The sequence below is a fragment of the Idiotropiscis lumnitzeri genome, chromosome 15 (genome assembly GCF_059441095.1).
Source record: "Idiotropiscis lumnitzeri isolate Australia: NSW breed Sydney's pygmy pipehorse chromosome 15, RoL_Ilum_1.0, whole genome shotgun sequence".
NCBI lineage: Eukaryota > Metazoa > Chordata > Actinopteri > Syngnathiformes > Syngnathidae > Idiotropiscis > Idiotropiscis lumnitzeri.
In genome coordinates, this window is record NC_142405.1 from 12286591 (window position 1) to 12426973 (window position 140383).

Sequence of the window (140383 nt, forward strand, 5' to 3'; positions counted from 1 at the left end):
AAAATAATGTGCTATCTTCTGTCCATATTCTTGCACAACCACAAAGACTCTCTGGATGGATATTTGGAAGCATTAAAACCATGAAATGACAAATGACAATAATCCATTTATTGAGACTGTTAAAGTCCCTGTAGAGTGCAAATCTAAATCTGACACATGACAGAGATCATTGTTGTTAACAACCCTGCCGAACTTGAATGATCAAAAAAAAAAATCACCACAAGTTCTTGTCCCTGCTCTCAAACACTGTGGGTGTGTTTGGCTCTGGTGAAAAATCTATGCTACTTTGTGTAGTAACTTACCCTACACATTCCTATAAATATATCCACTTAGTCTTCGCTGGCCAGGATATGTCCCACTGTGTCGTTGGCGTACTATGATGCAATGAGAGGTGCTAGCCACCAACAATATTGCGAGCTAACAAGCTTTGACAGTAACAAGCCCGCCCGAAGTTTCACTCACTAGGGAATTTAAGTAATGGTGCTGAGCTGTTCTGCAAATAGTAAAAAGGATAAAAAATACAGTGTATGACTGTGTGTCATGTTGTATCGTTTGTCTACATGTTGTTGCTTCACCGTTTGTGCTCAAGCCACTGCGCCAATGCATTGTAATATGCTAGTTGGCGTTAGCATTAAGCTAGTGGACTGAAAAGCTAGGCTATGTGTTGGTTTAAATACAATACATGTAATTCATTTTGTTTAAGGTTATGTTGACAGTAAACCAGACCCAGAATCCAAAAGAAGATCCAAACTCTCTTTATAGTTTTTTTTTTTTATTCCTGTCAAAATAGCCAAGATGTTAATCATTAAATTATGCATGTCATCTCAAACACACACACACACACACACGCACCCCCCCACACCCACCCCCACACACACACACGCACACACACACACGCACACGCACACGCACGCACGCACACACGCACACATGCGCACTGGCATGCATGCATACACACAGCCGGAACGCAAACTTCTAACCAAACCAACAAGACACCACGTGACCTGTCTGCAGTAAATCAAAATAACTGGTGTCAACATATTTGTTCTCAGGACTGGCCAATCTCACGGATGTCATTATGCAAATATTTTACAATGTTTAAAACGTGTTGCTAGCTTCGTGTATGTGTGAAATCCACAAATGAGTATTAGGGCCACATTGAAACGTTGCAACAAAAAAAACATTTAAGACAATAAAGAAACTAAAAACAACTGTGCAATACTAGTTACATTAAACAGTTCATATTCGTGTGATGTGATCAAACTTTGGCTGTAAATTTGTTTGTGAAACCTATTTAAAAGTTTAAAATTTTATAAAGTTTAAAATTTTATAAAGTAACTTTATGCTCAGAGGCATGACTTTACTCTAGTTTTTTTTCTCAACGTTAGATATGCCATAATCGTAAATAATTTCTTCCTATAAAATTGTGATTTTTATTATAACTTTTTTTTTTTTTAATATTACGGTTATTACTTTCCCAAATAGTAATGATCAACCTCAGACCTGTATCAGACGTTTCAAACTCTAGACCACAAAGCTGCCGTATTGTTATGTATTAATTGCATTGGAAAGATCGTGATTAATAGTAAATCTGCGTTCCCTGAAATAGTTCTCAATTTCCTCCAGAGATCGACCCCGGGTCTCTGGGACGCACAAGGCGGTGAAGAGCAGACACACGACGCACACCACCGTGAAAAAAAAGTACGGCACGTATAGGCCGTAACTGTCTACCAGGTGAGTGAAGGCGTCTGTGAGCACAAAAGCTGTCAACCAGCTCACAGTCACGCACAGGCCCGAGGCCACGCCCCTGACAGCCAGGGGCAACACCTCTGACATTAGCAGCCACGTGATTGGCCCCCATCCCAAGGCATATCCTAGGAGACAAAGACAAAGAAAAAGAAAAGGCTGTGTCAATGCACTGAAGCACAGATGTCCTCCACGTGTGAGAATTTTAAAGCATTTTTTTTCTTTGTGTGTCTATGTCTGTGCAGATCGTCTGATCGACTTGAAGCTTGTCACACAAACCCAGCTCAATATCTTTTACAAAAACCATTTTGCCAGACAGTGGTGGTGTTATAGAAAATGTTGAAAATTGCAAAAAAAAATTGACAGGCCTTAGCCCCTCACCAACAAATCCCAGCTGATTTGAAAATTCTCAAACGTCAGCATGCTATGTTAAAAAGAAATAAAATCACCTGATGGGGATTAAATGGAATAATCCTGATAATTGCAGTTTTAAAGGGCCTAACGCCTCACCCAACAAATTAGGTTGGCTTGAAATTTCTTTTTTTTTTTTCATTTACAGCTCATATGCTGTAAAAAAACAAAAAACAAAAACAAAACGCGGCTCATGAAATTTCACCACATGGGATCTCTTTTACGGCTCATCAAAAAGCTAAACTGACTTGAAATTTCTGAAATTCTTAAAGCTTAGTATGCTAGATAAAAAAAATATGGCCTGTAAATGTTCATAAGCCTCAAGATTCCTCTATTTGAATTTGATAGACTTGACACCTCACCAAAAAGTCAGGTTGACTTGAAATCTCTCAAACATTTTAGCGTTTATTGTGTTCGACGAAAAAATATAGCCTCAATTGAAAAAAAACAAAACAGCATCACCAGATGGGATGTTGTTAAGACCGGCAAAATGGCAAACTCCAAATGATTTTGAGTTTCTCAAACATTTACAGCTCACTTTGCTCAACTAAAAAAAAGTGACCAGTGAAATTTCAAAATAAGGGGGCTCTGTTAATAAGCCTGAAAAATGCAAAGTGCTCTCCAAACATACAAGTGAACACAGCTTGACTTAAAATTCCTCAGTCATTACGCTATACTAAAACAAAACATGTCTTGCCAGATGAGTGCATTTTCCCCAAAGTATTGACTCAGAAGGACCAGTTATGACCCGACTCAAGGGAGGTGCCTCAAGAGGCTAGAGGTGCACAATGGACAGGATTTTCCGCTACGATTATTTGACTACATCGTTATACAACATGCGGTGGTGGATAGTTGATGGTGTCGTTGTAACATTGAAGCTATATAATCAAGTTGTATCACTCACCAAATATAAATACCACAACGCTGATAAGTGGAATGGGGCCGGCAGTCGTTTGCTTGCTTGCCAGCCAAGTTACGTCGTAGTGGAGGTTGCGCTCCACATATGCGGTGACGTTCGGAGGGGCGGGGCGTGGTTGGTAAGGTGAGTTGCGAGAAATCATGGTCAGGGTCAACGTGGACAGGAACATCAAAAAGCTGGACGTGTACAGCAGTGCTTTGCGCCCCGCCTTGTCCATCAAAACTGCTGCCAAGCTGACAGAAACAAGGCGAACCAATCCCACAATTGCAGCATCATACCTGACACAGTGAGCAGGGACAGGTAGTGACTAATTACCAAACAGTATGCGAAAATCTTTCATTAATTAAAGCTAATGATATGTCAGGCGCGGAATGAACAAGTCGGATGGCATTTCACACCTGGGCTCCAGCGAGACATTGCTCTGAGAAAAGATGGGCTCCAAGTAGACAAGAATGGGGCTGATGCCGGTCAGCTGCTGCAGGAAACGCATCGTCACAGAGATGAGGATTGGCCGATAGTAGACGGGCTTGGCCAGCTGCGACCATGTGACCCGGCTCTGCAGACGGATGCTGTGCTACATTGAAGAACACATGTGAGAGGTTGTGATCATGCTGAGAGTCCACAATTGATCCAATCGCAATTGTCCTCTTATTCCCATTCTGCTCACGACCTTTTGAGGGCAAATCTGCACGCCAGCTGTGAGCCAGTCCAACTATATTCTAATGAAGTGATAACTATTTCTCGTAACCTCTTTTACTTCTCACCTTGATGGCGTCCAGCTCGCTTTGTATGTCATAATCCGCTCCCCTCAGCCAGTGAAGGGCGCGCTCGGCCTGCTCCTCCCTGCCCAGGGAGAGGAGCCTTCTGGGCGAGTAGGGCATGAAGACGAGCAGCACTACCATCAGTAATGCTGGAACGCCTCCTGCCACTGCAAGCCACCGCCATGGTAACACCAGACCTGTGCATCACATGCAGAAGAGTATATACACTAATCACATGATGTTATAGGCTCTTTGTTAGAGAACGGAAGTTGTGCCAAAAGCACAGAGACATTGAGCAGTCTGAAATGTATATCCTAAACATTTTAGGTCATCTGTTGAGGTTCTGGTGCATTTTAGATTAATCCCGAAATATCACCCAAAAGCCAAATGTCCCCAACTTTATGAAAACATTTACCCAAAGCGTAGAGTGCCAGCGCTCCGAACACAGCAGTAAACTGAGGGCAGGTTCCTAGTGCTCCTCGCAGTGATTTATGAGAGATCTCTGAAATGTAAACCTGAAAAATAAATCACATGCAAAATATACAACTCACTGTGATGGGAATTCACCAGAACATTTTTTTTTGATGTGTTTGTCTTGGTATGGTAAAGCTGACGGATTTTTTAAAAGTTTTTTTGAAGCATCTTGTCCAACGTAACTGTAAACAACAGTGTGTGATCATGACGCTTATCTTCGTATCAGTCATATTTGCCGTTGCTCTATGTCAAAACATCTGTAGCAAATGACAATCTTTAAACAAACAGGCAACAACTTTTGCTGGAGTTTAGCACGTCCACCTAATATTGTGAATTGCTTAATTACGCTATAATATATATATTTATATATCTTTAATAAAATAAAAAACTAGTGCTAAGAATTGGGACAAAAGCAAAAGTTGCATAAAGGGATAAAAATGAAGACAATGTAACCATGGCAACCTACCGGAATGGACGCCGATGTCACCCCGCCGGCGACACCAGTGAGGAAGCGGCCCAAGTGGAGCATCCACAATTCCTCAGCCCCTCCCAGCAGCAGGTAACTGAAACACAGACGGGAAGATTGCATGTTGCCTTGCCTACTGAATGTTAATGAGATTTGTGTGTCTTACATTAAAATGAAGAGCAAGCAATGATTAGCAAAGGTGCTTTTATGTTTAATTTTTTGTTTGGCACTGCACCCTGGTTTTTTTCAGAATTTTAGTAACACGTGTTTTATCTGCCCAATTTTTTTTTATTTCTTATAAAAGGCTTTTAAATGTTGAATTTTAATTCTGTAAAGCACATTGAGTAACCTTGTGGATGAAGTATGAAATAAAAAAAGCTGCCTTATATTATATGTGGCGGCACATGGGCCGACTGGTTAGTATGCTTTGTTACAGCCCAAGGTGTTGGGAAATGCACTATAAAAGTAAACTAGTATTGTATTGTATCAAATGGCTAAAAAAAGGTACAATTTTTATTTTTTATTTATAAACAATAATCTAAAGTCACATCTAATTGTATTATTTAAAAAGAAGTTAACATTAATCAACCAATTATTTAATAAAATAAATGCTAACTGTCAAATGTCAAACATTTACAACAAATCAATTAACCAAATTATTAGATAAATACAAAAAAATTATTGACTCGTGAAAAACTGATAAATTAACACAACAAATAACAAGACTCTTCATAAGACAGTTTTAAGAATGTAGAAGGCCATATGTGACCTGTGGGTTGTCCTTTGTAATGAGAATTTAGTGTATTGGTTATATAATAGACTATGCAGGAGTATCTACAATTCTTTCAAAAATAGTTTAATATCTGACCCAATAGCAGAAGGGATGGCTGACAGCATAATGCTCAGCTTCCTGCCAATCAAGTCATTAAGCAGCATGGACCCGAGCCCGCCACAGGCCACGCCCAACATGAAGACTGAGCCGAACAAGGCGGCCTGGGAGGTGTCCATCCTCAGCCGTGGGTCCGCATCAGGACCCTGAAGCACTTGCAAGACTGGAGACGGATAGACCAGCGAATAGCCACAATTGAAGTTCCCTAAGACGGCCGCAAAAACAGCCAGGAACAGTTTGGATTTGTTGAACTGGAATGGAGAGAAGTAGTTGAATTAAAATATTAATGACATTAGTTATACAGCTGTTGGCGGTTTTTGCATTCCTGTCCATTGAGCCACAAAATGTTGCAATATTAACATTCACATAGTTGCTACCCTCAAAGTTAAGAACGCTTTAGAAGCCCAGCACCCAATGTCTGTCACAAACACTACACTGTAGTGTCCAAAGTCCGGCCCGGGGTCAAACTTCATCTGGCCCGAAGCCTCTGTAATAAAATTAATACATTCTGGCCCGCACATATAACAGTACTTAGGACGTTCTCTTCCTAATTGCTGTTCCTAATTTACCCACTAGAGGCAGTATCACTGCGCGAAATCACCACGGATGACCTTTACCCCCAATTTCTAAAATGGCGACAAGAAACAAAAAAAAGAAAAGTTGACTGAGAGCAATATCAGTGCGCAAACGAAGAGGTACGCATCCGATATGAAATCTTTGGCTGAAGAGTTCACACGACGCTTTTGGGATTTTGCAGCTATTGAGAAGGATATCTCTCTTTTTTCATCACCTTTCTCCGTGGACACAGACAATGTTCCAGCCCATTTACAGCTGGAGCTCATTGAGCTGCAGTGTGACGCCGAGAGCCGCAGTCGGCACCAGCAACTTTCTCTCGACAACTTTTCCCGACAGCTGGATAAAGGCAGATTTCGAGAGATTCGAGAGTTTGCTAAGAAAATGCTGAGCTTGTTTGTGTGAAAAGACATTCTCGGTTATGAACTTAAATCAGAGTCGTGTGAGGACGCGGCTCACAGACTCTCACCTGCGAGACATCTTGCGCATCAATACCTCTGCCTTTGAACCAGACCTGGCCTTTGTGCTGCAGTCCAGACCTCAGTATCACCGTCACATTCATGCAGGCAAGTCATTTGTCAATCAAATAACTCTCTGACTTAATTTTGTTTTGTTCAGTCACAAATTCAGACAAGTTGTCGGTTTTCATTCCAGAATAAAATGTTCAATCAACATTTATATTTGATGATATGTCATATATATCAAATTAGTCCTGCCCTTGTGGATAATCATTTCTGTAATTCAAAAATTCTGTGAACATTGAACTCCCATGATGATATAATTCATGTTCAAATATTATTTGCACTCAAGAGTATAATTACTTCTGTTTAAGAAAAAAAGTTAAGCAAATATTCAATTGCATGTGATATTCATGTTTCAAATGAACCAAAATACATGTTTGATGGTTTAAATGAAAATAAAAAAGCAAATGTGAAACACAGAATCGCTTGCTAAAATGTGTTTGAATATATTGTTGTTTATGTAGTGAATGTCAGCCGAGGTTGGCCCCCCCACATTTTACAACATCAAATCCGGCCCCCTTTGCAAAAAGTTTGGACATCCCTGCACTACAGCAATATGGAGCAGGTCCATTCAAAATCGGTTTAGTTTTGACGCTAATGATGAAAATGTGTCCAAAGTTTGAAAGTCTTGATTTTTTTCTACAATAAAAATTGTTGTTTTTGTAGCAGTAGTCGTGAATTTTGTATCTCTTACTGTGCCTTCTGATGTTGGCTCTCTTGGGTTTAGAAGAGGTCTTCCTTCATCCATGTCAGCACAGGAGGACTCCACAACCATCGTCTTCATGGAAGATGACAAATATGGTCAAGTGGCCAACAATTGTTTTTTCAAATCAGTCATATTTACAAAAAAAGGAACCTGTGAGATGTGTCTAGTGCAGGAATGTCCTTGAGAAGACGTTAACACAATGGCTGCTGATGAAGCGGCCAGCATGAAAGTGAAAGTGGGAAGTGTGTCACCACTGGACTTTTGGAAATGACAACCATTTGGAATATTTCTTGTGACAATTACTCGGTCATCAAACTGCCTGTGTGAGCATTACAGACCAAGGGGGAATTTATAATCTTTTAGAAATAAGAATGTTTTTCTTTTTACGTAATCATTTCTGTTGTTTGATACATCCATCTATTTTCTTTTCTTTTTTTTTTGTACAGCACTTGTTCTAAATATGGTCACATGTGAGCTGGGACCAATCCCAGCTGACTGGATGAGAGGCAGACTACACCCTGGACTGGTCACCCTCTAATCACTGTAGACAATTAGGTTGACAACAATCATCCATGCACATTTTAGAGTCTTAAATCGTGAATTATGAATGTTTTTGGAATGTATGAGGAAGCCGGAGTACGTAATCGCAATATGAGTACGGCTGGGGAGATCATGCAAACCCCACACAGGAAAGCATATTTGTTATTTTGCAATGAAAATACAAAAAACATGAAAACACACACACACACAAAGGATTTCAAGATTTTATTATATTTTGTTGAACAGAACAACGACACGTCTATCTTCATTTGCATGTTGTCAAAAAAAAGGTGTTACCTCCAAGTAAAGGAAGCATAGGTTTGTGGGATTCCTTAATGAAAACATTCAAATTGAAAGTGAAAGTAGACAATAAGTCCCGTGGTTGAATCAGAAGGAGACAAAAAGTACAGTTGCTTGGCAACTTCACAAAATCAATTTACCGCATCCATTTATTCACACATACACTCTCACGAACACATATGATGGAAAATAACTCACATGCAGTCTGGAAGAGATGTTTGTGGTTTATAGGAGGTAATCATAAAAAACACTAAAACTTGAAGGAATAAATTCAAACGGCGCACTAGAAGAACTAGAACACAGGGGGATTAATTAAAGAGGTCGACTGAAAGAACATTTAAAATCCAGAAAATTAAAGGGAAATAGCATTTTAAAAGAAGCTAACAATGACAACAAAGGATTTTCTATATATTTTTTTTTTGCTGTAAAGAAATTCAGCACTGATTACTCAAGGTCAGAGAAGAGGTCTTTGTTGTTTCAGGATTTCTTGTAAATTACTTAAAACCCATTTCCAATAGTTGGAATGTACATGTCTGTCCTTCTAGTTAAATTAGGGCACATTAAAACTAATGGCATTAAAATGTACACTCAAAAGATTCCTAATCAAATTTTGTGTTTTTAATCGTTTTATTTTCCTCATCCAGAAGTAATGTACCTTTAAATGTCATGTTTATGGTTACACAATGCACAATGACAAAAGTACGGAATCACGTCATATCTGCTCGTTAATTTAAAAAGACGCATTATCCATTGAGACTAAAGGACGTTTCTGGTCCCGCGCACTCCCGTTATGCTGCATTCACAAAAGTAGGAAATATGAAAATCCCACTCGGGTTGTCACAGTTCCGACCTCAAAGCGTTCCTGGCGAATCTAAACAACAAAGATGTATAATCCCGATAAATTATTTGTTGTTCTGGTTCATTCCAACACATTTCGGCCTGCAGAAAACCTTAAATATCGTATCTTCAAAGCATTACATCGAATAACTTCATGTAGGGAGATAACAGCATACGTTTACACAGTCAATACAAATCTCGTTGTGGTACGTGTAAATTATTTTCGATTTTTTTTTCTTTTTATGGTCTGTGTCTCCATGGGGGTCGCCGGTGACGAGTCACGTCCGATTGAAGCACGTAGGTGAAGTGAGTCCTTTTTTTCTCTAAAAAAAAAAAAAAAAAAAGTCCTTTTTTTCTCGATTTCGCAACTCGGACCTCCCAGTTAAAAGTAGTGTTCAAGCATACTTTTCCTGGTTTGACTTCAGAATTCTCCGATTTCCCACCTTCTTCGAATGCATCATTAGTAAAGCGTCACGAGTCAAATGAATGACGGTCATGGGGAACTGAGAGGAAAATGGCTCTATCCGTTTATTACTATTCATGAAGTAACACTGTAACCGTTGGAGGTACCGGGGGCCGCCATGGCAAACATCACGAAGAAAGTGTCGTGGTCGAGCCGAGCCGACGAGTCCGGTGCCGCTGGCGAAGTGACGCCGCTGCTAAACGGTTCCGAGAAACGTCAACACCACACAGAGGTCCGTAAAGCACAGCTAGCATGCTAAGCTAACACCTGATCAGTCTTCCAAAAACATGTGTTTTTGCCATTCATTATCGTAAAACACTTAACGCTACACGTTTGCTCTGTGCATTTGCAACGAAGTAGCATTGTAGCCAACGTGTATTTGCAAACCAATTGTTCATCATAGCATGCTGTTTTAGGGAGTAAATAAACGTTAGAATTACAGAATATCGCGATGAGTAATGTAATCAAATTTTATTTAGATTTTAATTCATTATTATTATTATTATTATCATCATTATTATTATTTCATTTATTCTTAAAGTTCATACAATGAGAGGATGTTATTAACATTGCAGTCTACAATGTCAAACTCTAGGCTACGGGGACTGAAGTAGGGCATCAAATGATTTTTTTTGTGGCCTGCTAAAGTAGTTATGGTGGCTATTTAATGTTTCTTGAGATATTGATTTTGTCTTTTCATTTTGCTGGATAATTTTAATTAATTTGTAAAATTCCATATGTTACCATTTGTTATTCCCGTCCATAATATATAATCTGGCACAATTTAATCCCGTTAAAATCTGTTACCAAAGTGTTGCACGTTGTCGTGATTTGTCAATTTGGCTGACAACATAAAATGATGTAATCAAAGGAACTGACAGGGTTTTTTAATGTCATGATTTTTTTCTTAAATTAGTTGGTAATTGTTGCAAATGAATTCATAGTCATTGTTCATCTGATACATTCCTTTTAGTCATCTGTTCCGTTTACATAACGCTGGAAAATGAGGCATACTTCCACCACAACTATTCATATCACACTTTGTCCTCTTGAAAGGTGGAAAAGGTGCAAGCACACTAAACTCTTTATTTTATTTACTTCCGTCAGTTAGACTCTGCTTAAATACTGCTGCTAAATAAACATTTCAACAAAAAGGACTATTAATTGCACAAATAGAAGTGCAAAAGAACAGGCATGAATTGTTATGCTATTGTTGTGTTCTGGTGATGTGGGTTGTCATGATGTTTGTTGACAACCCATTGATTAACTTATGTATTCCTTACATATGTTTATGCTCTGTAGGCTGGAGGAGGCTCTGTATTTCAAATTGGAAGACTCAGCAATGTGGATTTAGAAGAGGAGATCACATCAGATGAGGTAAAGTATCACTTGGAATATCCTTAAAGGGGAAATCCAATCAAAAATTAGCTTTACAATAATACATTCTATGCACCCCCACCAGTCTAGACACTGAATTCAAAATTATCTTGCGTGGAATGTGAATTAAGCAGAAATAAATTACCCGTTTTAATCCATTTTAGTGGGTTGCCATTTTGCCACTTGCTGTTGACTTAAAATGACATCACAGTGCCTAACGATTTATGTGAACGATAGTCACGGCTCACCCTTTCTGGGTTTGCTTATGTGGCTTTTGCAAGCTGAGCCTCAATGTCACTCTTTTTATGCTGTCAAGTAATGTTAAAGATCTGGTTGGTTGCGTGTTGAGGCCAATTAAATCTAGTCAGGGCTTTGCAAGCTTAAGGTGCTAATGCACAAAAATGTATGCTATGTCTCTGCATAAATATAGTAAATCTGGTTGGTTTTTTTTCTAGCGATTCTTGGGAAAAATGGGCAATACGTAACCTTCAAATTTATTATTTGTCATTACAATTCCATAATGCACTAATAGGTTAAATTGAATTGTTGTAAAATTGAAGTTCATAAAATGTTGCTAGTTGCATGAAATATTGACGAGCTAAACAGAAAATTGTGGGCAAAACAAAAAAGTATTGTGGGCCCATTTTGTGAGTGGAACATCTTAAATCTGATGATCAAAATAGCATTAAATTTGCCCCCTTAAACCAGAAAATACCTTGTTAATACAAATACAAATATGTGCATACAAGAACCCATCTGAGGGTCACATGACTGTCCCGAGGCTCGACACCATCATTTGGTTTAATAGGACATCACAGTTGTTTCCCTCTGAGACCGAAGATAATAGATTCATGTGATTTTTGAATAACTTCATGCTTATCTCAGCCACAATTTTGAGTCGACTGTCTATTTCCTGTATTCCTGCTATTGGGTCCTCAAATGCATATGCTTGCGTGATTTGAAATTGTATGTTTCATTAGAACTCAAAAAGTCGGTATTTCATCGTAGATTGGACAGAACATCTGTTTACTCAAAGCAAACATTATAGAAGACAAAACAAGGTGCGAGGACAAATAAGGAGCTCTTCCAGCAAACTAATTCATTGTTCTCTTCCCCCACTTCATCATAGGAGTCCCATCGGGGGCATCCCAAAGAAATCCCTCATAATGAGAAGCTGCTCTCACTCAAGTTTGAGGTAATTTTATTTTACTTACTACTTACATGCTGATGTTTGGAAAATTGACTTTTTGAATTTGAACACAGTGAAGGAAGGTTAAAATTTGCCTTTTATCAAATTTTTCTGACAGGGCATCAGAATATCATCCATAAATGATACCAATAAAAATAGACATTAATTTGCTTATTAAAAAGCTTATTTGCATTTCCTTTTGTGTCAGAGTCTCGACTACGATAACATAGAGAACCAGTTGTTTTTGGAGGAGGAGAGACGTATGAGTTACCTGGTGAGTAGGTTGGAAAACCCGCTTGCATCAGTTGGCACACATGCGCCATCCAATATATTGTGTGCGTGGGCCTTCTTATTTATAGCGAATGAGGTGTGAGTTTACATTCATTGTCTTTTCCTCATCGCTTTAGGGGTTTCGCTGTTTGGAAATCAGTCGCTGGGTGATCTGCGGCCTGATCGGCTTTCTGACGGGCCTCATTGCCTGTTTCATTGACATTGCAGTGGAGCAGCTAGCTGGAATCAAATACCAAGTTGTCAAAGAAAGTATCCTGGTACTTCCTCAAAGATGCATTTTAATCAACTCAGGGGTTAAGAGTTGATAGTTAAACATTATGATGGGCACGTCTCAGTTTGAGCACATCGTTCCTTGACCGTCAACCTTCACAGATATAGAACGGTTCACCGAGGTGGGCGGACTGTCCCTTTCTCTCATCCTTTGGGCGGTCTTAAACTCCACCTTTGTCATGGTGGGATCAATCATTGTTGCCTTTTTTGAGGTAAGAGTACTATTTAAAATTGGAGAAGAAATCATACTCATCTAATTGCTTCTGCCATCCTCTATATTAATGAAGCCCATCGCAGCTGGTAGTGGTATTCCGCAAATTAAGTGTTACCTGAACGGAGTCAAGGTTCCAAGAGTGGTTCGACTTAAGGTATGCACACATGTATTTAGTAGAAACAAACAAACAACAGCAGAAGAAAAACATTGTATTTTCCATATTTCATGTTCTTTGTCAGACCCTGGTGGTGAAAGTGTGTGGTGTTATTTGCTCCGTCGTGGGAGGACTTGCTGTTGGAAAGGTAAGACGTTCAAAAACCTTTCAGAAATATGTTAAATGTAGCTTTCATTTAGGACAAAAGAACACATCAACATTTTACTCAACAAACTTCTTGTTACTATTATTATTATTGTTATTTTTATACAGTAAAGATGCCTAGTGTTTGCCACTTTACAATTTCCCTTAATTGGTTCAAAAAGAATCTTTTCGTCATCTATGCCAGTGATGTATACGGACAGATGAGGTAACATTCTCTTCCAATAGATTATAGAAAGTACCATTATGGTGTGTATCCACATGTTGCCATTCATACACCAGAATAGCTTAGTGTTTAACGAAACAGTCTCGGATGCCTTTGTAAATTTGCGATGTAAATTCTGACAAGATCATTATTTCATTATTAAAACAATCCTTTTTGTGACATGCCGTGAGAGTTTTCTAATTTAAAAATGTCTGCCTTGGCGCAATTAAGGTTGTCACAAGTTGCCTTAGTCGTGCCTTATTTGTGCGTGGGTGCGTTCTTATTTCTTTTTTTAATCCATTCAACTGTATGGTGAAGCCCTGTCTCCTTGTTTACCCACCATCCTATAGGAAGGTCCGATGATCCACTCCGGTGCAGTTGTAGCTGCAGGAGTCTCCCAGGGCAGGAGCACCTCTTTAAAAAGAGACTTTAAGGTTAGTGTTGGGCGTGGATGCGTGTGTGTGGTTGTGATGCCATGCCAAGCTTGTTCGTTTTAATTATAGTGCGTGTTGACAATATTTTGATACCTGTTTGCAGATCTTTGAATACTTCCGCCGAGACACGGAAAAACGAGACTTTGTTTCTGCTGGAGCTGCTGCTGGAGTCTCGGCTGCTTTCGGAGCACCAGTTGGTAAACTCAACAAGCTTACCAAAGTGGAGTTGGGCAATATGAAATGGCCTCGGGTCTCTGAGCCGTTTAGTGAGAACCAGTAGAACCACAGTTCACGCCGATCAAGCCTGGTAGAAGTTTTAAAAGAAAGGCGTGTGCCCATTAAGAAATAACGCTGACATTTGTGTGCGATAAGCAGCAATTTTAAGTATGTACAACTGCTGGCACTGTTATGAGAAGTGTGAGAATTGAGTTGTAGTGACTCATCTGTAGTTGCTCGGTGAGCTTGACTTTTTATGGCAAAAAAAAGCCAACAAAACTCCCCTTTTAAACTAAAATGCTTCACATCACCCTTTTGCATTGAGTAGAATAGTTCACCAAAAATTCACAAAATCACTGAGATTTTCTTTCTTGGGTCAACAGGTGGTGTGCTTTTTTCTCTTGAGGAAGGTGCTTCTTTTTGGAACCAGATGCTCACATGGAGGATAGTAAGTCACATAAAGATCATATGTCCTTGTAGTGAAGTCTAAAACGAACACAATACCAAAAAAATATAAAATACAAACATCAGTTAATTTGCTGCAAATGAAGCTGCATAATCTTTGTTCATGTCTATGCTGGAAGCACATTACTCTCATGATCAAATATTGGCTTCTTTTATGGAAGATTGATAGATAAAAATGGAATCCGTACCTCCCAATAATGATCATAATAATCACCTGTGTGACGTCTTTCCTTTTTATTTGCAGTTCTTTGCATCCATGATCTCCACCTTCACCCTGAACTTCTTCCTCAGTATCTACCACGACAACCCGGGTGACCTTTCCAACCCTGGCCTCATCAATTTTGGACGATTTGAGAATGACGTAAGCACATCATGTCCAAAAGACATTAATATATATATATTTTTTTCCAAATCTATAGAAATGACAACATACATTTTTATTCCTTTCTCAGAGTGTGGCCTATTACCTTTATGAAATTCCCCTGTTCATTGCCATGGGCGCTATAGGTAAAATTATAAAATTTTTTTTTGCATGCATCATCTCAACACTCAGTTTGATTGCAGTGTGGCATATGAAAGAAACTTCTTTTCATCTGCGAGGTCTCAAGTTCGTCATTGTGTCCCTTTCCCACACAGGTGGACTTCTCGGAGCTCTGTTCAACGTTCTAAACTACTGGCTGACTATCTTCAGGATAAGGTGAGGGGGGCCAGCCAAATCCCTGCAGGTAACCACTTGGTGTCGCAGTAGTCAACGCAGAAGGGGTCAGATGACGCATGTGTTATTGTTTTGTGTCTGGCCAAAACAATAAAAAATATGTGCCCATACAGGGTACTCTCTTGTTTGCGCACACTTCATCTGGCATCGTGTGACTGAAATGTAAAAATAGTCACAGTGTAAGAACAGGTTTGCTCACTGGATTTGAAGGGGACTTCTGCAGAGATTCTTGTTTTATACTTTTTATATATTGTTTTCACAATTAACCAATCACATTCAAACTAAAACTAAAGGGAGTCAGCAAACCCTTGTTAATAGCGATGTCCTGATCACACTTTATACAAATGGAATTCTTCATTGGTTTTTAAGCATAAAACTTGAAAATACATGAACTATTGCAATGACATTTGTATTAATGGAATGCTACCTTTAAGCACAATAAATATCACAATGCAGGACGCTATACAAAAATGTATAGGCATGTAGAGGCTAAAATGAAAAGTGGACGTGAGGGACTTAGTTGGTGGGTACTTTGTGACATCTCTCAGACGACACTATTGATTTATGACCTTGTTTAAATGGAACCAGTGGAGAACAAGCTTGCTTGTCACCAAATAATTTACACTCGTTAAACTTTTGTTGCTTCCTTCATTTGGACACGTCAAAAATTGCTAGCCTGTCTGTCGCCCCGTCAACTTTTTGACGATGCTGTTCAGTGAGGCGATTATATCAGGCAAAGCAGACTTTGGCTAAAGTAAAAATTTGCAGTTACTTGCATATTGTTCCGTTTGACTAGTTATTCATAGTTTAGGATTATTCTGTTAATTTGTTTATAACATTTTAGAAAATGAAGAAAAAACATCTTTTGCCTCCATTCGACTGAAAAATCACATCGGCTTGAGACGTACCTACTGCTCACTGTTTACAGTGCCTCCAATTAGCCCTAAATCAAGTTCAGATGTTCTGGTAGGCTTTTCTGACAATGTTCTGCTCGTACAAATGTGGGAAATATGTTATGAGTGAACTTGATAAGCTGTTAATCAGACACTTTAAATGGTGGCATTTACCACGAGGTTGAATGGGATTGGTTCATTTTGCACAGTCACATGCAGAGTTATAACAGGGTGTGTACATCTTGGTCTCGTTTTTTTTTTTTTTAATTTATAAAAACCTGGCATTTGAACATGGGTGAGCAGTATTTTTTTATATCCACTGCACATCACTGTCATGCTTCATAATATTCATCTAAATGTGTTTTGTGGAAGTATGTAACCCTGGCTTTAAAAGCATATTTGTTATATACTATGTGAACGCGGGGCCTGATCTTGCGTGTGCATCAGGTACGTCCATCGGCCTTGTCTGCAAGTAATGGAGGCTATGTTGGTCGCCGCGGTGACCGCAACGGTGTCATTCACCATGATTTACTTCTCCGACGACTGTCAGCCTCTCGGCCCCGAGCACACGGAGGAGTATCCTCTACAGGTGAATGCATGCACATAATTCAACATTCTATGTATGATCATTCTGAAATCTTAATTCTCGTACAGAGAATTAAGATGACATCCAGAAGTTTATGCAGTACCATTTCCTTTTTGCTTTACATAGTAAATTACAAAGCGTAATACTTCTGATGTTAGATTGTCTAAAACTTGACTCATTCCCCTCAAAGAAGATGAGTTATAAGAGAAGACATTTACATTTAATACTACTAATGTACTTTTCTTAATTAACTGAATTTCATCTGCATGTTAAGGGACATTGAAAGAAAAAAAAAATTGGCCTTACGTGTCAAGCAGTCAGCTTCCTTATTTAGTCTGTCTTGTTTCAGGAAGTAACATACTGCATGCTGTCTGTGTATTCTTTTGGTTGAATTCTGATTCAATGTTCCATCCCCCCCAAAAAATATTACTTCTCTGAAAAGAAGCCGTCATCTAACCAGGGAACAATTGCATTTCATTCCATTAAATGACAAAGCAACTGTGTTTTAAGAACGAACGAAGCTCAGATTGAGAAAAACTATATCTTCCTTTTTGTCTTCTCCTCTTTTCTGTACGTACCTGCAGCTGTTCTGTGCAGATGGGGAGTATAACTCCATGGCAACAGCCTTCTTCAACACTCCAGAGAGAAGTGTCCGTAGTCTTTTCCACAACCAGCCAGGTAAATAGTTATGATGGCTGTTCCGAAAGCATATTCCCCGAAAGTCCTTCAAGCCAATATATATGAATGATATGTGGAAAAAAAAATATATTGAACATTCCTCTCTCTCCTTAAAGGATCCTACAATCCTCTGACGCTGGGCTTGTTCACCCTCACATACTTCTTCCTGGCCTGTTGGACTTACGGCCTCACTGTGTCCGCTGGAGTCTTCATCCCATCTCTGCTTATTGGAGCAGCCTGGGGAAGACTGTGCGGAATTCTGCTCTCTGCCATCTCAGCCACTGGATCGGTATGTCTGCATCTTGGAGACGTCTCGGTTTGCAGTGACTGATAATATTCTCTCGTAAAGCACAGTTTAAAAACTTTTTGTCTGAATTTAAATTAGTTGTAGTTGCATAATAACTGGAACCTGTTTGTTTAGATCTGGGCTGATCCTGGTAAATATGCCTTGATTGGAGCTGCAGCTCAGTTAGGTGAGTGGACTTACTCACCAGTTTCACTTGATCTACATTAGTGTCAATTGCACAAATTTCACCAAGTAACGTTGTGTGCGTGTGTGTGTGTGTGTGTGTGTGTGTGTGTGTGTTCAGGTGGCATTGTGAGGATGACTCTCAGTTTGACTGTCATCATGGTGGAGGCCACAGGAAATGTCACATATGGCCTTCCCATCATGCTTGTCTTGATGACGGCCAAGATTGTAGGAGACTATTTTGTGGAGGTATACAATTAATAGTAATTGTATGAATATTGTTAGAATTGAAAAACAAGGACACTTACTTTTTGTCGACAAAACAATTTATCAAACACAAATAAAAAAATATTCTGCCCTTTTCTGTCAGGGTCTGTATGACATCCACATTAAGCTGCAGAGCATTCCCTTCCTGCATTGGGAAGCTCCTGCCACCTCACACTGGCTAACAGCTAGGTAAAAATCCTTTTACTACACTGAAGAAAACCAAACCAAGTTCACAGTGCTGAATGATCTAATCTGATTTTTTTCTCAATTTCCTCTAGAGAAGTGATGAGTTCTCCTGTCACCTGTTTGAACAAGGTAGAGAAGGTGGGAACCATCGTTGACATGCTAAGCAACACCTCGACCAATCACAACGGTTTCCCCGTGGTGGTTGTGCAAGGTGATTCCGGTGAAGAGGTACGATCCGTTTTTAGTCTTTGAATGTTTCCCACAAAACAAGTGGAAATGTGACAATTTAAACTAGCACTCATCAAATTACCAAACATAGAATGTACAATATTATAAATATTCATACTTTATTTATAATGAGTAAAAAACTGCATTCATATAGTAAAAATACTTTTGTACAAATCTGTGCATCCTGTGTCATCAAGGCCTATCTCTAAACATCAAATACTGTCTGCAGTTGACTAAATGAATATGATTTGAGGAAACACAGTAACTTATTTCGAACTTACAAGATAAATAAAATTGCTTCAGATACATTAAGAGTTTAGTGGTGGCTACAATTCTACTTCTGGACCTGACTAATTTAATTGTCATTCTAATTCATGGTTAAAGTTAATTAGAAATTTCCGAGTGCCCACTATACCAGCCATAATTTAGCCAGCTTATATTTCTTTGCTTAGCTAAAGCTAAAGCTAAAAAAAAAAAAAAAACACCTCCAGTCACTTGTCACAAATAATCCAAATATTTCCAAATGAGTATTTTTGACTTCTTTTCCGTTCAGCTTGCAAAGCTCTGCGGACTCATCCTTCGCTCACAGCTCATCGTTCTCCTCAAGCACAAGGTCAGTGGCAGGAGGCGGGGAGCTCGCTCATCGATTTGACGAGACGTATTTTCACCAGCATCGGCGTTATGCACAATCGACCGTCACTAGTCCCCCGTTCTTTGCTCGCAGGTGTTTGTGGAGCTGGCTCGGTCGCGGCTGACCCAGCGGAAGCTCCAGCTGAAGGACTTCAGGGACGCCTACCCGCGCTTCCCTCCGATCCAAAGCATCCACGTCTCCCAAGATGAGCGAGAGTGTATGATGGACCTCTCTGAGTTCATGAACCCAACGCCCTACACGGTTCCGCAGGTAATACACTTAATCACATACTATGTGGCATGTCTTTTTGGTGTCTGTCTGTTACTTGGTGGGAGTTTGAGAGAGATGGTTTGTTTGCAGGAAACCTCTCTTCCTCGTGTGTTTAAGCTGGTCAGAGCGCTGGGCCTAAGGCACCTGGTTGTGGTGGATGATGAAAACAGGGTAAGCATGGAGAATTGTCTCTCATTTAAAGCACTTTGTTTTGTTTTTTTTAGGTTTTTTTTTTGTTTTTTTTAAGTAGATGTCCGCAACAATGCAAAGCGCTTTACTGCCCTCTACGGGACTGGAATGTTACATTATCCTGTCAATTTAACGACAGTTTAAATTTACTACTGAGTTTGGCGGCTAGTTTAGTTTAGTTTAGTTTTTTTTACATAGCAGAATATTTTTACAAGCATCTAAAGTTTTACACCTGCCATTGAGCTAGCAGGGAAGAATTTACTGCCCTCTGGCATTATTGTTTGGCCTTGGTGATTTGCGCTCCACCGAATACGCATCTTCTGATTCTTGGATGTGCTTTTTTTATCTTTGCCCTTGGTAACAGTGTCCATGACAGTGTTTATATTTGGGATTCTGATTGCCTGAAGTGTTTGTGCTCTGTAATCTGCAGGTAGTTGGACTAGTAACCAGGAAAGACTTGGCCAGATATCACCTGGGCAAACATGGACTGGAAGAACTTCAGCTGGCCCAGACATAGTGTATACACACACACACATGCATGTTAAAACAGTGCCATAAAGTACTCCCGTAGCCCAGCTATGACAAGTGCCTAACGTGATGATCAAACAGGATTACCATGACAACCAAACACATCTGCAGATAGGGGCTTAAATCACAAGAGCCCAGTGTGTCTTTGCCACACTGACTGAAAATGATTCTGTAACTTCTTCTAAACACACGCTTTGTTGTTGTCATCTGTCTCAAACAATCTCACACTGCCGTGTTCGCTTCTTCAATTTTGTATCCAGTATCGTCAGCATTTGTTTTCATCCATGATGGATGAGTTTGTTTCAAGGAAAATCCTCATAATCCCTCCACATCTTGGCGAGTGGTAATTCTGTACAGGAGTGATGATGATGAAGTTGTTGTAATGCAGACTAAGTAGAGTTGAATAATTTATACCAATGCTTTTGTGCACTACATTGATTTTAGATGTTACAATTGGATAGTAAAATGGTACTAAAAAGTAGTTGTTCAGTTTTTTTTTCTCCATTCACAATGTTCTGTTTTGCACTGAAAGATTTATTTATTCCTTTTAACGGAACATGCGAGAGAAAGAGACAGAAAACTTTGGTTTCATACAACATGTGTGGGTGTGCGTGGGGGTGTGCGTGGGTGTGTGTGTGTGTGTGTTTTTAAGAAAATTGAAGTAACTGATTATTGGCCCTTTTCTGGCTGCTCGTGAGGCAATCTTTGCTAGAGATCAGGTACGCCCTCCTTCCTCAAATTTTCTGATTCTCTATTTTCCACATGATACTGTCTGGTAAAAAAAAAGAAATCTATTTCACGCTGCAATTATCCATTTTTATCCACAAAAGATGTTTGCACTGTGGCTACTACTGAAAAATAATGTGACACAGGAAGTTTGATATGAATGTAAGCAAAGTTTATAACTCGAGCAATCCTTATCCATAGCTACCATGCAGACTCCAAAAATTGTGATTTTTCATTTTTATCCTTTTTGTTAGAAAATGTCTGCATTGTCATACTCATCTGTTACCTTTGTTTTTGCGCTATCTTTCCCTATGTTGTACAGTTCTCCTTGTTAAAATAAAACCTATGTTCTATTTTATAACTACTGGATTAGACTTGTGAAATAAAAATAATTGTATATTGTCAGTGATTTGTTTCATGCACAACATTTGTCAACAGACTTGAATCCAGACCTCTGAGTATCAATTCAGGCTGCTGTGGGTGCATTTTTTTTCATGACATTTAAACTCAGCTTTCCTGGGTTTAGATCCAAATAATCCCTTTATGACGGCAATGCACTTTAATCGCTATTTCCAGATAACTCATTGTAACTAGTCTCATGTGGTCTGTGGACGAGACTGTTCTACAACATGATATTGACACAGCTACGCAAGCTCCCTGCGCCTTTTGGTTGATGCTACAAGTGTTGAAATTCGTACATGCTAGAATCATAATGACGTTCAAAAATCTTCACTAACTTCCTGGAAGAGCCATGCAACGAAGCATGAGGGATGTTCAGTGTGGTAAACTGGCGTCCAACATGGTGCTAACGAGGCGTGGTAAATTCAATGCTTCTCACCTCATCGTCAACCAGAGTCTCCACAAGATGTCAGCAAAGAGACAAAATATTTACATTTCGACTGGCATATATAAAAAGTGCGTGTGCGTGTATATACGTGTATATATATATATATATATATATATATATATATATATGCAGACACACACAAAAGTATACTGTAGTAGTTTCCTTTTAAGTATGAAACTACCAACAGGTGTAGAAATTGGGCTGAGAAACAGGTGTACAAATTTGGCAGCTCTGCGTACATTTGGTTGGTTGCAAAGAAAATATGCCCGGTTTCCAATAAAAAATGTAAAAATCCCAAATAACACATGCAAATACAAACAAATATTCTGAACAGTTTGAATAATTTTAATCTATGCGCTCTTTTGTCCAAGGGAGCCTCCAGTGCCCTGAAGTAACTTATGGTTTAGAATGTTGCCCCTGTGTAGTCTTTCACATAGCTAGACTCTTTTAGTTGGCTATTTACCTTTTATTTTCTTGTTGCAAGAAACGTCGCTTTTGTCCCACATCGGTACTTTAACGGTTTTGTCCCGTTTGACGAAGAAAATTGTGATAATGCGCAGTTAAGCCCCAGGGTCCTTTACACTGACACACTCTTTATGACACCATCCAGGCTGCCGAGTTCAGGCACACATTTTTATAGATGGGCCCCCCACCTGGGACCACTGCTGCCTCTGATTTATATTTCCATAAAGCAATGGGAATATAATAGCTTTACGCTCCGCTTGCTTTAAGACAGACAGGAGAGAGACTCACTGCTGCCACTGACAGGCCGATTGATAGAGTGAGGCTGTTCCATCGCATTCATTTTTCTTGTCGTTAACCATTTTAAGATATTGGTTTAGCACATAGTGGTTTAAAGGCGACGTTTTCATTGGCAGAATCTGCCCTTGTCTTCAGATTTAGAGTTAGATTTAGGTTTGCGCTGCACTTAACAATGCTGTTGTATTTCTACCACTAACAATGATTTCCGCCATTCATGTTGTTGTTTCATAGGAGCGCCATTCTGATAAAGAGACAGTAGGATCACCTGAATTCCGCAAGGTGGAAAAATGTTGGACCTTTGTCTGGGTCTGAGGTATGTATTCAAACATCACACCAGAGGCTCCAAGCCAGGAGCTATGTGATTGTCACACGGAATTTAGCAATAGCCGATCAGGAGCACTAGACTAGTGATGCACTGAAAATTAATAAAAGTGACCAGCGACAAACTCAAACTGAAATTAGATTGAGATATTTCTCTGATATGACATCCAGGTTTTATGTTACAATCCACTTGCACTACGGCCAAGTGGTGCACTGATCGACTTTTCTACGAGATCCAGCAGACAGGTCTTGAATGGAATATAAAGAATAGAATTTGTTTTTATGTTGTGCTGTCTCAATGTGTAAAAAAATAAAACTCATTTTAAAAGAGCTAAACACACCTGATTAAATTGGCTGGCTGATTAATGGCTCAGTCTGTAATTAAGATCTTTCATGTTATGAATTTGTCATTTAAAACAAGCAAGTCAGACAGAAATGATAATGGGGCTGTCAACTCAAACATGTTCTTGACAATAATATGTTCTATGTGCCTCCACTAGTATAAACATGGCATTCTCATTACTGGTAAAATTGAATTTTTGGAATATTAATTTTGTAGCAATAAGTAAAAAATAAAAAAATAAAAAATTGACAAAACTACTCCATTTATTTAGCTTTAGTGAAAGAAGATCTGCTTTTATAGCAACTAAGTTTGAAAATAAGAAGAACTTTTACATCAGCCAACATCACTGAAGGGAGTGAGTTTGAATTGGGATTTACACTCCTCATTTATTTAGTTGTTTGACTAAAAATTAGAAATAAAACAATCCCAAAATGTAGGTGATAGAATTTTTTAGCTCACTAGTTTCTCACGTTTCCTTTTGCCTTTTTCATTTTTTCTTCTGTATCTCAACCCCCACAGCAACATCATTCATCACCCTGATTTTTTTTTTTTCCAACATACATTTGAATCCCATCTGGCTTCTGTTTCATGACATTATATGTCAATATACTACATTAGATTAAAATATGGTAGATTGTCCATTTTGATTCTATATTTGCACATTTTGTAAGGGACAAATCAAAGCCACTCTCCTCGTCTCAGTCTAGCATGAGACAAGAGAATACAGCTTGATTGCCTCGCGGCAGATGTAACCCCTACAATTTTTGAGGATGCAAATAGGAGGATGAGGAAAGACTCAGAGTTGTGGGTGCACCAGGGTGTGGTCACCTACGGAGATAAAGAAGATGTGGGATGCAAAGAGACTGTGATGACTGGGTGACAAATTGCTGGACGGAGGGAGAGGACACCTCGCGTGATCATAAAATATGGAAAGGCAAGTCAAAGAACGCACGAGCGCGTGAGAGGGAATGAGGTGTAAAGAGGTGAGGGGAGGGAGGGTTAAAGGATGAGCTCATTGCAGTCTCTGGGCTCATGACAGAGGTACCATGAACGATGGGGGTGGGAGGCGTGCAGAGGGAAGGCGAGAGGAGGGGGGGGGGATGCACAGCTACGAATCGATAGCCAGCGTCTGAGTATCACACACGTCCAAAAACACACACCACTGCAGACACCATGCTGCATACACACTAAAAAAAAAAAAGCATCTTGTACTTTTGATTTTGGCTTTCTTTCTTTCCTTTTTGTCACTTGAGCTGCACACAAGGAAAGAAGCAGTGGGAAGAAGTGTGGAAAGCTGCCTCACCCTCCTCCTCCTCCTCCTCCCCTTGCTCACACCATTCTCTCTCTCCCACCCTCTCTCCCGCTCTCTCTCTCTCTCTCATCCCCATCACATCCACACCCAAGGATAACCTCCGCTGCCTCTCTCTCGCTCTAACATCTACCGGCTTTCCTCTCCCAAAAAAAACTCCCTTTTGTGGAAAATGCACATCTGACCCCGTTCTTTTCCTTCCAGCACTTTAGTGGATGCTTGACTTTTTTTTTTTTTTTTTTTTTTTGGCTACCTGTGGAGGTTCCCTGCTTCTCCGGTTCTTCCTTACCCACAGTTATCACGTTGAGCGCAGCCCCGCACAGAGGCAGCATGCTGGGATTGGACGCGTGTGAGTTTGGGGGTCAGATGCTGGAGCTGCTGTGGCTAACAATGTGCTACAGAGGTGAGGCCATGAAAGTGTGTGCGTGTGCGTGTGTGCGTGTGCGTGTGTGCTCTCCTTAACTAGTACAATACAACTTCATTGATTCAAAAAGATGTATTCAAGAGAACTTCCCAATTATGTTTTATTTGCTTTTTTTGTATGTGTGTGTGCCTGTTTAAAGGGAGTGCATATATGCTCTTAGTGTGTGTGCGCACACGCGCCATATGTCTCAATCCTGGCGGGTGTGGACATTTTTATGTCCGACATGAAACGCTGCCAAGACAAGCCAAAGATAGCAAATCAATACCTATTGATCATGTATGTGTGCGTGTGTGTGTGTGCGTGTGTGGGGGTGTGTGTGTTTGTCACCCTGCATCAGTGTGCTTCCGCCCATAGTGCCACAGAGCCACATTCATGTTTCTTCACTTCACGCAACATTGAATTGTCTTCATATGTATGTATGGGGAGTTGCTTTTTTTTCCCTCCAAAGGGATATTCTTTCATGTGCAAATAATTCTTTGCGTGTGTGCGTGCAAATGTGCAAACACAGAGTATCCACCACACAAATGATGTCACCAACTTCTGAAGCAGCTGTGTGTGCGTGCGTGTGTTTGATGGCCTTTCTGCAGTAGTGCTGAACAGTGACAGATGGCGGAAGGTTCCGGGGTTTCCCCGCACACAGGTGTGTGTAGGGGACTTTGAGGTTTATGACAGATGGAGACAAAGGCTCATAAGAAAGGAGGAAGTGAAGAAAATCCTTTGGATAGAGAGAAAATGTGGCATGACGGAGAAACTCAACTCAATGATTAGAAGTGACTGGAATATGTTATGTTACTTGTGTTGGCTTTTGCTATGTAGCACTTTGTGATGAATGGTTTTTGTAGAGTCCAATTCAACTAACATTTCTTGCAATCTTTTGTATCAACTTTCAACGTAATGACATTCATCCATCCATCTTCTATATCACATCGTTCAAGAGTAATGGGATTGTCTGGAGAAAAGCGAAGCATAGCAAGAACTCCAGACAAGAAGGCTGCCGTCTGGATAGGAATCTTCATCCAAAGAATTGTGAGGCGGTTGTGCTAACCACTCGCACAAATGTCGTTCCACCAATGGTCACCTTGCCATCGCAAAAAAAAATTTGTAATTAATTGCGATTAATCACATTTTGGCCACTACGTTTTGTGAAGCTTTTCACAGTTATTTACTTGAATAATATTTTGTTATTAATGTAAAATCACCAAATATGAAGTGTATTTTAAATCAAAGACTGATCCTTGAATACATTCTAAATGGAGTCCTCTCTGCCGGAATTTTTCTTGGAAGGAATTCTCTAAACGTATACAGTACGTATAGTTATAAGCACGACACTTCAGCAGTGTTGATTTGCAAGGTCCAGCGCTAATTTGAACAGAGTGTTATGTTCTGAGATCATGTGCTAAATTTGTACAGCTAATATGGTACAGCATTTGATTTTGGATTTGCAAAATTATTTTTGCTGTAAATAAGAAAACTGAGTCAAAATATTTGATCGCATGAATTTTTTAAAAGATTAATTGCGAGTTAACGCTTTCATTTTGACACACACGCACACACACATACATACATATATATATATATATATATATATATATATATATTATATATATATATATATATATATATGTGTGTGAACTTGAGCTTTAGTAGCACCTAAAGTCTTGTAATATTGTACCTGCGGGTCATCATATTGGCTTAGTTATTATTGTAAGCGTCTTTGCATACTGATGTTTGCATTTAAAGCTCCGTACCCAGAAGACTTTGTGCGGCTGCACGAAGCCACTAAAACCATTAGCTTGCAGTAAAAAACCTCAGACATGCTTTTGAAGACGGCACCTTTGAGACTGAAGCACAGATCATTTTATCCAGTGGTTATAACTAACGTGATGCGGCAGAAAAAAAACTAAAAACTAAATCCTCCATTTAGTTTCTGTTATTTCTCTAAGCCAAACAGTTTGAAGTTCCTTCCATTCCTCCTTCACCCCCGGTTCAACCCGTTTTCCCTCACGCTGAGCCCCACCCTTCTTTGCCTGCCTACTGCCTCCCTCAATCATTTTACATGATAATAATAGCCACCTGCTCTTTTTATTTCCCATCCTCCATCATTTTTTTCGCCCTCATTGTCCTCTCCTATTCCCTCTTATCTTTCTTTCCCTTACTATCGCCTACTGTTGGATTATAGAGTACAACCTCCATCCTTTACTCATTAATTCTTCTTTCACAGTCCAGCTCAGTGGTCCCTAACCTTTTTTCTGCCACGGACCGGTTCATACAATTCCATAATTTTTCCAGAACTGGGAGCTGGTGGCATAGTGTGACGGGGGAACGTTGTTCACGGCTCTATGTGACTAGCGGGCTTCGTATGTGCTACCGTTACTCATTCCACTAGCTTGTGTGTTTAATATTAGCATAATGTAGCTGAGACAATTAGAATCTTGACAAGCATCAACTGCAAGTTTTTTTGTTGTTTTTTTTTTTCCCATAGTGGCCGGCCCACGCCCCGGTACCGGTCCTCGGCCCGTTGGTTGGGGACCACTGCTCTCGCTCACTCACACACATTCCCACACTACACGAGATATTCGCCGATTTTCTGTGCTATCCATACACAACTCTATTTTTTTTATATTAAATTAATAAACAGATCCAGTTCTTCTGGCCCGAGGGACTCATTGAACACTAATTCAAAATTTGAACGACACAGTCCCCAGGCAGTAGCTTTGTCTCATATAGTTCTTATGTATTGCTGCTAAAAACTCATTTAAATACCAAGTGAGAACGAGTTGCATTTCCTCCCTGGTCGTAAACACTATCGACAGGCGCGCCATAATAATAAAAAGCTATTGAACTGAGCGTGTGTGTTTGAGGTTTGAGTCATAAACAGAGGCTGGAGTACGATATGTCAGTCATGCCATGCGTGTGTCACCCCGATCCGATTTGGAGAGCCGGTTAGAGTGCTGATGGGACAGCTGGCATTCACCGCATCGATATTGGTGTTGTTGTCACGTTGTTTCAGTTAAGGCCACATGGCCGTGAAGTATGAACGTAATCTCCTGTTGAGTTGGTCCTTTTTTGTGCTCCAAGCTGTTACTATTGGCTTTGAATGCTTTTTACTTTCCCTTTGTGTTGTTTGGATTCATGCGTCCATGCACTATGTGGTCCCATGGGCATTTTTTTTATGGCTTTGGAACAGAACCGTGACGCGTGGGCCTCAAAGGACTATGAAGTAGAGGAAAAAATATCACATACCAACCCAAATTGGGAGATGAATTATCTGCTCACAAAATGAGATGATAATTTCAACGTCTCATCTCATTTTGTGTTCAATCCTTTCGTGACATCAAACGTGTGAGACTTGAGCAAAGTGGCGTTTGTTTTGATGTTTCGTTTTGGATTATTGTTTGATGCTACCCCCTGATGGATACGAGTGATGGTTGAGAGATGCAAATCCGAAATGAAGTTTATTTTTTTGCTTTCACACATGAGCGTCGTCTCTCCCCCGCCTGAAGCCATCTGTTGCCTGCCAAACTCTGTGTTGATTTTACACGACATGTTGATTTAAGTAGAAAAGCCGGCAGCAACACTCACTCGGGCTCCTAATTTGTCATGCGACCAAGCAGGCCTCTTTCTTGGCTAACACGACTTGATTTGGCAACAGCAGTTGCAAGTAAAGTGTGCTGCTGCCGTTTGGAACAGTCATTTCGTTACACGCGGGCACAACTGATGACAAAGGAGATAGACAAATTTGCCTTCTGTAATTATTTGTTGTCTGCACTTAGAAAGCACCCAAAGGAGGCAACATCTCCATCTAAATAATTCACACAAGTGTTTGGTCTGTGCATTCCAAAGTGTATCTTTTGTTTTTGTAAAAGTGAAGAAAATACTCCACTTTGTACTGTTAACCATATACTGACTTCACAGATTCACTCACTGGACACTTTATTAGGTACACAAGCTGTCCAATCTAATACAAGAGCTTGATGGAAAATTCTCTCTCTCTGTACAAAGATATGAATACGTAATTTAGATTTTTTTTTTTTAAGTGGTACGATTTTGGAAGCATTTGTAGGCATGACAATGATTGTTAACGTATCATTTTATAAATCCATGTTAAAACACCCCAGACAGGATTTCTGTAAAAGCCTGCTTTTTAAAAAATAAATGAGAAGCGGTATAGTCAGTGTGCCAGGTCAGCAGCCTGGAGACCAAAGAGGAGAACAAAGTGATAGTGGCTCTCAAACACATTCACTATGCAGAGGGGGGTGGACGGCAAACTTTGATATGTAAGAGATGGTGAGCAAATCATTTATAAGCTGACGGTACACTCATACCTAATTAAATGCGTTAAATTTTGACAATATTTAATGATGTTTGTATCTGCACGTATGTCTTCAGGGACCCGATCAGAATTACACACATAAATTTTTATCCATTAAGTTTGTTTCTGAAGTAATTCAGAAAGATTTAAACCCGTTGCCCCCCTCAATAGAACTTTACCAAAACTAAAGTGGTATCTTTTTACATCCATTTGTCAGAATCTGTTGGATCTTACAGATCAAAAGTAATCCTTTGAAATGAGTGACAGTTGCTGTTGAAAATAGAAAAGCTGACAACATTCAAGCTGTCCACCTCAAAAGAACCTCATGAAATTCAAATCAGCGTGTAGCTTTTGATAGAAATCAAGAATTCAGGCAGTGTTCAGCTACTATGACCAAAAAATGTCAATCATCCTGGATCTTTACGTGTCATCCATTTGACTGACAGGTGATTTCCCCCACCCCCAAATGTGCGACCCTGCGCATGACACTGGGTGTTGATATAGGATGGATGTTTTAAGGCGTCAAATGAAAATGAATGTCGCCAAGAGTGTACATTCAGTCACATCTGAAGAGAAGCAAAGCGATGATGTCACGGTATAGGGAGTTGAAAGGGTTGCCATGGTGACGGACAAAGGCAAGCGTGTTTGGCTCAGAACGGGTGTGGCGCTACTGTAAGCAAGCAGTGCAGGGCTACACGTGTGCGTGTGTGTGTGTGTGTGTGTGGGAGACACCACATTCGGCTCATATGTTGACTAAATCTATGAAAGTGATTATGTGCATTCTTTCGCACCTTGCATGTGTGTGTGTGTGTGTGCGCATCTGCTTGTGTGGACTTCCTGTCATCCAATTACCTCTACATGCTGAGCTGATGTGCGAGGACAGCATCATTAGAACTGAGATACCAGAGTCAACAGCAGCTTGTCTCATTCCTGTGGTACATGCACTTTTTATGAAATGCGAGAATGGATGTCATGCTTTATTGTCTCAAATGATCACACGAAGAAACAAAATTGGTTCACTGTGCAAAGCATCACAAAGAAACTCACGAGCTGGTTGCAATATTTTGTAAACACTAATGATGGTACATAGACTGAAATAGCAGAAGAAATACATCACAATGTCTGACTTGCTCATTAGGGGTACATACAATGTATGCAGAATTGCCAGAAAATAGTTGCATGAAAATGAAATTGTGAGAAGCAAATAAGACAAGCATGACGTTTATTGGGGAAATTTAGCACCACACATGACAAGTGAAAAATTCCAACAAGCTTAGCAGCAAAATCAAAACAATTTGAATCCAAAAATTGTTTATGCATTGAAAAGAGTGCATCGAATCAAACCGAATCGTTCCACTTTAAAATATAACGAGATACGTATCGAATCGTCTTTTATTGATGAGATATATCTTCCTGACGAGTTCATTCAAATGTATGCAAAATGACAACAAAAAGGTAATTTCATCATACTCTCCCAAACCGAGCCATACCGAATCAAATCGTAACTCCAACATAATCAAATCATTCCACTTACAAATCGAACCGTACTTGGATCGTTTCACAGCCCGTATACCAAAAAACGCATCCTGATCTTCTTTTGTGTTCTCAAAGAAGATATCACAATTAGCTTTCATCAAACGGAATGGTGATGCTTACCTTTGGAAGAACAAGATGAAAAACAACAGTGAAGCAAATCATATAGTCAGCTGAGCAAATTATTCAAACATGACATAGTTGAACGAATACTGATTAATTATGTGAAGAAAACATCAACAATGAGATCATTAAAAGTATGACCTTCATTTTTCCGGGTAAGGCAATCAAGAAAAGATTGTCATTTGAAATATCAAGCTTTAGTAAAACAAAGCAAACACAAATAAATACAAATCAATACATATACACGCATCCAACTGCAAAGTGGTAAACGTAATTACATATTTACGTAATGCATGACACAATACAAACTTTTCAAACGGTGATATCAGGAAGAATGAAGTGACTTGTTGGAGAAATGAAAACGTACAGCAGACTTTGACAATGAACAGGTTACATTGACCTTCATCATCATTCCTTCTTTGCGGAAGGCTTCCTGATGGACAAGAGGGAATTGCCTTTGGAGGAGGAAGTAGACGACCGGAACCTCAACTACAATCCGCCGGCTCAGAAAACCATGCAAGAGATTCAGGATCTGGACAAAGATGACGAGAGTCTGGTGAAATACAAACAAACCCTGCTGGGGACCCGACCAATGATGGAAGGTGTGCATGTTGATATGTTACGTGAGGAAAGCATGATTCAATCCTGGGGCTATTTTACCGCAGCACTAATTCAATCAACGCAACAGCTCGCATGCATAGAAGCAGTTGAAGTCATCCAGTTCTGATTACACACACACACACACACGCTAACGCAGACCTGCTTGCTCAGCAGCATCTCATATCGCAGAGTCAGGCTGACAACTGACACAGACCCAACACCATGCACAAAGCATGTTGGATGTTGTCTGTTTTTATTGATTGGAACCGCCAAATGTAAGGAAATTTTTGGTTTAATAAATGTGATATTCCGCAGACTTCTCCGGCCCAAATGTCCAAGTGACCAAACTGACCCTGTTGTTTGATGAGCCCTCTGGACCGATCACCATCGACCTAACAGGTACGCACGCCACAAAGTGCTTCCTCAATACTTGCCTCTGCTGCCAACATGAATGCACAAACCAATGGGCTGCCCCGGAGCAAGGCAGCTCACCAAGTTGTGCTGCATTCACTAGCAGAATGTCTGCATTGGGTGTGTCCAACGCCAGAGACGGGGAGAGAGGGAGACAGAGACAGAGAGGGCGAGTGAGAGAGCTAAATGTTTGCTTAGTGGGCATTATTGACATTTTCCCCTGGGCATAAGCGGAGGCGGCAGCTAGGGAGGTAGTGTGAGGTGTCGGCCTGCATTCATGCATGTATTCATGTCCTGTACAAGTGTATGGATTGGCTTGCAATAAGACTTTCACATTCACACATTTCCTATATGTTATATTTGTAAAGCAAGAACAACTTCGTATGAAACAATTTCCTGTCATGAAAATGGGCCCATCCAAAAGTGCATCTTTGTCAGGCGGAATGTAATTTTTGCTGAATCGCACAATCTGGAAATGATACAGAAGTTGCTGCTCTCATGCAGACAAACAACGATGGCGATGAAACATTTTTGGGAAGCCTGAAGAGTCAATAATGCTTTTTGTAATGTGTTTATACCTGAAGGATTCTTTTTTTTTTTTTGCTTTACTTGCAACCCAAAAAATAGCAATACTCAACTCAGCTTGCTTCACAACAGGTGGCAGTTTGGTAGACAGTGACCAATTCCTCCTTATTCCCACTCCCATTTAATTAAAATTAAACATTAAACAAAGAGAATTACGTCTTATGTGTTTAAAACAACTGCATAGCTTTTGCTGCAAGGCCAAAGAGCCGAATGCTCTCAAATAATGTAAATCACCACAGACGGGCTATCAGTCCCACGGTGTTATAACACTTTAAGCAACTGCTTTTTGAAAGGAGCTTCAAAACACGGAGTCAGATCATCACAAGCGAATATTCTTTATCCTCTGTGATGAACGACAAATTTTGTGTTTTGATCCGCTCAATGCACTGTATATCTGTATGTCTGTAATACTGCACCCCACCTGAAGGAGCAGCACAATGTCCATTGAAGTGAAGCAAAAATGGGACACACATTCGTCACGGTCGAATTCTTTACATTAATTATGGCATTATTCCATTTTTTTAAATGGAGTGCAACATTTAATTTTTTTTTTTAAATTAAAGCCCACATTATAAAAATTTTGTTTTTTGGGGGAGGTGCTGGAACATATTAATTACATTTGCAAAATTATCATATATACGTGTTTTAAGTTATAAATGTATTGTGACTATGTGGAACAGATGATTTTTTTCTCCTCTGTAGAACATAATTAGCCTTTTTAAAACCTTTATTAACAGAACAAACATATACAATACAATACAATATAATGCATTACAACTTTATTCACATAACATTTCATCGCATTTCATAGCAGCTGTAACAAAGCGCTTTCCGTTTGGCATAATAGAAATTAGCAGGAAATTAGAACACAAATTAAAACGCATAAAGATTAAGTGCAATAATAACTTACTCTGTGACCTTTTGAGCCCTAGTGATTGACTGCACGTCCTTGAGTATGACAGAGTTCTCCTTCAATGTGGGCAAGGCAATCCAAATTTGCAGTAGTGAAGTCATAGTTATAGTAACTAGTCGTAGAGGAACACTTCTCGACTGTGAATGCGAAACAAAAAACAAAAACAAAAAGCTAAGTACAAAGGTAACTGAGTGCAAGTGACAACCTTTTCTTCCACCGCCAGGCAAACGAGTTCATTGCGTGCCAGGTTAACCTCCAAATGTCAAAAATCGCTTGTGCTAAACCAGTCGAGCAACCCCTTGTATTCCTCTCACCTCACATTTCTGGTAAAAACAGTTGTTAATGCTGCTTCTTCATTTCCAGACAAATATCTTCAAATGTGATTATTGTGGCTCCGATATTGTGTGGCAAAGCAAGCGCCGTTGTTTCAAATACGATGTGCACGTGAGCAATATGCATGTGTGTGTGTATGTTGTGTCCCATATGTCTGAGGAGATCAGCGAGACAGCGTGACCTATTTTCTCAGCAGCTTCACTCCTCTGTGCCTCGCGAGACGAGAAAAATGTATGGAAAGCGAGGGAATTGAAGGGAGTAGGGGGGAGAGCGAACGTGCCACAATTGATCTCATTGTAGAATAATTTAATCCTTTGGAATGAGAACTATTGGAACACGGATTTGGAGGTTTAACATGAAATGATAGAAGAAAAATGTATGAATGATTTTACTTCAGTGCCTGAATGTGTTTTAATATGGAACCTCTAACCTGCTATGCCCTGCGTGATCCCCTCGAGTGTGTGCCGGAGTGTGTGTGTGTGTGTGTGTGCCTGTGAATGTGTTATCAACACATCCCTGCTGTTTTTATTAGCCTCATTCCACTATCTTACTTCCTGTTTCACTGTCCATTAGGAAGCACTCAGGACCAATGCTCCGATTTAAATTGAGATATAAAAGGATTAAGCAGTGAATCCATTTCTGATTGCTTTTAAAACTTCCTCGCCTTCAGCATGAAGCCATTCAAGCCCACAGCGAAACAAAGTTAACATCTCTTTACACAGAAGAAAAGAGGGGTCTGGATTTTGTGGTAAATAACAAATATGATACATAGTATAGGTGTAGCATGTATAGCTATAAATCAGCTGTGGGCAAACTATGGCCCGGGGCCCACATACAGCCCGCTAAACGTTTTAATCCGGCTCGCAGAACTTGAAAAAAAATTTAAATTAATAGAACTTGTAAATGTTTTATTTTCTAAATACTCTCGTGTGTCAAAGACAGATGTTTTGTTTTGTTGTTCTGCTTTTGTTTATTTTCATTTAAAAATTTTCTCCGACGAGGTCAGGTTACCAAAACACATCCATCTGCTCCTGGTCGGTCCCCTCTGTGAAATAATAGAACCCACTGTGGCCTACCAATCAAAAAGCTTGCCCACCCCTGCTATAAATTCATCACCCTAAAAAATACCATCTTAAACAGCAACATTATTAGTAGTATTAGCCTACATTCAATCGCAACGTAATGTATGATATTTTTCAATTCCAGTCTAGCCGCTTCATTTTCTGAATTTCTCAACATGTATTTGGATGTTCGCTTGAACTTTTTTGCCCAATCAGATTTCAGCCTCAATCTGCTGCCATGGCAGTCGAACATGTCCACGACCTTTAGAACCAGAAGTGCTCGCCAATGTACAGTATATAAGCGATAGGGATGTTTCTTTCACCAATCGGATTTCAAATTCACCTCAGAAGGCCAGCAAGCCTCAAACATCAAAATTTTGCTGCCCTTTGATTGGTTGGTCGGATCAAGCCAAGTTTGAATTGGTTGAATTTAGTAATGAAGGCCTATATGCTATTATTATTAATTTTTAGGTTTTTGATTTTTTTTTTCGTGAATATGGATTCGGAACTGCTCCAGATTTCATACATTGCACAGTTGCATGCGCTTACATTGCATTTCTGTATATTGTTGATGGTTTCTATAATTGCATCATGATGATGGTATTAAGAAGTGGATTAAGTCGAGTGTTCCCACTGAGCGCCTCGGCACCAAATGAACAGACTGCCACTGGCACAAAATTTCAGTTACATTGTCCGTTTTCTTTTGTGAGTTTATTCCTTAAATATAAACATCAAACCTTGTAACATGTTTCCTCTACGATGCTTGCCAACACAATACAACCTTTATATTGTGCCTTCTATTTTATTGTTGTATTTCACTTCTGGGCTATGCTATACCATGAAAGTCCCGTTTGAATAAAAAACAAAACAAAACAATTCATACTGAAGTATCAAGCACCATGATTGGAATGCCGTTTTAATGATTTTAGCCCGTGTGGAAAGATTAATCCGGTCCTTTCACTGAGCATCAGCGTGATCACACAGTGAGTCACCAGCATGTGGTCACTCCTGTGAGCTCACACATCTTTCCAGTCGCTACACTTTCACAGCTGAGGTCATGTGTTTGTCCAGGAGACGTTAACAGCCTGAAGGAGAAGACGTTCACCTTAAAGGAAGGAGTCAAATACAGGCTGAAAATACACTTTAAGGTAAGAGGAAAGCAACGCTTGAGAGCCAGCCACGTCGGCCTCAATTTGTGACGTCGCTCTAAGTGTTTCTAATGTTGCGCTATTGAACACAAGCGCTTATGGCTGCACGACTGTGCGGACACCTGCTGGACCTGACTGTCTTGCGGCAGCTTCACTTGATTTGTGTGTATTAGAGAAACAGAGGATTGATTTCATCCCATTTATGTGAAGCACATGCCAGTGAAAAAGCAATAAAACAACTTTATGTGTTGGTGGGGGGTGAGGTTTTTTTTTTTTTTAGCTCAAAGCCTGTAATACCTTTCTGAAACATTCAGATGAACTGCTGCAGTCACAATCTATTCTCAAAGGTGGTGTTTAATATAGAAGAGTATAATATGTACAATAGCAATATGAAGCCTCCTTTGGTCTAGATAGATTTTTTTTCTGAATAGTTTTGCACATATTCTGCAATTTTCTATGCATCCTCTTTATGCTTTATATTGTGCCAAAAGACGTACATTCGAGCAACGGTGTGGAACTGTTGTAGCCTTTGATCTGGTCCACAGCACAATTCTAAAAAGCAAAACAAGCAAAAAACCCTCAGAGGAGCTGTTATAGAAAGACATAAAACATTTGCTATACTAATATTCAAGCTTCTTCATTGCACAGTGAACGCAAAAGCAATTTCCAGAATTGTGACGATGATGATTAGACTAATTATTGTTTAATTTGAAATTCTTACAAGTGAAGAAAAGTGATAAGTGGAAAATTTGCATGTGTGTGTGTGTGTGTTTGCAGGTGAACAAAGAAATTGTCGCTGGCTTGAAGTACCATCATGTGAGTTTCAGGAAAGGATTAAAAAGTAAGTTCACTCATAAGACTCATAAAACTCATTTAGTTTCATTTCATGATAGTTGTTATGTTAGTAAAAATTGACACACCTGACCCTGGCCCTTGTGGACAAACTGCATGTTACTAGTGAGGTAAAAAAAAAAAAGACTTTACTAGTACAATTTATGAAGCATTGGATGAATTAGTAGAATTTTGACATGTCAAATGTCATTTGTCAAGCAGGAAACTAGTAAAATGTGGTTGTTCTACAAGTCAGTCCCTCCGGAATTTCGCGGACATTTTTGATGATTGTTGCAGGCTAAAATGCCTGATTTCGCGAGCATTTTCTGCTTTTCTGAAAATATTAATATTAAGTGAAAATATTAATGCTCCACATACTTGTGATTGTTAAATTTCAATGAACACATTTAAAGACATGTTTAATGATTGCTTCACGTTAGTATTTTGTCCAACTCTATGCTTAACGCGCATTATTCATACAGTTTTTATATATCTTCTGTACGTTTCTTACCTTAATTCGTTCCTCGCTCCTGACAGACCTCGGCTCCATTGCCTCCGCGAGCGTGATTTGTCGAGACGGCATATTTAGTCCCACACACTTCGCGTGTTTATCACTTGTGAAATGCTTGTCGATGGACCACTTTCTTTGATATTCTGTTATTACATTGCATTTGGAAGAAAACTATTTACCCCTGCTTTCGTGCAGAACATTCGGATATTGCTTTGCAGAAGCCTTTGCCGTGATTTTAGTTTGTTAATGCTTTGCGTTTTTTCTGCTCCACGTTTCCCCGCTGTCTTCTTTTTGATTGTCTTTTTTTGTTTATAATGTCGTGGGGCATGAGTCTCCGCATCTTCTTCACTATCATCTCAAAGGGGCTGTGACGTCGGCGTTTCTTCTCCGTGAATTTGCCTTGCGCTACCATTTCCAGTCGAACCATGGCGGAACCATTTCAGACAAATAGAAAAACTGACAAGAAACATGTATTTAAAAAAAAAAAACAAAGATACGGGAAAGTTGCAGTGTTTGGACAAAGTTGTGGTTAAGTGCGATGTCGCGGGATTTTCTTGATCTCGCGTTAATAGTTGCGACCGCAACTTCACGAAATCCTGGAGGGACTGTCTAGTGCGCACTAGTCAGTGCATAGAAATGTCATACAGTAATGGATTGACAGCACAGTGAAATTCTGAATTCACTTGACACGGTCTGGGATATGTGTTGAGCGAATATTGGATATGTTACATAAGACATTTCTCTTGATTGTCCTCTACCTTTGTGACTGCAGTGGACAAAGTGTCCTACATGATGGGCAGTTACTGTCCTTGTGAGAACGAACATGAGTTTGTGTTCCCCGCTGATGAGACTCCTCAAGGCTTGGTGTCACGCGGCCTCTACCAAATCAAGTCCCACTTCACTGACGACGACCAGAACAGCTACTTGGCCTGGGACTGGAACCTCGAGATCAAGAAGGATTTGGACGAGTAGAAGCGCTCTTCTGCTTCTTCATCTTCTCACACTTCCGCTTTTCTCCCTTTCTTGAAGAAAGGCTCTTATTCTCTTGCCCCCCCCCAAGGAGCGTCTTCTTCTTCTTCTCTAAGCCGCATTGATGTACGTAATTCTCTTAAAACACAAAAGGGACGTTCAGAGAAGTGTAGCCCCTCTCATCTCCCTTTGTCTTACATTAAAAAAAAACATTGTGAAATATCCATATCGTAAGGCTTTGAGAAGCCATTCTCCTCATTCCGTCGTATAACGTCACTTAGCAACAATAGATGTTCTGAAACCGCAAGCAAAAAGAGAAAATGAAAATGACGCTATTGTTGCGCTTGTTTTTAGTGGCCTATACGCTCTGTTTATTATGTCATAAATTTGATAAATTGTTCACATCCAGGTGCGATGGACTGGAGTGCAGCACAAAACACGAAATACACATTTAATAGCATCCAAAAGAGAAGAAACAAAAAACACAGAGACACGCACAATAATCTCTGTCTCGACAATGTGCTGAAATATTCTTAGTTTTATAACTAATTGCCATAATTAGAGGTCAATATTCTTCTAAAACATATTCACTATAGATAAGTACAAAAATTGAACTAGCGCATTACCGTACGTAATATGAGAACCACTTAATCATGAGCTTTACAAAACATTTTCAGGAAGTGCTAACCTCATGTTCACTTTGTGCGACATGTTTTGCTTCTAAAGCAGCGGTTCTTTCAGGTCTTTGTGAAGCTTTTTTGGGGCCATGGAAAGACTTCAACAGAACTGTTGGACTGTGTATATTGTAGAAAGAAATGCATGTTTCGGATTTGATACTTCACAGTCACATTAGCATAAGACAGCAAATAGGAGAGTGTAGGACGCAACGTTTGATATGTTCGGTACACGGGCATCATCAAATAATATCTAATGTAAGAGCAGTATGCAACATTCAGCCTTTGCAAAAAAAAAAAAAAAGTTTACGTCACATAGAGGAATGAATTTAACAGTAACATCGAAAAAGAAGCTACTCAATTTGGTTCTGCTCGTGTGCCGAACAATGGTGAGTATGGAGACCATTTTTAGACATGTACTGTAAATAGAAAACATACATTCAGGTGTGATGTATTCATCCCCAGAAGAAATACTGACTCGTGTGTTAGACAGGATGTTGTCAATATTGATGAACATAATGAACAATGAAATAATTCACCTTGTTGTCATTGAAGAATAATTGTAAACGTTGGCTTGTTTGGTGTTGCATGGTTTAATAAGAGAGTATCTCTTTTGTTTTTATACAACTTCATTGTAAAAATGTGGGTAAAAACAAAAAAAACAAAAAAAAAAAAAACAAAACACGATGGCATATCCAGGCGTTGAAGGTTGACTCCGGATATGGGGCGGTGTTCAAATGGTTCTTCTTTAAAGCAGGGCAAGCTGAACAGCAGCGGTCAATTGAATTGTGTATCGATCACTGAAATGTTCAATATTGGTGTCAAATCTTGTATGCTGTATCTTTTAATAAAGGCAATTGAAAAGAAACAACATTCCGTTGAGCACATCATATTTACGTTTTTAAAACCTGTATTAAAGGATTGACAGCAAAACATCCACTCAAGGTCTTAGACAATAATTAGCTAGATTATTTGTAAAATAGACAACATACTAGGAATGAAAAAATATACATGAATGCATCGAGTGGTATATTAGCAGATTATAACTGACGTACAAAATGCAAGACTGTGTGCCTCTTATTGAAGGAAATCAATTAATTGGCATCAAATCAGCAATTAAAAATCTTTTTTTCCCCTGTCAAAAATATGACAACCTAAATTCCCTTCCATTCTTTGATTGAAGTTTCTTATTTTATTTTATATTCAATACAGACCACTGAATAGATACAGCTGTGCAATCAACGTCTGTGAGGTGGATAGATTATCTCTGCAGCAAAACGGATTTAGGCAGACTTGTGAGCGACATTTCAGAGAAATTGACCTGATAAAGATTTGAGTTCAACTCACAAAAAAAAACAAGTGTTTCATTTATAATTTTCTTCAATGTATACATTTGTCCTGTTTGCTTTTGTTTGTGCCATGACAGTTCAAATTGTATTGCAGTTGTATAACGAATCAGACGTAGCACGGAATGAAATGTATAACAAAGACAGACAGTAAAACAACTATCACTGTCTTAAAAGGACAGTCAAGTATAGATTTAAACCTCATAAATGAATTATCTGTGTCACACATATTGAAATCAACTTACAATAAGCCACGTAACATACAAAAGATGTCCCTTGAGATGCTACTCTTCAGAGAGCCAGTCCTCTTTCTCAGGCGACGTAAGCGCGGTGGCGTTGTTGCTGCGGATGGCCTGCTCCAGAAGGGCGCGGTGGGCTACGGCGGGCAGATAGAGGAAAGCATAGAGCAAGGCGAGCAGTAGCAGCGCAAGCAGCAGCAGGAGGCCCCAGTCTGAAGTCATGATGGGCTCCTCACATCGAGCCTGCAGGAAGGACTTGTTATGCATGATACAGGAAAAAGATAGCAACCAGCCTACAGGTTTTAGGGCGCTCTTGTCACAGAAACTCCTTTTAACATGATAACATGGAAGAAATATGACTTTTTTTTTGTCTTGACTCCACTTGAGCAAGTCAAAGTGTGCCAAATGGAAGTCAGTGAAATCCAGGAAAAACAGCAGAAAAAGAGGAAAATATTCTTGTTAAGGTCTCTCCGCAAGTTGGAATCCGTGGAAAAATGTGAAAACGTATTTAACAGGGATCATCTTGAGCATCAGTAAAAATCTCCTCTCTGTGTCAGTGACATCTCACTAAAAGGTTTGCCTCTCGTATCACGTGCACCATTATGTCAGTGCGCACGTGTGTGAGCCCAGGTTACCATCCAGCCAATTGCATTAATTTCCTCTGAGGTGTTATGCAACATTTCCGAGTAGACAATAGACCTTGGATTATGAAAGACCAATTGTGAAATAATTCTTGATCGGCACCATCATGTGGCATGAGGAGATTATCTTCCGGAAGATTCCGAACAATGTGTTCTTAAAAATGGTAACATTGACATTAGATCACAATGGAACAAGGACGGCAGCCTGTGTAAGCATTTTAGCTACTATAATAATTTGTTTTATGGTTGAAGAGTTTGAAATAAAAAAACTTACGCTACTGGTGCCGCATCAGGAGTTTCATCCAAACTGTTGACCGCTGTCAGAGGTCAGTTTGAGGAGAGGGATTACGGATGTAGTAATCAATTGGTGCCTGACAAGGCACACTATTTACTGACCCCACACAGACAGATTAAATACATTGAATGAACGAAATGCCCTTGAAACAAGTGAATGTTTCATATTCACCTGTGTGGTTCAAGATAAAGTCTTGATTTTTTTACCCTCGCTGAAGTCATAATTACCTGCTATTTTCAATTCTCTTTAGTACTTGTCCTTACGAGGGCCATATGTGAACTGCAGTCTATTCCAATTTACATGGGGTAAAACAAAACAATCATATGGCACATGTAGAAATTATTGTGCAATTTGGAGTAATCAATGAACCCGACAAGCATGCATTTGGAATGTGCATTCGCAAACTTCACACTGGAATCTCACGCTGAGATTCACACCTAGAGCCTCAGAACTGTGATGCAGGTATTCTAATCATTACTGAAAGTACTTGCAAAAGAAAAGTGCATTACACTGACAAAGTACATAATTATACTGTTTTTCTTAGTATGATTTGCAAAACCCCAACAGTGCATATTTTGGTAAAATAATAAATAATAAAAATGAATTGGCAGCTTCAACTAAAACTGGGCGTTGTTATCTTTGTAAAGTGTTTGTTTGTTTTTTGAAGGCATAATTTGTTTTTGGTTTTTGTATTATCATCTCACAATTTATCATGTCCTTTCCTGCATTTAGTCGCCAGTACGATAGATGGCGCTCTCTCTCATTGGTCACGTTAGCATTAGAGCCACAAGCGGAAGCGCAATCGCTTTCACCATCACCGCATTAACATGAAATGAAGATATCAAGTTTGGTATGTGTGAAAAATAGTATTTACTTCAGTATTTGTCCAGGATTACCAATCGCGTGGTGTTTTATCTATTCGGTGTTAGTTTGACACATGGTGTTAGCTCATACTCGCTACCAATTCATTTCGGCATACAATTCATGTAATTGTGTTGCCGTATTATTTCTATTTGCCGGGTATGTTTTTAAAGTACAGTATTTATTTTTAAACATTTTTCATTGTCGACACTTTGACACAGTAGCAAGGGAAATGCGAGTCTCGTTAATGGCATTATTTAGGGATTTATTAAATCTAGGATTTTCAGAAATCAGATGCCCACAAACTGATCTTGTTTGAAATGGATTCTATCAACTTTCAACTGTGTAGCAGTCATGCTCGCCTACATTGCACTTATTCTTATAAAATAGAATACGAATAAATTTATTGTGCACGATTGAATTATTAACCAGAAAATTAAAAGGTTGCATCACACGCACAACAGCAAAAATCCCATATATTTTATCTACTGTCTGTACATATTCACTACACAAGACAAGAAGAATAAGCCACGAGCGGGGAATGTGTCAAGTTTGCATGAATAAATAAATTGATTCTAAAAAAAAAAAATGTTTTGTAAGGTGTGTTTTGTGACGCCCAATGGAGCCGGCCAGCTTGGAGAAGCTGCGTATTCTCTTTCAAAGTGATGATTACATCGTGGTGGACAAGCACTGGGACATCCGCATTGATAGCAAGATGTGGTATGAAAAAAACACAGTGCAGGCCCAACTTCGCCACTGCTTCCCTCATCTGGCAGACCCCAACACCTACTATGGATTCAGGTCAATTATTACGAATGTAAAAGGAGCCTTGTTGTAGCAATGAATGGTTGATAATGGATATTATCCTCCCCCTCTCTTTATTGCAGGCTCTGTCACCAGTTGGATTTCTCAACCAGCGGCGCCTTATGTGTGGCATTTAATAAGGCCGCAGCTGGCCAGGCTTATCGCTGTTTCAAGGAGCGCACTGTCACCAAGGCCTACCTTGCTCTTGTATGTATATAGTAAAGCACACTTCGATTTTGATGAATGGATGTCAGTATGTATTTTTTGTTTGGTTACAGGTCCGTGGATTGGTGAAAGAAGAGATACTAACTCTTGATTTTCCAATTGGAAAGAACACTTCAGAGGGAAAAACACACATGATGTGTATTGCAGGAACAGACGGTATGCTTGTAAGATGCATAAATGTAGCAGATAATAACAAAACGAGTTTGTCTACCTACTACTATTTGATATTGTTCCTTTACAGTACTAAAATAACATGAAATGGAGCTGAATAAGCCTTTATTAGTCCCACACTTTGGATTTTTGTTTTTTTACCACGGCAGTGTGGACTTTTGCAACACAAGAATATAAACCTTTCAGTGGAATAGTAGTTATTTAAACAGTACAAAATACCACACACTTTAATTGGTTGTGGAGACAAGTAAAAATAATGGTAACGCTGAGGGGAGGAAACAAATTTTCCTGCTGACACTGTATCTCGTCCACTAGATGTCACTACTTTCTGCATTTTTGTCTATAGATTTTTTTCTTAAAATATTCCCTTGTGTGTCTCTTATCAGGTTGTGAGAATTCTAAACCATGCCAGACTGCAGTGACAGTGTTGGAGTACGGCTTGTATGATGGTGAACCTGTCAGTAAGGTGCTGCTGCAGCCGTTTACAGGTAAAATGCAAAGCTCCTTGTTAGCCTGATGACAAGTAATGAACTTAATAAAGCACATGCATTATAAATTGTATGTACGTGTGCCCCAGGCCGAACCCACCAGTTAAGGGTCCACTGCAGTGCAATAGGCCACCCCATTGTCGGGGACTACACCTACAGCTCAGGAGCTGACGACAGCCCCTTCCGCATGATGCTTCATGCCCACCTCCTCCACATCCCCCTAAACCCTGAACCCATGCTTGTGTGTGCGGGAGACCCGTTTCTGCCCTCGGTGGATCCAAAGTGGCTCCCGCAGCGCTCGTTACGACCCCTGAAAGCCACCGTGGATGCCCTGCTAGAGCGCAGCATGGAAGAGCAGAGACAAATGAAGGAGATGCAGAGAGACCGAGTAAGACAAAAGGAAGAGGAGAGGGCAAAGAAAAGCAGGAAAGAGGAGGGTGAGGAGCAGGTGAAGATGTGTGAGGAGTGGCTCAGAGAATGGGCTGGAGCCTCAAAGTGTTGTTAATTATTCTTGGGTATTAATTTTATTTATTCCAGATGTTCATTTGTGAAACCATGTTAAGTATGTATTGTCTCAATCCCATCAAAATCCCTTCAAAATTAAACAAGACGTAAGGTTATGCAAACATTTTAGCATGATGATAACAGTGAAGTTACAGCTTTGCACACATATATCTGCCATATGCATATAATATGAATGGATTGAGTTTGTTGTACATACAAATAACATGACATAATTTTAAATATACAATAAAAGTCAACTACACTGTAAATAGTCATTTTATTGTGAAAATAAACCGAATTTTTCAATAGTTTTTTTCTGGCGAGTTCTTCCAGTCACTTGGCACTACATTACCCATAATACCTCTGTACTAGACAGTCATTGCAAGCCATAGGAAGCATCTGCTCTGTACGCTGCAGAAATGTCAACACTGGCTTTTTTTTCCTAATTTAAAATTTGACTGACTCGTTTACCAACGTTTTTTTCCTTCTTTCTTTCTACTGTGGTGAAATTAGCTGATAAATCGGTCAGTATGAGTTTTGAGGTTTTGTCGTATGGGGGTCTGGTGCATGCTGTGTCGGGAGCAATGGTAAGTTAGCTTACGTCCTTCAATATTTCTAGAATTGTGGATAATTGCTGTATTACCGTTGTCGTATTAGTCATATATATATTCATACCCCCTACACATAAAAGTGTAGTTTACACTTAGAAGTGATCAATTGAAACGTTACGCAAATTAATTTCACTACTGACAATGTCTTTTATGCAACCGACATCTTTGCTTACTCATAGAAGTTCTACATTTATTGAATGGCGTTCATTGTATAGGTTTTAAAATTTGTCAGGTTTAAGAATCCTTTCACACGGAGCGATGCGATGCTTCACACATACACACTTGTCTTTCAACTTGTTTTAGGGGAGTGTGACAGCCATGACAGTATTCTTCCCTCTGGATACTGCCAGACTGAGGCTTCAAGGTAGGAAAGTCTAAATTGGACCAATGTCTGGTGCATATATTGAATGCTGTTTAATCTTTAGATGGTGATTTGTACGTTTGTGTGTGTTTAAGTGGACGAGAAGAGGAGGGCCTCGTCAACTCCAGCCATTCTAGCTGAAATAATCAGGGAGGAAGGATTGTGAGTGACTCCATGAAATTATAACCATACATCCATACATTTTCAATAGCGTGTGTCTCTCAAGTGCAACTGCATAATATTGCACAAACTCTTACTAATCTTCAAACTCTTACTAAAAACGCTAATGTTATGGCCAATGAGTATACATATGTTCCAGCATCTTAATGATCTCTCATGAAGTTATGAACCGACTTGGTCTTTGCCATAAGCAATTCTCAATGTTCAAATATCCTATGACAATTGTGTTTGTGTTTTGTGCCTCTTCCACAGACTAGCTCCATACAGGGGTTGGTTCCCTGTCATCTGCAGCCTTTGCTGCTCCAATTTTGTCTACTTCTACTGCTTCCACAGCCTGAAGGTGAGCTGGCTGAAGGGACATCCGTCAGCACCTCGCACGGACTTGCTGGTTGGGATAGCTGCAGGTAACAGGCTTTGTTTTGTAATCAGATCAAATTGTTTTTTAAGACACTTATTGCACAACTTAATACCTCTGTCGTCAATTACACTTTACAATGTAAATGCCACACTTCAAATTCTTACCCTCAGACACCTGTAAAGCTGAACTTCTTGGTGGAGTTTAAAGAGAAAATCATGCTGTATACGATGTGCAGCATTCCATAGCAACAGCTGCTTAACATTTCATTTGACTTGACAAGAATTAGGAACTGAAAAAAATGCAATAATATTCTAATGAGGGAATGCATTTAAATTCTTCTTTGTCTCCTCCAGGCGTTGTAAACGTACTCGTAACCACCCCACTGTGGGTCGTCAACACGCGACTGAAGCTTCAGGGATCCAAGTTTCACAACACAGATATTCAACCCACTAACTACCGTGGTATTCGGGGTAAACTAAATCTGATCTTGTCATGTATTGCTATTTATTCTTTATCCTCCGGTTGCAATTGATTTTCACTGTTTTGGTAGATGCATTCATGCAGATCATCCGTGACGAGGGCGTTGGGGCACTGTGGAACGGCACCTTTCCCTCCCTACTGCTGGTTCTCAATCCTGCCATACAGTTTATGATTTATGAAGGTCTGAAGAGGCAGCTGAGAAAAGGAGTTCCCAGGGAGGTGAGCGACAAGGAACAAGGTCCCGCCTCACCACTTTTGAAAAATGATTTCACATGCAACAAATTTCTGCTTCTGACTATGATTGTTCCAATTACAAGTGCTGCATAAAAGCATTACCAAGAAAGAAGTGAACGCACAAGTAGACTTTTTTTGGGAGGATGCACCAAATGAGCCTTGCAAATTCCGCTCACATGATTCTTCTGAGGATTAAGCAGAAGTCTAAGGGAATGTTGAGAGTGCGTCTGATCAAAACTAGTGTTGAGTGTGGAAATCCCTTTTAGTCTAGCGGCTCAGTCACAGCTTATATGATCAAAGCCCAAACTACGCATAAGAAATAAAAGAGAGAAGTGTTTAAGATCAATGCAAATCCACATCCACATAATCAACTCCACGCATTAGTCAGGTAAGTATTTACAGCATGCAGCGGATATAAAAAGTCTTTATACTACTCCTCAAATGCTAACGGTTATATGGTAGAAGATAAAAAAAACGAGACCAAGATAGATAATTTTAAAACTTTGCTGTTCAATTCCAATTGCTTTTTGGGACTAGGGCAGTGGAGTAAAAACAACTGGGATAATAAGGTTGCACAAGTCTGCACACCCTCTTGTCATTGGGGTTGTGGCTGCTTTCAGAATGAACCCATCACATATACTGTGGGTTAATTCAATTTTTTTCTGCTTCCCCTCAGCTTGCATCTTTTGAAGTTTTCATGATTGGTGCAGTGGCCAAAGCTGTTGCCACCACCGTGACTTACCCGCTGCAGACTATACAGTCAATTCTCAGGGTAGGTGTTCTGCTTCTCTCCCTATTTTTTCACATGTGAATGCAGGTACATGTTTTCAGTTAGGTTTGGCCTCACTAACAGAGCAAAACAGAGGGCATAAAAGCCAAAGACAAGTGAATACATATCATATTAAGTTACTTTTGAACTTTTCATTTGAATGAAGTTTGAATTTGAAAATGGAGCCTAATCTTGATCTGATCCAGCTTCTGCAATTTGCAGCAATTCAAATTGTATGCAGAAAGAAACTCAGAAACTCGTCATTTAAAGTATTAAAATCATAGGTTAAAGTGACTTGTTTTTGCTGGTGAAAAATTCCTGTTTATTTAATTAATTTATTTTTTTTATTTCCACAGTTTGGTCAGTTCAACAAATCAACGAGCAAGTCATCGCTGCTGTCCAGTCTAATGACAGTCAAGTGTCTGCTTGTCAACAGAGTGAGGTGGGTGCACAACTGACTGACTTAATCCCAAAAATATATAAAGTGTGCATTTTTTAAACAACACAATAAAATGATTACAACCAGGCTATGTTTGTCTTGTATAATCATGCACACATATGCAGTCATCTTGCTTTACAGTAGATATTTTCTTTTTTTTTTTTTAATCAATGTTCTATTGTTTTCCCTTCCATAGGAAATTTGGCATGTTGGGTCTGTTTAAAGGCCTGGAGGCCAAGTTGTTGCAAACGGTGCTGACTGCGGCCCTCATGTTCCTTCTCTATGAGAAGATTGCCAGCTGCACCTTCAGAATCATGGGATTGAGCAGCCACCACAAACACGCTCGATAGCTTCTCAGCCTTGCACGCCGGCTCACTGACACAGCACTTGTGCACTGATAGACGATTGTAACCACCCTGTCATAAATTACATGATCAGAAGTTACGTTCACTAAAATCTCCTAATTAATTTGCAACTAGTAATCAATATAAGTACCCTACCAATGATTTTATTTTACAGTTAATGGGAATTACTTATTTTCTATGAATGAATATAGACGATAATCAATGATGTCCTTGTCGCATATTTTCTGAAATAGAAAAGACCCCACCTACAATTATTCTTCTGTCCTTACGACTATTCACACTCGCATTCAAACCTATGGACAATTTTGAATGTTCCATGAAACTACTATACATGTTTTTAGAATGTGTGAGGAAGCCTGAGTACAGAGAACCTAATCTGAGTCAGACCTGCAGACTACTAATCTACTGTGCTGCCCTCAATTATGATATATATTTTTATTGATTTCACAATGTTTATTATTATGGTTGTAGTTTGCATCAATGTAGACTTACATTATCTCACACTGAGAGCTGTTTCTCTCTTACATACCTCATGAAACCAAATAAGGTAACTAAAAGAGAAACATTTCTCTGCATGAGCCACCATACTGTGTGGATTTAATCCATACCGAATACTGCATGTTTTTAAAAATAATAAATTAAACTGACAGGCCATTATTCAAGGGAGGATTGTATATTTACTTGGAGAAAATATATAAGAAATATTGAACGTTATTAAAATAAATACTTCACCTCCCATCTGCAGTTGAATAAATAAATATGAGGGAATGTTATAGAGAAGTGTCATTTTGAGGAGAACCTGTCACACCACTTGTTATTATGGTGGCTAAATATGTATTTTGTACTCTAAATTTATTTTACAACTCAATAATATATTTAAAATATTTCCAAAATAACTGGTTAATTTTTAATGTCTGCCATTTTGTTTTCTCCGTAATTTAATTGGATAAAATGAATCATTGAATTCCTAACTCTTACGTCATATTTGTTTGACCAGTTGTATAAAAGCAGATTACTCAAACCCGGATGAAGGCGCTCTCCGCTTGTAGTCTCCCACGTGGAATATCGTGCGCAGATTCACATGAAAAAGATAGCGCTCAGCACCACTACTGTGAACGGGAAACTCTTCATCCACATGACATACAGATCAGAAGTAAATCGTTACGTGGCACGTCATTAGACTTTCACAATTACGTAAGCACGGCAGTGTCAGCGGCTGGACCCATTGGGCAATTTTCCACCTCATTTTTACTCGGTCATGGATTCCACAAACCCCAAGGAAATGGAAAAGCACTGCGTTTTGTGTTGCCAAGATATCAACATCTTCGCCTTCGGGAAATGCGACCACCCGGTGTGTTATCGCTGCTCCACCAAAATGAGGGTGCTATGCGAGCAGAAGTACTGCGCCGTCTGCCGGGAGGAGCTCGACAAGGTGCGGATTTGACACTACTGAAGTCCGAGGATCCCGTTTGGCATTGCTAGCTAGGCCGCGAGAGCGTAGGAGTTAATATTTGAAAACCTCTGTTTAAATATAATGACAAAATAACGACACCTCATAAATATTTAATTTCATGGCGGACGAATACACAAATTACGTAGACAGTCACAAATCATTTATGATGTTAGCCTGCTAGCTATCCACTTGTGATGTGTTAAAGGCGACACCACCAGCCAAACTAGCTCCTTTTCTGACAGAACGACTAACAATAAGGGCTCAATCACTGCTTGTGTATCTTTATTGTATGCATAAGTAGTGCTGGCTTTCTAACCAAACATACCTGGCTGGTTTATGTGTGTTAATGGATAATCTACCTGTCACAACGCTCCCCTGCACGGACTTTGAACCCCCAGCTGAACAATACTGTACCAAAACGACCATCCCCACATTCTTCACTATAACGCTCGTTATCAATTCTGGTGTAATATTTCTCTTTACATTGAATGCAACACTGCATATTACATGTACACGTAGCGTTGCATAAAAAGCGGCTCTTTAGTCCATCTAAATTTGAATGAGGGTGCCCTCATAAAGGTGCTTGCTACACAAGGTCTGCAGTGGAGTGTCATTTTCAGGGACATCTTTTAAAACCTCAATCTGTCCGTGTCCATAAAAATTTCCCATCATGTTGAATGTACTTACCTCAGTGTTGTTGTTCTCAGGTGGTGTTTGTGAAGTCTGCAGAGACTTTCTCTTCCCTGCCACATCAGCATTTCCCCTGTGACAAGAAGAATGACATCTATTTTGGTGATGAGAAAATCTATACTCAGTACAGGTCAGTTTTGTTCTTTTAGATCGTGTAAACGATGGTTTACTGCCTATGCAGCTTCCTTGCTTTTTAAGTGAAGTGGTACGAGACATTTTTTTCCATCAGACATCAGTTTAAGTGGTGGTTTGTTGGTCTCTGTGTTTGCTCAGGCACCTGCTGTTGTCACAATGTCCTTGTTGTGCTGAAGCAAAGGTCTTCTCGAAGTTTGTGGAGCTGGAGCAGCACATGAGGAAGCAGCATGAGCTCTTCTGTTGCAAGCTCTGCACAAAACATCTGAAGGTAGCGTGATTTGTCACCCTTGCTAGCTGATTGTGAGGAGGTTCTGTTTTAAAACACTGGACTCACATATAAACAGAAACAAACAAAATGAATAGTTTAGGGTGCGTTTTACAATTTGATTATTGTGCAATAGCGAGACTTAATTGGCAGACGGTATTTAGAGTTGCGTAAACGAGCCACCTCTTTTTAAGTTAATTGTCTCCAATTAACTTTTTTTTCTGCTTCTCTGTGTGGAGGACGAGGGAGGGGTGTGTTACGAAGGACATGCATTGTCCTTAAAAAATTGTACCAGTAGGTTCTAGTTTGCCCCAAGGACAACACGAGTTGCCCAAAAACATCAAATCCCCATGCATGAATCAACTCTAAACTCCTCCCGCCCCAGATCTTTTCCCATGAGCGGAAGTGGTACAACCGCAAAGAACTCGCCCGGCATCGAGCGCACGGAGACCCAGATGACACCAGTCACAGAGGACACCCGCTCTGTAAATTCTGCGACGACCGCTACCTCGACAACGACGAGCTGCTCAAACACCTGAGAAAGGACCACTACTTCTGCCACTTCTGTGATGCTGACGGTTCTCAAGAATATTACAGGTGTGACAGCACAAAGGCCACCTGGCCATGAAGTGTGCACATTTGTAATTACTTGTTTCCTGACGAAATTCCTGCAAATGGTCGTGTTAAACGATGTCGTTGTTAACAGTGATTACCAGTACTTGAGTGAGCACTTCAGAGAACGTCACTATCTGTGTGAGGAGGGCCTATGTGCCACAGAGCAGTTCACTCATGCATTCCGCACCGAGATAGACTACAAGGCGCACAAGGCTTCGGCGCACAGCAAGAGCCGCGCTGAGGCCCGCCAAAACCGCCACATCGACCTGCAGTTCAACTTGGCTCCAAGACAACAGAGGAGAAATGAAGGTTTCACTGTGCATTTTTGCGACACAACGGATCTATCGGTAGTATGTGACGTCAAATGGGAGTGTTTTTTCCATCAGGTATGATGACAGGGGAGGATTATGAGGAAGGTCGTCACCAACGTGGGGGAAGGTCAAGACTTCAAGCGGGACAGAAAAGCTGGCGTTACTCTCGGTGAGTCTTAACTGGGCGGTGTGTTCGGAAGATTGGATTGTCTCATTGTGATGTGGTGAAACGCATGCATAAGCGACCTAGAGTGAATTCCAGTCATTCATGGGGTTGTTTTGTCACATTCTCAATTGCAGTGAGGAAGAGGACAGAGATGTGGCAGCTGCTATGCGAGCATCGATGGCAATTCACAGACAAGACGATCGAATGGCCGCGCTTGAGAGGAACGCTTCCAAATATCATAGGGAGGAGAAGAGTGAGAGAACAGAATCAGAAGAGCCGAGTCCCAGGACTGGGCCGATCAAACCAACAAGCAAACCTCCAGGTGAACAATTTAATCTGCTTTACACTGTGTTGCAGCAACGCTTGATTATTTTTATCGTTATTATTCAGATTAACTCGGAAGTTGTGATAATGCTGAATGTAACTGTATTTTGAAAGTGTTTTCATTTGTCCTTTGAAATGGTACATGAACAAGCAGAGAGATGAGACAGCAGTTGTAATTCTTTTGTTGTAACCTTTTTGCAGTAAAGACAATGAGGAGTTCAAATCCAATGGCGGAGGAAGATGACTTTCCAGCATTGGGAGCTGCTGCACCACCTGCCATGTAATTTAACGCAACACAGCACAAACTTCACCCCCATAAATTGAAATGGGTTCAAATGTTTTGGTGGTGTGTGCACAGTGTGAAATCCTCTTCAGCGGTGGTTCCCTCAGCTCCCAGGACTCTTAAGGAAGATGACTTCCCGAGCTTGTCAGTAGTTAATGTCGCAGCCCCCATGACACCATCTTATCCTTCCCAGCCCAAGAAGTCTTCTTCGTTTCAAGAGGAGGATTTTCCTGCTCTTGTGTCCAAAATCCGACCCCTCAAATCTGGAATGGGCAAGAACTCTGCATGGTCCACTCACACTGCCACTCCCCAGCCCAAGGCTCAGCCCCCTCCTTCTTGCAAGCCTCCCCCTCCACTTTCCTCAGTACCTGCCGGCCCCCAACTCCTGACATCCTCAAGCTCCTCATCGTCTAGGAGAAAAAAGAAAGTCGGGGAGAACTTAAAATTCGCTCCCATGCACACGCCTCCCTCCTCCGACGACGAGAGTGGCGGAATGACCCAGCAAGAATTCCGCTCGGTGCCCACCATGCTCGACATATCGTCTCTGCTTACAGTTAAAGGAAGTGACAGCAAACATTTAGCCACGACCAATAGCCCACCGGCACCTACCCATAGCACTGACCAGCCTACCACTAAAGCCAGCAAAAAGAAAAAGCACAAGAACACGACTTCTCCTTCTAACTCCACAGCATCTGGGTCGCCAGCCCCTACAAAGACACTTTCGGTGGAAACGACAGCTCAAAAGGAGAATGTTCCTGAAAAATCAAGGACCAAGGCCTCCAGTGCTGTGGCGGCGACGGTACCGAGCCGATTGGTTAATGGCTTCAATGAGAAAGCAGCCATTAGTAAGGAGATAGTCACGACACCACCACAACCCAACACGGATGCACTTGTTGAACAAGAGGAAGACTTCCCGGCCCTCAAGACTAAGAAGCCACCACCTGGTATACATTTGTTTGTATTTACGTCACATGTTTTATATTTAGATTTTATACTACCGCCCACCCAAAAAATGTGTGTCCTGCAAAAAAAAAGTAAACCCACTACTTTCACAACCATAAGGTGCACTTAAAAGTATTCAATTTTCTTCTAAGTGTAACGGTGCACCTTTACAATGCGGCGCACCTTTCGTGTACACAGAGTTCCAAAGTCTGGAAATGTGTGACTTTGATGAGCGCTTCGCCTGACTGACGAGGAGTATTTCCAGGCGACAAGCTACTTATACGAAAATTGGACTTGACTGAGGATAGCAGGTGAATGTTAAAGGGGGAATGGTTCACCCCAAACAGGTAACGGTATACTGTATAGTGCAGCAAATATGCTTGCCATCTTCGGTATAATCAGGGCGTTCTAAGTGAAGTTGCGAGCGGCGTGCGAGGGATTGGTTAAAGATGGCAAACACGGCTTGACAAAGACTGGACGGCAGTGCCGAGTGAGTTACGCCACAATTTGTGGATGCTTAGGCCGACGTCTCTGTTGTTTTGCAAAAGCCCTAGCCGGCATCATTTCTGAGGAGCCGCACCGCAATGAGACTGACTCTGACAATGACGAGAGGAAATACTTCGTGAAGTACACGCAAACTCAGTTTTTCTCCCTCTGCCTTTTTAAAAACATATGCTAGCGTGTATGCGAGCGTACGTTTTAACATACATTTATGCTGTCGTATGTTTTACACGAGCGTATGTTTTCCCATGCCTGACCCAATAATACGTTGCTCCTTATGTACGTGTTACAGATATAGCACCCGTAGTAATCAGCGCCTTTTAATATGGTGCGCTTTATGGTTGTGAAAATACGGTACACAAAATTAAATCATTTAAACTTAACGTATTATATCATGAATATACAGACCCTGCCAAGGTACCTCTATCTATCATTAAGAACTCATTCACTACCAGCCGAGTAAAAAAAAAATGGATCTTTGACGTCTTTAGCCGTCAATGGCAGTAAATGAGTTAAATATTTAGAGCAGCTAAAATCTATACAAATTCATCCTTGTTGCTGATAGTAACACTATATTTACATTGTCACGCAGGCTTCAAGACCTCCTTCCCAACAAAGTCATCAGCTCCTGCTCCATCCTCCTCAATGCCCCCACCTCCACCTGGCCTTGGCCTCTTGGCCACTAAGCCCCCTCCAGGATTCACTGGGATCCCCCTCAACAGTAATGTGGTGGAGACCCCTCCTTTGCCAGTAAACCTGTAAGGCCACCCTCTCCCCCACACATTTTTGGCATCATCACATCTTTATCTGTAGGTAACTTGCAGCTTGTGCTTTATATCCTTCCGACAGCCTTCCTAAAACATCGAACAGTGATTACCTGGTGCCAGAGGACTTCCATCAAAGGAACCTGGAGCTCATCCAGTCCATTAGGAAGTACCTCCATGATGATGAGTCCAAGTTCAATCAGTTCAAGAACTATTCGGCACAATTCAGACAGGTACTTAAAATGCATGAATATATATATATATACATTTTGTACATTAAAATTTCCAGGAAAGTACAAGTGCAGTAGGTACATGTGAATACACATTTGATTATTTTTGTTACTCTCAATAGCGGGAAACTCTTATTGTTGAACTGTTTATAATGTTCAAAAGTCATCATTAAAGTTAAGTTTTTTTTTTTGTCATTAGCTATAAACTCTCAACTCTCTCGCACTACAAAATTCTGATTTCTGGTTTTACCGTTTTGATTCTGATTTTAAATGAAAATGAACCCCTCCGGGCTCCGGCTCTCGCACGTTCTTTTCGCTTGTAAAGCAGCAGTTTTTCCTAATAGATTGTGACAAGCTCCAGCTCCACTGCAATTTAAATTATTTCATCCATTTGACTTTGAGTTTGCTTTAACCGTGCCGCTCCACATTTGTCTCCAGGGTGTTCTACCCGCAGCCCATTATCACCGCAGCTGCAAGGACTTGCTGGGTGACGACTTCAACCGCATCTTCAACGAGCTGCTCGTGCTGCTGCCGGACACTGTCAAGCAACAGGAACTCCTGACGGCGCACGGAGACTGCAAAGCTTTGGAGAAACAGTCGGGAACGGGAGGAAGCGGAGGAGGAAGGAAAAGCAAGAACAAGAAAAACGCATGGCAGATGCTTAGCACGCAGGCTAACGCTAACGCCGCCGCCGAGCTGGACTGCCAGGTGTGCCCCACGTGCAGACAGGTGCTAGCCCCTAAGGATTTCAACTCTCACAAGACGCTGCACATGCGGGAGAACGATGAGTTCCCTTCCTTGCAGTCCATTAGCCGAATTATCAGCTAGCCCCGCGGCGACATGAAGTACTCTGTTGATGACTCTCGTAAACAGCTGCCAACATGGAAGACGGCGGCGCTGGCTGACTGCTCAAAAGGGTGACAACATGGCTCCTGATGAACATTACATTCAAACGTGTAACAAGCAAAATGTCGTCTCAAGTTGCGTTCCAAATTGGTCGATGGCAGTGTGCATCCGCAGCTGTTGGGTTATTGGAATAGGGAGGACGACGTACCTGATGTGCAACTTGAAGAATCCATTGCTCCTGAAAAGCCACTCCCCTCGCAAACAATTACACTTTTTGCCCTTTTTGTTAACATGACAGTTGATCATATTTCAGTATCCAGTCGGGATAATAAATAAACACCCCCTAAAAAAATAAAGGCAGTTCTAATTTAAATTATTTAGGGCATTGTCAGTGTAGCTGTTGAGCTCTGTTGAGTTGTGACTGTATGCAGAATTAAGAACTAATTAAAAAAAATATTCATTTCTTTTCAGATACTTAAAGGGAAGATTGCAATTTTGGAAAAAAAAATACTTTTCATATTTGTGAATGAATTGACAGTTGTACATCATAAATCGTCCATCTCTGGCTCCATCTTGCCCCTCTAATTTGAAGCGACCACCGCGCCAGAGGAAAAACAACCAACCAGACACAGAAGGTTTGAGTCTATAAGGCTTCAACCACCTCAGGTTGACCTGTTAGCCTGGAAAAGCACCTTATTTCGGAGTGAGAGTGCAGTTTGAGGGTTGTTTTTTTTTCTCTTTCTTTTTTGAGGCTGTGTGGGTGTTCCAGCTGTGTGTGACTTCTGATTGACATGAGTAACACCTTCTGTCCCTGGTTAGTTAGTTTTCTTCAAACACAAGATGGGGCCAATGATGGCTTTTTATTTTGTACAGATCCAATTTATTAAGTACGACTGTTAAGTCATAATGATTTAACAAGTGTTGTTTGATTGCTTTTTTTTTTTTTCAATTGCAAACGCTTCCTTTAACTTACTCTAAAAATGAAATGGCCAGTTTGGACCAGATTTGTAGTATTTAAACAGACTGAGACTCAAGTGTTTTTTCCTTGCTTATTTTTTGTTTAAATTATAAAGTTAGTTTTGAATAAGTTGGTTTAATATACCTCACAGAGGTTAACAGTCGCACATTTTTATTTCAGCCTCCTAGTTTGAAAGTAAATGCGTACTTCAACACTTGAGTGGCACTTGGGACTGTTGCAGACATTGTCCTCTGAGCACGTTTGTGCCGGTGGGCTTGTTTGTGTTCATCTTCTCAGGACCTTCAGCTAGCAGTGCTGTGCATCAAACCGAATGACTTCATGACAAACCACTTGTTTGTCTTCAGCTCATACAGCTGCTGCTGCTCTTTCTATTTTCTGTCTGGCTCCAATAAAGCCCTTTCTGTCAGATGTTTGTGCCTGTGTGCTTTTCTTCCACCTTAATTCTAATATTTGCTCTTTAAATTGTATTAATTTATTCCCAACAGTGCAGGAGATTTATATCTTGTAATGGTTATCACCATACTTCAGTGTTATGGCTGGTCAATATATGCTTCTACCATTTATGCACTAACTTAATTTCACTCACAAAAAGAAATGGGCAGTCCAAAAACATGTCTTTTCTTGTCTTTTTTTTTATTGGGAGTGATGCTCAGACTTGAGTCCAGAGACATTCAGGAAATAGTGACACTTGTCTGTACACAGCGTTTTCTTTTTCCTCTTTTTTTGTTACACAGAAGTCAAAACACGGTCAAAACAAGAAGGAAAAAAAAAAAACTCAAGGCGTATCATAAAAGCAGCACGTTATAATTAAAACTCATTTGTTAGTTTATGGGCTTTTGTTTTCCATCATCAATTTGACGGAGGAGAAATTGTAACATCCATGCAAAGAATTATATTGGAACCCTCACAATTAACAGCACCAGCGTTACTACATATCACTTTTATTATATCTCAGTCCAACGAAACTACAGCATGATCACAGACTCAAATTTTTGTGTCCATGGCCCATTTAGGAGTGCTGAAAGTATTTCTGAACAAGAGTGCATTTTAGCTCATAATCATTTGTCATGTAGATATATATAGATATGTTTTTCTTTAAAAGGAGAACAGGACAAACCAGACCCTGGACGTCATCACAAACATGTTTCATTTTCTTAAATAACACTGAATTGTACAATCAACCAACACTAGAGCAGTGTACATGGGCCAGAGCACAAAACACAGAAAATGTTGGACTTAGTTCTTTTTTTTTTGTCTACCACACTGACTGACGGAAAAAGAGAACAATACATACCTGACCCGACCATCAGTCACACTCAGCCACACTTTACATTGCTCTACAGCTTTGACATTGGCTTGAAAATTTTCTCCCTATGTGAGCATTAAATGAACTTGCAAAGACTAACACAGTTGGATAAATTCACGAGCCATACCTCAGCGTACGTTTCATCAGTGGCCCTTTGAAAAGTTAGGAGATCAATTTACTGTATTTACGCAAATAGTGGCCTCTGGGAATTTTTTTCTTTATCTTGCAAATGAGTGTGGCATCTATTTGAACATTTATCCACCCACTGCCTAGTCTGTACCGCTTATCCTCATGAGGGTCACACCAAATTCATGCATATCTTTTGGAAAAACAATCAAAATCCCTGTAAAGTGAAATAAACATGTTTTGTAAATTTGACACACTAAGGAGTAGAATGTCGGTTAACCGATAAACTGTCTAAATAATATACATAAACTTAAAACGTCAAAATTGTAAATAATCAAGCATTTCTCCCTGCTCTCAAACACTGTGAATATGCCTGCTCAACTGTCAAGTGTCAATCAAACATCACAACTACGTCCGAGAAAAAATGGTTCCGCCTTTGTCTTGTATGGCGACACAGGAACACGTTTGAGCCATGAAAACATTTCTGCTTAAGGTTGTTGGGTCAATGCGGGGCTTTTTGTCGCTACCAAAAAAAAAATATATTCAACATAAAAAAAAATGTCTTTCTCCCCTTTCTCTGGTTGACACGTGCACTCACAGCTGACAACGAGGCGCTCGAAAGCAGCCACACGACTGGACTATCTGAAGGAAATATGTACTTTCGGCATGATGGAATAGCGAGCTAGCTAACTGCGTGTCAAAATTGTGCTGGAAAACTTCAGATGTGAGCACTAAGCACCACACCTAAAAACTCCACAATTCAGTGCTACATAGTTGTCAGTCTTTTTCAGTCACTCTCTGAATTCACTTTACGGGGTCTTGAATAGTTTTTGTGACATTATTCTTTGGTGGTGTGACGTGAGTTTGGATTGTTGCCTTGGCTCAATATAAATTGGGGAGATTTTATTAGAGGCGATTATTTGAGGAAATACAGTAAAAACATACAACAGCATTTAGTTGGCAGTTATATTTGCGACACAGTTTCAACATGAACCACCATCTGTACGTTTGCCATATCCACAATGAAATAGATTTGGAGATAGACCTAAAATACACCAGAAGCATTCAGTGTTGCATCATTGACTTGTAATCAATGACGGGAATTAATGCAAGTGCATTTTACGTAATATTTAAATAAATAAACTTCCCACTTGCAGAATCATATGTAAAAATCTGATCGGAATCCATCCTGGAAGTAGGATACAATGCAATTTAGTGAATGAAGGTCATTGATTCTCTCTCTCTCGCTCGCTCTCTCGCTCTCTCTAACTGCCCTCTTGAGCATCTTTGACCCCACTTATTATTTTAACTCCCAATTGTTTGCTTTCATTGGGACTCAAGTGATGTGATTATGACATCAGTGACGTTGAAATCGAATAAGGAGTCAGCAGGCTGTGCCACTAAGACTCTTAAGGCCAATTTTTGTTACAGAGCTTTACAGGAAATGAAACACTGAGGGACGGTTTTAGGCCTAAGCTTACACAGCAGCGTCATGCATTTTTTTTTTTTTGGGGGGGGGGGGGGATGGAGCGCATTCATATGCATCATAAAGATTATAATTTATTAGTAAAATGAGTGAAACAATAGGGGATGGTGTCATCTGCATTCGTGGCTGTTGAATCTGACTTTACAGTGTTAGTTTCATACAATAATGTCATGCATTTTCCTATCATGGTTACTTTTCGCCCTATTTGTTCTTTTACATTTGTACCAACTCTGTTCAGCAGAGGGCGCTGTTGCACAGGAGCAAATTCAGCACAGGCAAGTCATATGCGCTAGGAGAGGAATAAAACTTAGATTTGGTAGAACATTTCTATTAATTAGTGTAGCAATGTCCTTCCTCAGTCCTAAAACTTGTTCTTGAAAATACGTTTAACGCAATATTGTTAACGCATTCACACATTCAAGCATACACACGACTGTCACGGTTACACCTTAGAGACCCTCCACTCTCCCTGTCACCATGGCAACAGAACCCCAAAGGAGACTTATAGTTTGGCATGTGACCACACGACATCATCTCCCTGACCTCACTTGCGAGTCCCCGTAAACAGACAGCAGTAATGTGTTCAAAAAGAAGAAAAGATTCAGAAGAACATAGGGCAGTTTGGCAGCTTCTAAAAAGTAAACAGAAACACACCTGACGTACAAAAGATTCTCCCTACTCACTTGAGACAAGATTCAACCTAGAACGCCATCTCAAATGACACACCACCTACATTCCCTGGTACAGAATTTCAGAAACGTACATTTGGGTGGAGTCCACCTCTATCAGGGAGGAATATGTTGCTTTTCACCGTTTCGTGCATGACAATAATAAATATTCATTCAATCTTGAATTGGATTCAATATTCTACAAGTCAAATTTGCCTGAGGTTTGGTTGTACAATTCAAAGCTGAATAGAGTGTGTCATTTGAGGCAGAGCCTACGATTGGTTGAAGATGGCTATATAGAAAGCGAACACACCCGTCATGATACAAATGAACTTTTTGAAAAAGTTAATGTGACGTACAACCAGTGCTTTACAATTGAAAATATGTTTTAGTTACAGACACTATATAAAGGTAGGCCAGGCTCTTGCATGTCATTAAATTTGAATTTGAAACTCATTATACAGAGATCATACTTTTCGTAAGGTCAATCAAGTATTAATGAATTTCTATATTAAAAATAATTTAAATTTGAATTTTTAGTTTTTATAAGCTCTAATTGGCAATATTATAAAAATTGAAATCAGGACATGTTTAAAAAAAAAAAAACATTACATTTGCTTTTTGAATTGAGCTACTGAAATAAATTGCTTTCCAGTGGATATAAAAAGTTTACACACCCCAGTATGGATGCCAGGTAATCTAGCAGGAGCAGGCTTTTTTGGACTTTTTGTTTTTTTTTTCTTTCGAGGAGAAGCCTGAAGGATTTATGTTTTTTTTTCTGAATCCAACAATCACACAGAGAGATTTTCTTGTACAGGTTAAAAGTCACATTAATGGTGGAAAATTTTGAAATGATTTTTTTTAATTCCACAAAAACGTGGCATTGTGTAGATTTTTTATAAACGCTGCATATAATATATGTAAGCCAAAAATGAATGTTCAGATCCAAAAGATAACATTTGAATGAAACATACATTTTTTTTCCATTTGTACAGATTATAGGTCACTTCATGTTTTTCAAAATGTCACAGTCATATTTGACCAGGATGTGCTTTCACTTTCTATATTGACCGCCAAGTAGTCTACTTACACCACAGTACAGTATAGAACACAGCAATCTGCATGAGAATGTGAGATATTGCACTTAGTCACAAAAACATTGTCGTTGTGATAATGATGTTCAGCCTGTGTAAATCTACTTCAGTTAAGTCACTGTCAGTACAGTATGGCACTTCAGTTTCTATCTCTACATTTGGAAACATGCAGATTCAATACACATTGTCACTGTTTAACTGCAGCAAGAGGAGAAGAAAACAAATTGAAATGAAATAAATAAAAACATTCCTCAGAACAGTTTGGCATGAGAGGGGATAGTTTATATTTCAAGTGAAGGTGCTTTTTGTCATACTGCTTACTAGTTGATATCCTATTTCGTGTTACTGCAAAATGGCCTCATCTTCAATGATTCCTCCTCTTGTTATCTTCTTTCTTTTGGAAATTATTCGTATCCTAATCTGCATGAAAGAGAGTCTAGAAAAGTGCAGATAAAGCTGGAATGTTCACAGAAACAACAAGAGGAGGAATCAAGGCAGCAGATTTTTTTTTGTTGTTTTTTTTTGTACCTACATTGCAAATTCAGCCCACAATGACGTAGAGCAATCGTATTTTACTTCCACTCGCCTCATCTTTTTCTCTCTCAACGCTAGTAAATGGGAACCTGGTATGTGGGCGCTGCGTTGTTCTCTGTAAACGGAGGGTTCTGGTAGGTGTCTGTGGTCTCGGTGGTGCCCCCTCCCCCTGGCGAGTTGGAGGGTAACGGCTGGGTGGGAGCTGCGCCGTCCAAGTGCTCTGAGGTGAACAGGGTCATGTCTGTGCCCAGCAGGTACTTCTGCACCGCACGCACTGTAAGACCAGCCTGTCAAGCACAATTGGATGGACACACTTACGAGGAGGGAACAAGCAACACTTTCGCCATTCCTCCAATTATTTTCTAAATCGCCCGTCCCCGTAGGATTGACGGTGAGCTGGAGGCTATCCCACTTGTCACTTTAATCCGGCCCTCTGAGTATTTACATTGTCAAGTGTTTTTTTTTTTTTTATTTGCATTGTAGGTAGTGCTGAAAGTGGCAGTTTGAAATCCGTGATGTTTTGCTTTTCTTTGCAGCCACTAATGATCCTCTTTTCCTTTAAAGGCCATATTTGGTAACTTAAACTTTAATTGACATGGATTCCTCACTCTGATGCTATATGAGATTTCTACCAGCCAATCTGAGGGGGAAAAAAGCTGATTCAATGTTTAATTCATTGTAATGAAATGAAAAATTATTCACAGTATTTTGTGATAATATTAAAAAAGGATGACCGTATCTTTTTATGAAGGCGTAGCTAACAGTAATGTGAAAAAGACTGGGTGGGAATAAAAATGTTGTTTTGGAAAATTAAGTTCAAAGTGAATTTCAAAATCTCAGCACAAATCTAAAAGTGCCACGGACCGAGCAGCAGTTGCTGTTTTGTCAAAAGGCAGATAAAACATTTTCTATGAATATATATATATATTTTTTTACATACACACAACAGTGGTGCTTTGAGATACAAGTTTAATTAATTCCGTGACCACTCTCGTGACTCATAATAACATTCTCAAATTGTCTTTGCCAATTGAAATTAATGGAAATACAAGCCATTAATCCATTCCATTCGTCATTTTTTTGTAGAAGATAGGGAATATATACCGGTGAATATTCTTATATTGTGTGTTGTTCCAGCATTTGTGTTCAAATACGCAATGCTTCTCTGAACCTAAACTTGATTAGTAGTTAATCAAACTATCATGTCATCAACCTACAGCATACACGGGGAGTCTGATGACCCGTTTTCCGGTTTTGCTCACATCGCAATGTTAATTTCAGTCGCCGGGAAAGGGTGATATTGCTGAATTGTTCTCTATAATTCGTATTTCATGAACACAATATTAACAAGAATAGCATTAATTGATTAGTGGTGGCACACATAATGTATTGCAAAAGAAAATTGGGGATTTAATCCCCTGTTAAGGCAACATTGTTAGTTTGTTCAATATTTGCCAAATTGCTGTTTATTGTGAAGTGAGTCGAATTCACTGCCGCCACAGAGCCAAAACGAGCACTTGTATCTCAAGGCATCACTTTAATATGCTTGCAGGACAGTGGTTGGAAATCACTGCATTAAATATCATTTCTATTTCTTACCCAAGTGATGATGGAGAAGAAAGAGAAGGCGATTGCAGCCCGAGCTGCGTCAGCGCCCTGGTTGAGGGGCAGTTCAGCGCTCGTTGTTCGAGACCACTGGTTGGCCAGGAAGCAGAAACTTACAAAGTACATGAAGGCCCAGAAACCTGTCAGAAACAGAGACGCAGCTGCTTTGTAATGAGAGAAACACACAGTTGTGAGGCTTCATCGGCTGACGTTTCTTCAGTGAAACCTAAAAGCTTTCGATTATCTCCTTTTGTGACAGTTCATTGATCAGAAACAAGGAAGTGGGACAGCTTTGTGTGCTTCTGAAGGGGGGAAGCCCAAGCTATTTTGGACATGTACAGTACACGCAAAGAGCTGCTAGAAAATGTGTGTTTTCCCAGTCCAAGTTGGCTGTAACAAGTCTTCTCGGTCCAAGTAGAGGACTGTAAAAATGATGTCAGGGTTATCTTGAGGATGAATTTGTCTTGATTTTCCATGTACACGCTATGAAACGAAGAGGATAGATTGTTGGGATTAAATAAGTTCTTCTCAAATGCGATCCCAAGGACTGTGAAACCAGGGAATTATTTTTTTTTGTCGTACTAGAATAAAGTGTAATTGCACATCCACTCCATTGGGTGGCAGTGCTGCTCTCATTGTCACAGGGCACAAGGAGTATTATCTTCCCTACAGATCTGTACGTACAACAATTTATACACAAATGATAGAATTTATAGTCACGGAGGTGAGTTGTGTGGGGTACAAAATATTTTCTTCTCCCTGTGGCTTAACAAAAAATGATTGAGAAGCACAGGTGTTGACAGTCTTGTCCCAGAGGGTAAACCCGTCCACGTCCTCACCTGAAAAGCCGATCTCAAGCATGACGGCCTTCTTGCGGTCTTTGACGGAGCTGATGGAAGAGAATTTGTAGTCGAGCAGCAGGAAGAAGGAGCAAGCCAGCAGGCCCACCAGACCCACGAACACACCGTAGTTGCAGGCATCCGCATTCTTGTTGAAGACGCAGTAGAGACGCTCGCTGCCTATGTTCACGTAGCCCTCGTTCACGATGGAGGCGAACACCACCAGCGAGAAGATCTTCAAAACAGGGGGGAGAAAAAGTAGATGGGACAGTTGCAGAAAAAGTAAAACTATCTACTCAAGGCTTGAAAGACTTTTTTTTTCACATACTGGACAGATCATAAAGCACAACTGGACAAGACAGGTATCAAAATTCTGTCTTTAAAAAATATGTTTCTAGGTTTTTATGTTGTGATATTTTTTGACGAGTGGCTCATAGACTAAATCAACGTTGCCTCTACAGTCAAGTCATTTCATCAATTGCTTTGAGACACAATCAACAGAAACAGTTTCTGTAGTCCCGCCCACTCAGAAGTTTTCAAAGTGACAAATTGATGTGATACATGGCAAAAATCTGTTATTCATGCAGACTTACACAACAACGTGTTTGTCACGTGATGTTGTCTGTCTGTCTAAAAATGGCAACATATTGGCAGACAAGAACTTGACTTTCAACTTGAGAAACATACAAGAGGCTGACTTGGTCTGCATTTGCAAAACGACAGGTTGTAACGTTCCATTTCTTGTGTAGAAAGAAGTGAGCACTTTCACAATTTAGCTTGCAGCAAAGCCTATTTTACCCGTCACATACTTCTACGGCCGTCTCTGTAATTTACAAACCATTTAATCTGATCTTAATTCGTCTCCGTGTCTCCTTCATAAAACAGACAGAAATAATTTGTTGATTAGTTTTAATTGACACGTCTCGCTTTTTAATAAGCACACTCGGCAGTGCTGTCAGCGATCGTCTCTTTGCGCTCGCTCAGACCAAAGGCATGAACCTAATTTCCATCCTTTGTGTTACGACTAACCGCAGAGTTTGATGCTTCGCTTCCTTTCCAGAATCAAGCAGTCCCGAGGCATTTGTGTGTGTACGTTTGTATGTTTGAAAAGCATGAGCGATACAAGTGCTAAGATCGCAAAGGCTATAACGTTAATCTGCTTTCTCCTTATGATTATCATCAAATCGCCTTTAGAAGTCCGTCTTTATTCTTCTTGTCCATGCACATGCTAGTCAGTTGAGTAACAGCGGATGGCAGAACAGGGCCATGTGACGCGCACACACACACTCACACACACACACCCACGATGGGGGTGTGGGTCATATGATGGTGGAAGGACACACAAAGGGAGAATGTCGGAGCCACAATCACGTGTGTGCTTCTAATCTGCTTAGATACACAGGTGGTTCGAGTGACTTTGTAAAAAAAGCAATGCACCTGCAAAAATCACGTGAATATCAGGGTAAAATTGTTTTAATATTCCTGATTACATAAAATAATGACACACATTTATTCTGACTGCTACGTTCTGGTGAAACAGAAACCTGGTTGTGAGTGTTTTGTGACTACAAGGATTAGTTCGGGTTACTATATCTGGGTTCCTGGGAATACTCCATTTAAAGGACTTACAGGTACAGCGTGCAAAGAGTCAGGAATGTGAGATACAATACAACTTTATTTATATAGCGCATTTCACAACTGCCGGAGCGTAAACAAAGGGCTTCCCATATGGTGTAATATAATAAACGGGGGTTCGCGAATTAATGCCTGCATTATGATGGATGGATGGATGGATGGATGGAATACAACTTTATTCATATGGATGTATGGTGTATTTTAATAATGTGAAAAAAAACAACTGAGGTGGCTAGAAGGTCGACTAGATGGCTGGATGAATGAAAGAATGACAGATAGACACATGATGAATCTCCTTCATTCACTTGGAATTGTAGATAGATAGATAGATGGGTAGTTTCTATTTAGCGCACATTGTACTCCCTTGGCCATAAAACCAGTTCTGATTAGATCTGGAACATTTGATCAATGCCGTCTGAACTAAACAGCCCTCTGCTCCCGTTGACTATTCACACCCATTTCACGCCGTTATATCCCAGACATTCCCACATCAGTCGTGCCGAGGGAGAAGACCTTCCGCGTGTCACCCTGAAGTGACGCTTCCTTTCAAACGTCAGGCCACGACGCGAGTTCGTGGGCTGACGTGTGTGCGTGCGTGCGCAGCGACGTTCACGGACCAATCACAGGTGGGATGACAGACGACGTTAAGGCAAATCGGCAGCTAATTTTGCTGAAGCATATGGATTTGCATGATAAATACGGCTCCGTATGATCGTTTCAAGGTTCTAAATACAAGGCTTAACGTGAATCTGGATGTTTTGGCTCAATTTAACGTAGCACAATAAGGCATGTTTAATGGATTAAAAAACAGAAAGGCGGTTATAGGTTGCGTTTTGGTCTCGCAAACATCTGTAATAAGACAAACGCTCGACGCTGGGCCTTGGTTTCATCCTCTGCATTAACACAGCCATGAACAAAACATTTATCACCCATTTCTAACACAGATACAATATTTATAATTCGTGTTATTTTTTATCGTTGAAATGTGTGGAAGGACCCCATCACGAGGCTCACGCAGTAATGCTCACGCCACACGATAACAGAGAGAACCCACGCGCGCAAACAGCAGTAGCGTAACTAATCATTTGAAATTAAAAACGAACGTCACTCACCCACGACAAGGCTCTGAGGATGGTCTGTGGCTGTTTGGCGAAGCTAATTGGGTCGATAGTGGACCCGGCGCGGCCCGCTCCGAATGATCCCACTCCGTCCATCTTCGCTGGTTCCGTGAACGTACTTCTCTCTCTCTCCTCGCGGCTCCGAGGCACGCGCTGCCCAGCTCTGCTCTCATCTGCTGCAGGGACGCTCCTGCGTGCGCGCTCACGACTCCTGCAACGGCCACGCGCGCGATGAACACGAGACTTGCTCTCGCCCTCACTGGGAGCGCATTGGGATCAATACTGCACTGCCAAATCATGACTGTGGAATATTTAAATACATACCTAATGGCTTCCACATCGAATTATCGAATTATATATATATATATTGCTTTTGGGAATGACTATACACACGTTGGAAGGAAAAAGAGGCATTAAGCAATGTAGTGTCCATTTGAGCAGAGTCCAGTATGTGAGGGAATAGATATAAATAAAAGGAAACAGATTTCCATCAATCTATGAATTAATCAGGCCAGGGTTGGATTACTTCACTTTATAACTTCCTCAAAATCTATTATATAAAGTCCACATTTTCATTCCCTGCATGTGTTGTGGCAAGCAGGTCTCTCGCAGTACAGTAATCTAGGGCCTCCAACCCCATCCTAATAGCGACAACAATTGGTGCCCAACTTCCCAATTTGTATTATTTTCATAGCATAAACTGTAAATATAATTCAAATGTCCAAAATGTGTTGAAGTACTCATGACATATTACTGTAACTATAGTCCCTTATTGTATCCTAACACAGGTTGTGTATAGAGGAATGTGTGATGCAAGCAAAACTGCTTGGATCACGTCAAGTGTAAACGTTTGCAGACTGGTATGTATGTGTCCCTTTTCGTGTTTATTAATAGCCCACACGCAGACATGGATCATATTCCAATTGACTTTAAAAGTACCTTGGCTTGCAAGTAAATTGGCTACCCATGATAAATCAATGCTGGTTGACAATTTCATATGGTTATGCCCAATTATAATTACATGAATAAATATTGGGCATGTTATTTGAGAATCTGACAACACAGATTAAAAGAAGAAAAACAACGTTAATGGAATTTGTTGCAACGATGAGAACAAACACCAAAGCATGAATGTCCAGACTCAATAGAGTGTCCTGTCACACTCCAAATATTTGCATATTAGTGTTGGTCCAAAAAAATTCGTTTGTACCCTTAATTTTATTTAAGGGGAACAAATATATTGGTAGATGGCAAAAGAGGAAAATCCATGAAAAATTAATTAATTTCCTGACACGTGATGTTGTTCCAAAGCAGACAGCGTCTACACTCAAATGTTCTATGAGGGTTTCTCTCAGTCACAGGAACCATCTTTCCATCCATCCTTCCATCGCTCATCAACTCGGGAGCAATCAAACTCAGGCTTGCCCAGACGCACGTTGATGTTGTTATGGAGTCGACAGAACCACTGGGACAGACCATGACGGCTTCTGGTGTCCGGCTGATTGGTTTTTAATCTGGGGGGAGGAAATGATGTCATTTGAAAAACTGCCACAGACAAAAAGACAAAGACAAGATTCTGTATGTCCTCAAATAGTAAGATAACGTCTATGAACTGAGTTAATTACAGATACTGTTTTATTTTTCTCATGAGAGAAGTAGAGGCATCTATTTGAGGGATGTAATTATTGCTCTTTAAGGAGACATATGGAAATTTGACTTTTTAAATTACATGCATACAAATAGTGCCTGCCTACCCCTCGAAGGTGAAATTCTAAAGCCAAATCTCTTGTTAGCTGTCCATTTCTAAAAATGCATCCGTGACTGAGTTGTTCTGAACTTAGTCACAAATTGGTATATATACACAATACTGTCCTCACACAGAGTTTCTACAGCATTGATTTTGCAGCTAGGCTGAAATCACCCCCATCCCTAATCCTAAAACTAATAAAAACAAAATGAAATTGTATTTTTGAAAATATAATGGCAACTAACAAATCTACTCTCAAAACAAATTAAAACTACTCCATTTAAAAATCAAAAGTCAAAAGAAAATACAAATTCACTACAATGAAAAACCAAAACTATTATAATATCTGACCTGTTCCGAAGGTCTTCTGCACATTCATCACATGGGAAGAATTTGGAGAAGAGGTTAATGAACTGGCCCATCTCTTGCTGCTGGCTGACTGATGGTTTATCTGGATAATATGCAGCCATGGTGTGCAAAAAGGACCAAGTGTTACGTCCCAGCTCTTGCCTGTCCAGTGGGCACTCGGGCTCTTGCTCGGCTTGGGACTCCTAAAACGGTTTAAAACAGAGGTTGCATAATAAAGCGCTGGACAGCAGAATCTGAATTCAGTTGATTTTTGTTTGACACTTATGTAGTCTGTCTTCTAATAAAACTGAACCAAAAAAAGATTAATCAGCATTGTATGAAAGAAGTCTCATATTTGAAAACACTCTTCATCCACCTTGCCTTTGTATACAAGCCACTTGTCTAAGTCACATGGTATTATTTTTTTTTGGGGGGGGGGAACTCAGTTGGAGCTTCTCCTGAAAGGTGAGAAGGCTTACTGTTAAGAGAGCAGACATCTAAGAAAAAGAAAGCTGTATTTAACAACAACAATAATAGCAATATTGACAATTGCTTCTATAGGATGGTGGCAAAGTACTGCATTTGACCAAATGAAACTCCTCAACTGAGTTCAACACAGTTCCTTGGTACCAATATTCAACAACATGCAGTTTTTCTAAATAAAGTTACTCAACTCACTTCAGCAGTTCCTTGACACCAAGATACCACAAGATGGTGCCAGAGTAATACGAGACACAAGTAACACGTTTTGGGTGTCATTGTGCCCTATTACCCCAAGATTGGACCCGCTTGTTGAAGAGAGACAATTGCAGGCTTCCCCAGTAATTAGAACTACCACGTTTTACGCATTGGTGAGTTTTTAATTTGTTATATCCGATTCTACGCCGTTCCGTAGAATATTGATTTTCGTGAAATAAGTCTTTAGCGGGGAAAAAAAGGTTGACGACCGCTGTTCTAGAACACCTGGCACCCTGCATTGACCTCATGTCACCTGTACGGTAGCTGTCGTCTGTTGCTTCTGTGTCTTCATCCACGATTTAAAGTCCGTACAAGCACGGCACGGTTTCTTTTTCACTCCAGTTGGCTGCTGCTCCCCGCTGGGTTTGTCTTCAGAAGTTCTACCAGCCATCGCAAAAGGAAAAGCGTCAAAAGCTGGTGAGTTGGAGCCTGGTGAGTCTTTCTGGGATGAGGACGCAGACATGTTTGTCCTCCGACCCGCAAAATTAAATAAATTGACTTATTGTTCGTCTGCAAAGTGATCCATGTTTTAAATGGAATATTCTTAGAAGCGAGTCGACATGTTTAATCTGAAGATCGTGCATGCTTGCACGAGTGATGTAAATCCTGTACTCGGCGTGTGCCTTTGACGTAAGCGAGAAACCAGAAATTGCTAACAGTTTTCCGGGTGTGACGACATAACTGGGCGGAGTCGGTATGTTTATACATTGGTAAACACTGCCGTCTACTGGTATAACACGGAACAACAAGGGGCAACTGTTCAAGCAATGATAGTGCACGTTCCCTAAACATCATCAGACAGCACCAATTTACGGTTTAGTTCAGGTTTGAGCAAAGTAAGGCGGTCCACTGAGCATTTAATTCTCAACAGTCCTGTGATAGTTGTTACTTGTTACATTAAAATTCAATGGGTAAAAGTTCATTTTCAAGCAATGACGGTGTAACATCAATGTAATTTCCACCACAAAATTAAACACTAAAATGTGGATGGCTTTGGCATCATAGAAATGCCATATTTCATCCACATACAATAACAGTAACACCAAATATCAAACAGTGGAGTGAAAAAAATCATACTTCTCAAACACTCGTTTTTCAAATGTAAATTTCTCATCATCTACAGTAAATGTAGACCCGGAGGAGGGCAAAATATGACCTATTTACATTATCAGGAGTCCTGTAGTATTTGTTGCACTGATTTGGTCCCCATGCTAAAATTAGTCATTTAAAAATTCATTAATATTTGATTTATTGATTTATTTGTTTTTAAGTCATGTATGTCGTTAAATGTGATTTTTAAGTATGCACTGTCATCATAAACATAAATGCATGAATTGTACTGATCCTTTTATTGTTTTATTAGTTTTTTTTTAGTAATTTTCATCTGGTCCATCTGACTGTTTTCGAAAGTTTTCGTGGCGTGGTGCTGTAGTTCACACTCCCCACACAAGATGGCGCCGTAAGCCCATAATGACCAACGGCGTTGTAAACGAGGAAGTATTGCCCCCAGTTGTACTCGGCTGCCAGGGTTTTGGTCATCGGGAGCATGCTGAGCAGTGGCGTGTATGTAAAAGTGAAAACGTGCATTATTGCAGCCTTGTAAGCTGTAGACACCATACGCCGTGAATGCGGATCCTCATTTGAACATATGTGGGTTAGAGTTACCGTTCTTTTAAAATGTGTTTTCCGACTGTTCCAATCTATTTTCGTAGCTTTATAGCGGTTTGGCTAGCCAAGCTCAATTGACACGTTTTTTTGTATGGGTTTTCTTTACTTGACAGTGCAACTGCAGTGCATCTGAAGTGACATTATGGGGATTTTGGAGAAAATCTCCGAAATTGAGAGAGAAATTTCTCGGACGCAGAAAAACAAAGGTAACGTGGCGATGATACTGCTAGCAATGAGCATAATGGATGAACTTTAAAATGTTTTATGGCAGTTGCATGTCACTCTAAAACCTGCCTTGAATACAATACAATAATATTGTTATCACATGTGTCATTTTTTATCAAAGTCATAACTTTAACAATTATCATGAGTCTTGTCTGTTTCCACTCCAAAAAGTGAACATGATGCTTGCAGAATAATAATGCTGGTCTGTGGTGGTTTCCTTCCTTTGCTCCACAGCCACTGAGTACCATCTGGGTTTACTGAAGGCCAAGTTAGCAAAGTACAGATCTCAGCTGCTCGAGCCCTCCAAGTCGGCGGGGGCCAAAGGCGAAGGCTTCGATGTTATGAAATCTGGAGATGCACGTGTTGCTCTAATTGGTTTCCCCTCAGTGGGTAAGGTATGTCATCATATTTTGGTGATGGAGTTCTGGTCCCTTTTGAAAATTTGAACACTGGTGATAAATTATGCTCTTTGAAATGATGATTGACTCTCGGGCGGCGGTGGCTGACGTCTGGCAAGCACCAAGTTTCCCCAGAGACCTGTTGACTGCTTCTAATTGTTTACATTAAATATTGGGAATGTAACCCACTTTTGTGTGCCACAGTCCACCTTCCTCAGCTTGATGACATCAACTGCCAGTGAAGCCGCTTCCTACGAGTTCACCACCCTCACCTGCATACCAGGTGTCATTGAGGTACACTCATTCTCATCTCTACACATCTTAAGTGTTATCATTGCTCTTATCCCACTCATACTTATATGTACTTCTACACAGTACAAAGGGGCCAACATCCAGTTGCTGGATTTGCCAGGAATCATTGAGGGCGCCTCTCAAGGTAGTCGACTTTCCAATCATGTTTGCTGATTGTGCACTTCCATCTCATTAGTTTCAGTGTGGATGATTTTTGTGTAATTGTGATATACTGACAGGTAAGGGAAGGGGTCGTCAGGTCATCGCCGTCGCCAGGACTGCAGACGTTGTGATCATGATGCTGGATGCCACCAAAGGGGACGTCCAGAGGTGATTGGTGCAAAGTTGTTGTTGTGCGTGCCTGTGTGTGTCAGATCCAGATTGCAGCCATGATGTTTGTCTTTTCTCTCTAGAACACTTTTAGAAAAAGAGTTGGAGTCGGTGGGCATTCGGCTGAACAGGGAAAAACCCAATATATATTTTAAGGTAAGCATTTTTTCTCATTTTTACTCATATTCACACCTATGGACAATTTTATGTGAGTATGAGTCAGATTTGCTAACTTCTTTTACTCTGTGCTGTCCTAAAATAAGAATTTTAAATTTTAATAACAATCAGAACATATTTTGTCCCAACATTTCGGTAACGTTCTGAAACGTTTGACCTTGGGAGCTTTTGGCTTTAGAGGCTCCTCTCTTATGTATCCAAATCGACAAATGTAAAGTGTTAAATATTATTTTTCTACAGCAAAAGAAAGGCGGTGGCCTCTCCTACAACTCCACCGTACCTCTAACCCACTGCTCGGAAAAGCTCGTTCAGCTCATCCTTCACGAATATAGTATCCTTCACAAGCAGGGAAACCTGAAAAACAAATGAGCAACTGATACGCTTATTTTCTTTGACCGGCCATCAGAAATCTTTAACGCAGAAGTCCTCTTCAGGGAGGACAGCACACCAGACGAGTTCATTGATGTCATTGTCGGAAACCGAGTTTACATGCCTTGTCTATACGTAAGTTGTTTTTTTTAAGGGTTGCTTTGAGTTGCTGTTCAACTTGTATGTGTTTGGTCACATCCGCATATTGGTCTACGTGTTTCACCCAGGTGTACAATAAGGTGGATCAAATCTCTATTGAGGAGGTGGACCGCCTGGCTCGCAGACATCACAGTGTTGTCATCAGGTCGGCCATTTTACTGGGTGCTATCGTGTGTGATGCTTTATTGGTTAACGGACCGCTCTTCTTTTTCTAGTTGTGGGATGAAGCTCAACTTGGATTACCTTTTAGAGACGCTGTGGGAATACTTGGCTTTGATTTGCATTTTTACCAAGAAAAGGGGAGGTACAATACTGTGGTGCCTGGCTTCTAAATCCTTTCTGCATTCCTTTTCATTAACTCGTGTTGTTTTTCTCTTCCTGTCAGAGCGCCCAGACTTCACCGATGCCATCATCATGAGAAGAGGAGCAAGTGTAGAACATGTGGTCAGTAGATTGTCAGCAAATGTGCTACAGAGAGGCACATGTCATCACGTACTGAGGTGTGTTGGGTTGACTTTTTTTGTTTGCAGTGCCATCGCATCCACAGAACTTTAGCGAGCCAGTTCAAGTATGCTCTGGTGTGGGTAAGTTTTTACACAGCACCGCAGTCAAAGTGTGTTTGACAGTTTGTGATGAGCATTTGACTAAATTACATCGATCTGATATGGGAAAAGTTAATCGGTTAGATTCTTGGTGATATTTTCAAATAGGGCAAATCTCTCTTTTGTCGATTTGAGTTTTGTGTGGTTGTCGCTTGAATTTCTGTAGATGCTGTCATGTTGTATTTGAGACAGCAAACGAGGTAAATCTAAATCAACAGCTGCGCTGAACTTCTTTTTTCCTCAGTTGCATTAAGACAAGATTAATCTAGTCAACACCGTTAACCAAGTTCTAATTCGGAACAGTTATTAATTGCTAGTGTGCTCATTACAATACAAACTTCTGTATGTCAAGATTCACTCTACTATACTTGCAAAGTAAAATTGGGATATGTCTACTAAAAGAGTTATGGTATCAAAAACAAAATCCGAATAAAAGCTACAGTACAAGTCTTGTGTTGTTCATTGAAAATTGTTTTCCGTTAATACTTTTCAATTGATAGTGGCATTTTAGTATTTGAAAACAACAGTAACAATAAAACACTGAAAATGCACATAAATAATTGTGTTGCGTTTGCTTCCAAAATGTTGGATTAGCACTGGAATTATGTGTTATGAATGCCTGAATTTAGGCAAGCACATTTTATATCGCAAGTTTAATTTTTCAAATTATTTTCATGGCCTGTTAATTACTGATGTTGATTTTGATGCACTTTGAATTGCTTATATTAGCTAATCTAATCACTTTAATTGCTTATTTCAAGACTTGTATCAAACAAATTCCCCATAATAACATTTTGCGCCTGTTTGCAGGGTACCAGCACAAAGTACAGTCCTCAGAGGGTGGGCCTGACCCACATCATGGAGCATGAGGATGTCATCCAGATCGTCAAGAAGTAAAAAAAAAAAAACTTCAGTCATTTTGGACACTCTGCTTGAGCTGTCGCTGGCATTAAATGGGTGGAACGTTCTACTTATACTTGTCTGTACCCATAAATCTCTTTATATTATTATTTTTAACAAAAAAAAATACAAAGCAGTTCTGAGTTGGGCAAAAGTTAATTCAGTTCCTTTTTAATTCAATGACTAAATTCATTGACGATGAGACGGGATGAAGAAAGAATAAAGTCCATATTAGTTTAAAACAAAAAAGTCCTCGTTTGTTTTATGCTCTAACTATCTCACCAGGTCACTTTACATGAGCAGCTGTTTCCCTGCATAGTTGCTCCCTTCTCACTATGCAATAGGTCCCTGACCTTTGAACTCTTCCCTCCCACCCTTCCTGGACCACAGGCTCCATCCCAGCTACGCAGCTGCTTATCTTCTTTTTTTTTTTTTTTTTTTAAACTCCCACCCAATGTACATGCTACTCAGATGCGCGCGCACACTCACACACACCTATTGAAGCCCACAAACACAATGGCAGCATTAAAAATTGAGAGACTTCTCTTGGATGAAGAGGAAAAGAAGTGGGGATACCTTTTGCCAAAAAGCGAGGGGCTTTTGCAGTCCTCTCTTCTTTCAAAATTATGTAATTAAATATGTCTTCAATACGTGTAGTCGTAGCGAGCCATGGACAGAGAGTTTTGGATTAACCTGAATGTGAAGAGAGGAATAATAGAGGGATGACTGCTGGGGGAAGAGGATAAACAGGTACAGTGGTCTGAGTGTGCATTGCGTGAGTGGAGCAGACACTTGATGCTACTTGAACGTTGTGCGTGTGTGTGTGTGTGTGTGCGTGGTGGCAGTGAACACAGGCTAGAATTGTGCTCGTTCCTAAACCTCATCCGATTAGATTTTGTGGCAGCGTCAAAGGGTCGTTTCAGCAAGCACTTTTTGGCTGCAGCAATTTTGTCTTTATGGCCTGTTCTAATCAGTAATAGACAAAGTGAATGTCGTGAAGGTGTTGTAGACATATCTCTTGCGTAGTGCAAAGGTGCGGAAAAATATGACCCATCTGCCCCTTTCGTAAAATCAGAATGGGTTTGCGTAACCCAGGTGTCGTAGGACACTAATCATAGCAGTGTATTCCATGTGTTTGCATTGTTTTCGAATAATATCAGCACATTGGACACCAAGTTGTAAAAATGTTAGTCACACCTCAGCACGAAGGAAAAAAATCTTTCAGTAAAAGAGTTTTTTTTGCAACGATTTTAGATCACACGGCAATTAGAACCACAGTACACGTTTTCTCCCCACACGAGATGTGTTTTCTTTTCAATACCCACCTTCCAATACGATATACTGTATAACAATTTCCATTTTTTCTTGATCTATTAAATGGATGAATATCTGGACTGAAAACGAAGAAACAATTTCTTGCTCAAATCTCTAGCATTCTCGTAGCTTCTGACATTATGCGCATAAAATGTTCTGTTTAGAACATTTGAAATGCATGTCTTGGGAATTTGCGAGGTTATGCACGAGTTTGGATGTTGACAAAAGAGCAATTGCAAGGAAATCTGTAAAAATGTACTGCTGAAATAGGCTCATATAGACCAAAAAAAATCACAATAATAAGAGTATTACAACTTCATCCACAATGCGACTGTACAGTAAAAGACAGTTATGTATTTACTTATTCTTTACTTACTTTTACAAGGATCTCCATTTCACCAGAAGAGGGCAGTCGTGTCTTCATTCTACTCTAATTTGTCTGTTAAAAAATTACTTGTCTCTTGTATTAGATTATAATCTATTCATTTTATGTCCGCATAAAGTCAAGTTTATTTATAGAGCCCTTAATACCAAAACAGTCACAAATGGCTTCATAAGCCCACATTGAGCAAATATTAAAGACACCCCCTTATTTAAATATGTATCCAATGTTATCCGAGTGCTTTTTCCTAATGAAAGTGGCGATTTGCAACGTTGAATGCCTCAGACAAATGACATGCGAGGAGCTATCACACAATGTCAGCTCATCCCTGTTTGCTTATTATGCGAGATGAGCACATTTTTATCACATCACTTTTGACACTGTGCAAACGTGGATGTTGTGTTTGCAGACATACAGCGACCCTCTGAACAAACACATTAAGAGCAGCCTGTTTACTCACCTTTAGTTACAAGTTATATAGAAGGCTTACTGGAGTCAAAGAGGGATGAAAAGTGGCGTGTGTGCCACATTGTTGAATCAACCTTGAAGCACAATTGAATACTTTTTTGCAATCAGTTTGTACAACTCCATTTCCAATGAAGTTGGAACGTTATGTTAAATAGCAATAAACACAGAATAAAGTGATTTGCTAATCACGTTTCGAGCTACATTTGTTGGAATACACTACAAAGACGTGATATTTAAAATTGTACTGATGAACTTGATTGGTTTTAGGAAATAATCATTAACTTTGAATTTTATGGCTATAACACCTCCCAGAAAAGCTGGGACAAGTAGCAAGAAAAAAGAAAAATTTGAGGAATGCTCATCAATTGGGACCTGGTGGGTCTGACGATTTGGTATAAAAGAGGCTTCTCGGAATCGCTCAGTCATTCACAAGCAAAGATGGGGCAAGGCTCTTCGTGAACAACTGTGCGAGAAAATAAATTTCAGAATAATGTTCCTCAGCGTATAATTGCAAGGAATTTAGGGATTTCATCATCAAGAATTTGGAGAAATTGCTGCAAGTAAGCAGCTAGACCGAAAACTGACATTAAATGCTCGTGACCTTGGATCCCTCAGGCGGCAATGCATCAAAAACCAACATCAATGTGTCCTGAGATCATCTAAGATTGATGCAAAGTGGAAAAAGTATTCTGCGGTCTGACGAGTGCATGTTTCAGTTTGTTGTTGAAATTGTGGACGTCATGTTCTCTGGGACAAAGGAGAGCATTATAAAGCATAAATTATGACAACGAGACACTGGACTATTGGGCACCTGAAGCTGGACATCAAGCAAAAATGGGAAAAAATTCCTCCTAATCCACCACTCACTTCAACAGTTAGTGTCCTCACTTGCCAAATGTTTATTGAATGTTGCCAAAGGAAAATATGCTGTAATGCAGTTGTAATCATGAGCCTTTCTCACCATTTTTAATGTTGCAGCCATAAAATTCTCAACTAAGGATTATTTTCTTAAAATGATTACATTTATCACTTTGAACATTAAATATATTTTCTTTGGAAAGTATTCAAATAAATATAGGTTGAATATGATTCTCAAATCATGGTATTCCATTTTTATTTTGGAATGGGAAGTGTAAGGATTGCTTTTCCGGCAACGCCGGAAAAGCAGGGGTGGACTCTATAAACGCAGACACAGAGAAGCAAGATGCGTTGACAAGAAATTTATTATTCCGACTGGACAAACTATTTACAAAAACAGAACTATACAAATCATCACGCGGTGCCGAAAGTACAACAGAAAGTGCTGGTGGAAAACTCACACCAGGAAAACAACGCGAAAAACAGAAAGTGCTTGCAAAAGGCAAGAAACATAACGCGAACGAAAATAGCTTATCACGGAAGGGTAAGTGGAGCCAATTGGCGAGCAAACACGGCCGAGAAGGACAAAGGCTAGATGCGGAGTCAATGGACGGAAACGAGGTCGAGAAACACGTGACGCACATAACAAGAATGGCGGGAATAGACACTTGGGACATGAACATGAGCACAAGGAATAATCCGACGTTGAGCCGTCAGCGTGGCGCGTTTAAATAGCGTGGTAATCATAATCATTAATGGGTAACAGGTGCGTGGCAGGTGGGCGCGTCTCTCCAGCCGTGACGACAAGACAGGAAACAGGTGCTGGAGTGAACGCCCCCACGTCAGCTGGGCAGACAATAACAAAACGTGAAGCATGGCAAAAACGGATCATGACAGGAAGTGTGAATTTTTCCATGGCATGTATATATAAAAAGATATAAAAACATGAAAATGTGTAATTGTTTTTGTGGAAGCTCACATTACATTTTCTGAGCAAATTATGTGGGAATAAAGGGAAAATCCAAAGAGTGCACTTACTTTTTTTCTAGCTTTCTGAATGGTGGTGCAAACATCCTCCCACTGTTGTCTCTGTGTGGCACACCTCTTGTCATCCCACATTTCCACCTTGTATGTGGGGGTGTATGTGTGCAAGAGGGATGTCTTTTTGATGCCACTGTATGTGTGGTGCGCTGATAAGCCACAAACGCCTTACAACCTTCTGCCAGAGGGGTTTCACTTCAGACATTGACGATGGCAACCCGTGTGGGATGATGATAGCTTGGTGCGTGTGTGTGTTATCCCACCTATAAACACACAATAGCTCTGTCCAGTTGTTTCCCCTGGCTACACACACTTGTAAAAGTTAAACCTATTACTAAGAAATAGAATATTGGACCTTTTAAGTACAGACTGTCCCACATAAGTCGGATGGCATTGTGCGTATATATTTTGCAAATATTATGCATTTGTTCAATGAATGCTCATGTAATCCATGAAACATTGTTCTGTGTGTGTGTGTGTGTTTAGTGAGCTATAAAACGTGAGCAGATCTCTGAGGTCCAGACAAACAGACATTGTGTGGACACAGCAACTGTTTCGATGGATATTGCTGCACGATGACCAGTGTCTGTGGCTCAAACTAAGCAGGAAGGTAAGTCGCGATCATTTGTTGTTGTTGGTGTTGATTTTTATTTACAGTCTAAATTTGAGTATAAATTGATGGCAGATGGCTAAATGGGTGGATGGAAGGTCTCACTTTTCGTCCATTCAATTTGCATACATGCACACAAAAAGGGTGATACCATTGCCATTTTCGAAGCCATTCTGGTCGGAAATGACAAAGGAAAGTGGCAAAAGATTTGAATGAATTGATTTATATATCAATGACAAATATTTGCCATTCTCATTGTTTATATATGCGGAAAATAAACATTTATATCCTCCACAATTTTAAAGAAGCACCAATGCGTTTAATGTTTTTTATTTAAGATGCATTTCTTGAAAATGCATATTAATAATCTTTGACATGGAACTTTTTGTCCAAATACAATGAAAATAATTACTATATTATAACTCTGTTTTGCTACTTTCTCGTCATTTCCAGGCAAAAGGCAGTCAATAAAAATCACTTTAATTTATAATTTGAGTTTATCTGTAGATTCTAGTTTATAAACTGATGCAGAAATTGACGCCATATTCAACTATCTCAATTCTTAATGAATTTACCCAGATAAATGAGTTCTAAAATGGTGATTGAATAACATCTTGATACAGGATTTGTTAATGGTGGTCCCATTTGTTTATTCAGTTTAGTAGCAAAGTTTGATTTACTTATTCACTATTCATCCAACCATTTTCTAAAATTTGGCTCCTCGTTAGCAATGGTGAGTTCTTACTAGCATTGCATTATTTTTCAGATGGACTATTTCATGAGCAAAGTTTTTCCAATTAATAAAGCCCTCACATTTATTTGCATTATGCACACTTTTTTTGTCTGAATTCGTATGTTCTCCCTATTTAACTGAAAAATGTGAGTTCTTTATTTGCCCTACTCAAAATGGAATAAGGTTGTCATTAAAGGAGGACAAGACCCAATATAACCAAACAAGCTCAGTTTATACATTTTTTAATCGGGAAACTGGAATTAGTTATCACTTTCTTTTTTATCTAGGAAATAAGTGCCACCTACTTTTAATGAGGAATATGGCTAAGCCCCTGTCCGCTCTCTCCGTGTTTCGGCGAGTCATTAAAAGGACAGATTACAAACACTCCACTGGAAATCATTGTACTTTCATTGCTTATAAGGTTCAAAACTGGTGATCAATTGGCACCAAAATCCATGTGGACAACCCTACGTATGACCACTTCTACACATCAGAAGGATTCACCTCTCCGTGGCTGATTTATATGCCAATGAGGAACTGTGGAAGTGAGCAGTGGTACATAGATGATCCTGAGAGGACGCTGCACACTACTTCTTAGCTGATATTTGCAGAGAATGAAGCGGGAATGAGTATACATACACATTTATTTGGAGGAGGATTTTGTTCAACTGTAGGCGACGTAACTACAATGCGATGTTTTATTCTTTGGAACTGGCAACGCATACACCACTTAATGGAGCGTTCCAATGTGGCCACACTCGGCTGTGGAGTCGGCCTCCACGCTGTAACCTTTTGTTCCCTGAACTTTGACATACCCAAAGTGGCCCTGCGATGCACACCGTTCAAGAAGTCCACCTCCAGGGGTCATCGATTAAGAGTTATTCTGAAATCGATGGCGACTCTTTCTGCGACGCTGACAGCTTCATGAATTGGCTGCAAGGTGTTGTGGGTGCAAACTTACATGAGTGGCAACAGCCAGGCATCCCCGGTACCAAGTCGCCAAGCTAATTTTGTTGCGCTAACGTCGTCTGTTTACTGACCAATAGCTATTTGCTACCCTGAGCAGTGCTGTTAATTTTAACCCTGCCAAATAACGTGTGTTGTTACCCGTGGCGGGTAGGAGGTGTAAGCATCGATGCCTGGCAGCACACTGAATAAAAGATTAGCGTAGGTAAATGTCCGAAATGTAACCAGTCAGGGTTTGTGTGCACATTCTTGCCCTTGTCCGCTTCAGCCTGTGTAAGTGGAGAAACAATCGGCACGGTATTTTTGATTTTGCGCAGGTGATCACATGAGCTCACGTTTGATGTCAATCAACTATTGTTGAGAACGCTTTTATACTTTCTCAGGTTGAAGTGGACAAGAGTAGTAATGTGCATTTGCATTTTGGTGGTGATCTGTCGCCGTTTCAGACAACAGAACTGACAAAGGGAGCAATATTACGTGAGGTAATATTGCCTCCCTGCTGTGACGTAGACGCTGAAACCGGCAAAAAAATATCAAGCCGAGCTCCTCGAGGGGTGCGTGTCAATTAGTCGTAAATCTCATCACCAAAAAAAACTTAAATCACTACAGAGTCTTTTTGGGTGGTGGGGGGGGCATTTTAATACTGATGTCATTTATACTCGCAAACCTATTAAATAAGTGCCAATGTTAACATCTGTGAAGCGTCCCTTTACTGTGTAATGTAGTTCTAAAAAAAATGCAGGTTGTCTTGAGTAGTCCACTAACCACTAGGTGGCATCACCGCATCTAAATCATCTCTGCGGCATTTTTCACTGAGGCCTGAATGCCCCAGAACAAAACTAGTCCGGCTTTGTTAACAGCAGCAATTGTCCGTCATTGTCTATCACATTATACGCCGGCAGCGAAGGTTAACACTTTGAATGGAGGTTAAAGCCTCACAAGCAACCTGAGTCCAATCTCCTAAAGCTCACACTCACCTTCTTTGTGACGCTCACTCTTCTTTTGACACTTTATATTTTAGTTTGTCACTCCATCTTTCACTCTTGCCCCAACTTGATGATTTACTCTCAAACTAAACAATCAGTTTCTCATGTATTTGTAATTTGTCCAAAATTGACTCGTTTGTCTGATGACACTTTAATGGTTAATGGTTGAATCGGCGACTTGGGCTGTGGTTTTTAACAGTTATTTATGAAGGGCTCATTCTGTGTGTATATGTGTGTTTTGGACAGATGTGATTTTTTTTTGCCATCCTAGAATCAAGTGTAATTGCACATCCACTACAGTAGGTGGCAGTAGCCCTCTCCTTCACATAGAGCAAAATGAGTATTAGCTAGTGATGGGTATAAGAAGCTTCAAATCGGCTTCATGAACCAGATGTAGCATTTTTGGACTCCTGTAGATGGCTCTCTCTGTTCAACATTGGGCTGAAAGCACACTGACTTGTCGTTTTTTAAACCCTTTATTTAAACCAACAGTGCCATCTAGAGAACTCAAAAATACAACAACTGGTTCATGAAGCAAATTTGAAGCTTAATTTTCCCATCACTAGTATTAGCTCCTCTGCGGAGGTGTAGGGTGAGGGGTGGGCTCCAAATTAGAGTTGCGACAGGGAGTTGGCAGGGGCCGATATAGTTTGTTCTTCCTGGGGGGACGTAACAAAAAATAATTGCAAAATCCTGATTTAATGAGACATAAGTTGGTGAATGTCAGGTCAACAAAGTCAGCGCACCACATTGCTCGACACCACTTATCAACTACATCTCTTTGAAAAGCTCTTTACCTTACCAGAGTTGGCGAGTGACCTTTACTGTGTGAGGGGGTGTGTTTGTGAGTGTGTCTGCACTTTTTCATGGTCACTGCTTTTTTGGATGTTTGTGTGATCCAGATTTCAAAACTTGTTAAATTGTTAGCTAACCTAAAGTATCTGATGTGTGTGTATACTTATTGTATTATTTTTCAATAATTCCATATGCTGTACCTTATATTTCTTATCCTTTTAATTGCTACTCAGTACACAAAAAATTGTAAATTCGAACCAAGACCAAGAGTCTCAAATCCAAGAGCATAAAAATTACTTGAACTTTTGTATTCATTATGCATTTTTCATTGTCACTCATTGTCTTTGCTGATTTTCAGAGATTAATCAGTATGTTACAAGATGAATTAATTTGACCATGCAGCAGTTTGCTCTTTTCTTTGTTCATTAGCTATCTACTTTCCATCTAGACTGTGTTATCTGGCTGTTAACCCCTGACACTTGTCCACATGTATAATATGTCAGTCGGGGAGTGTCCCAGGGTGGGAGGTGATGCTTTGTGATATATTTAGAGCGGCCAGCAATGAATGTTTTATCCGCACTGTGTAGGCAGAACACAGTGGCAGTCATCAAACATTCATATATGCCACTGAGATGACCTCCTTGAATATCAGCTCAACGTTCAATGAATTAACATCGTGCAGTTTTCAATAAAAACAGTGTTGTAAGGAACAACTATGATGTTTTGGGAATTTAATCAAGCTTGACTAAAAAAGGCTTTTATTTTTTTGTTTGTACTAGGGCTGAACGATGTATCGTTTTGGGAATGAAATCGTGATCTCAGACAACGCAATTTCAAGATCGTCAAAGCTGCGGTTGGTGCCTCACATTCACGAAGCAGGTTACACGAACCAGCGACGTAGTCCTGGTAGTAATTTATTTCGCCGCTGCTTGAACGCTAGGCAGCAAGCTATCTTGCGATGCCGCAGTACGGGCTTTATTCGGACTATATGCAAGTCCACAGCAGCATTAACAAGCTGCTTAATGACAAATAAATGACCCCACTAACAAGTAGCGTTTTAGCCGAAGAGTCGAATGAGGCGTCGTTAAGCCTGCTAATTGCTAAAATGAAAAACAACGTCTGGAAAGATCCAAAATATGTACTTAGGTGTACAGTCGACTTTTCACAGATGTCTGGTTAGAACCGCGTTAGGACGGAGAGCCAGCAACTATGAACAGAAATGTTGTATTTTAATCGCTACGTATCAAGACAAAATATAATGATAGCTACATTTGCAATTTAGCAAACGCTTTCTTACCGGAACATGTAAACGGCTGACATCATCATGACGAAGAGTTTCGATGTCCAACGTATATTAAATATTTATTAACTAATCAATAATATTTGAACTACAGAGTACTGAGTTTCGAGATGTACACAATAGTAGCTCTCAAAATTATATTTTTAATCATTAGCTTTGCTAAGGTGCAATTATTTTATTGACATATCATCTGACATCTATGTACAAAGAACATGTACATTAGTACGAAATGTAAAACATTTCAGGGATTTTCTTATACACAATTAGACAAATACAGAAATAAAAAATCATACGTCACATAAAGTAATTTTTAAAAACTTGAGAAAAAACTCTCCCCTTACAAAACCTCTTAAGTGTCCTTACATTATTACAGTAATAGCATTTATTGTTTTTAACGGTATAACGGCATTTTCCGTCATGTTTGTAAAGATCACTGTACATTGTGAAGAAATTATGCATTTTGCAACAAAGCTTGAAGTTAAATCGAAATCGCAATATCAGCCAAAAAAATTGCAATTTGGTTCTTTCATAAAATCGTTCAGCCCTAGTTTTTACTATGTGTGAAACGAAATGTACTTGATTGTTGAGTATGTTGGCATTAGTGTAAATGTTAAAACTGCTGTATTGGATAATGAAATAGGCTCAGAAATTGCAGAGCATCTGTTGTCAAGATAGTTATATCACTTTCATTTCATCAATTGAGTCGAAAATTAATGCCAATTTGGGAATTAAGCTGGATGGAGTGCTTAATCATCTTCCCAAGCACAAACCTCCAGGTAAAGTGTCCAACATTAATGAGGGTGAACGTTTATGTAGACGAGGAGACCGAGCAACAAGGTGTTTCTACTCAATGTCCACCATCGGGCAGAGGTGTTTGTGTTTTGACTCTGGGTGGCTTTGCCTCTCAGACACAGTTTAGCAACAGCTCAGCCCACCTGCATTATTCATGCACAAGCGAGTCCACAGATAATGTTACTGTGAGACAGGATAACAGGTACATTAAGGTGCCCTTTGCAACAGAGGATACACGCCACACTCTCACAGAGATACTGTCAGAATGATCATATGATATCAAATTGGGATTAAGTCGCAGTAACCAGAGAGAGTTACAACAGGCAGCGGGAGGTCACAAAGCTGTGATAGTGGGTGTGTAACCGCTCACAAACGCTCACTCTCGGACAAAATGGAACATACCCTTCGAGCGCCAAGATAACCTGCGCTATCAGTACTCTTCGCTGAGGGAACATCCCGACAAAGTTTGCGTGGCAGCCAAGATGAGGATTCACGACAGGACTCACAGGACACAATGACAAAGGGGAGACACACAAAGGACTACGCATACCCTGTTGCTTGGCCTTTTATTCTCTGTGTGACCCTGCAAATTTACTTACATGACGTAGAAAAACAAACAAGGACCAGGAATTTATATTTTCTTCTGGATGCTACCTTTGCAAGGATCCAGGGGACCAAAGGCAAGAAATTTGCTTAACAGGCAAAAGTAAACTAGTCTTATATTAGAATGTTTGAACCACTTTTGTTTTTTGAACTTAACTGACTACCAAACTAATCTTTCTTATTATTTTATAAAATATAGAAAGGAATTATTTTTACCAAGTTTTGATAACGTTTTTGGATGAGCATTGATGGATAAGCAAAGTACATCTTTGGATCCAAGACTGAAGGACTATGGTTTGTTTTTTGTCTCTGTGTTGACTAAATTTGGTCACTGTATGCAGTGTTTCTGGAGCAAAACTTGATCAAATCAAAGAAAGCAAGAAATGATAATCGGAGGCTGTTTTGACATCAATCAAATTTAATCACAGTGTGGCAACTTTTCCATACTAGCTGCCATCATGCCAACCAAGAAAGCTGACTCAAAATTGGTTGCCAAGAAAGGCAAGTCACAAGAGACCAAGAAGGGAGTAAAGGACACTAAAAAGGCATTGAAGGATGACAAGAAAGGAGCAAAGAAATTGGAGGAACCAGCCAAGGGAAAGGCGAAGGACGGTGGTAAGAAAGGTCGGGGGAATAAACCTGTCAGTGAGTCAGAGGAGGAATCTGATGAAGAAGAAGAGAAGGTGAGGAGTGAGGAAGAAGATAGTGATGAGAGTGAAGAAGAAGTGGTCGCTAAGATGTCAGCTCCTCTTGATATCGATAAAGGTAAAGCAGTTGTTAAAAATGCCTTTAAAGTGACAGCTGTGAAGGGTCCTCAACTTCCCCCAAGTGATTCGCCTTCACTGGATGATGAGGATGAGGCGCTTGACAATGAGAAACCACCAGTAAAGAAAGGGTTGGATGCAATCAATCTGAAAAATATGAGTGATGTCCAAATCAAGGGCGCCTCAAAAGTCATGATGGGCTTTGCTGCAGAGGAACAGAAGAAAAACATAGCTGTAGGAAAGTTGCAGAAGACGGCTGATGCTAAGAGTCACTTACGAGGGGCTTCGAAAGTTATCAGCGGCCTCACAGGAAAGGCCTCTCCATTTTGTTTCCCAACCAAACAAAAGCAGCCAGAGAAAGCTCCACCAAAGAGGAGCCTTAAAACCACATCCACTCTTTTTATACCTCTCGCTAAAAAAAAGGAGAAGCCACCTGCTTCAGCTAAACCTCTTCTAAGCACCACCAAACTTTTAAATGGACTCGGGCCGAAATCCACCCTTGAGGAGCAAAAGCCAGGGCCGTCAGGGTTAAAAGGACTTGGGCCTAACGATACATCTGATGAGCAAAAGACCAGTCTGTCCGGTTCCACCCTAGCCAATAAAAAAGAGAACAGTCCGGGACATTCCACTCCTCCTTCACCTCCCCAAAAGTCATTAGACCTGTCAGCTTTAGGAGGGATGGGTAGTATGGCTACAGAGGCGAAGGGATTACGAGCAAAATTCAAAGGAATGTTTGGCAAAAAGAAAGTCGGATTAAGGTTCAAGACAAAAGGATGGATGTTAGCGAGGATAGCTGCCGCCACCAACTGGTTGGTCGGGGGATTGCCAAGTTCTCAGGGCCGAGGTCGACTGGGTGCATGGGCACAACGTCAAGGGCGAAAACGACTGTCATTTGCAAGCAGAAACACAAAGAGATCACCGCGCTATTACAATCACCCCTCTGATTATGATGACGATGAGTATGGATCTGAGGAGGATTACCACAATGGGCTGCCAGAAGACTTTGAAAACTATGATGACGATGAGTGGGAAAATGAATATGGCTACTATGATGATGACGGCAACATTTATCCTGACAATGAGTTTTATGACGATAATGATGTGGATTACCACACTTACCCATATGAAGAGTATGAAGATAATTGCAATGAAGAGGTGGAGTATTACTATGGCGACGATGGAAAGCTCTATGCCATTGTGCAAGAGCCATTGGGTTACTCGGCCAATGCCATGGAGACTATCTACAATCCATATGAGTCTGAGATGCACACAGATTCTTATTTTGATCATAATATGGTTTATAACTATGGGTTGTCAGATCACTATGGTATGGGGACTGCTGGTTATACTACTCTCCCAGGCTTACCTCAATATCAAGATTCAACGCAGGGATATTTAGGTACTGCTGGAGGTCATTTCCCTTTCCAGGAATCATCCAATGTTGTTAGTGGGCTGGCTCCAACAGAATCAGAACATCTTTACAGAAAGGAGCAAATCCCTTTTGCTAATTCTGCCCTTGAGCAGTTCAGAGTCCCCAGGCCTCAGGTCAGATTATTTGGAAAGGAAAGACTGGATGTAGAAACCTTGCCGCCACCACCCCCATCCCATTCTACTCCCATGTTTTCATCTCCATCCCTTGGTTTTGACCTAATAAATCATAATGACCAGCCCTTTCCCCCTTACATCCCAGAACAGTCCCACTTCCCAACTGCCTTTAATCCTCAACAAACCGCCATCACACCGTATTCACAAACAGCTGAGATCATTCAACATGAGCACATGCAACTAAACCATCCAATTCACGCTCCGATGGTCACTCCCCCTGATCACTTTCCAGCATTTACTTTACCACAGTTTGCCCCCCAGGTGAATAAACCATTTTACCCTCGAGGCCCACCAACGTTTCAGATGGAGCAACTGCCCTCAACAGTCCCAAGTATACAAACAGAGAACAGTTCATTGGTGCACCCACTGTCATTTACGCCAATGGTCTCATCAAGACCAGTGCATGGCATCAAACCGCCTCCATTACAGAGGCCAGGAATGGCTCCAGATGGTATGGACTTTCAACCGCACATCCAGCCAGACTATTTCGTCCCTCAATTACACAGAAGAGACTTGACATACCAATCTCCAAATACAAGCCAAAGGCCAGCCTTGCCACAGAGACTACCAAACCCTTATGCTTCACCACAGTTCCATGGGAATAGACTACCCTTTGCTGCTCAACCACCTGCTACAGCTGTGAGGGCTGGAATTGGACTTCAAAGGCTTCAGTCACGAGCCCCATTTCCAGGTCCCATAAATACACCGAGAGGATCTCTGAGGAAGAGTGAGGGTCGGCCCACTGATCCAGTCCTTTCTCTCAGAAAACAACCCCGTTCAAATGTAACACCTCTTCCGTCTTCCAGAGCACAAAGTAGACAATCCAGATCCCAAGTGAGGAGAGCGCCTTCTTCACCACCATCCTCTCTTCCAAGAGAAACTGCTTCTCTATCTGAACGTGTTCCCTCTCCCCATCAAATTATTCAAACTACCCCCATTCATCCTCCTCCTTCTCCTTCGCAGTCACATAACACCAGGGCGCCCCTCCCCAACCACTCTTCAACTCACAAGTGTAGAGGTATCTCAAGAAGCCCAAGTCACGTTCCCATGGGATCTGTGGAACCCTCTCCAGCCAACGTTTACCCAAGAAGACGAAGTAGACGGACACCTGTTACTCAACATGTAGCTCCATTCAGGTCCTCCATTCGCAGTGGCCGAAGCACTCCATCTGGACATATGAATGGTGGGGTTGGAGTCCCTGCGTTAACAAGGAAAGGCTCTCAGGCAAGGGAATCAAAACCTCAACTGGGATTCCAAAGACCTATCGGAAGGGGAGAACCACTGGTACGTATCCCCAGGAATCAGTCTTCCCCTTCATTCAGACCTTCTCCTCATAGACCTCTGGCGTCTCGGCAGCGTTCATTGAAACAGACTGGCTCTTTTCCTCCCAAGCCATTCGGAAATGGGCTCCATAATGGACCGCAAGGTCCCCAACCATTTCAGGAATCATCTACCATTCCTTTAGCTTCTCCCAATAACCATGGATTTTATTCACATGCCTCCCTACCCCATATGACTAAGAGTTCCCAGAATATAGGCACAACATCTTTTCACCCTCCTTCACCCTCTCAGAATGTGAAACAGTTTGGCTACACAGCTAGTGAACCAGGCACCTCATCACTTCTAACAAATTTGTCTCAAAACCTGAAATCCGTAGGTACCCCTTTTCCCCTCTATCAACTTCCGTCTTCTCTATCTTATGCCACGCACCACACACCCCAAACAAGGCAGGAATTTTACCCTCACCCGTCTGCTAGCCTGATTGAGAGTGAAGCTCAAAATAGCCAAGTGGTGAGTCAAAATGCCCCTCCAGGTAAATCTGAAGCGTTGATGCAGGACTCTCACCTCTACAGCACCTCCTACGCGTCCCCCCTCCAGCCCAATGCCAACTCGTATGCAACTTTTCTTTCAGACACACAGTCAGCAGTTCCTGGTCCCTCATCGACCTCATCACCCCCATTTCTATCCTCTGCTATGCATAATACCCAGCTAAGTAACAAATCCTTTACCTCACCCCTTCAACAACATCTCTCTCCCAGGGCTCACAACACTCCTGACCAGCAGACTGTTCGAGTTAACTCCTCACTTCTCACTGGACTTCAGACCTCACAAATCCAAGGATCATTGTTTAAAGCCCCAGTCGACACCTTAACAGAGACCCAAAACTCTGTTGAAACTCAATTTACAATCGTTGATGGATCTGATTGTGCTGGTGGAGCAAATCAGCCATCCCCTCTTCTCTCCAATGCTGTGCAGAACCCAATTTTTCATCAGGCTTCCTATCAACTACCTGATGGCACTATTATAAACCAATGTGAACCTGCAGAATTATCTCCCGTCCAGTCTCTTTCCTCCCCTGTGTTGTCCTCTGCCCTTCTTAATAACCAGTTGCAGCAAGGCACATATCGCTTACCTAGTGGAATGCTAGGGACCAGTTCAGAGGCCAAATCCACAACCATTCCTGCACCACCTATGCTTTCTACTGCATTACTGAATCCCAATGTAAGGAAACCCATATACAAATTGCCTGATGGTACTTCAGTTTTGAGAACGAAGCCATCATCTGAGACTGTTACAACCTCCTCTCCAATGCTGTCCTCTGCACTTCAAAATGCTAATGCCCAAAAGACCTCTTATCTGCTTTCAAACGGTTCAATTAAAATTCAGCCAAGGGAAACGATTGAAAATCCTGAAAGTACACCCCAAATGCTACCTAGTGAGGAGGTAAATTCTAATATTCATGATGCACAGTTTCAGCTTCCAGAAGGTTCATCACATACAATTCAAACTTCAACATCAATGGCCACTGGGCCTGTCATCTCTGGTGCCTTGTTGAACACTAGCATCCGTGGTGCCACTTACAGACTCTCAAGCCCATCACTACTGGGGGAGACGGCTCCCACAGTGACTCCAAGTGTTGACCTTTCCAGTGCTCTTCGCAACACGGATATCAGTCGTCCTACTTACAGCCTGCCACCCAATACTTTGATGGCCCAACACCAGTCCACTTTGACTCATAAAACAGTTGACCTGTCAAGTGCTATGTCAAAAAGCGCTGACATTCGCAAGGCAAATTTCAATGGATCGGACAGCAAAATCGTGCCTGGACTATGTACCCCCCAACCCCCACAGCCCCACTCTTTAGATGGCTCTGGTGCCTTAAGTAACCCAGTCCTTCAAGGGGCCTCTTATCGCCTTCCTTCTACATGTGCTGTGGTTTCACCTCATGTCCAGGATTCTGTTCCCGAAAAGCACTGGGCTCATGGCTCAGAAGTTAAAGTTCTGGACCTGGAGAAAGACAAAGATGAATGGGGGGCAGAGAAAATATTACCTCCTGGGACAGTACAAAACCCCAATAAGTGGTCTGTGTATGGAGATGAGAACTTAATTGACCACCAGCAATTGATGACTCAGCAAAACAGGCCTAAACCAGGGGTGTGTAATCTCAACAGGGAAGGGGAACCTCAGGGCCCATGGTTTGACAAGGTAAGTGCGCTTGACAGCTCATATATAATTATATTGTTACTTGTATTTCAAGTCTTTAAGAACAAAAAGTATGATGGGAATTGGCAATCTGCAACTAATGCTTTATAAAAACATGACTCTTTTCCCCTCTGTGTTTGCGATTCTTTCAGATGTATGCAATAAGAAGCCAGCCCACAATATCTAACAGGGAGCAACGAGAGGAAGATGGCGTGGAAGACATGACACAGCTTCAGTAACAGTTTTTTGTACAGTACAAAAAAAAATTCCAATTTAGTAATGTATAGAAAAGGCAAAACAAAATCAAATTGAGCACAAGAAACAAAAATAAAATAGTTGAAAATGTGTTATTTACAATCATCTTATCTAATTGCTTCGTCTTTCATTAGGGAGATGCATGACAATGCTGTTCTTCAAAATCTAAAAACAAGGTTTGAACGGAATCTTATTTATGTAAGTGTCACATTTATTTATATTGACATAGTATGTTGTATTCGACAGATCAATAATTTCCATGTTTCTATTAATACGCATCACTTGTTGTTTGTCTATGCCTGTCAGACCTATATAGGTAGTATTCTGGTTTCTGTGAACCCTTATAAGATGTATAACATCTATGGTACGGACATGGTGCTGCAGTACAAGGGTCACGCCCTGGGCGAGGACCCACCGTAAGTCATTGTTTCTACTGGTTCAAAAGGGTTTTGTTTTTGAATTAGTTCATTCAATAAGTTATTGCGTCCTCTTGACAAAGTGTCTTTCCTCCTCAGACATTTGTTTGCTATAGCAAATGCTGCTTATTGCAAAATGATGGATGCCAAACATAATCAGGTCATAATTATCAGGTAAGAGACTCTCCTTTGACTCTACACTCATATCAAACGCAAACTTAAAAAAATAAACTCAAAATGGCGGGCTTCCTGTTAGGTGTAGCATGTTGCTCCAAAATACTTTTTTTAGTAGGTCTTGGGCAGTTAAATATGCCTCCCAATTTTCATAGCTCGGGTTGAAACATACAATCAGGGGTGCTTTAAATTTATAAAGGGCAATATTGAGCTACTTTTAAGAAACTGCACAATAAAATACATATCTTTTTGGCAGGTGTGTACAAAGTTTTTGCCTAGATTTAGACCGTCAAAGGGTGCGTCATTTTTCTTTGCAAATGGTGCATCGCCACAGCAACGTGTGACAATCTTAAACATGATTTGATACAGCATCCAAAGTTCTGTAGGAGGAGAGCGTTTCAATATGATTGCTGTAAAACGCCAAAAATGGTGCAAAATTCCAAAATAAAAGCAAAATGGCGGCCGCCCTCTTAGCCTATGGCTCCAGAAGGCTTTTTTGTAGGTGGTGGGCTGTTACAGCTTTACTGCAATTTGTTAGAAAATTCTTTATTCATTAAAAATATATATTTTATCTACCTATGCCATTAATTTATAATGACTGGCAAAACAATGAAACGCTCTTCCACTAGATTGCAGAAGGAACAATGAACCCGGTATCCACGATTGCCATTTATATACCAGAACAAGTTGTGACTTCCTGCGAGTATACAAGCTTTGTGTTCAATACACAGTCCCAGAATTCACACCGAGTCTGTAAATCTGCGAAGTAAATTGAGACAAACAGTGCTGAGCATGGCACTTACTGCTTTTATTGTTTTTCCAGTGGGGAGAGCGGCTCTGGGAAGACAGAGGCCACCAAACTTGTCCTTCGCTACCTTGTAGCTTTACATCGCACTTGTAATCTTGCCCAACAGGTATGCATGCATACTGTGACTCATACACATGCATACACTCACACACACAAACATACATAAAACCTAATTTGAATGTTGACTAATTTCCTTGTGTGTGTTTTTTTCACTCTGTGCACAGATTGAGGTAGTATAAGCTTCCATGCATGATTTGTTCTGTTTATTATCATAACCATATTCACATATGCCATTATCATCACCCTTGCTGTGTTTTGCTGTGGTGTGTAACATCATGCATTGACGCAGAGACATCTTGTGCTCATATTTCAAGTTATTTCCATCCATTAACTATAATTATTGGAACAGCTTTAGTTAAAACATTGCTTCTCAAATAGTGGGGCGGGCCACCCTGGAAGGGGGGCGGGGTGCACGTTGTTGAGGGGGGCGCGTGTCCCCCGCTGTACTACTATAAAGTGTAATTGCTCATCCACTCCAGTAGAAGTCATTGTAGCCATTAATCTTGGCTTCCTCATTTTGATAGAAAAAAACAACAAAAAAAACGCACAACTTTTTTCTTTATTCATTTTTGTTTTGTAGGGCAAGTGTTTTTTATATTGTGCTCCTGAGTTAATGTTGCTGAAGTCAATTTGAATTTGTTATTATTTATTGCTTTTGTTTATTTTTATTTTCAGCAGCAAATGGTGCAATAAGTCTGTCAAACATGTTTATAGCTTAAAAAAAGTATATATTTTTTTATTTCAGGCAAATTGATGCACTTAAAATATTTTCTTTTACAGACTATAAACAATGTTGATAAGAATATTCTTGTAAATTGAACTATATCTCTTTTTTTGTTTATGGGATGTTATTACAATGTTATGCAACGATGCACTTATAACTATTATTGACAAATGCTATTATTTATAGTTGTGGCGGAGTGGGTGGTGGGGTGTTTTCTTCTTGCTGGGGGGGCGTAACAGAAAATAATTGAGAAGCTCTGAGTTCAACAATGGTGATAAAATACTTCATTTTAGCATCTTTCTTCATTGAGCTGTGTGTTTGAATGGCTGCTAGATACTTGAGGCTGCTCCTCTGCTTGAGTCGTTTGGAAATGCCAAAACTGTACGGAATGACAACTCCAGTCGCTTTGGGAAACACATGGAAGTCTTTATGGAGGAGTGAGTATAACACTTCTACAAATGTATTTGGTTTCAGACCCCGGCAGTTCTCTTTTGATACATTATAACTCTTCTTTTCCTAAATTCTTCTGCCAGTAGTGGTGAGATCGGTGGTGCCATAACTTCTCAATATCTTCTGGAAAAGTCTCGCATCGTCTTTCAGGTAATGCATGCTGACATAGACCATCAGATGACTTCCTCAAATACCGTGTTGAAGAAGGTGTGTTTGTTTCCTTTCCAGGCCAAAGATGAAAGAAACTATCATATCTTCTATGAGATGCTGGCAGGTCTTCCTTCTGAGCAGAAGCAGACTTTCTATCTGCAGGAGCCTGAGACTTACTATTACCTCAATCAGGTGAGCGGCACTTTGCTGCTTGTTCAGGTTTCTTTCAGATTTTTAGAGAGCTAAATGTACAGTATACTGTGCATCATTATGTGCTCTCTTGTTTCCCACTCAGGGTGGCGATTGTGGGATTACAGGAAAAGATGATGGCGAGGACTTCCAGTGTCTGCTTGCTGCCATGGAGATCCTCCACTTCACCCCAGACGACCAGTCGGCCATTTTCAGAGTTTTGTCTTCCATATTGCACCTGGGCAACGTCTACTTTGAGAAATGTCAGGTGATGTTTCCATCCAGTTTTTCATGCAACTTGATAATTATGACGTGATGCTGACAGCTTGAAGCCAAAGTTTTGCAACATGAAAAATGTGACAAATTGGCCAGAGATGCTAATTATTCAATGGATTTATGTGTGCAAATCACTGCAGATGTTTTCTGCGTGTCACAATTTGCCTGTAACTAATTTTGCTTTGACCAGCCAATCAGTGGTGTGGGCCATTGAGGATGAATTTGATTTAATCTGATTGATGAAATAAACAGTTCCATATTGAATGAAGTTTAGATTACATCAGTAATCAGTACTATTCTTGACGGAGCGGCAAATAGATGCTGAAATCTGATTGGACAGAAACAAATTCAACATTCACTTCGCAGCAACGTGAGTAAATTAACACAAATTTATGGAATAAATATAATAATTTACATTGTAAATGTAGGTCTGTGCTTGTGATAGCGATTACGCAAGCAAAGAAGGTCTTGCTGGCCCTAACAGCTTACCACTAGGTTAACCAATGTGGTATAGAACAGCTCTCCACTATGTTCCAAGCACAATAATAAATATATTTTTCAATTAATATTTGCCTGAGTGTTGCAAACTGTACAGGATTTCTAAAAAATGTGCCCCTCTCCTGCACTTCAGACTGACGGCCAGGAGGTGGCGACAGTGGTGAGCGCTCAAGAGATCAGGGTGGTAGCAGAACTCTTGCAGATCTCTCCAGAAGGCCTACAGAAAGCCATCACTTATAAAGTCATGGTCAGTTTTCAGACATCCATTTTTGTATTTTCACAATTTTTATGGAAGTTAATGTGCATGATGTTTTCATTTTTACCGCATACCTACAACTATAATGTCAACTGGTTTGAGTGGTTCTTATGTTGTATTGTCGGTTCATTACCTATGTATTAAAATTGGGCTCTGTGTAAACCTCACAGGAAGTTCTTATTTACATCATTATATTGAGATATCTGCGATTGGCTGAAGATAGCTGAGATAGGCTCCAGCTCGCCCTTGCGAGGAGAAGCGGTTCAGATGATGGATGGATATATTGAAATGTCATACTACATTTACATTTCAGACTTTCTTAGATAAAAACCTGAAAAACAGTCATGGTGGCTTTGTAGCTAGGATTCATTCCTCCTGTTATGCAACGCTGGTTTCTGCAGTCCATAATACATATTCCTACATTGGAAGGAATTGGACGTTTTGTTATTGTCCGATGAAACCAGGATTGTACTGTTTTGTTGTACTGGCCTTAATTCCATAAGGTGTAATTGCTGAAAACACAACACTGCGGATTATAAATAGAACACCATACAGACAGTGAAGCCTGGATGTCGACAGCGCCATGCTTTGCGGCAGTTTTTTTTCAGTTGGAACTGGGGCCCAAGTCAAGGTGGAGGGAATTTTGTACAGTTCCAAATATCAGGCAGTATTAGCACAAAACCTTCAGGCTGCTGCTAGAATGAAAAATGTTGGGGGAAAAAATTACTAGAACATCAGAACTTATAGCTTCCACCAGGGGCACTTTAAATGCAGGTGTGTTCCTCCTTCCATTTTACATGAGTTTGAATGTGACTGGTTAAACCGAACATAGCCACATCCCAGTTCTATGGGGGGGTGCACACCTGTGCAACCACATTATTTCATTTGTGTAATTTTACATCCCCTTGGAGAAATTAGTTGCGCAGGTGTAAAGTATGTAAATGTTATTCATTCATTAATTCTCTGACCTTGTCTTCCTCTTGTAACTTGAATCACCGTGTACAACAGAACTGTTGCATATTAGCTAGTGTACTTGCTCATTATGTAACCACAGTTAGAGCTCGGCATTACCATTGATTAGGCAGGCCTATCGCTGACACGAGATCTACTACTACGACTACTACTACAACAACCCACTGTAGTAATATTAAGTGTGGTTTGTTTACAGTAATACTTCATTGGCTATTGGAAATCATGGCAGAGCTGACTTGGAGCCTATGCCCAGACCATAACTTTGGGCAAAAGGCTGTAAGCTGGACTGGTTGCAAGCCAATCACGGGTCACATACAGACAAACAACAATTCACACTGACTCCCAGGGGACATTGTAGTGAAAATCAGTAAAACAGCTGACTGGCTTGATGGGACCAGGTTTTTTATTTTGGAGTATTATTTGATGTAATCTCTAAAAAGAAAATTGTGTCATTCTAATATTGGATTATGGGATAAGTTCCTTACCTTAATGCGGATATTGCTCAACCTGCTCCATCCTTTTCATTACACCCGGTGGATGTCTCTTTATAGTTTACTGTACTCTGAATAAATTACTTTTGTTCTTCTGTTTTCACAGGAGACGATGAGAGACAAGATTTATACCCCGCTGACTGTGGAAAGCGCTGTAGATGCCAGGTGTGACTTAATCATATATTCAATGTGCTTTTTGTCAATTGTTATGATAGCCCCTCACGTAACCATGAATGGCCAAAAACAGCAATAAGACTGATACTTTACATTTAGTTTACAACAGACTCGTGTAATTCATTTAAACACTACAAGTCGTACCAGTCTAGTTGGTTGTCTAAAATTGTCATTTTGTGTTTATCTCTTTGATGACTCCGTTTTGTCTTCTAGAGATGCTGTTGCCAAGATCTTGTACTCGCTGCTCTTTCATTGGTTAACAGGGAGGGTCAACACTCAGGTGTATCCTCGCCAACACACTCTCTCCATCTCCATCCTGGACATTTATGGATTTGAGGTACACTACTGTAATCTTTTCACGTGACTTCTGGTATCTTCTTCTTCCAAAAGCTGACATTTTAGACGACGAGGCATGAATGATCATCTATGTGACTATCCCCTTGTGTGTGCTAACAACAGGATCTGGCATACAACAGCTTTGAGCAGTTGTGCATTAATTACGCCAACGAGTACCTGCAGTTTTTCTTTAATAAGATCATTTTCAGGGAAGAGCAGGTTAGTCACTTGCACACGTCAATAAACTGGAATAAAGAGAAGTATTCATCCAATAATGTAGCACAAAGAATTTATTTGATTCTCATGCAGGAGGAGTACAGCAGGGAACAAATTCCTTGGCAGGATATTCCATTTAATGACAACCAAGCCTGCATTGACCTCATCGCCGCTAAGCCTCATGGCATTCTGAGAATCCTGGATGACCAGAGCTGTTTCCCACAGGTGAGCAAGAGGAAGTATTTCTACGCATTTATACTGGATGCAAGAATTATAAGTCAAAATTTTGGCATGTCCATAGGCGACGGATCATACGTTTCTCCAAAAGTGTCACTATCACCATGGCAACAACTCATTGTATGTGAAGCCAAAGATGCCAATTCCTGAGTTCACCGTCAAGCATTTTGCTGGACGTGTCACCTATCAGGTACATTAAGCTGAATGGTTTCGCACTGTAGGTCGAGTGTTCTCTCTTGATAGACAAGTTGTTGTTTTCATCACTGGTGGGTGGTCGTAGCTGGACATAATATACAATGCGTTGGAGCGGTCTGACATCCATAAAGCTTCCATATGTGGTACTGAACGTCAGTCGGGGACAGAAAAACATACTACCAGGTTGCAATTTTGTAATCTAATGTCAATTGGTGAGCTACAGAGGGAATGATATACTTAAAAATATGCAAAGCTCAAGCGGTCTGATAACGATGATGGAATCACGTCTGTCTGAATGATACCTGAAACGAAATAGAAATAGATGGGTGCACTGACTTTTTTGGGATACCCGGTATATCAGGGATGGGCAAACTACGGCCCGGGGGCCACATGCGGCCCATTAGATGTTTTAATCCTCCTGCCGAACTTGAAAAAAAATGAAATGAATAAACATTGTTAATGTTTTATTTTCTAAATACTGTGGTTTTTCAAAGATTGTTGTAATGCTTTTGTTCACTTTCATCTAAAATTAAATGTTTTTTGTTTTTTTTTACTCCGACGAGGTGAGGTTACCAAAACACTCCATCCATCTGCTCCTGATCCGGCCCCTCTGTCAAATTTTAAAACTCATTGTGGCCCGCCAATCAAAATGTTTGCCCACCCCTGCTGTATATAACGCATCATTAGACTTTGCCCCCTTAATCACCTTTGAAAAGGCAAATTTTAGGATATTCTCGTATCGGACTTTTGTTAGTGCTGATGTGTAGAAATTAGTAGTCAGTGGCTGTAAAATTAGGTTTAATCCAATATGGATAAAGTAACTTGAATATTAATAGAGCAACCAAACACAGTATTGTCAAATGATGCAATGCTTTCCCCCTCCCCCCTCATGTTAATGTTGCAGGTTTACAAGTTCCTTGATAAAAACTATGATCAGGTCCGTCAAGATGTCCTGGACCTGTTCATCAAGAGCAGGAACAAGGTGAGAGATGCATCTTCAAAAGTTTTTAATTGTTAGTTAAATGCTCATTAAACTGAACATGAACCCGACTAGTTGTTTCTCGATTGTGTTCATGCAAAAAAATTATTCTCATCTTGTTTATGGTCAAACTGTGTTTTAGATGGTGTCGAACCTCTTCCTGGCTCACGCAGAGGTCTTGGGTCAGCAAAGAGGAGGTCATGTGAAGAAAAGCAGCACAGTCTCCAGGAAATATCAATCGTCCACCGTCAGCAGCAAGTTCCAACAGTCCCTGCTGGAGCTGGTGGATAAGATGGAGAGGTGAAATTCACTGATACGCACATGAAAAAAGCTTCAAGATTTCTAATCTATGTTACTTTTGTTCTATTTTAGTTGCAACCCTTTTTTCGTCCGCTGCATAAAACCAAATAACATGAAGGTAGAGTTTAAAAACATCCTCCTGATGTTCCCACAAACGCAGTCAGTGTTGACATTTGCACGCGTGTTCAGAACGCAGGTGTGTTTGAAGGCGACCTGGTCAAAGCTCAGCTGCGACACTCGGGCATCATGGAGACGATCAGGATCCGTAAAGAAGGATATCCTATCAGGATGACGTTTTCTGTCTTCGTGTTGAGGTGAAACATTTTTTTTCTGATGAGGCCTTTATCTAAAAAATATCCATCGATATTTTTAACCTGAAAATTCATCCGAGCTCAGTTTGAATAGCACTGAGGTGTGTTTGTCTGATAGATATAAGTCCCTGGTGGGAATTCAGCAGCTTCCATCCGCTGATGGAGACATCTGTGTGCAGCTGCTCAGTAAACTGTGTCCTCTCACACCGGGAGACTACCATGTCGGTGTCACAAAGGTTTGCTCCTCCCTCGGGTCGAATTTGTTTTTTTTTTAAATATTCAACTGATCACTCATATTCATCACATGGTAATTTTGTTGTGCTTGTTGCAGTTATTTGTGAAGGAGGCCATCTACCAGCTGTTGGAGTGCAAACGGGAGCGTTGTCGCCAGCTCGCTGCGCTCACGCTGCAACGTTACACTCGCATGTACTTTGCCCGGAAACGCTACGTGAACCTCCGCAACATGATCATCAGGCTGCAGGCGCATTGCAGAGGATTTCTTACTAGGTGGGCCACAAAGCACTCATCTCAAAACGATTTGAGGGTTGTGGGAACAATGTTTAGTACATGCGCATGACATCTGCTGTAGTCCCACTCGTATTGCCGCTTTTGAAGTAAAGTAATCACATTTAGGCAGTCACAATTGCAGCATCCTCCTACATCCTCAGGCTTCCTCCCACATTACAAAAGTATGCATGTGTGAATGAGGGGAGAGAAAATTAATATATGGATAATAATTATGACAGTTTCAGATTCATGATTTTGCTCTGATCTATCTTTTAGAAGGCATTATGTGAAAATGAGGGACAGCCTGGTTCGATTCCGGTCCCTCGTCCACTTTTACATCAGCCGGAAACGATATGTCAAGGTACACCAGCGCAATATCAACCACAGGCAATAAAGAAAAAAAAACATCCCCAATCTGTTGCTCTTCTTTTTGCATCTTAATATCTTCCACTTGACATGTTTATGATTGTCGCTGTCTGCCTGCAGATGAAGTTGATGGCCCATCGGAAAGCTGAGGAAGAGAGGAAGAAGAGAGAAATGGTAATACCAAGCTGGCATGCGTCTACACTCTGACTTTTTTTTTTTTTATTCCATTGTCGATCAAAATAACTCTTATAACAGGAGCTGATGAAAAGAGAGGTGGTAAATGTTACACACTTGGTGATCCCTGCGGAGCTTGGTACTCTTCTGCAAGCGGCAGGAGGTTTGTATGCTGTCTGTTGCGATCGCTGACCATCCAACACGTACGGTATACGGGAGTGCTTGGTGACTGATTACTAACCCTGCCACTTTTTCTCTTTGCCAGCCAGGCGAGAGTTGCACTCCGACTGCTTGGCTCTGCTTCAGGCTCCTCATATCCAAGAGTCCTCTTCCAGTCAACTCACGCTGCCTCTGGACATCAACGACTACTCCTTCCATCGTTACGTGCTCAGCTACTTCAGAGTAAGATACGCCAAAATAATGTTCTGACTAATTTCAATCAGTTCATCATTTATTAATGGCTTGGGTTTGGATTAGAACCAAAATGTTCATCTGTCATAGATGTCTTCCTGCATTTGCCAGAATTCCTTCATCAACATCAAAGCATGAGCGTCAATGAATCTGCGCTGAAATTTAATGAGTTTTTGGTTGGCAACGCTCTCCCTTCAAAGTGTGAATATTTGTTGCTCCATCAGAAACAAACAGCAATGAAAACAGAGCCTCTTTGAGGTTTATCATTACATAACTACGCATGTGTGCAGTATAAGTCAAGATGCGATAAAATACGTACTAAAATGTTGAAGCTGCTAAAAATATTTTAATAACTCCAAACCAGTATCGTTGGGCTTTCATATAATAAATAAAGCCGCAAAGTACTTAGTATAAAATTTGCACAAACAGAATGATATATAGCTGAGCATCTAACTGCATTGAAATAATGGCATGATTTAATCCTATTTGTCCTTGAGAGTTCAAATAGTTACAAATTCCATGTTTTTGTCCGCAGCTACATTTTTTTACGTTGACCCCCCCACATTAAAAAATGTCAATCCCCCAATCCATTCATCCTTTTGCTAGGAACCCAAGTTTGGGATGTTGAGGGCACCCCGGGAGGCCCCTCTAACATGCATAGAAGAAGACCTGAAAACAGAAGCTCTGCAGCTTTTCAACATGGTAGGTGGACCTTTGTCATGTCCTTTTTTTTTTTTTTTTTTTTGCAGTCCAAATCTTTTTTTTTTTTCATTTACGTATTCGTCATTTAGGTGTTACGATTCATGGGCGACCCTCACCTGAACGGAGCGCAAGAGAACATGTTTGGCAATTACATCATCCAAAGAGGTCTCTCGTCTCCCGGGTTACGGGATGAGATCTTGTCTCAGGTGGTCAACCAGGTGTGGAGAAATGTCAACGCTGACAACGCGGAGAGAGGCTGGCTTCTGTTGCTTGCATGTGTCTGCAGCTTCGCTCCGTCACCGCAGATGGACAAATATCTACTCAAGTAAAAGCGCTGATGAAATGAATACGCTTGCCATGAATCATAATTCATAATATTTAATATGGAACGTTCCTCTTTAGATTTGTTTCTGACCATGCTGCCACTAGTTGCCAAGCATTGCTCCAACATAGACTCATCCAATCCAGTCAAAAGATACAGCAGAGTTCAGGCCCCGCCCCCGAGACCTCACGAACCTATCCGCTGTCGCTGCTGGAGTGGACGGCCAACAGGAAGAAAGCTAACATGGTGTTACACGTGCATTGTTTTGATGGTAAGAAGAACATCATGTGGGTTGATGATGAGCTGACGGCATAGTCGTATTTAATTGGTTACCTTTGATTTAAATCACGAAACTGCCCAAGTGATGCTTCTCTTCATTTAGGATCGTCGTTCCTGTGTCCAGTTCACTCCTGGACCAGCGGTGAGGATTTAGCGGCAGACATCCTCCGTCACAGGTGCTCATTCGAAGTTGAATGTTTTAATGAGAGCCATTGTTGTAAATTGCCATCTAGTATAGTCACAAAAAGTGGCTTCCGCTCTATTAGGCGCAATGCTCCAAATAGACGATTGGTTGTACCACCAAGCAGTGCAGTTAGATTCATTCATTCAACTTTATTGTTAGACATCACCATGTTGCCTCCTCCCCGATAGATAGATTTTTGAGTTAATTGAGAATTTGTGTTGTCTTGTAGGGGTGTGTCGGACTGGTGGAGAGGGAGTTCTGTCCTGATGAAGGAGCAGGGCCAGTGGGTAGAATTAGCGGGTCATGACTATGTGATGGACCTGATTGCAGACCTGGAGCTTCCAAATGACTTCCCGAAGCAGAAGAGCTACTTCATCATCAGTACTGACAACCCCACTGGAGTCAGAGCTAATGCTAGCCTGTCAGTACAACCAGTGCAAACTCTAATACAGTATTAGCATCTTCAAAGTTTTTTTTTTTTTCCTACAAGCAAATGTTTCTTTCTACTAGAACACTATTTGGAAGTGGCTTTGATTCAGATGATGAACCTCCACCTTCCCTTCCCCTGGGCGGAGGCTGCAGACCAGCCTACAGTCTGTCTGACTCTGACGGTTACCACAGTCACGGTGCCCACACACATGCATCATTTCCAGACTGTTTCGGTTTGTTGAAGTCATGGCACGTTTGCTTTAAAATCTCGCTTTCTGTGAGGTTTCCAGAGATTAGATCAAATTAATTTTACATGAAAAACAGATACAGTATTAGCCATGCAGTACCTCGTGAAGTGGCCAGTGAGTGCCTCACAATGCAATGAAATGAAGCTGTGGTTTCTTTCTGCTTTATGTGCAGTGGAGTCCGATGCATTCAGTGACGGTCAGACTCAGAGAGGGATGGACCGCTACCTGGACAGCCTGTTTGATCCCGTGCTGTCTGACAGCAACATGGTAAGTGCACAGTTTATGGGAAAATACAAATCTTGAAATGTTGGTATACCTTTTTCTAGCACTCAACAATTTATTTGATGAAAAATCCTTTATTATAAGAAATTTAAAAAGTAAGTCAACGCACTTATAAAGTATGGATGGATAAATAACGTGAGCCTTAGCAGGAGTGTCACAGATCTTTGTATTTGTTGTACATGCCAGATTCGATTTTTAAAGTGATTATTACAGATGAACCCGGTTATTAGTGGATGAAGTTAAAAAAAACAATTGTGCACTTAAAATAGGTATATAAAATAAATTTTAGAACTTCACATTTTTATCCATTACAATTTTTGGTAGCACTTTATAAGTACACACTAATACGCATTAGCTAAGCATGTGTAAATACTGACGCCAACATTTATATAGCATCCTTCTGACCTGAATAATAATTTATTAAATATAGTTTGTCAGTTTTTTCATCAGTTTTTTTGCAAAGTACCACCAGAATCTTTCTTTTTCTGATATTCAACTACAGTACAGTATGCAGTTGCACACTGAATGATTTAGCAACTTTTAATGTGATGTGAATCTCAGAATTACCTTTGTTGTGTTGATGCCATTTATCTAAATGACAAATGAAAACACTTTGAATTATATCATATATAATAAGGTATTTACCGACTAAATGAAAATGATTATTCAAGTCAGAAACATGTTTCATAAATGATGACTTCAGTATTTACAAATGCTTAGCTAATCTTCTTAGTCTGTACTTTTAAAGTGTTACAGATTTTTTTCATTGTACACATTTAAATAATACTTTTTTAAAATAAGTAATTTATTCTCAATCAACAAATTGATTTTAATTAGATTAGAAGCAAAAAGCTATCTTTTAAAAATATTTTCTAATTTTAATAAATGTATACACTTTGGGGAAACCATTGCTAAACTATTGTAACTAAATAAATATGCCAGTCTTGACAGGGTTAATGCCCCATGTCCATGCCATTTTATTTGCCCACTCATTATTTTGATAGTGTGATATTTATTAATTTATATATAATATTTTTTAAATATAATTTATTAAATTTTTTTATTTAATAATTTAATTTAATTATTTAATTTTTCTTGATTTTATTTATTTATTTATTTATTTATTTATTTTTTGATACATCTTTTACATTGGATGCCTTTAGGTTGTGCAGGTGTCCCTAATATTATGGCTGCTGGTGGATGTGCATCACAGTACAGTATTCATTTTGCAATGATGTCTTGATATTTGTTGGTGCATCTCTTCCAGTGTTTACGGTACTTCCATGGGCGTTTTAGTCCCCCCATCCTCCTCCGGGTAGTACAGGATAGTCGCCTCTTGAGCACCTGTTCATTTACTCTCTACTAAACTGACCTTTTTGTGCACTCTTCATGTCTCATAATGTGTACTTCTTCTTCCGTCTGTTTTTCAGGACATGGAAAAGGCTGGAAGTTTGGCAGCAAGAATGAAGGGAGGCGGCGGTATTGGCATCTCCGGAGGAGAGGGGGAGAGTAATCCGGTCCCTAGTAGGCCATTTCCACCTGGAATACACCCTGGAGGTAAACATTTGAAAAATGTACTTTCAACTTGATATTTTCTGTCGGATTATTGTTTATACTGTATCTATACATGCTGTGTGTTCAACTTCATGTTTTTACATAATCAACTGATATCTAAATTTTACTAGCCTTCTGTTTTGAAATCCGTTCCAGTTGCATAAATGTTTGCGGCTAAAATGCTTGGTCAGAGTTATGAATGGCACCATTTTAGATATATGGATATTAAGTACACTTCTAATTTTTCAATGGTACCTCAGCATTTAAGGTTATTTAGAATTGAATTAAATCTGCTTATTTCATGCACTGGGGAAAAATTGGCTTGTGTTTTTAACCTCGGACTATGTTAAAATACAGAAGTAATGATTGTCCTTGTGATATTTAATGAAGCTCAAAAAGGTTTTAATTGTACGTTTCAGTATGTTTAGCCACTGTAATGAGCACTGTTCCTCCTCATGGTTAATTCATTGACAACTATTCAGTGTAAGCACACATAGTCACCTGATCTCCTTCACTCTCATTCCTATTCCTGCTAAACGCTAATTTTGTTGCTGCCAATCTTTGAGTCTTTTAAATTCATCTGTATGTTTTTTTTGTAACTATTTCTATGGTATTTTTTTTTCCTCTATGTGACTTCTCAGTTTCCCATACTACTAGTCTGATAAACTAAAAAATAATATTTATAATCAAAATGTTTCTGTTTAAACAGTATGTAATATGTATTGCAAATGTTGCACATTCTTTTGAGAATATGATGAATGAGTGTGTTGGAGGAAGAATTCCTTCTGATGCTGCCAAAAATGCGTAACCTTTCTGTGGTTGACCATTATTTTATACTGTATCTCTTTTCCTTTCCCAAATGACCTTACCATATTCACCTAAAAACACAAACATTTCCTAATTCTTACTTGTTCCTTGCTGCTCCTCAAGCTGTGCCAGTGCTCCCAGTAGCAGGAGGTATGATGCCACCTATCCCGACCATGCCCATCCCCTCTCACCACCACCACCACCAACACCAGCAGCAGCAGCCACAACGATACCACCAATACAACCGACCCCAACCCCCACCCCATCAACCGACTTCGTCCACTTCCACGCATGTAACCCCCAGTCAGACTTCCACTCATGCCCCATCTGATGCCCCTTCAACGCCGCCCCGTGTTTCTCCTGGTCCTGTGAGTGCTACTGATGTAGCATCACATGGCACCGGTGTCGCATGTTTGCCGTTGCCCCCACTTCCACCCATGCCTGTAATTCCAGGCTTGCCTGTTTCGACAGGTGCGTCAGATCCAATAATGGAGTGTTTTTTAGCATGTGTGGCCTTAGGGCATGATGAAGTAAGTTGCGTCAAACAGATAATGTGTGATGTAAAGTCCTTCTATGATGCGTGCTGCGTTTTTTCATTTTTTTTATTTTATTTTGTGCAGTGCTTAGTTTGTTTCCCTTGTACTGGAACATGAAGTATTTTATGTGATTGTCCTTCAGGAACGGAGCAGGCCGTACTGACTCAACAGCAGCAAGCCATTATCAACCAGCAAGCCATCATTCTGGTACAGTGACTATTTACGGTACAATATAATGGAAACATTCATTGTGGTCAGTACACATTTGAACACATTAAAACTGGAACCCGCTCCTGCTTAGCTCATTCTGAATTTTAAATGATCATTTGCGTTTTGTCTGCTCGTGTTTTGACTATTGAAAATTCACTTCATCTTGCTCAACAAAGCTTCTCAACAAACCTTCTCAAAACCATCTCAAATTAGTTAAAAATTCTGCTGCCCGGCTGTTTTCTTGATCAGTACTTCTCAAATGAGCGTACGCGTACCCCCCCTAGGGGTAGTTGAAGGAACTTCAGGGGAATGTGAGATTTTAAATAAAACAAACAAACATGCAAAAATCCTTTCAAAATAATTGTTGAATAAATTAAATGTTTCATGGAAATATAAGGACATGAAACACATTTTATTTTCAGTTGGTTATTCATTTTGATTATTTTAAAAACCCACATTCTCATCCAAACGAGAATGGTTCAACCCAACTTATCATGTGCCATTTCTCGTTACTTGAAGATGCAAACAATGGAGTCTTTCGAACATAAAGGAGGCACAAGTGCAAAAGAAGGCCAAACCAGAGTTTTTTTTGTTTTTTTTAAACAAATTTGTTTAGGCATCCATTCCAGTATTGATGGATTATTCTTATTATTTCGATTCATTTTTCTGTTGTCTCTCTCTATGATAAGTGCTAAACAAATAAATTGTACTCAGTACCACGCTAATTATGTAAAATCTTGTGATCAACTATTATTTTGAATGGGATAATTGAATCTACCTAAATTATCTCAAGCCCTGTTTCCATGTCAGGCATTCATATATTCCATGTGTGCAAGTAACGCCTTACATGAAGACTAGGTCAATATTTGGACCTCTCTGATCCTCTTTGTGTGTTCTACAGGCCCAGCAGATGACCATGCAGGCCATTGCCATTCAACAGCAAATGATGTCCTCGTTCCCCGCCTCTCAGTCACCGCCACAACATTATTCCAAACATTCATCGCAACATTCTCGCACACCCAGTCCTGTAAGCAGACACGCACTGCCTACAGTATACGTTGCTGTTCTGCAAGCAAGCGAGTTGGACAAATGCATACCAATTTGTGTGTGCTTCTCAATCTCTGCAGGCTAAAGACCTTCAAGAAGATTCACCACCAAGGTCTAGCTCTCAGAGCAAAATGAGTACGTGCGGACGCGCAGAAATTTCAGATCTTTCCAGAATAGGATTATCTCTCAATTGACTGTTTGTTTTGATTTTCCACATATAGCATTTTGTGGAAATTTCAGCATGAGTTATTTAAATAATTAATTTCTAGGTCCAACACGTAGCCCTCCTTCAGACGATGTGGTCCGCGCCACTGTGAATAACACTGAACGCATAGAGCCCAGTCATGATATAAAAGACATCATCAAACAGCACCAGCCTGCAAGCAGGACTCCCTCTGGACCTTCCCTCAAACGGTAACATCCACACTTTCAGTGCACATGATCTTGTTGGTCAAATGATCCTAATGATATCTGGTTACATGTGTTCAGGAAAGATGATGGAAAGATGTTCATGAAGAAGCCAGACCCTCATGATGAAGCCATGGCGATCTTGAAAGACCAAATGGCCAATCCACCTCAACCAGTACATTACACCCGCACACAGAACCATATTCAAAGTTGCAGACTGACATAAACTAAAGTTGTTGTTTTTTTTTTTTTCATCTCAGACTCAGAAGAAGTCTCAGTCTTTGCATCAAAAAGAGGGGAGAGGAGATAAAATAACCAAGCCTAATGAACCTCCTACAGGTCTATATATATATTTAAATCAATTTATAGCTATATATATCCCATTATATCTCTATTCAAATGTACCCTATCTATCTATGACTGATTAACTGGAATTTTCTGATTGATTTGCGTGTATGTCCAGTCTGCAGAGAGTTGCCAGTCGAAAATGAGATCATCCAGACTCAACTCCACAGCAGGACCAGCGATGAATATTACACTTACACTAACGTCCCCTGGAAACTTTACCTGAGGAAGGAGGTGCATTTCTAACGGTCACCGCTAAAATTTGCTTTTATACAATAATTTGTATTTTAATGTTCTTCTCCCAGGTGTTTTATCCTAAAGAGAACCTCAATGATCCATTGATGTTGGACCTGGTCTTCAGACAGGTTGATTTAAGTGTTTATTGTACAATTACATGACTTGCATGCATAGATTCAGTGGCGGGCCGTGCATTTCACACCTAGGGCTTCAGTGAAGTTCTACTTAGTCCGACTTGAGTAAATACCCCTCATATTACCATAGTTTATGACACCACGGATGGAAACATGATATACAGAAACACACGTACGCACTACCTAGTGAGTGTTGGATGACTTTGCTTCTCTTGAAAAGTCCATCTTGAAAATGGCCTCGCAAGTGTATCTGCAATTAAATCCACACTTTTCCCTCCATCGGCCATTGTGCTTTAAAAAAGCAAGAATAGATTTTAGATTTTCAAACGGTCACCAGTGTTGATTCCACATAGCACTGCCCCCTCAAAAGTGAGTTTCCAATCACAAGACGCGTTCACCTTCAACGTAAGGCCAGCGAGAAGGCCTTACTGTCATCAGTTGGTGATCTAATTGGCTATCGCAATTGTCTATCAACTTTAATAGCCCCCTTCACTCACACAGAACAGACGACCGTACGATTGAATCTGAAGGTCTCGGACGAATAGTGCGTGCTACTTACATTCTGAAATCTGCTTGGCAACATGAGCGAGCTGAATTCTGATTGGATAAAAATTCTAACCTAAACATACAACACGAGGATATAATATGACATCAATGTGAAGAATATGATCAGGATTTCTTGATTATGTTTGGCCAGCAGAGAAGGCTTTGACGGATTAAACTGATGAAACTGTTGAGCAAGTTTTTTTTTTCAAGGCAAGGATATTTCATTTATGATATTGCTCATTTTTCTGCAGGTAGTACATGACACATTCTCTGAGGCCTGCATTCGTATCACTCAAGAAGAAAGACAAAAGATGAAAACTCTCTTTGGTAAGTAACCCAACCAACCCATATGTTGATTTAGTGATAGTGATAGGACTTCACATACTTTCTGCACATTTGGACTAACATACTGTACTGGCAACCATATGACACTTTGGACTGATCGCTAGTCAGACCCATCCTGGACTAATAATTAAATATTTCTTACAGTGGAAAACCAGGTGGATCAGACTCCAGGTACTCACCTTGATGATGTGAAGAAAAGGGTGGTTGCCACGGCGAGAGACTCATGGGAGATCTACTTCTCTCGCCTTTTCCCAGCTTCTGTGAGCTCTTGGAATTTGTTAATGAAGTGCAACCACTGTGGCTTAAAATGTCGAAGATGAAATTATTATTGCATTCTTTTTCATCTGGGTTTATTTACTTGCAATCTACTCAGCTGTTTGTTATGTTGTCGTGCGTTGCAGGGCAGTGTGGGGACGGGAGTGCAGGTGTTATCTGTGTCACATAAAGGAATTAAGCTGCTTAAATTGGTGAGGAGCAGCTCCACTGCTCCAGACTACTTCAGAGTACTGAGGACATACAGGTGCATCTTAATTTGGGTTTTAAAACATTTCATCAAAATAATATATATATATATATATATATATATTTAAATGTGATGGAAATTATAATTTTGATTTCTGTTATTGGCAAACGTAGTCGGACATATGGTCATTACAGGAATTAACAGAATTTGGTTCCTGCTTTCCATTGTTGTGAAAATTCCCCATCAAATAATTTATTGATTGTAGATAGTGACCCAATATGTTTATCGATAGAATGCACCCATTATAAAAATCATTTCATTTAAAATTTACTGTACGATGATGTAATTGTGGAATAACACTCACCATCCCCAGGAAATAGAGTGTTACATTACAATATCCTTGGTTTGAATGTGACTTTCTGTGCAGCCACTCGGACATCCTGTTCGTGTCCGTGCCATCAAAAAACATGTTGGAGTTCAATCTCGTCAATGAGAAGCTGATCCTGTTTTCCGCCAGGGCCCAGCAGGTCAAAAGCATGATTGACTACTTCCTCACGGAGATTAAGAAGGTCAGAGAGCTTTTCTTTGAATGCATGTGCCTCTTAGACACTCACCTCTACTCCCAATAGTCACAACATAAGGAATGTGAATATGTCAGGATTCACAGTATGTGGTGGCAGTGAGGAACTGCGTCGATGAGGACAGGAGGCTGCTCAGCTTCCACAAAGGAGACATCATCAGACTACAACACATGGATGGCCTGGAGGCAGGTTAGACCCACACATTTGTAAAGCTTCTCTGCAAACCATTTTTATACAGTACACCGTGTGTTGTCTTGGTCTCTTTGACATGTCTCTTAATGTGTTGTAGGCAAAAGTTACGGCTGTATTGTGAAGAAAACGGTGATGCTACTGGAAGAACTCAAGAGAGACACCCCTGACTTTGGTGCGCTTGAAAGGGTTTTACCTTATTGTTGACTGCGTGGTGCATTTGTGTTGCATGTGTCTTTTTTTTTTTTTTTTACCTCTGCAATGGTGGGCCATGAATTTGGTACCTGGGCCTTCAGTGAGGAACTTAAAGGGGAAGTCAATCACCAACAATTTGTGATAAAATGTTCTATGATAACCTGTTTTATGAAGCTGAGCCATGATTGGTCGTTACCTGAGCCCTCAGCAACTGTGATGTCATTTTCAGTCGACAGGAGTGACAAAATGGCCGCCCCCTCAGACGGCTAAAAGTTGGTGGATTTTACTGCTCAACTCATATTCCGCAAAGGAAAGAATTAATCAGAATGCCACGTTTCGACATACATATTATTGTCAAGAAAATGTTTGAGTTTAATTCCCCTTTAACTCCCATTGCAATTATAGAAACAATACTTTCCAAAAATGTAAAATCACATCACACAATTATTTGTCTAATAACATGACGAAAAACATAAAACAATACATTCAAATATGTATTTTCTCTCTCTCTCTCTCTCTCTCTTTATCTAAATTGTTTTCATTTGTGTGCACAGGCTGGCGGTTTGGGGCAGTGTATGGGATGTTGGGATTGTTTGCCAGTGAACATGTTCGACCGGTGGCCGCTCCGGACTTCCTGCTTCTCCCAACCGAGAGGGCGGAACCTCGTGACAGACAAGGTCGTGTCGCTGCCTCGGCTGCTGTTGCCGTAGCGTTGGGCTCAGCGATCGCGGCCCAAGAGCTTGACCGAACGACAGAAGTATAAATGTGTTTAATCCTTGCACTGCACAATCAAAATGGACTATTCTTATTTTTTGTAACGACAACACTTTTGATTCAGATGTTGTGTTTATTGAGTACAAGAGTTTAAGAATCACTCAGTGCTGTTTTTGGTATCAGGTAGTGAAGGACACTTATGCGGAGACGAGCCCAGATGAGGAATATGATGAGATGTCGCAGTACGGCAACCAGTACCACATGATTGAGTTTGCCAAGAGGTACTTCAGGGAAGCACAAAGAAACAGGAAGTACGACACCTCATCAGGCCTTTTACAGTCAAACTCTGACACACATTTTGGAGTTAAATTTTTACATGTATTGTACCCACAGTTACCCAAAAGCCAAAAAGGGGCGAGTGGGAAGGGAACCAGCTGACATGATCAAATTCTCCAAGGTGCACTTTTTTTTTTTTTTTTATAATCCTGTGGATTCATTTTAGTCTGCAAATTCATTTAATGCACTTCAAGTTTATGTACAAATTTACAGGTATTTCCTACTTCCTGTTTGTTTATCTTTCCAGTCTCCGCTCCAGGAATCTCTGATTGACTTCTCAGACAGTGGAATGAACAGAGTGGCTGCTGACATCTCCTCAGGTGAACAAAGACTTACACCAGCAAGTTTGAGCAATCATCTTTGAATGTAATATTGTATGCAATGTTTACTGACAGCTGTAATGAAGTTCATGGGAGATCTGCCACTGAAAGGTCAGACTGACCAGGACCTTGTCACAATTATACTCAAGGTACAGTATTTAATGCAAACAATGTCATATATGCAGTATAATTTGGTCTTGCATGTGGTTGTTTTAGTTAAGTGCTGATCATGGCCTGATGAAAGATGAAGCATATTGCCAGGTGATGAAGCAAGTCACTGCCAACAACAGCTCCAAACCGTAAGACCCATGACACACACACACACAGGAATTATGGAGCTCTTGTTTTTCAGACTGTCTGCTTGTGTTTCATTGTGTAGAGGCAGTTGCCAGAGAGGATGGAGACTGTTGTACATCCTGACTGCCTTCCATCGCTGTTCACTGGTTATGAAGCCATTCCTCTTCAGCTTTCTACACAACGCCTGTGTCAGCATTGGACTACAGTACCAAGGTAGAGTGCTTGTCTCTACATCCAACCGTCCAACCATCCATTCATTCATTAATCGACTATGCATACCTCCATCCATCACACATCCACCCAACGTTCATTTTCAGCACCTCTTCTAAGCATACATTCATTCTCTGTGTTGTTTGTCTGTTGACAGGTATTGCCAAGGCATGTGAGCAGAATCTGAGGAAAACATTTCAGTACGGAGGACGTGTACAGTATCCCAACAGCATGGAACTAAAAGCAATGATGGTTAGTGTCAAGAGTCGCTATCCTTCCACAGTGTGTCTTTGTTATCACAGCATTGTGATGTGCAGGCAGGGCGGAGCTCCAAAAGACAGCTCTTCCTTCTACCAGGCGGGATGGAAAGGCACTTGAAAATCAAGACGTGTTCTGTGAGTGTATACTATGATATGTGGATTCAATGACAATTTCCCCATCACAAATATCTCTATATTATTTTGACTGTGATCATTTATGTCAGGTCGCTTTGGATGCAATTGAGGAGCTTTGTTATGAAATGGACCTACAGAGAGTGGAAGCTTTGGATGAATATGCCATCTTTTTGGTCACGGATGGAGGTAATAAGGATTGCTCTTGGTTCTGCGCAACTACCTCAAATGCACTGACTAGTCACAGGATTCGTATTGATTGATGAGTACTAAAGTGTGTTTTTTCTAGGTCAGAATGTTCGTCCCCTGATCAAGAGGGAATACATCTTGGATGTTGCTACAGAAGCCGAACCAGTGGATGCCAACTATAGTCTTTGGTTTCGAAGAGTCATATGGAGCCTTGCTTTGAAACTTGATAATGAACTTTATGTTACCGTGCTTTATAACCAGGTACAATCCTATAACTGAAAAATGCCAATTTTACGTTTCCTAAAATGGTGTCATAAAGTGCAATGGATAATAAAATATCCATCTGTGTCTACGCCAGGTGTTGCCAGATTATCTGAAGGCTCTGCTGAGTGTGGTTCCTCTGAGTAAGGCAAGTGAAGCACATCTGCAACAGCTTGCTAGACTGGCTGCTCTACAGCACCGTGCCAAAGACGCCGTCTCTCTGCCCACCATGTAAATACACAATCTACGCTATATTTCGTATTGTTTTTAGCAGCGAAATCCCTAAATAGTCCCTAATTTGAAATACGAACATGCACCTCTACAACACTAACATAATGAGGTCCACCAATAAAAAAAAAACAAAAAAAAACAGTTTTTTCAAGCAATGCTCACTTTTGGTTGACATAAAGTTTTCAAACTGTACTGCATCACACTGAGAACAGTTCCTAATATTCTGACCCTCTCACGTAGCTACACATGTAAGTAAAATTTTAAAAACACCTTTCAGTATGATGTAGTGCAGTACTACTCCTCTGCAAACGACAACCACAGTATTTCATATCATCAAAGGTCAACCAGTTCGGTACAATAAGTTTTTATTATTGTTTGTATACAACTGTGAATTATATTTTGTTGAATTGTATGGATGTTCCGAATGTTGTGGCTGTGCAATTAATTCACTTACGATTCACTTACGATTATAATTATTACACTCAAAATTGACAAAATTGGCATCATCATAAAAAATTATATACAGTATACTATTATATATGACATTGTTAAAAAAAGTACTCATTTTTATGTCTAATACTGTTGTGTAAATATTTAAGTTAAAAATTTGATCAACTTTATTAATTTAAATGTTACAACAGTTCTATGGCAACGTAAACTACGATGCACTGTTTCTTTATTCAAACCATTATAATGTATTCATTTGCACTTTTTAAAAAAATATATATTTTAAGATAAAATAAATTTGATTTATCTGAATATTGATTCCATTTATCATTTTTTTGTTCCCCAAAAATAACCATTTGAATGATCGTGATTTCAATTATTTTTTTTTTTCTTAATCGAGCAGCCCTAGTAATGTGCACTTTATATGATTATATGATTTACAGTAGCTTACATGTGTGCGTCTGTGTTCAGACATGAGTTGCAGGAGTGTGTCCCTCCAAAGTTCTACAGCAAACAGAATCCACAGCAGTGGCTCAACATGGCAACTCAACATATGCAACAGGTCCAGCCTCTAAACCCTCACCAGGCCCGCGCACAATTTCTTGGTAAGACAAAATGTCACAGCAGTTTTGGGGTAGATTTGCAGTGAGCCTTTATGTGACCTCCCCCAGGTCTGGTCAGTCCCTTCCCCATGTTCGGCTCTTCCTTCTTCTACATCCAGAGTTCCAGCTCGTCCTCCATCAAGGCTCCGTGTATTCTGGCCGTGAATCTTAATGGACTCCATTTTCTTAACAAAGACACTCACGTATGGCATGCGCGCACACACACACTCACACCTAAATACCACACAGTACACTTGTTTTTTTTTGTTTATTTTTTTTTACTCATTTAAACGTATTTCTTAAACAGCATAATTTGACGGAATGTATATGTCAGGATTTCTCACAATGTCCTCAAATATTTGAATAACGCAATTGGTCAACTAACATCAGTTGTTGCAGCTCCCTAATACAGAACCATGGTGTGGATTTGACTACTTACATGTAGCTACTTACATGGTCTTCCGTTACAATTTCATACATTTAAAACAAAGCATTTGGCTCCTTCTGTTGGATTCCTCCGTTATTCTTGGTTGACCATGTTAAAAGTGTTTTCTGGTCAACTACAACATAAGCACCGGAGTAACATTTTATTCTTATTTGTGGTTGTGAACTACAGTGGAGGTTAAAAATTCAACTCTAAAGTGTAGATCAACTAAAGTTTATTGAAAAAATATGCTTAAAAAAAAATCAAATTCAAACCGTCATTATGCGTCATCTTGCGTGAAATCTGAGTGACATCCACTCAGTGGGCAGGAAAAGCACTGTTGTCAAACTCGAGGCCCGTGGGCCACATCTTGTACTTTATGTCTTTTTTGTGGCCTGAGAATGATTGCCACAATTTATCTACTGTTATTTGTGTCTGCAACCTCAGCCCACCTTTTACATTCCTTAGTCCGGCTCAGTCTACGACATATAATAGGTTTGTTTCAAGCAAATTATCAGATGTTAACATTAACCCACAAAAACATGAATTCTGGCTGTCCTTTGCAGTTTCTGCAGTAACTCCAATAAGCTCTTTTCTCTTGATTGTCACTCATCATCCTTGCCTTTTAATGTGAATGACATCATCGATTGATGCCTTTGTTGATGTCGTGATGCTTTAGTGACAGTTCAATACAACATTAGCTAAGAGCAAGATTCATGGAGAATTTAAAAAGACACCTTTTGAGAGTGATCATCATGAATAATGTGGGTAATTACTGGTGTTGCTACATTGATAATTTCCTGGGCAATCTCACGAAAGATCTAGATGCCAACAGAACCCGCCTCCTGTCATGTCACCCATGGGAGAGAGAAGAAGTAAAAAACGAAATCAATGTCCAAGTTGCTGTCCTAGAGTATCTACAAGGAAAGAGAGTGCACGACATGAACCTAGCTCAGCTTTGGACAGAGCTCATTCCTCTTCGAGAGAAACTGAAGGCTTCGGAGGAAAAGGAGCAGCTTAGTGAAAACAATTTACATGCAAGTTGGAAGATCATCAATGACCTCAGACATCAGCTTCATGAAAGTCTGATAAAAGAGAGAGAGAGCGTCGGGACTGCAGAGAAGACCATTGCGGACCTGCAGGCTCAGAAGACCGAGCTCCAGTTTCAGGCGCACAAGATGAAAGGACAGCTGCTGACCTACGCCTTCAACCTTCTTTCCACCGAGCAGCAGGAGGAGATGGATACAACGGAGTTGGAAGAGAAGCTCCAAGCTGTACAAGCGTGCATGGATGTCTTTGACAAGCTGGGGGAGCTACCGAGCACCAGGAGGGCGGTCAGTCCTGGGACTGAGGAGAGTGACGGAGCCTCTGAACAAATCCTGCCATCTTCAAGTGGAACAAATCCTGCCATCATCAGTGGTCCTGACACACCCACCTCGGAGGACAAACGGGACCCTTCAATGGAAAGCACAAGGAGAAACCCCAGGAAGGGGGACTGGTTTATGCAATGCTTTCCTTTTTTCCAACGAGCTCAGAGGGACCATCAACCAAGTCAACAAAATTGAGCTAAACACAAAACAATAAAGGTCAACAACAAAATGATTCCTTCCTGAAATAAATTAACACTCATGTGAGGGGAATTCTGAGATACACACCGTTGATTTTCTCAATGGCAGTGGACGAAGATCACCCCATGACCTAGATCACAGGTTGCGCGAAGCTTTTCTTTTTTTTTTTTTTTAAAGCACTTTTAATTCACTAACAAAACTAACGTTATGCTTCCCGTCATTAACATTCACAAACAGGAAGGAAATTAGTATTCAGTAATGTATTTTACTTGAGGATACACAACATTGGCATCGGAAGGGGAGCATGATGAAGTAACCCCCCCAGCTGTTGTTAACAAGACTAAAGCGCTTGAAGGCACAATTCTTTTTTCTAACACTATTTTTGATGTATTTCATGCAAATGTTTGTCAATATTCACTTGATGTTCAGTTAAGCCCAAATACAGACATATGAGCAAATGTTTTACAATTTGCAGTTTTTCAAAATGCTAAATATTTTTCACAAGTAGCTGTCATACAGCTTTGAGACTTTAACTCAAAATATGACCATGCTTTGAATGTTTTTGGGCTACTATAAGTACTTTATATATCTGCATCTATATTATCTGGATAGGAATGGGTAATGAAACCAAGAGTAATTTAAAATATGTGGCCCAACACAGAACTCACGGAGGAAAATGTTGGCATGTATTTGAGCTTTCTTACAAAAATACAAAAAACAATATACTGTTTGTGTGTGCCTTTTGTAGGCATTTAGCTGAGTACTTTGAAATAAAGTTATTTAACTGGAGTCTGATATGTTACATTAATAGTAATAGACTAAAACAAAAAAAAATCAGTTTGATATAGTGCATTTTACAAAGCTGAACATGTACATTTTATGTACTGCAACCAAAACATTTTAGCCCCAAAATGGTCTGTTTAGGCTGATGCATTTTCTATCCTACCTCATAGTTTATTGCAATAATTCATTGGTAGCCTGGTTATTGTAAATATACATCATACACTATTTCACAATTGTCAGTTTGCTGTACATTTTAATACATGTGTACATTTCTTTACTTGTATTTATGTGATTAGGAGGCCATGGTGCATTTCCCTTTAAAAGAAGTCCAGTCAACTCGCACCCAGAGACCAACGTCAGGCTCAAGTTACCCATACGTTGAGATCATGATTGGAGACCTGCTCAACCAGCGCATCACACAGCTTCAGCTAGAGCAGGTGTGTGTTCGTGGATGATTGTGTGCTTGGTATTGATTCATAATTTGTTGTATTCCTTGTTCTACTTACCGCTATCCAAATGATCGTCGTATAATGTGCTTGTGGTACGGGTTTTCCAGGGTCTGGAATTGTGTAGAGTGGTTGCCATGCACATGGAGAACATGCTGTCTGCCAGAGAAAAGAGACTCACATTGCCGCCAAGTGAAATAACCCTGCTATAGGATACAAACATTACACGGGCACACGTGGTGTCATGGGGGTGAGAGGAGCTTCAGCTTTGCATTTTTTCCTGTGCGGGTCAGTCAAAACCATTAAAAGCGGGATGTCATCAATTATTCCATCCAAAGATAGATAGACATGATCCAACATTTATGACCCATTTATATTATTTTCATGTCCCTAAAATGTACTGTATCTACCTCTGTTTTCATAATGAACTGTTTGTTTTCTAGTTCAACGCACGGGATTTGTAAATATTATTTATTTTGTTTTACAAAAACATGCAAAAGTGGAAAGTTTAGAATTAGATGAAAATGATTATTTCAGCACAGAGTCGTTGCTATTGTGTGGACCATTACATAAAATAAATATTTTTTTAGGTTCAGTATGTTAATCAGTCACCACTGCAAAACATTGTTTCATTGATTTGATTTTTTTTTTTAAATAGACAAATCACTTATCTTTTATTGGTACATATATTTAAAAAAAAATAGTCTTGCACTCCGCACTAACACTTGTCAATGAGTCAAATGTCTGCAGTGATGCAACCTGAGTCAAATGTGGAAATGAGACCGTATCAGGAAGGTTCCATTCAAAAATTCAACTCCTCTTTTGATGAGTCCCAGTTGTCACATGTTTGTTTTTTAGGAAATTTGGATGAGTGTGACTTCCTTTCTGTGGAACACAAAGGTTTGAATGGTCTTGATTACTTAGCAACTAGATTTAAATAGCTGTAATGTAGCCGGTGAGTAAGGACCTCTGCTGTGGTAGCTGCCAACTTGTGTTTCCTGTTTGTCCTCGCAAAGATGAACATGACATGCATTCCAGGCTTACTTTAATATGACTTTTGCTTTTATAGAGGTGAAAAAAATAAGAAGGATGCTATTGACATAAAATCAGTCATTTTTACTCCCTGCCATAAATTCAAAGGGGAGACAAGATGGGATTCACACTTTAATGTACATATTTGAGCACTGACTTCAATATTTAATGCAAAGTACAGTTGTAAATAGTTATTGCACACAATAAATTCATGAGAAATCATTGAAGTTTGTATCATAACCGAATAAACTGAGCAAATGTGTTTTTGTTGTTGCTTGTGCAAGGTGAAAAAATCCAATTGGAACACAACTTTGCAAATTCATTTTCCCCATCAAGGTTTTCATCGTTCTGAAAGTAAACAAGGAAACCAACCAAACAAATTATTAAATCCAGTAGTGAACGAAGAAATTTGAATTAATAGCTACTAATAGACAACAAATCAATTGTAGTAATTTTCTGCAATAAAAGTTGAGGTTTCGTCTAAAATGAATATGATAACTTCATTATTTTTTCTAGAGCAAATAACACTTTTAAAAACACATTTTGCCACTTGCTGTTGACTGAAAATGACATCACATGTGCTCTGGGGTCAGGAAACAAGCAATCACGGCTCATGTGACTTTCGCAAGCTGAGATATCTCATATTCATTTGCAGTCAAAAGAAGTCTCATTAAGGATAAAACTGGTTGGATTTTGCTTCCTAATTCATATTCCACAAACGCAGTACAATGGTGTTTTGTTGAGATGAGTGGGGAGCACATATTGTAAAGAAACATTTTCACTTGACAAGACAGCTTAAGAAGACAATGCAAACCAATTATGTTCAAATTAAGGAAACAAAATAAAATTACTTCAATTTAATAATCACTTGTGTTACATTATACTTTTGCAGAATCATAAACGCATAGGAGTTAGGTGGGTACCAATTATATGAAAAAAAGGTTCAGAGGTACACAGGATCAAGAAAAGTCCTCTTAATAAATATAATTTTAGTTTAGAAGCTGCATTTGGGCTGTATTTGTGTGATAATCTAAAGCATAAGTGTGATGAATATGCAAAAATATTTCGAAATCCAGAATGTAGGCAAATTCTTTTTTGCTGACTCCTATTATGTTGCGCTTCATTTTGTCTTATTGACATGCCGTTGACCCGCCCCTCTGATGTCGACAGAACGTAAATCCAATACGGTGCGTCCCGTGTCTCAAACCCAACACCCCCACGCTGTGCTATTGGCCGTGTGGGCGTCTCTGAGTAATTGCCCGCAGATTTCTCCGCTCCCATTGGTTACCAACAATGGGGTCCGTGTGAACCAAGAGAAGGGGGAGCGGTGGCCAAACCATCCCCGACCCGAGCGGAGCCAGAAGGACTAAACCGGAGGAGAACCGCAACCCGCTGTAGCGCCGCAGCCTCGTAAGCCTCGCGCTCACCCTGCATGGGCTAGCCGGCAAGCTAGTAAGCTAGTTTAGCTTCTTCCCGACTACGCCGCCCGGGTGATACCCGCTCCAGTGTGCCACTCACCCACCTCACTTGTGCCCTCCAGCCCGCTTCAAGATGATGAAGTTCAGATTTCGTCGGCAGGGCACTGATCCGCAGAGGGAGAAGATAAAACAGGAGCTCTTCGCCTTCAGCAAGGTAAAGTGACGGAGCGAGACGCAAACTACCGCTAATGTTCTTTAAGACTCAGTTGAATGGAGCAAGTCGGGCTTTCCGCAGTGTTCATGCCTCTCGTTTTCGACGTATTTCCTGTTTTACAAGCATTTACGAAAAGAGCAGTAACTGCTGCGGGTTGTGCTGCGGCGCAAGCAGGGGCGCTTTGTTGATAACTTGTGTGCTGGCTTCAGTTGTTTGCTCCTCGGCGTGTTAATCGGCCAAAGGCCCGCGTCCCACATTAACTCAACACTGAAACTACCAATAACTGATTAGAATGATCGTCGTTAATAGAGATTAAAATTATACTGTTTTGAAATGTTTGGCGACACATCCATTTGTGATCGTGATCAGGCCACTTGAGCCCTTCTTAAATCAGTGCTAAAAAAACAGTTCTTACTGTTGGTATGAGTTCGGATCTCTGCGCTTTGTGTGCACAAGAGTGTAATCAATAAATCTTTATTGCCATTTTATTTGTATCAGTGTAAAAACAACACAAGGGAGTTTTTCTACAATTTTAAATGGACCATAATCCATTCTGCCTTAAGTGACATATGCCCATAATATTTACTCCATAAAATTGGGTCTCAGCCAGTGTTGAGATCAGTTTAAGTTCTTTTCTTTGATTTTTTTTTTCACCCTAGTTCGAAAAAAAAAAAACGTTTAGCAAGAATTGAATAGAGCCTAATTTAACTAATCATTCACCACTGGAGTGTTTCTCAAACCACACCCCGCACTAATTTGCATGACCATTGTTGTAAAACATGGCCATTCATATTGATATCAAACTGTGCAGTCAATTGCAGCAGTAGCATTACTAAGCTAGCATTAGCACTGTAAGCAAGCAGACATTATCCGTGGACGCTACATTGGTAGCATGACTTATTTGTAATGGAGCGTTACTGTGAGACTGACTGTAGGTACTGTAAGTACTTTTGAGTCTTATTTTATTTGGGCTGTAAAATCAGTTAAAAATCAAAAAGTGGTTCAATGTACCTGTTGAGCTGAAATCTTGCTAATTCAGCAAGGCTTCTGAATCCTCTCAGGCCTTAGATCCCTTTATCCTGCCTTTGTTTGCTTGTCTTATGCCCAGTTGTTGGCAAATAAGGGATGGGTGTTAAACTGGATATTCCGCCATAATTTCAGCAAAGCCCCTAAAGGTCAAGATAACAGGTCAGTGTAAGGCCACAAGGGTGTTCTCTGATTGTTTACTGTGCGGCCAATGATTGACACTTTGTCAGTCATGCCTTCTGTCTCCTGTTGGTTGTTTTTCCTCAGACATGGTGGTTTCTTAGGTACAAGGTGGCACCTGAGAGAGATGTATTTTTTTTCACAGATGATTTAACTCATACAACTACTTTCAGGACATACTGACAATTTTAACAAATATGACGAACTGTGACTTTTTTTTTTCAAAATTGCAAACTCCCCTTTAAGACTGCTAATTGTCTGCCATTTCTATTGTGGCACGACACTAAAGAATGTCGTAGCAATCTGACTCATATTGATTATTGTACAGATCACATTTCACTTGCAGGTAATCTACTGTGCAAAATCAAACTGCCTGAGCTTTGTGGCTTTTTTTTTTGTCTCGTCTCGTCAGTTTCCACAGTGCGTCACTCGTAAAGTAGAGTACACGATACAGCTGCTCAAACAGATTGACATTCAAATACACAAATTGCTGCATACAAGGCAGACGCGCTGTCCAAATAAACCTCACTTGTATAGTTGAAAAGTGTAGTAGTCATTGAGTGTATCATTACAGTGAGGCTCGTGCAGTTTTAGCTTTCTAATTTTCTTTCTTCATAGAGTGAAACCTCCAAGGTCAAACACATTTTATTTTGGGATGATGGTCAAATTTTGTTGGATTTGAAACACATGAAGTGGAAGTAACTGTTGCCATCATAAAAATCCATCAGCAACAACAACATTTCAATTTCGTCTTCACTCCTTTGAATGACAAATAAATTGAGAGTGCACAATGGTGTCTTTGAAGATATAATTATTTTCCAGTGGAACATTCAAGCAAGTGGAAAAAGAAGTTAACCATTAATTTTGTGAATGTTACCAAAAATATACTCGACCTTTGATAATATGTGAGTGAGCCAGACAGTGGATACATTTTACTTTCCCATCTCTTCCCCTTCGCAATCGTCACTATACTATGTACTGCATTTACATGTTTGGCCCGAAGGTCATTGTCGTCATTATCATCCAATAGCACTGACTCAATCACTAACACACAATTAAGACACCGCTGCCGTCTGCTGGAAGTCTGCTTGCTTCCCATAACCTTTGGTGTGTATTTTCCTCATCATATTCTTCTCTTAACACCTACTGTTGATGCTGCATGTTGGATGTTGCAAAAAAAAAAAAAAAAACGTGACATTTAGTCTTTTGCCAGTTTATCTATTGTATGACCTTGGTGGCGTTTGTCTTTTGAGGTTCCGCTTTATTCACCAAGATATGTAAGGTGCAGTGTTTGTAAGTATTTCTAAAGATAGTTCTTTTTAGGCAGCAATTTTCCTTCCTTTTCATCCCCCGTTCTTTTAGGTGACAATTAGTGATGTCTCTGCGTAGTTAAAAGTTCCCGTTACTCACCTTCGCAGTTAATTTTTAGATTGCCTTGCAACTGATTTAGTTTCAACATTTTGCAGTTCCGAAGTCCAAGGTAGCTCATCAAATAATATGTAATCTGTATTTCCAATTTACGCATTGTCCAAACCAAATATTTGACCGAGCACTCGGCATCATTTGCAATTCCGACGTCACTATGGTGTTCCTGCTTAAGTGGTCTTTTAAAATTGTTTGCCATGTTCCTGCTCCATGAAGTGTTGGTTTCACTGTGAAAGCAAACAGGCTCACACATACTTTTTAAGGTCGGACGCCAGCTGCCACAACTGACACAGAGGTGGTCTTTCAACAGGAGTTTGTGCATCTCAGACCCTTAAACACTTCAGGGTTCATATTTTATTTCCCTACTTAAATCAAATAACTTCTCTCCCAATGCTTGCCCAGTAAGAAAGCCTCACGCTTAAATTCAATGTAGACCTTTTCCTACAAGATGTCGTTTCTTCTTTGTGCAACTAAATCATTTCCCAGCTGCCACGAGGAGCCACGAGGACTGACTTGTTGAATTGGATCGAATTAAACAAAGTCTGCCCGTGAAGCAATGCTGCCATTTTTTGAGAATTCTCCACAAACCTTATTAAGGGTGTCCTCCCTTTTAGTCGCGTCAGTCTGACCTGTATAAACACACGCAGACATGGGCGGGTGTGTCTTCCGCGTCTTGCCTCAAATGAAGCGCATTTAGGCCTCTCATTAACTGTCGAATGAGGCTTTGTGTGTGGCTTTGTCGCCATGTCGGAAACAGTTGTTCGCTGGTCATCCCCCTCTGTTGTCAAATGTGTTGTTTGCTCACCATTTGTGGAAAGATGATCATAAATCTGTGCATTCATTCTCCTTCTGTCTGTGTGTCACGTTCGCAGACGGTGGAGCATGGATTCCCACATCAGCCCAGCGCATTGGCCTATGACCCCGAGCTGCAACTCATGGCTATCGGCACAAAGGCAGGAGCCGTCAAAGTGTATCCTTCCTTGAGGATGTGTTGGCGCATCCAAGCGGTACTTGTGGGAGGTAGGAATCGGCAGCAAGTACAATCCAATGAAAAGCTGTCAAGTGCATCTGTTTCAAGTGCAATTCGTTTTCGGTCTTGTCTTATATGTTTTGAAGTGTTGCGGTGCCGTGTTGAATTGTTTCATGCAGCTCTAATGTTTCTGCATGCTCTGGGAGCTGTATCTAAGGAAGATGGCGCTGCAAATGAACAATGCACATTTGTTGCTTTTTCTCAAGCGTGAGAGTGTTTTATTTAGGTTAAATGCAAATTTGTTCCTTGTACAGACATTTTAGGGGAAAAAAAAGTTTAGTACGGCGGTGTGGTGTGGTTATTTTAAAATGTGGATATGGTTCCAGCCCTTTGGTCCTCATGTAAAGATGCATTTTGAGCTGATAGCATTTCCATTGCACTAACTTCACAAATTTAAGTTGGCTAAGCCCAAGCTTTTAAAGGACTTTTTGAAATTCCCCATTTTCACTCCACTGTAGGAATAAGTGCTTGCGAACTCTGGTTGTGGTTTTCTCCGCAGATCCACCTTTGTTTACTTGCAATGCATGTACATGTAGCTACACTTGGCAAGCACTGGCGCTCACTTATGTTCTTACTCTCTCTTGCTTACACTCTCTGAGTCTGACTTTCTTCTGTCTATGGTGTGGCAAAATGGGTAAGATATACAGCTACCTGTATTTATAAGTAAGTGTTAAAGATTTGGGATTCTTTACTGGTGCATATTGAATCAATAACCAATTATCTCAAAAACAGTAAAATGTTTAACATGGATCCTAGGTCAGACTTGACTTTTTCAATTTAAAATTTTTTTCTTTGACAAATGTGTCATAAACAGCTGCAATCCTACGTTCAACCTCCCGTTTACATTTTTATTGTTTAATAAAATATGCATCTGAGGAGTTAACAGGCAAAAAAAAAATGCTCCTCAAAATTATTAAATTGCTCCTCAAATGAAGTCACTGATGAACAAAATTGCACCTCAAAGAAAACTAGTTATTTCAAGCTATGTAAACAATATATTTTCACAAATGTTCTCAACTTTTATCAAAAGTTGGTTGCAACACTGCAACAGTTGGGGAATTTGGGTCCCGGGGATAAAAAAAAAATTTGAGAACCACTGGCAAATATGGACTCAAGTGTGATCTTACTATTATAATGAATGCTGACTAAACTGGCGGCCCGAACCATTAATATTGGATTGCAAAAGAAAACAAACAAACACAACATGATCAGCTCATATGCAATTTCACTCATGGGATTTGAGAATCCCATAAATGAATTGCTGTGGTTTCGGACAAGACGATTGTAGCACCCTACCAAATTCCTTCCTTTTGACATAACAGATGTGTTGATCTTTGTGCGGTGGCGAACATTGGCACCGTTACCACGGTGGTTTTGTGGTCAATTGTCTACTATTTTCTGTATATCATGACAGTCTGTTTTCAAGATAACGGCAGGTCTGAGGTAGTATTTGAGTTGTATAGTTTCTTCACGTTGTTCTTGCATATATTTTGTGAGTGTGTGAGGTGCAGCAAATATCAAAATTCACCAACATGCCAATGTCTGTGCATAGCAACTGTACGGCTGTTTGGTCAATATGCACTCATTTATCATTGTGTGGGAAGCTGTCTCTGTTTGTGCGTGTATTAGACAGGAGAATCAGCTCTTTGAAATGCAGCTTTCAGAGTCCTAGAGAGGAGGGGGTATGAGCAAGATAGGCTGGTGGTACCAGGCAATTTGAGAGAGCGAGAGAGAATGCAAGAGAGTGATGGAATAAGAAATGGCGGAATGAAACGATGCAGATAGATAGCGACAATACTGTATGAGAGTGTCAGATGAGAGGAAAAATAACTCCAGCACTTTCCCAAAATGTCTGATGCAGCAAAACCCAGACAAGTCTTCCTCATTCTTTAAGAGTCCCAGCTGCTGCTGGAATTTCTGGAAAGTCAGCGCAGACTGCAAAGCATGCAAAGTCGAGGAAATGTGCACCCGCGGGGAGTGTGGAAAACTTGAACTTGAGTCATTTTGATGCAATTGGCTGCACCGTCACACGCGCAGAGCAGGGCACTCGTTGCCATGACCCACCTGCAGATCCCCATGGTGTTTTAGAAAATACAACTTTTTCTTTTGAAGATATGAATAATTCAAACCTATTCAAGACTCTAAATACATTTCGAATAAATCACAAGTTAAATGTCAAAGTGAAGATTTAAAATCTCTTCTACTTTAATTTGCTAAATTATACTAGCGCTCGCTATTCGTGTTGGCAGTAATTACAATGACTTCCAAGTAGAATCGAATTGTTGCTCCTTGTACTTAAATGACATAAAGACCTAAATACGCATCCAATTTGATTAAAATAGAAAATGGAGTGCACTTTCATCGCACTTTGTCTATATCATACTGGGCCCAAAGCACTTTACTAACTAACGCATTCACTTACTTTAAAACTTTGTGTTGAACCAGAGCGTATGCTGGCACATTTTGGCTGAAAAGTTTTTCTTTCTAGTTTAAAATGGCTTACAGTACTTTCTCATACTGTGGCCAAAGGTATAACCAAGGATTTAAAAATTTTTGTAATATGAGTTATGGTGCCCTAAGTTGATGCCTGATTGAGATTTGTTGTTGTTGAATAACCTTCAGTGGATACAAGAATTACAAATAAGTAACTACTGATTGGCAATGATTTTGATAAATTGTACCTCTTGTTGTTGTTATAGGGGAAGTCAACCCAAAGTATTATTCACAATAAATTGTTCTATGCGCCTTTACGAAGCATAGCATTCTGATTTAAAATTGCGTGAGTGAAATATGAGTTAAAGCCACAAAATTCTCCCATTTTTAGCCATGTCATAGGGCGGCCATTTTGTCACTTATCAACAAAAAAATAACATCACAGTTGGTCAGGGCTCAGCTAACGTAATTAATATTCCACAAACGCAATGTCAATAAGAATGCCATGTTTTGATTAGTGTGCCTGCATATAACATATTCCTATAAAAAATTGTTGACTTCCCCTTTAAATCATTTAACGCAGTGTAATGGAATCTACAGTGCCTGGGATGCTCGTGACGCTCCATTTTGTCCGGATTTAAAGATTAGCTGTTTTAAATAATAGAGATAGGGATGATAATTTCCAGGCTAATATAATTAATTCAGTCTAAATATGTTAAGCTGTTCTTAAAATGTCAAAATTAAAGAGCTCTCTCTGGTTTAACTTCAATGATGGAGGTGCAAGAACCTTTCATTCTTGTCACACAAGTGTAAAAAAAGTGTGCAGGATTCTTACTCCTTCAGATGTGAGTCCTTACTATGAGTAACCTCTGGTATGTGTCCTCTCTATTTTATTTGCGCCCAATTTTGAAATACAAATAGTCATAAGACAAGAAAAAGTCAAAACACATGTACAGAGGTAATACTTTGATTCTTTCAACTTGTGTCTAGTCAAGTACGCTGAACTCCGGCACGCTATGCTAACGCTACCCTTGTGCAGTTGACAATTTTTACAGCTTTACAGCTTCCTCTGGAGCAACATTGTCCTCTAATGAACCATGCCGAAATATCTGAAGTGCATCTTTGAGGTGTAGTGTTAAAAGACATGTCAGAGGAAGCAACACATGCAGAGTCATAAATCACTACAGTCTGCCGTAGGATTTTTGCAGTGACGTGAGGTAATACCACACACTTAACCAACCATGTCAAACAAAAATATGTACTCACTCAGGTCATGGAAGCAAAACATTCAAGTACATCATGTGAGACTAAACCTTACTATGTTAAAATAAAATAAAAAATGCCATATTTATTTTTGAATGCATGCATTTACATTCCCCACTAATCTCAGACTCTTTGACATGGGCTTGACCTGGCGGCCCACGCTAGCATGCTTGTTCGACAGTTCACACTCACACTGTACAGTATTGCCAGATGTGTGGGACACTCACCTGGGAAAAGTGCAGTGTGTGTCTGTAAAGAGAGACAAAAAAAAAGCTGGCAGTGAACATATCCTGAGTAAAACTTTACAATATTTATGGTGTTGTAAACTTTCCAGTTCTCCCCTTTTGTTCCAATGCATACTCTTTACGATTTCACATCCCTCACTCTCTGAGTGTTTACAAAGGCAGAGTCATATTACGGTTGCTTCTTTAACCACAGTCTGGCGCTCAGAGAAGAGGGTGGGACAATATATGTGATTTATTTTTTTAAATATGCGTATATGTCCAGAGGGAGATGATTTGTTGGGGTGGCAGTGTTATGTCGAGGACTCCCGTCTCCTGTCGTGGAATGTGTGCCCTGGGTTAACCCTCCCTGTGTGTGTGCGTGTAGATGGTGAGTAAGAGCTTTGTTGCTCCGTCTCGTCTTAATAAAGGGAGCTTTTGAATTGGTTTCCAAGACAACCAGTGCAGTTGCCTGGGATGAAGTGCTCTGACCAGAGGACTTTAAAAATCTGCATTTCAGCACATCAGAGAAGGGTGTTTAGCTTACCCCAAAAAGAAAAAAAAAAGCATGTCTTGCTTGAGAACGAAGCGTAGCAAAGTTTGACTGTACTGTACCTTGTTCTGCATGTGCTGAAACGCACCAAAACTTTGTGACCGCTAACTTCTGGTATCGGTGACTAACATCCTGAGGATGAGCTAATATTTACACACACACGCACACCCCCACGCGCGCGCACACACACACACACACAGAGATCATCGCTTTGATGTTATGTGTGTGCGTGTCCTCAGTTTCAGTTGTACATCCTGTTCGACACACACAATTTATTGAAGGTAATTGAATAGACAAAAGTCCAAAAAGGTTGGGACACTGTCTGCTAGGTAAATCAAGGTTACCGTCATTTCGAAATGTTTTTTTAACTGGTATTTATTTGAGGCGAATACAGATACCTCTCTTGAAACTGACATTTTAATCAGCAAGATCATTGAGAGAGTGCAGATCTCGAAGGAGTGAACGACCGTGGTTCTGAGATCTTGTTTGCCAAACAGGATTTTGGAAGTGGATCAAACTCAACATACTTTTAGCGATTTAGTCGGATATAAGGAACCTGATCCCGATGAGATTTGACTGAGATAAAAGGTTCTTAACATGTTCCATGTTTAATTTTAAAATAAATCAGCTCAACTTGGATTTGACGCGCTCATTTTTTTCATACAGATTATGGAGAATCCATAACTTTTTAAAACTCTCCCTCTCATTTGTCTGCACACAAAATGATGAATCTTTTTTTCTTTTGTTTCACAACATCATGTCTAGCAGAATGGTTGTTGAGATTGATCGTCAAACAGCAAACTGGATAACATTTAAAAAAAACACAAAATTCTGGTGAGGTGTCTTTTAAAAATCCTTTTAGATTTTGTGTGTGTAAATAATGTATTTATAATGACGCTGCATTCATGGCAGAAAAAAGCACGTCGTTTTCTGGGGAATTGCAAAAGATCGAGGCGTTATTCTACAATTTAGCACAACTCTCAAGGCCCCTCTTCTTGATTTCAAAGCCGAATGTATCGGCTGCACTGTCGGAAAGTGGGACACAAGAAATCCCAGTTGAGACAAATGATGCAAATTAGATGAGGATTGTGTCTCTAGTGGGTGGGTGGAGTTGTTTGGCTTGTTTTTGGTGGAGACCGTCATTCAGCAAACATCCTTAAAGTTTTGGTCGCCGTCAGGAAGTTCGTCAATGTTTTCAGTTCAGTTCAGCTGTGAATTTAAACACGTTTGAACTCTGACCTTCTTACCACGGAGTGTTTTGTATGGATGTGTGGTCATCTTTTTTACAAAAATCCTGTGTCATCCTTCCCTCCTGACATCCATATCTTATTTGTGTGTGTGGGGGTGTGTGTGTGTGCGCATGGAGGACAATGCCTTCTGTTTGTCTGTATTCAGACCGTGAAATCGCTTTATCCTTGCTAACACTCTTTCTGCATCACTGGCCAAGTGTGTGTGTGTGCGTGCGCGTGTGTGTATATACGTGTATGTCAGAGAGAGAGTTTCAGTGATTGTGAGTTACTGTAGACGACCATTGTTAACATTTCGGGGCAAGCAAAGTGCCCTATCAATGAACACATTGTGCCTTCAACAGGTTAATCACAATGAACAAGATACAGGAGACATCGCCCATTCTTGTCTGTTTTATTTAATTTTTTATTTTTTTTAAATGTTTTTGTGTGCTCTGGGTTACTTGTTTTCCCCCTTTTTGAGGCTGGTTTCTAATTACTGCCTTGCTGATAGTTTCCAACTTGTCACATACCATTTGGCTTCATTGCATTGTGCGCCTTCGTCTTTGTTTGAAGTTTCTGACGCTCTTGGCAAAGCTTCCTGTTAGTTTGCGGCGGCTCCTTTGGTGTGTCAGTTTTGCACAAGTTGTATTGTCTTAAATGAAGCTCTATTTTACAGGGCATTTTTGAAACAATATACAGAAGTCTAATTTTGATAAGCAAATCACCCATTAAAGGGAAACAAAGTTGTTTATTTTTTTTATATCAAGAAATATATGATGAATGATTAGCTGTCTTGCTTTCAGTTGGATAAAGATAGTTCTTCTCACTAAAAGCCTCATTTACTGAAATGTCTACAATGCTATTGGCTATTTGCTCATTATTTCTACTTTGTGTGGGGGGAAAAAAACCTTTTCATAAAGAACCCGCTTGTCATGATAATAGAAGTCAGGGGAGATGCATTGTATTTGCATGATTTTGAACAATTTCTACATACCAGTCAGAGCAATTTATGCATGCATGTTACACATTGCATTTCCGGGACAAGTGAGGACTTGTAGCACAGCAATGCATAAATCATCTTTAGGGAGGGAAGCTGACTGAAACGTACACAATGCCGTTATGGTAAATACGGCTCCATCTATGACATCATCACTATTGCCAGGAAGCATCTGGGGAGTGTGATACTTTATGTGAACCACTTGTAGCCATCACACCTCAGTTGTGTGTGTGTGTGTGAGTGTGTGTGCCTCTTTATCCAGCCAGTGCCTTAAACACTTGTGCCCTGTGACATTCATTTGACACCAATGGCCTGCTTCCTTTTAGTAGTGCTGCCGACGAAGACGGTGTAAGTTTCAATCTTAGGGGTCACCGACCTTTTTGAATCCGAGAGCTGCCTCTGTTACGGATTAATGCTAAAGGCCACCCTAGCAGTTTGATACACACTTCTGAAATAACACATTTGCTCAATTTACCTTTGTTGCTTACGAAGAATTAACGATACAGTATTTGTGTGAAGACACTGACTATGTTAATAAATTCTCCTGATGATTTTCTGAGGTAGGAGGGTGAAAAATATAAGTATGAAACAATTTATGTTAATAACTGCAAGTGTGTGATCATTTTCAATTGATCACTTCTAAAACATTTTTAGAACATGTTGGTGACCCCTGATCTATCTTTTAATCACAGCAGAAACAATGCTATTACCTCGCCTTGTACTTGTGAGGCTGCTTTCTTTTGACCTACAAGTGTGTGTGTGTGTGTGTGTGTGTAAGTGTGTGTTACCTGTTCTGCTTATATTGGACTCGTCTGAGTCTCCCCATGCACCTTCAGCTATTTTGGGATGTAAGTGTATGATGCATGTAAAAATCAGGACACATTTTCAGGAAATTGGATTTATGACAATATGTTGTTTCAGTCCAGCATGATCCACTTGTCATAGCCCTTCGAATTTCTGGAATATACTTCTTTGTCATTTTTTAAATAGACTACGTAGTTGCCAAAAACTGCAAAAGAAAGTAACTAATTTGCTCATCTAGTACTTTTTTTCTTGAATAGGCGGTGTCCCACAAGGTATTGTTGGTAGCTATCTTTACCATTACTTTCACCTTGTCTCATTTTCATCACAACTCACTCGCCGCTGGTGGGGGCAAATACAACCAACCACGTAGTGTTTTGAAAAACCTCAATCATGATATTGGCTGAGGCCCTTCAACGGGAAAAATGCTGAAAAATATCTGAAAACTCACGGGAGCTGATTTCAGCAGCTTTTATCCAAAGCCCACATCGTAATGCCGTGTAATGCCACTGTCAAGATAACACGAGGCCTCATATTTTTGGTTTTCCAATTTACATGCCTACAGACAGCCCAGTAATCTACATCGCTTACAAGTGTTTATGGGAGCCTTGCAGCAGATTGCTACCAATTCACATTGGCATTTAACAATGTTGTTTATGCTGTTTTTTTTTTTTTCTCTCCAGTTGAGCATAATTCACCCGACGGAAATTGCTCGTGATTACATACACACTGGTGTTATTTTGGACTTTTGCGTCAGCTGGTGTTGGAAATTGCTATGAGCTTTCTTTGGCGCTCCAGTGACTTCTCTACTATTACATTTAACTAGTATGTTTCATTGGCTTTCCAGCTCACAATTACCCCCTCTTGACTGTCTTCATAGTGGGGCCCTCACATTCACGTCCAATGATACTAGACAGACGTATTAAATAAGGAATGTTTTTTTTTTCCCCCAAACAAAGTTATTTGTGTTCTTAACAATATGGTCAGTTATGGTGCACCTGGTGTGGAGTTCACAGGACTACACAAGGACACTACCGCAGTCATACAAATTCACTTCCTGCCAGGACAGGTAAGCAGAAACCCTGTCTTATGTGTGTCATCCTAATCCATATTGATACGACTGTACTAATATGTGTCACAGGGCCGCCTGTTGTCACTTCTGGATGATAATACCATTCACTTGTGGGAGCTGACTGCCACGGCCCCAAGGCAGGTGGGCGGAGCTAAGCGAGAGGGTGCGGTCATTTTACAGGAAGTAGGCAGCTACTGCCTTCCAGGAAGACCTGGCATTGACAGCTGCAGGTAATGATGAGCATTTTTTTTTTTTAAATTTGCTTTGCTTATTTGCCTTTTGTCACCCTTTGAGTTTTTATGGAGTGATGCAATATGTTTTAAACAAAATTGTTGCTATGTTTTGCACCAGAGCAATTTTATTTTTATGGCCATGAGGCTTCAGATACTCTTACCCAAGCAGCAGTGTTCCTAATCATTAGGATGCTGACACTTTTTATCAGTGGAAAAGAAAAAAACAAAACAGTTCAACACTTCCTATTCATCCTGAAGTACTTTGTGACCACAGCGGTATCTCCATTTTACCCTCAGTACCACGCGAGTGACTGTCCTCCTCCTGCTGAGGTCATGTGACCTCCTCTGTATTGGAACAGAGGGAGGTGGCGTCTACTTCCTGGAATTGCACAGTCTCTCACTTAAAGACAGCCAAACATTGCCCCAGGATCGTGTCACGCAGAGGTGAGACTGTTGCAAACATGACGTCATTTATAGTCATGCTTAGGAAATAAATGTGCAAGTGTGAAATGGAAGTCCAATCCATATTTGGTTTGGGAAGCATTCGGAACCCTAAGCAGAACGGGTATCTTAAAAGGTCATGCTTTGTGAATGTAGTTGATCAAATGTTGCGCGAGTGACTCAACCACAGTTGCCTCAGTCTTTATATTTTATTTGTGTTGGAATTCAGATGCAATAATGCACATCACGTCAATTAAAATTGATCTAACTTGCTGAATGAGTCTTGCTATAAAGTACAAAGGTTGTGACAAAACACATGCGCAAAAACAAGATTTTTCCGGAATGTCCGGTATCTAGTGGCCGTGGATTCCATTAGCAACCCCGTCTCCCAAAATTCACACCCAAAATAGACATTTTCGCACTTGCTTGTTAAGTTACATTTCATATCAAGCCAACTCTTCTTGGATTCAGTTTTCCTGCCTTGTCTGAACAGCACTCAGTTTGAGAAGTAAGATAAATAATGCAAGCTTGTATTACCTTAACATTGTGATACTGCCCGTGTTCAATTTGGCTACAAGTGACCCCTGGGCGTTAAACTTTTTGCTTGTTACATTGATGCAAGTATTAAGTATTTTTTTGCATGTGCAGGTAGCAATGTTTACTTTTATTGGGTCAGCTTTGTTGCTTTACTGGCAATGCTGCAGTGTTTCTGTGTTGTGTGACTGACTGGTCCAGCATACCCCTCATTAAGCAGCCTGGTAGAAGGAAGTGGGCAGGACAGAAGCCTAATGAGGACCCCTGATAAGGATGTGTGTCTGTATGAGTGAGAAGGATGGGAAGTTTTACACAGTGAGGCTTTGTACCAGCTGCCAACACGTAATGTTCCGGTTGGGGAAGTGTTTCAGCTGAATATACAACCCGTAGACGCGCACGCTCGCACAGGCTCATCCCTGAGTCCCTTTAGCAGGATGCTGGATTCCCTAAAAATACTTATAAAGACAATGGAAGTCTGTGTTAGGGAAGTTTCTGCCTCTCTGCTTCCGGAGAGGATCTTCCTTGTTGAACCCTACCAAAGCAGCTGGATGGCTGTGCGTGCGTGTGCGATAGATAAAAAGAGAGGCATGCAGGCTTTTGTTCCTTTTTGCCACTATTGGGTCCAGCAACGAGCTCAGCACTGCAATGTTTTTGTGTCTCTTTGCAAATTGTTTTGGTTTAAGTCCTCCGTCCTCCTCCGCTATCCAACCACTGTTTCCTCCCACTCTCTTCCTTATCCTATGCTGAGGGAATCCTCCAACATCTCGAGGGTGTGTCCTGTTGAACATTCCTCCGTTGGCTCAGAGGAATGTCTTGTTGGCGAGGTCCAGTAGCTTATTATCGACCTCACTCGTCTTGTTGGAGTTGCAGCCTCAGCCAGCGTTCATGCAACAGCTCTATTATGTGCATTCAATGTGTTGCCTTTTTAAGTTATGCTTTTGTTTCGGTCGGAAAAAGTATCATTTGTTCTTATACATGCCTGTCATAGTTCACAGGCTTCAGCTCACGTGTGAACCTGGTGAGGATTATGCGTTACAGAAAATGTTTAGATTATGTATAATGATTATAAAATATAATCGTTCTATTCGTTGCATCATGCGTTCTTTCGTCTTAAGATAATGTTAATTGCCAGTCCATTTGTTTTGACTTGTAAATAGTTTACTTTTTTACAACCGAAGGTTACAGATAAGAGTATTTTGCTGTTAAACAAGACACTTAATGTTTCCAGCCTGCCTGAAGACTACAGATGTGGGAAATCATTAGGGCCTGTGGAATCTCTTCAGGAGCATCCTCGGCAAGCAGGGAAGATTCTAATTGGCTACAGCCGAGGCCTGGTGGTCCTGTGGGACGCGAGCAGCCGACAAATAGAACAGCTCTTCCTTGGCAAGCAGGTACCGACGCAAACTCAGCAAGTGCTCTGTGTTGTTACTTTTTTTTTCTCAATTTACAGTAATGTTGCCAGAATTATATGAAACCATAGCACATTATCTAAGTTGCTTGGTTGGGGGTAAATATTTTAGTCTGTTCTTTGGTAAGTGCAAAGAGTTTGTAGCAATATTGGAACATAGTTCATGTGTATGTACAATAAAGGTGCTAATGGCATATACATTCATGTAAATCTTTTACAGCAGCTGGAGAGCCTGGTGTGGGAATGTTCGGGAAACTTATTTGTTAGTTCCCATAGCGATGGTGGCTACTCCGTGTGGGCTGTTGCCAACGGCGACGGCAACAATCAGCAGCCGGTGTCCTCTACCATCCCATATGGTGAGAAATGCTCACATGTGTCTGTGTTTCCCAGCTGGAATACGTTTGGGGGGTTGTGTAAAGTGCCTGGTTAGCTTAATGTGCTTCCATTTGAATGTATTTGGATGATTACAGCACAGTGACATGGTCCTGGCAGGGCTCGTGTCTCACGCCTTTATGCAACTCGTGTCTCTTGTGACTGATGAGCAAGGAAGTTTAAAAGTTATACATTTGCATTTTCTTTGTTTGGTTGTTGCACTTTTTGCCAGTCGAATTGATCAACTTTTCGTTAATTAGAAATATTGCATCACAAAGTGCTTGTATTGTATTGTATTGGATTGTGTTGGATTTCCACAATATCAGGATCAACAGACAGGAGACAATGAACGCATAAGCATGACTGATAAAACTTTCAGGAAATGCCATAGAATAAACACTAAGTGCCGGATAAAACTGCTTGACACGAAGGATCATTTCGTGTTGTTAGGCACCGCCTAAGGTGGTCAGCAGGGATCATATACAAGTGATTAAGACTAATTTGAGAAAGCAACAAAGGAAAGGAAGCACAATAAAAGAGTACATGAGCAAAATAAAAATGACTTCTTTGAACTTTGTACATTGTGTTAATGTCAAAGCACTTACAGCACTCATCCATTATTTTCTTAATAGAATTTCACACGAGAGGTTTTCTTTCATGTGGTTATATTTTCAGGTCCTTTTCCCTGCAAAGCTATTAACAAAATCCTGTGGAGGACAACAGAGACTGGGTGAGTGATTAATCAAAGTGGTTCAAATTGAATGTATAGATATTTGTAGATCTAGATATAAGCATATTCATTTGGTGTCCAAGGTTATCTCATATGCCCGGCAGACTATTAGCCGCAATTTGGAGCATTGTGAATAACAAGTAATACGTGTGAAAACAACCTGAGAGATTAGACATTGCCAAGATAAGATAATTAAGATGACAAATGAATAATCACACACCTTTGTGTTTGCCTCTGTAGGTCACCATTGTTGTTGTACAGCGGAGGGATGCCCCGAGCCAGCTATGGCGACCGGCACTGTCTGACCATTCAGCAGGACAAAGACCACGTCACCCTGGACTTCACCTCACGAGTCATTGACTTCTTTACTGTTCACAATGTTGAGCAAGAGAAAGGTCAGGGGATTATCAAACATGAAAGTGGCCATGTTTTGTATGCACCTACTTTGACAGAACATTTTGAGTGATCATTGGTGTTTGTGTGGTTACAGTTTCCTGCAGCAACTGGTATAATCGATTTAATGGCCTCTTCTCTCTCTAGAATTTGATGACCCATCTGCAGTGGTGGTCTTACTAGAAGAAGAGCTGGTTGTGATTGACCTCCAGTCTCCCGGTTGGCCTTCTATGCCCACTCCCTACCTGGCTCCCCTCCACTCATCAGCTATCACATGCTCCTGTCACATAACCAGCGTCCCTCCCAAACTGTGGGAAAGGCTGGTCAATGCTGGCAAAGCGCAGCACGGCCACGAACACACACCCAGGGTGAGAAGTCATGATTTTCTTTTCGTCCACTCGTCAAAGGGTAAATAGGCCTTCTCGGAACTGAATTTCCCATTTTGCAACACGTTAGCTCATACGAGCAATGTTCAAGGTTCTATCGCTGTGGTCTTCCACCCCTTTTTCCGCTTTGGGGTACTTGTTGCGTATTGTGCTGAGCTCATTTTGCTAGCTTGTGGATTAGATATTAGTGTGATGCAACATGCGTCAAGAGGCCGATGTCATGGAAAGAAGGCCCAGTCCAAAGTGGTTGGGCCATGGCCCGGTGGTTGGAGACTACTGTTCTATAGTACCAAGTTACTGGGAGGTCTAAAGCGCATGGGGACAAATTGCACCGATTATATTTATTATTTATTTATCTATTTTTTTTATTGAGCATCATACATGTAACTGTACTATTGTATTGTATTGGCCATGCTATATTAGTACAATGGTGCAGAGTTTGATTTATTTGGACACTATCCGAGACCAAGTCTCTAAATTGGTTTATTAGAGGATTTAGGATTTTCTATCACAGGAAATTCAAAATGCACTTAAGTATCTTAACCTGTGAACTTTTAATACCGAGCCACTCATGCATTTAGTTGTACTTGTAAAGGTAATCTTGTTGAACTTACTACATAAAGACCTGCATGTGCATGCTCACACTTAGTTCTTAACATATTTTGCTATTAGGTAGCATTTTGAAGTTATTTTTGAGTCGTGTAGTGTAATTACCTCAGGGAATGAATTTTGGGATGTTGTAATTATTATAATGCACAATGACTCGGTCTATTCGTGCAGTGATGTTCAGCCCACTATTCGTGAACAAGAGGACATTGGCAGTTAAAAGCTTTGCAAAGACTCATCAGTGGCAAATTTGCACAGACACATTCTCGCTGGCACTCTCATAAATCAAAGTCTACTTTCTGTGCAAAGCCAAATGAGAGAGACGCCCAGAGAGCAAAGCAGACTAAAGCTTTGTCCGCTCAATGGACACGCTCGTTCATATGGTCACGTCTGTGAGTCAGAGCGTCTACATTTTGATCTGTTGTCACAATACAGGCGTCATTTTAAATAGGAATTCATGCATTATGTTTTTGTGATGATTTTTTTTTCATACTGGGAATTCTAATTTGTTTTTGTTTGTGAAGAGCTGGCCCATATGTGGAGGGACAAACCTGGCTCCTCCACCCAAACATCAAGAGCTGCTTTTGACAGGGTACCTGCACACGCACACACATGCTCAGACATTTTTAAATCATGAACATCGTCATGAAGAATTCTTGTTTAGATTTCTCATTTTGGGCCTCAAGGATATTCATTCGGCAACATTTGCAAGCTGAAATTTTCCTACGTTTCCATGGTAACGATTAACGAGCACACTTTAATAACAAAGGCACATGTTTGGCAAAGGCGATATTGGCTACGAGCTAAGGAAATGAGACATCTGGGCACATTAGAATTTGGGGCGATGCCACAGTTCAAACACATAAGAGGAACATTTGAAAGAATTTAGGATAAAACACTACCATGACAAACTTGAATTTGTTTGAGCACACGGAAGTGTCTTTACACCGCATGCATTTACAGACATGAGGATGGCACCGTGCGTTTCTGGGACGCATCCGGGATCGCTCTCACGCCCCTGTACAAACTGAGCACGGCCAACGTCTTCCACACAGACTGCGACCCCTGCGACGAGCCACGAGACCCGAGTGACGACCCCGACCTGCAGCAGGAGGAGGAATGGCCTCCCTTCCGGAAGGTGAGAACGGAACAAATGAGAGTGGACGAAAGAGCGAGAATTAATGTCTTTCCTCATAATCAGGAGCAATGTGAGAATCAAAACAGTCCGGTTCACATGCGTTCAGTGGCCTCATTTCTCATCCGATTGCTTTCATGTGTTTGGTATTCAGACAGACGCGCCA

At 40.3% G+C, this 140383-nt stretch overlaps 11 protein-coding genes across 19 annotated transcripts in view; 8 read left to right on the forward strand and 3 right to left on the reverse strand.

Moving 5' to 3' along the window:
* Positions 1–875: 875 nt before the first annotated feature.
* slc2a6 (solute carrier family 2 member 6) lies at positions 876–7688 on the reverse strand. Of its 3 annotated transcripts, none has more exons than XM_088316730.1 (9): positions 7617–7688; positions 7455–7538; positions 5646–5917; positions 4778–4874; positions 4253–4352; positions 3841–4034; positions 3475–3650; positions 3062–3309; positions 876–1874 (listed from the first exon to the last, which is right to left on the reverse strand). In XM_088316730.1, exons 2-9 carry the CDS (start codon positions 7533–7535, stop codon positions 1549–1551), a joined length of 1494 nt encoding a protein of 497 aa, XP_088172856.1. In that variant the 5' UTR covers positions 7536–7538; positions 7617–7688; the 3' UTR covers positions 876–1548. The 3 variants fall into 3 exon arrangements, with proteins under 3 accessions (XP_088172856.1, XP_088172855.1, XP_088172857.1); XM_088316729.1 differs by having other exon boundaries at positions 3062–3354; positions 7617–7687; XM_088316731.1 differs by having other exon boundaries at positions 3062–3354; positions 7455–7674.
* Positions 7689–9552: 1864 nt separating this feature from the next.
* Positions 9553–21354, forward strand: clcn7 (Cl-/H+ antiporter 7). The gene is made up of 25 exons (XM_088316728.1): positions 9553–9838; positions 10909–10983; positions 12113–12178; positions 12381–12446; positions 12580–12712; positions 12836–12945; positions 13021–13101; positions 13187–13249; positions 13819–13902; positions 14006–14099; positions 14502–14566; positions 14828–14944; positions 15036–15090; positions 15220–15280; positions 16639–16780; positions 17362–17455; positions 17572–17744; positions 17877–17928; positions 18046–18173; positions 18295–18380; positions 18470–18605; positions 19159–19218; positions 19330–19506; positions 19597–19677; positions 20126–21354. Exons 1-25 carry the CDS (start codon positions 9725–9727, stop codon positions 20210–20212), a joined length of 2400 nt encoding a protein of 799 aa, XP_088172854.1. The 5' UTR covers positions 9553–9724; the 3' UTR covers positions 20213–21354.
* A 3167-nt stretch (positions 21355–24521) lies between these two features.
* arhgdig (Rho GDP dissociation inhibitor gamma) lies at positions 24522–39830 on the forward strand. The gene is made up of 6 exons (XM_088317961.1): positions 24522–24934; positions 31352–31525; positions 31839–31922; positions 35898–35974; positions 36752–36815; positions 38089–39830. Exons 1-6 carry the CDS (start codon positions 24862–24864, stop codon positions 38286–38288), a joined length of 672 nt encoding a protein of 223 aa, XP_088174087.1. The 5' UTR covers positions 24522–24861; the 3' UTR covers positions 38289–39830.
* A 2395-nt stretch (positions 39831–42225) lies between these two features.
* Positions 42226–44844, forward strand: rpusd1 (RNA pseudouridine synthase domain containing 1). The gene is made up of 6 exons (XM_088317924.1): positions 42226–42330; positions 42942–43142; positions 43229–43352; positions 43424–43526; positions 43928–44029; positions 44119–44844. The coding sequence occupies exons 2-6, from the start codon at positions 42961–42963 to the stop codon at positions 44532–44534; spliced, it is 927 nt and encodes a 308-aa protein (XP_088174050.1). The 5' UTR covers positions 42226–42330; positions 42942–42960; the 3' UTR covers positions 44535–44844.
* Positions 44845–44899: 55 nt separating this feature from the next.
* Positions 44900–49098, forward strand: slc25a17 (solute carrier family 25 member 17). 2 transcript variants are annotated; one of them, XM_088317923.1, is made up of 10 exons: positions 44900–45120; positions 45448–45508; positions 45601–45667; positions 45938–46089; positions 46397–46513; positions 46594–46742; positions 47434–47529; positions 47883–47968; positions 48162–48329; positions 48535–49098. In XM_088317923.1, exons 1-9 carry the CDS (start codon positions 45064–45066, stop codon positions 48313–48315), a joined length of 939 nt encoding a protein of 312 aa, XP_088174049.1. In that variant the 5' UTR covers positions 44900–45063; the 3' UTR covers positions 48316–48329; positions 48535–49098. The 2 variants fall into 2 exon arrangements, with proteins under 2 accessions (XP_088174049.1, XP_088174048.1); XM_088317922.1 differs by having other exon boundaries at positions 48162–49098.
* Positions 49099–49346: 248 nt separating this feature from the next.
* Positions 49347–57242, forward strand: znf598 (zinc finger protein 598). The gene is made up of 12 exons (XM_088317773.1): positions 49347–49762; positions 50491–50603; positions 50747–50876; positions 51259–51470; positions 51580–51797; positions 51875–51968; positions 52100–52287; positions 52491–52569; positions 52648–53516; positions 54608–54773; positions 54865–55012; positions 55448–57242. The coding sequence occupies exons 1-12, from the start codon at positions 49589–49591 to the stop codon at positions 55835–55837; spliced, it is 2781 nt and encodes a 926-aa protein (XP_088173899.1). The 5' UTR covers positions 49347–49588; the 3' UTR covers positions 55838–57242.
* A 2537-nt stretch (positions 57243–59779) lies between these two features.
* On the reverse strand, positions 59780–67448 carry syngr3a (synaptogyrin 3a). The gene is made up of 4 exons (XM_088317417.1): positions 67240–67448; positions 64493–64727; positions 63648–63793; positions 59780–62335 (listed from the first exon to the last, which is right to left on the reverse strand). The coding sequence occupies exons 1-4, from the start codon at positions 67339–67341 to the stop codon at positions 62123–62125; spliced, it is 696 nt and encodes a 231-aa protein (XP_088173543.1). The 5' UTR covers positions 67342–67448; the 3' UTR covers positions 59780–62122.
* An 863-nt stretch (positions 67449–68311) lies between these two features.
* gfer (growth factor, augmenter of liver regeneration (ERV1 homolog, S. cerevisiae)) lies at positions 68312–70737 on the reverse strand. The gene is made up of 3 exons (XM_088317564.1): positions 70332–70737; positions 69344–69543; positions 68312–68759 (listed from the first exon to the last, which is right to left on the reverse strand). Exons 1-3 carry the CDS (start codon positions 70539–70541, stop codon positions 68597–68599), a joined length of 573 nt encoding a protein of 190 aa, XP_088173690.1. The 5' UTR covers positions 70542–70737; the 3' UTR covers positions 68312–68596.
* On the forward strand, positions 70336–75271 carry drg2 (developmentally regulated GTP binding protein 2). Of its 2 annotated transcripts, none has more exons than XM_088317563.1 (14): positions 70336–70495; positions 71860–71952; positions 72206–72366; positions 72574–72663; positions 72745–72805; positions 72900–72990; positions 73074–73146; positions 73408–73498; positions 73574–73671; positions 73764–73840; positions 73911–73999; positions 74081–74139; positions 74226–74279; positions 75108–75271. In XM_088317563.1, the coding sequence occupies exons 2-14, from the start codon at positions 71889–71891 to the stop codon at positions 75192–75194; spliced, it is 1095 nt and encodes a 364-aa protein (XP_088173689.1). In that variant the 5' UTR covers positions 70336–70495; positions 71860–71888; the 3' UTR covers positions 75195–75271. The 2 variants fall into 2 exon arrangements, with proteins under 2 accessions (XP_088173689.1, XP_088173688.1); XM_088317562.1 differs by lacking the exon at positions 70336–70495 and adding an exon at positions 71562–71728.
* A 12225-nt stretch (positions 75272–87496) lies between these two features.
* myo15aa (myosin XVAa) lies at positions 87497–119439 on the forward strand. 2 transcript variants are annotated; one of them, XM_088317160.1, is made up of 65 exons: positions 87497–91900; positions 92050–92132; positions 92287–92350; positions 92459–92568; positions 92668–92742; positions 93566–93656; positions 94668–94771; positions 94871–94934; positions 95013–95126; positions 95230–95391; positions 96031–96144; positions 97723–97781; positions 98004–98127; positions 98250–98345; positions 98436–98567; positions 98644–98769; positions 99679–99756; positions 99896–100053; positions 100126–100171; positions 100243–100367; positions 100483–100600; positions 100696–100871; positions 101148–101232; positions 101358–101411; positions 101493–101574; positions 101677–101813; positions 102429–102524; positions 102614–102849; positions 102927–103117; positions 103229–103301; positions 103539–103730; positions 103820–103935; positions 104159–104253; positions 105699–105825; positions 106753–107100; positions 107308–107372; positions 108277–108402; positions 108503–108557; positions 108692–108836; positions 108912–109005; positions 109091–109169; positions 109294–109409; positions 109481–109540; positions 110344–110419; positions 110582–110697; positions 110839–110957; positions 111328–111469; positions 111559–111670; positions 111771–111845; positions 112420–112622; positions 112763–112890; positions 112973–113036; positions 113163–113235; positions 113311–113384; positions 113452–113534; positions 113615–113745; positions 113900–113994; positions 114060–114137; positions 114227–114323; positions 114424–114584; positions 114682–114815; positions 115734–115867; positions 115934–116067; positions 118936–119076; positions 119196–119439. In XM_088317160.1, the coding sequence occupies exons 1-65, from the start codon at positions 87497–87499 to the stop codon at positions 119295–119297; spliced, it is 11667 nt and encodes a 3888-aa protein (XP_088173286.1). In that variant the 3' UTR covers positions 119298–119439. The 2 variants fall into 2 exon arrangements, with proteins under 2 accessions (XP_088173286.1, XP_088173287.1); XM_088317161.1 differs by lacking the exons at positions 87497–91900; positions 106753–107100 and adding an exon at positions 96386–96411 and having other exon boundaries at positions 96031–96148; positions 97726–97781; positions 105711–105825; positions 108912–108987.
* A 1903-nt stretch (positions 119440–121342) lies between these two features.
* The window catches only part of llgl1 (LLGL scribble cell polarity complex component 1), a 27545-nt gene continuing 8504 nt past the window's right edge, over positions 121343–140383 (forward strand). The window contains exons 1-13 of one of the 4 annotated variants that reach the window (XM_088317409.1): positions 121344–121569; positions 121658–121749; positions 125253–125350; positions 133895–133976; positions 134049–134209; positions 134510–134656; positions 136416–136578; positions 136816–136951; positions 137643–137697; positions 137938–138092; positions 138238–138458; positions 139607–139674; positions 140046–140220. In XM_088317409.1, coding sequence (XP_088173535.1) covers positions 121669–121749; positions 125253–125350; positions 133895–133976; positions 134049–134209; positions 134510–134656; positions 136416–136578; positions 136816–136951; positions 137643–137697; positions 137938–138092; positions 138238–138458; positions 139607–139674; positions 140046–140220 — 1542 coding nt within the window. In that variant the 5' untranslated portion in view covers positions 121344–121569; positions 121658–121668. Of the gene's footprint in view, positions 121750–125252; positions 125351–133894; positions 133977–134048; positions 134210–134509; positions 134657–136415; positions 136579–136815; positions 136952–137642; positions 137698–137937; positions 138093–138237; positions 138459–139606; positions 139675–140045; positions 140221–140383 lie in introns of all 4 variants that reach the window. The other 3 variants (XM_088317410.1, XM_088317411.1, XM_088317408.1) reach the window with 3 other exon arrangements.

What these genes read in the sequence shown, in the direction of transcription:
- slc2a6 (XM_088316731.1), bottom strand. Translation starts at nt 7,544, where the DNA reads ATGAAGACGATGGTTGTGGAGTCCTCCTGTGCTGACATGGATGAAGGA. An exon ending in AGCCAACATCAGAAGGCACA is followed by an intron (nt 5,918 to 7,454) that starts GTAAGAGATACA and finishes TCTCCATTCCAG; the next exon opens with TTCAACAAATCCAAACTGTT. An exon ending in GCTGGCACTCTACGCTTTGG is followed by an intron (nt 4,035 to 4,252) that starts GTAAATGTTTTC and finishes TGTGATGCACAG; the next exon opens with GTCTGGTGTTACCATGGCGG.
- clcn7 (XM_088316728.1), top strand. Translation starts at nt 9,725, where the DNA reads ATGGCAAACATCACGAAGAAAGTGTCGTGGTCGAGCCGAGCCGACGAG. An exon ending in TAGGAGACTATTTTGTGGAG is followed by an intron (nt 18,174 to 18,294) that starts GTATACAATTAA and finishes CTTTTCTGTCAG; the next exon opens with GGTCTGTATGACATCCACAT. An exon ending in AAGGTGATTCCGGTGAAGAG is followed by an intron (nt 18,606 to 19,158) that starts GTACGATCCGTT and finishes TTTTCCGTTCAG; the next exon opens with CTTGCAAAGCTCTGCGGACT.
- arhgdig (XM_088317961.1), top strand. Translation starts at nt 24,862, where the DNA reads ATGCTGGGATTGGACGCGTGTGAGTTTGGGGGTCAGATGCTGGAGCTG. An exon ending in GACCCGACCAATGATGGAAG is followed by an intron (nt 31,526 to 31,838) that starts GTGTGCATGTTG and finishes GATATTCCGCAG; the next exon opens with ACTTCTCCGGCCCAAATGTC. An exon ending in GGCTGAAAATACACTTTAAG is followed by an intron (nt 35,975 to 36,751) that starts GTAAGAGGAAAG and finishes GTGTGTTTGCAG; the next exon opens with GTGAACAAAGAAATTGTCGC.
- rpusd1 (XM_088317924.1), top strand. Translation starts at nt 42,961, where the DNA reads ATGGAGCCGGCCAGCTTGGAGAAGCTGCGTATTCTCTTTCAAAGTGAT. An exon ending in AACACCTACTATGGATTCAG is followed by an intron (nt 43,143 to 43,228) that starts GTCAATTATTAC and finishes TCTTTATTGCAG; the next exon opens with GCTCTGTCACCAGTTGGATT. An exon ending in GCTGCTGCAGCCGTTTACAG is followed by an intron (nt 44,030 to 44,118) that starts GTAAAATGCAAA and finishes CGTGTGCCCCAG; the next exon opens with GCCGAACCCACCAGTTAAGG.
- slc25a17 (XM_088317922.1), top strand. Translation starts at nt 45,064, where the DNA reads ATGAGTTTTGAGGTTTTGTCGTATGGGGGTCTGGTGCATGCTGTGTCG. An exon ending in ATGCTGTGTCGGGAGCAATG is followed by an intron (nt 45,121 to 45,447) that starts GTAAGTTAGCTT and finishes AACTTGTTTTAG; the next exon opens with GGGAGTGTGACAGCCATGAC. An exon ending in ATAATCAGGGAGGAAGGATT is followed by an intron (nt 45,668 to 45,937) that starts GTGAGTGACTCC and finishes CCTCTTCCACAG; the next exon opens with ACTAGCTCCATACAGGGGTT.
- znf598 (XM_088317773.1), top strand. Translation starts at nt 49,589, where the DNA reads ATGGATTCCACAAACCCCAAGGAAATGGAAAAGCACTGCGTTTTGTGT. An exon ending in GGTTCTCAAGAATATTACAG is followed by an intron (nt 51,471 to 51,579) that starts GTGTGACAGCAC and finishes CGTTGTTAACAG; the next exon opens with TGATTACCAGTACTTGAGTG. An exon ending in CCTCCTTTGCCAGTAAACCT is followed by an intron (nt 54,774 to 54,864) that starts GTAAGGCCACCC and finishes TCCTTCCGACAG; the next exon opens with CCTTCCTAAAACATCGAACA.
- syngr3a (XM_088317417.1), bottom strand. Translation starts at nt 67,341, where the DNA reads ATGGACGGAGTGGGATCATTCGGAGCGGGCCGCGCCGGGTCCACTATC. An exon ending in GCTTGAGATCGGCTTTTCAG is followed by an intron (nt 63,794 to 64,492) that starts GTGAGGACGTGG and finishes TGTTTCTGACAG; the next exon opens with GTTTCTGGGCCTTCATGTAC. An exon ending in TCTTCTCCATCATCACTTGG is followed by an intron (nt 62,336 to 63,647) that starts GTAAGAAATAGA and finishes TGTGCTTGACAG; the next exon opens with GCTGGTCTTACAGTGCGTGC.
- gfer (XM_088317564.1), bottom strand. Translation starts at nt 70,541, where the DNA reads ATGTCTGCGTCCTCATCCCAGAAAGACTCACCAGGCTCCAACTCACCA. An exon ending in AGACGACAGCTACCGTACAG is followed by an intron (nt 69,544 to 70,331) that starts GTGACATGAGGT and finishes AAACCGTTTTAG; the next exon opens with GAGTCCCAAGCCGAGCAAGA. An exon ending in GCAGAAGACCTTCGGAACAG is followed by an intron (nt 68,760 to 69,343) that starts GTCAGATATTAT and finishes TCCTCCCCCCAG; the next exon opens with ATTAAAAACCAATCAGCCGG.
- drg2 (XM_088317563.1), top strand. Translation starts at nt 71,889, where the DNA reads ATGGGGATTTTGGAGAAAATCTCCGAAATTGAGAGAGAAATTTCTCGG. An exon ending in GCTCATCCTTCACGAATATA is followed by an intron (nt 73,499 to 73,573) that starts GTATCCTTCACA and finishes ACCGGCCATCAG; the next exon opens with AAATCTTTAACGCAGAAGTC. An exon ending in CATCACAGTGTTGTCATCAG is followed by an intron (nt 73,841 to 73,910) that starts GTCGGCCATTTT and finishes TTCTTTTTCTAG; the next exon opens with TTGTGGGATGAAGCTCAACT.
- myo15aa (XM_088317160.1), top strand. Translation starts at nt 87,497, where the DNA reads ATGGCTACAGAGGCGAAGGGATTACGAGCAAAATTCAAAGGAATGTTT. An exon ending in CTTACTATTACCTCAATCAG is followed by an intron (nt 95,127 to 95,229) that starts GTGAGCGGCACT and finishes TTTCCCACTCAG; the next exon opens with GGTGGCGATTGTGGGATTAC. An exon ending in GAGAGACACCCCTGACTTTG is followed by an intron (nt 111,846 to 112,419) that starts GTGCGCTTGAAA and finishes TTGTGTGCACAG; the next exon opens with GCTGGCGGTTTGGGGCAGTG.